At 37.4% G+C, this 144179-nt stretch overlaps 2 protein-coding genes across 2 annotated transcripts; one reads left to right on the top strand and one right to left on the bottom strand.

The window, feature by feature from the left end:
- The first annotated feature begins 65378 nt into the window (after nucleotides 1-65378).
- On the top strand, nucleotides 65379-95252 carry CTSO (cathepsin O). Its single transcript, XM_032148626.2, has 8 exons — nucleotides 65379-65526; nucleotides 76256-76364; nucleotides 77065-77204; nucleotides 79937-80104; nucleotides 82029-82150; nucleotides 89673-89836; nucleotides 90946-91038; nucleotides 93303-95252. The coding sequence occupies exons 1-8, from the start codon at nucleotides 65401-65403 to the stop codon at nucleotides 93335-93337; spliced, it is 957 nt and encodes a 318-aa protein (XP_032004517.1). The 5' UTR covers nucleotides 65379-65400; the 3' UTR covers nucleotides 93338-95252.
- A 3714-nt stretch (nucleotides 95253-98966) lies between these two features.
- On the bottom strand, nucleotides 98967-115774 carry TDO2 (tryptophan 2,3-dioxygenase). The gene is made up of 12 exons (XM_032148621.2): nucleotides 115677-115774; nucleotides 115347-115452; nucleotides 114306-114396; nucleotides 111666-111736; nucleotides 110449-110576; nucleotides 109222-109408; nucleotides 107529-107636; nucleotides 104696-104807; nucleotides 103203-103260; nucleotides 101903-101982; nucleotides 101138-101228; nucleotides 98967-99534 (listed from the first exon to the last, which is right to left on the bottom strand). The coding sequence occupies exons 1-12, from the start codon at nucleotides 115709-115711 to the stop codon at nucleotides 99381-99383; spliced, it is 1221 nt and encodes a 406-aa protein (XP_032004512.1). The 5' UTR covers nucleotides 115712-115774; the 3' UTR covers nucleotides 98967-99380.
- Between the last annotated feature and the right edge of the window lie 28405 nt (nucleotides 115775-144179).

Raw genomic sequence — 144179 nt, 5'->3', positions numbered from 1 at the left:
TACTAGTTTTCTCATTTGTTTGGCAAGTTTTGGTTTTCAATTCATGTTTAAGAATGGACTTCTGGGTCATTATACCTAGTTAGCTGTGTGAATTTCCTTCTTTAGACCCTTCAAGAACTTATATTGTCTGAAACCTCCATGTTTTGTTCAGCAGCTTCCTATCTGTGATAAACAGGTGGTAGGCAAACCTGTTTTAGGAAAAGCTCCATCAAAATGCTACATTTATCCCTTAATCTCTAGTGTCTCCTCTAGAAGCAATAGTTTTTTCCAGTGAAGTCGCCTTTTACTCCCTTTAAAGAAAACATTTCTAGAATTTGCTTGTTGCAGGGGTAAATGCCTGATTCCTAAGCTCTATGGGTTTGGGGCTGCGGCAGTGCCGGGCAGCTTGTCTCATCCCCCTGTAATTTGCATATAGAAAAATCTTCTATTGACATTATTTTATCATATCCATTGTTTTAAAAGCCATGATGCCTCGTTATATTATACTTTAAGTGTCAGCAATCTGCGTGGCAGGTATGCAAAGATGCCATAAAAGATTATTCTAGTCCGGGTGCAGTGGCTCACACCTGCAATCCCAGCACTTTGGGAGGCTGAGGCTGGCAGATTGCACAATCAGGAGTTCAAGACCAGCCTGACCAACATGGTGAAACCCCGTCTCTACCAAAAATACAAAAATTATCAGGATGTGGTGGCCCACGACTGTAATCCCAGCTACTCTGGAGGCTGAAGAAGGAGAATCACTTGAACCCAGGAGGTGGAAGTTGCAGTGAGCCAACATCGTGCCACTACACTCCACCCTGGATGACAGAGCAAGACTCTGTCTAAAAAAAAAAAAAACAAACAAACAAAACAGAGATTATTTTAAATAGCAAAATGAAAGTTTTCTCTGAACAATATTATGAAGTTTTATCAATCATCTCTCTATCTTTTGGAAATTTATTAAATTATCATATCTTCCCCAATCTCTAAATTTCCTTTCTTTTATGCTTGTGTGATTTATTCTTTTAATGTCACTTTATTGGGGGACTAGGAGTTAAGTGGAAACCAATGCCCAATAATGCTGAATAATGACTACTTATATATATATTTACATTTACAAGTGTTACTATTTTTAGAAAAATGAGTTGAGAACATAAGTTTTCATTAAATTGCTCTAATGCCATTTCTTTTACCAAGAAATAAAATTAGAGTAAATACACTTTCTCACCATACAAGAGTCAATGTAAAATAGCTTTGAATTCACAGAAAACTTGATTTGAACTGTAGCCCAACCACAAACTTACGTATGTCTTTTGGGAAGATGTATAATCTCTGAAGCAATGCCTATTTCACAGGTATATACATGTATTAAAAAAAAACTTGAAGTATGTGTGATATACAGAAATGTCTGGAATAGAATAATAAGAGCTCAATAAATATTAATATAGACATAAGTATAGATGTTGATATACGGATATAGATGTAGGCATAAATATAGATGATATAGATACAGATATATGTAGACATATACAGATGTACATTATAGATATAGACATATAGATATAGGTATATATAGATGATATATATGCATCTATATACACATGTATACACACACAAACACACTACACCCACACACACATACACACACACACTGACTGCTAAATGCTTAGGGCTATACTAGATCCTGAGGATGGAATAGAGAGAAAGATAGACATGGTTCTTGTTTTCCAAAACCTTTCAGGTAATTAAACAAGCAATTGCAACGAAGTGTAGTAGTGAGATAGGAGAAGTGGAAGTTTGTTTTAAAATATTGTGATTGTATGTGGGTGAAAAGTTTTCCAAAAACATTTCCAGAAAATTCTTCCAATGCTTCTCAGCCATTCGAAAGACCTCAGACCTCAGACTGCCTATTTGTGGGCTGTAATACCCCATGGGGCTCATCAATTCAGCAGAGGCAGGCTGAATTATTTATTAGATTAGAGATCTACAAAGAGAACACCCAGTGTGAGTCAGGGGGTGCTGTTGCTAACTCCAGGGGTGCCTGCTGGCTCTTTGAGGCTTTGCTGAACCCGCGCCCGGTGTGGGAGGGCCCAGACAAAGGATACAGACGAGGGGGATATTCAAACACCACAATCCAATTCTCATTCATTTTTAAGAGCCACAGTGTTGTTTTCTTCCTGCCTCGGGGTCAATCTGTAATGATGTTTCCTTCTACCACAGAGAATGTGATGCTAAATCAAGCTTCTCCTGTCTTTCCCATTGAATCTACCCTAAGGCATGAACAGGAGTCTCTCTCTCTGTCCTTCCTCTTTTCTCAATGTTCCCTTTTGACATGTTTGTCCCCATCCCAGACTGCATCTCACTCTGACACTAGAACTTAGAATCCCTTCCTGAGAGATCGCACTGAATAAAAAATCCTCTGCATGTTAAGCCAGTACAGAGAGCAGCTGGAGAAAAATCAATATAGTTAAAATGGAATCAGGAATTTAAATGATTCAGAAATGATACATTCTAAAACAGCATCGAGATAAGCACATTTCTGGGATTGAAAATAGGGGGACTGGCTCTGTTGGATTAAATATTAAATAATGAAACTAAATAAATATAGCACCTGCTTTTTAAAAAAATGCAGCATATGGCCGGGCCTTGTGGCTCACACCTGTAATCCCAACATTTTGGGAAGCTGAGACGGGTGGATCACTTGAGGTCAGGAGTTTGAGACCAGTCTGGCCAACATAGTGAAACCCCATCTTTACTAAAAAAGAAAAATCCAAAATTATCCAGGCATGGTGGCATACACCTGTAATCCCAGCTACTCAGGAAGCTGAGGCAAGAGAAACTCTTGAATTCAGAAGGCGGAGGTTGAGGTGAACTAAGATCATGCCCGCTGCTCTCCAGCCTGGGCAACAGAGTGAGAATTCGTCTCCAAAAGAAAAAAAAAAAAAGCAGCATAAAATAATACAAGAAGAAACAAAGTCTAGTAAAATGGCAAATATGTCTGGAAATGACTTTCTGCAGATTGAAAAAGAAACCCACTCAAAATGTAGGTTTTGTTCCTAAACATGTACTGTCTTCTGTCTCTTTCAGCCCAGTATCCACAGGCCATCCCTCTAGCTGCACGTTAAAAAACCAGATGAAAGTGCTTTTCTACAATGTCAATCTAATAATGCCCTTCTAGATTCACTTTGCTAGGCTCAGTGCTTCTAATTTTTTTTTTTTTTTTTTTTTTTTGAGACGGAGTCTCGCTCTGTTGCCCAGGCTGGAGTGCAGTGGCGCGATCTCGGCTCACTGCAAGCTCCGCCTCCCGGGTTCACGCCATTCTCCTGCCTCAGCCTCTGCGAGTAGCTGGGACTACAGGCGCCCGCCACCGTGCCCGGCTAATTTTTTGTATTTTTTTAGTAGAGACGGGGTTTCACCGTGGTCTCGATCTCCTGACCTCGTGATCCACCCGCCTCAGCCTCCCAAAGTGCTGGGATTACAGGCGTGAACCACTGCACCCGGCCAGTGCTTCTAATTTTTAAAAGAATATCTAAATTCAAAGGGATTTGGATAATTGTTATATTTTAAAATTAGTTACCAATGATTTTAATTACTTTGTTTGTTTCAATAAAAATTTTATTCTTCAAGTATCAGGTGCTTTTTACAACACTTTTTAAAGAACAGAATATAATGGTGTCACCTATAAATAATAATTAAATTTAGCCTACTGAGATTGCTGGCACTTGCCTTGGAAGGCACGAGGAGAACTCCTTACCATTCAGTTTTAAGTTTCTTTGAGGTTGTCTGGTGTCACAAGTAGGGCATGCAGCTTAGAACTACCCTTCAGAATGTGTTGCATCTTCACTTCCCAGCAAAGTTTGCAGCTTTCATCAAATTAGCAAAAACAAAGTGTCCATATAAATAGACCTTGGAGACTCAGAGGATGGGAGGGTGGAAAGAGGGGTGAAGGATGAGAAATTACCTTATGAATACGACGCACACTATTCAGGTGATGGCTACACTAAAAGCCCAGACTTCACCACTGCAATTTATCCATGTAACAAAACTGCACTAGTATCCTGTAAATCTATAAAAATAAAATCAAAGACTTGGCAATTCTCGGGAGGACCTTGTTTACTCAGGTCAACCAAGACTAGACGTTTTATTGAATATTGGCAATATTTTTAGGGGTTATGAGTAATAGTTCAGTCTTATCAGTAAGATTTATTCATATATTACAGAGAAAATTTTATTCATCAGAGATCCAGGGTATCTGGCTTGGGCTGATCACTGTCAATAATGAGTAGCAGAAGTGGTCCGCATTGCTGGAAGGGTTCTACAAGGGCCTTCTGTCAGCAGCCAAGACTTTGGAAAGTGTTGGGGTATAAGCAAATTGAATTATCAAGACTACAAAAGACTATTCATGAAGTATGGTTATTCCTCCCCTCTGCCACCCTAAGTCTTCAAAATGCTTGTGTGATCTAATGTTGGGGAGATCAAGATAGTCTCACTTCGATCACCAAGGGATGAGGTAACTCTCCGTCTACTACACAAGCTATGACTGCATGACAGAAATATACAATAGATCAGAAAATATTACTGGCTTAAAAAAATGAAAAAATGCAAAAGAAGCATTGAAATAGTATGGTTTCCCTGCACAAATGTCAACTCTATCCAAAACCCCAAGCTACAAAGCATTTCATGCATACTTTGCAATATGATTTAAAATAATATCCATGAGTAGTCCTTTCTTCACACTGAGCCAGGAGATAAAAATTAGTCATTCTAGCCTAAGAAAGAAGGAAAAAACATTCTGTTCCCATCCGTTGCTTGTGAATTACTATTTTATTATAAAATGTTCTTTCAAAAACTCAGTAGTACAAACGTGTACCATGGAGAATATAAGCAGTGACCAAGAGCAACCCTAACTTGTGTATCAAAGAAGCTACAATCTAGATCCCTGTTAACACTTTTAGCTGCATCTCCTTCTGTATGAGTTTTTATGCAGAGATAGAGCTGCATTAAACAACATAGCTTTGTCCTTATGCTTTAATTTCAAACATACACTCATGTGCACGCATGCGAGTGCCTGTGTGTGTGTGTGTGTGTGTGTGTGTAGCACAATATAGTCCCCATTTACAACAGAAAATGTTGGCAAATGCAAATACAAGTAAGAACCAGTTTTCTAATAGTGCATCTCCACACAAAATTTCTTCATTGACAAGGTTGGAATTTCTTCCTTTAATTAAAAGTGAAAATAGATCTTCCCATAAGGAGATTTTAGATAACATACTTGGTTGACATTAGGCTTGACATGAAGTTTTTGACAACCATTCATATCTACTGTCCCTGATGTTCTGCCCTGCCATCCAGTTTAATGAAAGGCTCTACAGTTACTGGGAGTAAATACAGATGTTCTCACTTTGCATCTGCTACAACTATCAGCTTGTTTTCCTTGCACTGCCTTTAAATTATTCCCTAAGGTCACAGAAACATCAGACACATTTTTATTCAAAGTTAGGAGTGAAATAAGAAAATGTTTTGGGACAATTTAGCTGGGGGTAGTGGAGAGGAGACTTGCTTTTAATTACTAATTGGAGTGCTCTATAAAAATGAACCATTGAATGACTTGAGGAATTTTGTTTTTAACTTGAATATTTATACTTATATTGTCTACAACAAACACTTGGGGGAAAAAAGCCTTTGCTTTTATGTAATAAAAATAATAGCTTTCTTGTCATCATTGAATGTAAATGACAACCTGATAGATTAGATATAGCAAATAAATTAATCATAATTTAATGTTAACCAAATGGATGTATATCCCAGATATGTGCCCTGTACTATTTTAAATTAAATAAAAAGCTCATCATAATAAATAGCATCACTACAAATCAGAAAGCCAGAAAGCTTTCTATGTGGCATGCTGTCTCACAGATCATTTTCATCATAAAAATATTAATTTGACTTGGGTCCAAGTCTTCATTACTCTTTGATACATAAAATTATACTTAATGTCATCTCCAAGTTCCTAGGTTAATGAAACAAGTTTAGGAAATGGCCACTGTAAAGTTGAGGGTTTGTATAAAGATTTCTAACGTTCTGAACAGCAAAAATAATGATTTTACGTCAGCAAATATTTTGTTACCTTTTGTATGAGATAATGAAGAAATTCAAATTGTACTTTCAGAAGATTACAATTTTCATTCAAAAAACAGAGAAGGCCTTAATGAGCTAAATGAGTTAATATGGCTATTTTTTTCAATTTCTATATATGCCTATTACGATCACTGTGTCCAAACCACACATCCTAACCAAATCACAGAAGTAACACACCAAAAAATGCTTCTTCTATTATAAGTTGTGGATGATGTAGTGTTATCAAATAGTCATCACTATAGCAGCTTAAAATAAATTCAAAGTTAACGGTGGTAAACCAGAAATTGTATCCTTATATAAAAGACTTCATTTTTATTTGGAATTCTACACCTCTCCTTACAAATAAGAGACAAGAAAGAACAAAATCTCCATGGATGTAAGAGAAAGAGATTGGTGACTGGTGAGATAGAGAGAGAAAAATGGCTCACATTTGTGACGTTGTATATAGTGAAGAAAATGTTTTTGTTCCTGTTTTCAGAGAATCCTGCACTCAGGTGCAGCTTTGTTGAATAAAAGCTGAAAGTGGGTGTGGTTGGTAGACAACAGTCAAAGTTCATCAGGGAAGCCAGCTGAAACCGTAAGATTCATTTAACTGGCTAAGTAACTTTTTGTGTATCCAGAAGCCAATGGCAAATGTAGAGTGCCCAGTTGCAGTTCAACAACAGGTTACAGTCAGGCACTTGGTTTTAAATGCCCTCTTCACTATTTACTTGGTAGGTGACCTTGGGTACTTTATTTTCTATCTGAGTTTCAATTTCATCACCTGTCAATAGGAGATAATAACTAATCTAATACATTTAACTAGTAAGGAAATAATGTGTATGAAGTAGTCAATACATATTGGCTTTGAGATAAATGTTTTTTTTATTTTCTACCAAACCACAGATAAAGAAAACAAAATATATTCTCATGAGGAGGAATGTCAAAATGAGGCTGAACACTAAGCTGTTTAAAGCCGTATGTTATCAATATATCGTCTCCCATGTTAAATACATAGGGAATAAAATCACATGAAGGCAGCTTTCTTTTCCAATTGCCCAGCATAGATGGAAAACACACTGCAAACAGGATGAGTGGCGAGATTCAATAGAATTAAGCGATGCTGATTCTAAGTGCTGATTCTTCACATCACAAGAGGGACCATTCCTTTTATTCAGAATTTCATGTTTAAAACATAAAAATAAAACAAAGATATATAACAGCCATACTGCAGTGACTCATGCCAGATATTCCGCTCCCCCATTATCTTTTATAGGGTGAGAGAAGAGAGAGAGGAAGTGGAGTACAATATAAAGCAGCCTATAGTACCTCTATTCTTGTCTTTTAACTGAGATGAGAAATCCAAATATAAAATAGAGGAATGAGGTTACAAGGCATAGTATTTATTCTAGCAAATACATATTAATGATTACGAGCTGGAAAAAAAAGGAAACATTCTTATTCTACCCTAAGAGTCAAATGAATAACACAAGCATGTTTTGTTATATTGCCTGTCGCTCAATTGTACTTCAGATACTGCATTTTTACAAATTTAAGGTTTGTGACAACCCTGCATCGAGCAAGTCTATGAGCACCATTTTTTCCAACATGTGCTCACTTTGTGTCTCTGTCTCACATTTTGATAACTCTTGCAATATTTCAAACTTTTTCATTATTATTAATATTAAATCTGTTATGATGATCTGTGATCGGTGATCTTTGTTGTTACTATTATGATAGTTTTGGGGTACCTAGAACCGCACCCATATAAGATAGCAAACTTAAGCAATGAATGTTGTGTGTCTTCTAACTACTCTACCAACTGGTCATTCCCCCACCTCTCTCTCTCTTGGGCTCCCCCACCCACACCTGAGACACAACAATATTTAAATTAGGCCAGTTAATAACCTTACAATGGCCTCTAAGTATTCAAGTAAAAGTTGCATCTCCCATTTTAAATCAAAAGCTAGAAATAATTAAGTTTAGCGAGGAAAGCATGTTGAAAGCTGAAATAGGCCAAAAGCTAGTTCTCTTGCACCAAACCGTTAGCCAAGTTGTGAATGCAAAGAAGTTCTTGAAGGAAGTTAAAAGTGCTATTCCACTGAACACAAGAATGATAAGAAAGTGAAACAGCCTTACTGCTGATACGGAGAAAGTTTCAGTGGTCTGGATAGAAGATCAAACCAGTCACAATATTCCCTTAAGCCAAAACCTAATCCAGAGCAACCCTAACTCTTTTCAATTCTTTGAAGTCTGAGAAGATGAGGAAGCTTCAGAAGAAAAGTTTGAAACTAGCAGAGGTTGGTTCATGAAGTTTATGAAAAGAAGCTGTCTCCGAGTGTAAGATGAAGCACTAAGGGCTAATGTAGAAACTAAAGCAAGCTATCCTGATCTAGCTAAGCTCATTGATGAAGGTGGCTACACTGAAAAAAAAAGATTTTCACTGTAAACGAACCAGGCTTCTATTGGAAGAAGATGCCATTTGGACTTTCCTAGCTACACAGAAGTCAATGCCTGGCTTCAAAGCTTCAAAGGACAGGCTGACTCTCTTGTTAGTGGGTGATGCAACTGGTGACTTTGAGTTGAAACTAATGCTCATTTACTACTCTGAAAATCCTAGGGTCCTTAAGAATTATGCTAAATCTACTCTGCCTGTGCTCTAGAAGTGGAACAACAAAGCCTGGATGAAAGCACATCTGTGTACATCATGGCTTACTGAATATTTGAAGCCCAATTTTGAGACCTACTGCTAGAAAAAAAAGATTCTTTCAAAATATTACTGCTTAGTGACAATATATTTGTTCACCCAAGAGCTTGGATGCAGATGTACAAGGAGACTCATGTTGTTTTTATGCCTGCTAATAAACATCCATTCTGCAGCCCATCAGTCAAGAAGTAATTTTGACTTTCAAGTCTTATTATTAAAGAAATATATTTTGTAAGGTTATAGCTACCATAGATAGTGATTCCTCTGTTGGATCTGAATAAAGTAACTTTAAAACCTTGTAGAAGGAATTCACCATTCTAGATGCCATAAGGACATTTGTGATTCATGGCAGGAGGTCCAATTATCATTAGCAGGACTTGGGTACAAGTTGATCTAACTCTTATGGATGATTTTGTGGGGTTCAAGATTTTAGTAAAGGAAGGAACTGAGATATGGTGGAAGTAGCAAGATAACTAGAATTAGAAGTGGGTCCTGAATATGTGACTGAATTGGTGTAATCTCATGAGAAACTTTGAATGGATGAGGAGTTGCTTCTTATAGATGAGAGGAAAAAAAGTTGTTTCTTTTGGACCTTACTCCTGGCAAAGATGCTATGAACAGTATTGAAATGACAACAAAAATTTTAGAATATTACATAAACTTAGTAGATAAAGCAGTGGCTGGGTTTTAGAATTTTGACTCCAATGTCGAAAGAAGTTCTACAGTGGATAAAATGCTATCAAACAGCATTGCATGCCAGAGTAAAATATTTCATGAAAGGAAGAGGCAATCGATGTAGCAAACTTCATTGTTGTCTTATTTTTAAAAATTGATACAGACATCCCAGCCTTCAGCAACCATCACCGTGACCAGTCAGCAGAATCAACATTGAGGTATGATTCTCTACTAGCAAAAAGATTATAGATCACAGAAGCCTCGGATGCTTGTTAGCATTTTTCTTATAGCAATGAAGTATTTTTAATTAAAGTATGGACATTGTTTTTTAGACATAATGCTATTGCACACTTAATATAGTACACTATAGTGCAACATAACTTTTTTATGCCCTGGGAAACAAAAAAAAAATCATGTGACTTCTTTATTGTGATGGTCTGGAACTGAACCCACAGTATTTCTGAGGTATGCCTATGTATAAAATGGCATAAAAGTGCTTCCACCTTGTTTATGAAGCAAATTGTTCCCTGTGAACCCTTTCCTAATGACAGCCTATCTCCATAGGGATTGAAAACTGACTATATTTTCTAAGCTCTCTGATCATTTTTTGTCTTCACACAAAATCTTCAAATAAAAAGAGTGGCTCTTGGTACCAATATAACAAGTTTTCATATGTATGTTTTATGCCTTTTAATGCAATTGTTTGAAAGGTTTCAGCTGATTCCTAATGCCACAGGAGTTATTACTGTCACTAAATACATGGGTGAAAAGTGTAAAGCAATTATGCATGCTAAGAGTTTAAACAATAGTAAACATAGAAAAATATATAGATAAAGTATTATGACTTCTGACTTTAAAAATAAATACAAACTTCAAAATGCTGACAATAGTCGAATTTTTTGACTAGCTTTGAATAATTTCTAACAAATGCTATCTTATTAATCTACATTCTTTTTCTTTATGCAAAATTGGAAGAGGTTCTTCAAATATCTTTCTTCAAGAAAAATATAATTTGAGTCCGGAAATAATGTTTCATTCTCTATTTAACACTTTGAGTAGGAATTACACGGGTATGGGACTTGTTTTATTTTTAAATTTGTGTCTTTATTCAGTTATCTTGTATCTTAAGAAAACTATATATATACATATATATATATAGTTATAAACTTGTGCCTGCTAATATAAAGAGATTTTATAGTATAGAAGGAATATTATAAATTAGCTCTTAGGTATTACTAATAAGTATATTAAAAGAGATATTACAATATTAGTTCATTATATTACCTTGATTAGGAACCCAGTATTTATTTTATTAAATACATATTTTTTCATTAAATTTTAATAGCATTAGCCACATTCTTGGTTATGATTATTAGTAGTTACCTTATTTTTGTTCTTTTTGTCATTTGAAATTCAGTTAACTTAAATAGCTGTGGTGTTCTACTGTGAGTGATGAGTAGTCCATAACTCCTTAAATTTTCATACCAACACTGCAAAGGTAATACCTCTCTCCCTTGAAATGTTACTATTAAAAATCTATTGCAACACCTACTCACAAAATTTTTTAAAAGATAAAAATGAACCTGCATTTTCCATACTTTCAAAAGACTAATAAGCTAATATAATGTGGATTTAATAAGGCATCTATTTCCTTTGAGTTGCAACAGTTAAGTGGCATAGAGAATCCAAGGTTGATCTAATGACAATGTTATACAATGCATTGGTATTTTTCACTGTAGAAAACAAACTCCAAAAGACATGATTCTGCTGTATTTTTCTAAAGAATATAGACATAGAGCTAGAGAGTTCATGTGTGGATGGAAGCATGTCTGGCCTCTTGCATTATTTTACAACGAAGGCATAAATAGCAAGAGGAGTGCAGCAATCCTTAGGTGTGCAAGGTATTTGGAACACAACAGGATATTTAACATCCGACTTCGTGCACTATACTCAAATAGAGCCCTTTAGACACCAGGGAACACTGTAACCTTATAAGTAGTCCATCAGTACACTTGAAAATTTCATTCTAGACTATACACATTAATAGTTTGAGTTCCAATTTTAATTATGTTATTAAATTGTGGAATGTGTTTGACATTTGTGCTTCTGTTTCCCAATCTGTAAATCTGTACTGTCTATGCAATCCCCTACTTTATTTATATAACAGTAAAGTTAAAAAATGAAATATGTAAATTTTGTAAATAAATAGACCCCTATTCATAAACTTCATATTTTATCATTTGGGTAAAGTTCTGGTATAGATAATCAATGAAATAACAATAATAAATGTTACTTAGAGCAAAATAAGGATTGCTCTGCTTCTAAAACAACACCCACATTTACTTACACTTCTTATTTTTGTTTTAGGGCTGGAAATTTCTGACCTGCTACCAATATCATCTCGGTTTCACCACTGTGAACTATGAGTTATTCTATTAATTGACTAGGCAGAATCCTAGAATTACAGCCTTTCAGGAGCAGGAGAGTATTTAGAGATCATCTATTTCAAGTTTTTCATTAAAAAGTTGAAATAGTATGAGAGGTGAATAAATTAAAATGGCAAGTAATCTGGTTGGGAAAAAAGAGATTTTATAATAATAACATAATACAGTAACCAGAGGAGCAACCAGAAGGGAGGCTTTGGAAAGGACTGAGTATTCCACCAGATATAATAGTTATGATGAGCCAAACACACTTTGAGTTAGCATATGAATTATATCACGTGGCTTCAAGAATCACCCTTGTCAGGAGAGTTTTCACCTACTCCATGAAAAGACAATGTTCCACGAAGTTTCGTTAGAATATTATCTAGCCAGAACTACCTGGCCATGGTGAGACCAGTGGGAATTTTATTTAAAATGTACATTCCTGGGCCTCAGGCTTTGGAGACATGCTTGGAAGCTAAGCTTTCAACAAACACTCCAGGAAATTCTCCTGTGCACTAGGGCTTAAGAAGCAGAGGACTGCGATTTTGGATTTATAAACTATTCATAATTTGTCCAGAACCATGACTTTTGTTTTCTTTTCACTACATATTTTGTTGCATAATAGTTAGCAGTAAAATATATTATATGTGTCTCTTGTTTATAAGACTGCATTCTAAATTCTGCTGTTATTCCTAAGGGGAGAAAAACTCATAAAAACAAAACAGAGGATGAATATTTTGAAAAAAAAAAAAAAAAAAAGAATCCCCAATAACCTACGAGAAGGAAAGGAGCAGTGACTTGATTACTGCCCAGGGCAGTAACTGAGAGGCCACGATCAGCAGGTGATACCCTCAGCCACTTCTTTGAGTAGTAGAATAGAATGATTTGAACTAGAACAGAAACTTGTAGGTCATCCTATTTCCTTTCTTATTTATATAGGGCTGGAATTCCACAGCTTCTCTTAGGAACTTAAAACACAACTTTAGTTACTTTGTACTATGTAGTTTCCTGCAAGAGGTGTGCCTCAGTTAGGGACTGAATGAGAAAGTCTGGAAAAATAGGCTGGGCGTGGTGGCTCACACCTGTAATCTCAGCACTTTGGGAGGCTGAGACAGGGGATCACTAGGTCAGGAGTTCGAGACCAGCCTGGCCAACATGGCGAAAACCCATCTCTACTAAAAATACAAAAATTAGTTCCGTGCGGTGGGAGGCGCCTCTAGTCCCAGCTACTCAGGAGGCTGAGGCAGCCTGGGTGAAAGGGCAAGACTCCATCTAAAAAAAAAAAAAAAAAAAAAGCCTGGAAAAATAATATCAGAACTGAGCAACATGGTGAATTCAAGTTAAAATAGTTTTGTGAATTTGGAAAAACATATAAAACTCTACAAACCTTAAAACTCATCACTGGTAAAATTAAAGCGTTGAATAAGATGCTTTCCAGTTCTCATGTTTGGGTGGCTTGCTATATAAGGGAGTTGAAATAATCACTCTCTCCCATCCATCACGGTGAAATCTCAAGAAGGATATGTTTTGTTATCAAAGAGAATATGGGGTCCATAAGGACACAAAAATAGGTCACCCAAAGGAAGAGAGTTTACAAGAGAAAAAAGAAAAATATAAATAGAACCACGTGAGGTCAGTTGCTGTCTTATTTCCGATCTTTCCTTGCTTCTCCCTTTGTGTGTCTTTCCCACCTCCTTCTTCACTTCAGTGCAGCTAGTTTGGTAGGCCAGGGTCTGAAAGTGGCCCCTTTCTAATGTGTCTCCTTTGAACTAATCTGGGGAAAAGAAGCAATGATACTCGGGTCGTCTTTACACCTGACCTTGAGCTAAAATGTCCTTGATGTTTACACATGGCTCAGCACACTAATCTAAAGTATGAGAACCAGTTTAGGATTTGAGGGCAATGATCTTAGTGATTAAAAACTATTGTCTTTCTTGAACCTCTTGCATGTACATATACATAGGGACCCATTCAAAAGGGAGACCTAATGGTATTTGATTAATAAGGATACATACAGTTATCATTTCTCTCAGGATTAATAGCTTCTGAGTTCAAAATTCACCATCAACAAAATAGAGCTAATGTTCTCTTTAGATTGTCTTGCAAACAATTAATTTGTTTCTATTTCTGTTAAGTAATTTCCTTTGGCTTAAACAATTTGTCACTAAAGATAGCCATTATAATTGAAATAAATTATAATCGGTCAGAAAACTTTTGTTCCAGTTTAGCACACAGACAGAAAGGGTTCCACATTCATGCAAGAAAATCAGGTGGAAAACTCGTGAATGATATGGTGTGAGCATTTAATACAATGGAAATATCACCAAAGTGCTACTAATTCCATATACTTTTCTTTAGAGACCTTTGCACTTAATTATAATGATTTCATAAATATTAATAGAACTTTCAATAGATAAAATAATTTGTCCTTTTCAAAAAGGACAAGGTAGGCAGTTACTAAATCTAACGTATCTTAATGCACTAAAATATATTACATTTTCAGTAGTGTTTTTGTCAGATATCAGAATTAGAATACATTTTCAGAACTATATGAAATATATTTCTGCATATTTAAGAAAAATGATGAGCATTCACACACTGAAAACTCTGCTTAAAAGAAAAACTGCATAAGCAAGCATAACTCTTTAATTAAATAAACCAGGACATTAAAGTCTTCCATTAAACCTATATCTTAAAAAGTTTTTCTAAGTCAAGTATTTGTTTCACATTAAGAATTACATTATGTCTGTGACCTCAGGGGGAAAAAGGTTTTCTCAAATAATCAGAAGGTACAAGCTATTTCAACACTCAAGAACCTTCTAGACTTTATTCTTTAAATTCCCAAATGCCATAGTGTTGATACAGACTCTTGTCCTTTGATGATGAACAATACAGGAAGAAGAAAAAGAAGTTTTTTTTCTGTTTGTTTTGTTTTACCCAAACAGTCCAAAGCTTAATGATTTAAACCCAATTTCAATACCGGATTATATAAATATAACACCTCAGGCCATGATAATAACAAATTTTCAGAATGATCACTCTATTGAGTGACACATAGGTAACTCCAATACTCTTATGAAATGAGCACTTGCTACAGAAATTGAATCGAGACTATCAAGTAAATGGCCTTTATACATAAGGAAGCTAGGGAGCTATGGAATAAAGTTAGTAACTAGAGAAAAATTATTACTAATACAGACAGAGTCTTCATTTTCTAAAATACAGAGACCTACTATTGTAACAAAAATGTAATTTAATTTATAAAAATTCAATTTATAAATATATTATCCTGTGTAATTTTCAGCAGTTTATAGATATATCTGTGACAGTGAAAATGATTATTACATGGAACCACCATGCAACCCAGCAATTGTACTGTTAGGTATTTATCCCAGAGAACGAAGGCTTACAGTTACACAAAAACCTGTACACAAATGTTCATAGCAGTTTTACTCATAATAGCCCCAAGCTGGAAATGACACAAATGTCCTTCAATGAATGAATTGTTAAAAAAAAAAAAAAAAAAAACACCTGTAGTACATCCATACCATAGGGCACTACTCAGCAATAAAAATGAAAGAATTATTGATACACTACAATAAGGATGACTCTTCAGAGGAATATGCAGAGTGAATAAAGCCAATCCCAAAAGGTTACATACTACATGATTATATTTATATAATATTTATGAAATAATGAAAATGTAGAAATAAAGAACAGATTGGTGATTTCTCGGGGTTAAGTTTAGGGAAGGAGTGAGCTGGAGGGTAATGGATGGGACTACAAAAGGCAAATGAAGAAATCATTGTGGGGACAAAAATATTCTGTATCTTGACTGTGTCAATTTCAGTTTCCTGATTGTGATAATATACTGTAGTTTTACAAAATGTTATCACTGAGTTAAACTGACTAAAGCCTACATAGGGTCTCTCTGTACGATTTCCTTACAATGGCATGTGAATCTATAGTCACCTCAAAATAAAAAGTTTAACTCTAAAAAGGTGTTTATGAAAAACTTTAATTTTAAATTTAGGAATTCTTCTATTTTCTACATGAATTCCGAAGGAGTTACATATGTTTTATATAATTTTAAATTAAGAACATGTACGTATTATCATTAAATACTATTCATTCAACTTTCAAATGAACAGGTGCATGGAATTGTTACCATGGAATTGTACATGCTAGTTGAGCTTCTGATATATTTTTGTGTGGGGCCAAACAAATGATAAAGTTGTTCTAATTACTGAGTATTAGTAAATATTCTTTAAGTGGAAACATTTTAAGGCCAAATAGTACTTTTCTAAATGTCTCTCTAGTCCACGCAAACTTCTCTAGAATTGTTATCACTGAAAGGCATTTTTACTACTGCTACGTTGAATGTGCTGCTATATCAATAACTCTGTTCAGTGGGTGACATTGCAAGCTTGGACAAAAATTGGGAGACACTCTTGCCAGCAAAAGCATGCAAAGCATTCCTCGTTTCCTTCCTGGTAGAGGACACTAATTAGGCACATTGTAAGTTGGCAGCTAAGAAAGAATAGAACACGGGAACCAAGATATATAATTATGACACCCCAAAGACTCACTACAAGTCTCAGGTCCACACAAATGGATAAAAAACAATTCTGAAGTGAAGGGTAGAAAATACGGACATGAGGAGGGGAAGTAACCCTCTGAGTCAGGTCACTATGATGTAAAAATCGACAAAGGGCAATCTAGACCCAACCAGAGCAAAGCACATCTTTCAAGAACTCTGGCTAACAATGTATTATTATCTTTGCTTAATTAAGATAAACTGAAAGTTTATGTCCAACTCCCATGTATATCATGTGTGGTTGTCTATAAATCATGCATAAGTTATAGAAATTAATTCTATTCAATTAATACATTAATTGAATAAAATGTCTTATTTCTAAAATGAAGACTTTTTTCAAAACCCAAGTTCTTTGTAATGCACTTTATTCAGCATATGGTCGTAAGCTCTATGGAGTTTCGATTTTAAGAAGAAAATGGAGAAACTAAAGAACATTAAAAGATCAGTGATGGGCTCCAAAACAAAATATTCTGCATAGGACATGATCAAAGAAAGTAGGGTGCTGGCCTAGGGAAGGGGTGACATCAGGGACTGGAGCTTTCAGACTTCAAATATCTGAATGTCTCTCAGGTGCAGTGAAAACTGTTGAATGGTCATGAAGTTGGCTCAACATAAAGTTCAAAATCTTCCCAATGAAGTAGTGGAGTTTCTTGGAAGGTAAGTTCTCAATTATTGTTGGTCCAAGCAAAGTCTAATCAATTATTGAGTAATTATATTGTATAATGTGTATGATTATATTGTATAATGTGCATTAGATAAAAACTTATATTACATGAAAGTAAGTGACCTAATAGTTTGCAGTAAACACAGTGTATGTTTGGTAATTACCACTTCAAGGAACTATGTCATACATTATTTATTACTTGCATAGTGTCTGTCTTTCACCGGAATATAAGATCCACTGGGAAAGGGGCCTTGCCATTCTTACTCCCCACTCTATTCCCATGCCTGGGAAATGATAGGTTCTCAATGAATGCTGATGTATGAACAATGGCATTTCATTTAACCATTAGTCAACCCTGTGAAGTAAACACTGCTAGCCCCATTCCACAAATGATGAAAATTAGATTCACTAAGGTTTAATAAGTTGTCCATGTTTTCCAACCGGAACCAACCACCCCTGACTCTAAAACCCATGCTTGTTACACTACATTTGAAATTTTCAGGATGGAAAGAAACCAAAGAAAAAGCAATAGGTAAATAATTCTGGTGTGCTGCTGTATAGAATGTTTGTCTCTTTCCCTGCCTCACTTGTTTCCATGGTTTCTTTTATCAGCACACCCACCAATGCTAACCTAGCTATCAACCTAGCCACTGTACTGAAAATAGGTAACATTTCAAATAAATTAGAGTGAGATGGGTGATCTATTTATACCTCCAGTTATATTTCTTCACCACTCTCACTTTTGATGTGCAGAAAATGGAAATTAGGAAATAAATACAAGATTCTACTTCAACGTATATGTGCCATGCTAGCAAATGTCAAAGTTTCAGTACCCCTGGCATGCAGTGCAATACTGGGCAAACAGTAATGCTTTATATTTAGATTTAGCTTATGTAACACAAATATTCCGTACCTTTCTACATTTTTAGGGGGTTGAAGCGTGATATCAAGGCATTTATCTTCTGTTGTTATTTTCTTCATTCAATATGAGGCTTTAACTCAGTGGTTCAGAACCTTTAAATCGAATAATATAAAACTTTGTAAAATAGTAGAATATATGAGGAAAGAAAATATATTTTATATGCCTATGTCTTGGAAATTTTGTTTCTTTACCTTAAAACAAAATCATAATTTAATATTACAGAACATTAGATATAGAAGAACACATAAAATCATGAGTTCCAACTTGGTCATTTTGCAGTTGTGAAAGGTGAGGCTCAGTTTCAGTAATCTGCATTGCAGAGCAAGTCTGTGGCAGGTTAGAAACAAAACAGAAGTCCCTTGGCTTCCATTCTAGTGCTTTTCCCTCCAAAACACTTTGCTTCTTGTCTTCTAGAGGTGCCCCAATAATTTATTATAAAAGAACTGGAACATGTTAGTTGTCTTCAAAGCACAACTCATGCCTAATGCAATGTTTAAAAGTAAATATTTTACATTTAAGCCAACATAAAGAAATCAACAGAAATAAAAATAAAACTTCTGCAAGTATAAGGAAAATACTTATATTTTGATACATTTACTACATTTAGATAGTTGGCTTCTGTATTTGACATTACTTTTATAGTTTGAAAGGTAGCTTCTCTACTAGTTAAAAATATATCTATCTCACACATGTACTTGAGTAGAATCTCTCTCTCTCTCACACACACACACACACACACACGCACACATGAAAAAAGAGGTGCAAAGCAGAGCCATTATTAATTTTTTAATGAGAAATGGGAGCACAGAGGGCTTTGATCTTTGCATGCCATGCACATGACCAACTGGTATTTAATGCAGTTCAGGAAAATAAAGCAAATCAAAGTAAAGCATTTTTAATTAGTGGTTTCACTATGTGATTAATGATGCCTTTTTAAAGAAAATGCCTGTACCAGTAAATGAAAACTGCATTCTTTCTAAAAGCTGGTTTCTTCTACTTAATGACTTCTTCTAATAGGCAGATAAATTAAACAACAACGTATGAAACCTATTAGCCTGAACATTTTCACAGGGAACTAAATTGAATGTTGTGTTGCAGGTTGTTGATCAACCAATCTGAAAGTAATGAAACAACAACATCATACAAAGGCTTCTGTTAAAAAGGCATGCAACTAGCTTTAAAACAAATACAAAACAGAGCTGAATCTTATTTGCATAACAAAATAAGCTGTACTAAAATAAAAAGCACATTACAAAAGAGCTTAAATTAGCCATTAAAAAACAATTCTGTTTGTGTTAATATGCTTTATTTATTTAAGGCAATTTTAACCCTATTTGACATGTCCAGAAAACAAAGCATATTCCAAGAAATGTCAAGTAGGTTGTGAAATATCGGATTAATTTGTAAAATACTGTCAGTCTACAGAATTCAAAGTCAGAGACCTCTTAACATTCAGTAAAAAAAAGTGACTTTGTCAGTTGAAATAGTAAACAAAGACTTGGCTGCTGGCAGAGCTTAGCAGTTTCACAGATGAATGTCCTTAATGTAGCCTGAACCTCACCAAGCCTCAGTTGACTCATCTATAAATTGAAGATCATAATATTACCTACTTCAGAGAGTTAAAGCGAAGTGTGAGATGATACAAGTAAAGCATTTAATACGTGTTAGCTATAGATAACGTTTTTATTAACCATCATTATTATACTATATGCCAATAAAATTTGGTTAATATCTTTACCAATTAATTATGCTTACCACCATGTAATAGGGCCAAGAAAGCAAGGATGATACACCTGCCCCTTTGAAAACTTGGTCAATTTCCCCTATGCTGTTTGTAGAAATAAATTTCCAAAATAAAACATAAATATGACAGCTGGCATTAGAGTCTTCCTGAGGCGGTTATATATCATCCATAAGTAGATGTAGAATTGGGTAAGTTCTAACTTAACATGCCTTAAATTTACTTTTTGGGGATGGGGTTACTTGCTTATTTAGAGAGTGTTTACTAAATATATTTTGATACACTATACAATAGCAAACGTTTCCTGAAAACTAATTATTCTCAGAATATAAAGTATCAAAAGCTCTTATGTCCTTACTCATTACCTACTGATATCCTACTCATCCTTCAAAGCGTAAATGCTAAAAAGATATGTGCCAATGTCAAAGTCAAATTATATTGTTCTTTTCCATCTGGTAGAACAGTGAGTTCATTTTATCTCTGTTTGGGCCCTTCTTTCATTGTGCTTCCTTTTACAATTGCTCCTTGTATAGATCCACAGGCTGTGATCTGAAATGACATCAGAGTGCATTTCAATCACCTTGCAGGGGTATCCAAACTTTTGGCTTACCTGGGCCACATTCAAAGAATTGTCTTGGTCTACAAACACTAACACTGACAGCTCACGAGCTAAAAGCAAAACAAAAAAGGGTCCATCCATAATTTTTGTGATATCTGCCACGAGAGATAAGCAAAAATGTCCTCACATTCAAAGGGTTAGAGATGGCTGCCAGAGGACTTAGGAGGGTTGACATGATCTGACTCATTTTCTTCTCTGTTCTCTCTCTGAACCAAGTGTCTATTGCTCAGACTCCAGCTCACTACCATTTGTGCCTGCATCTGTCTGGAAGGCTCTTTTTCTCGCTCTTCATGTGTCCTCATCCTTCTGGTTCCAGCTAAAAACTTAGTCCTTAAGAGAGACTTTCTCAGTCCACACTTTCAAAGTATCCAAGGCACCATCATTTCTTACCTGACCATAGCAGTAGCTTCATGTCTATTCTTCCAGTCTCCCCATACATTCTTGACACGCATCGTTGCTGGAGCAGCCAGTGATCATTTAAAAATTAGGCAAGGGAAGGAAGAAGGTGACAGCTTCATGGTTTTGGAAGGTCCCTAACTCTCCCACAAAAACAAATAGAGCAAAAGAGAGGAGAAAAAAAGCCCACAGATAAAATACATGTAGGAAACACAAATGACAAGGTATCTCCCAAGACTTCCAAAACACATGTGCATGCAGTCAAGCCACCGGAAACAAAATGATCCACTGGTTATCAGTAACCATGTGAAAAAACGTAGGGGAACAGCCAATACACATCGAAGAGTTCTAGGACCTATGGGGAAAAAAATCACAAATAGGTAGCAATCCTCAAATTTAGGGGTCTCCAATTAGTGTGGAAAGTTCAATTGGCTAATCTGAAAACTACAGCCAAATCTGCAACTGGGCTTCACTTATGGGATGTGCAAAGGAAACTCACAAAGTTTGGAGGAGTCTGGACCCTATAAACTAACCAATCTAAGCAAGATGCACTTAGGGAAAATAACCCCATAAAACAGCAAGGAAAGAAAAACAACATCAATGAAAAGAAAGAAGAAGAGAATGATTTGTAAGTTAAAAGTAGTAATGAATGGGTTTGAAAATAAAACAAAAACAGAAAATAGATAAATATATCTAACTCTGATTCTTCCAAAAAAAAAAAAAAAGAAAGAAAACCCAAACAGAAAAACCACCAGCCAATCTAATCAAGCAAAAATGAGGAAAACACAAGTACACAAAATCACAAGAAAACCGTGAAATTGAAGAAATGTATGAAATGATACTACTTTGTATTAGGTTATGCAAATGAATCAAATATGAAATATATGATTTTTTGGAAAACACATTCTTAAAACATTTATAATATACATGGCATAGTGGTACGCACCATTAGGTTCTTTATTCTATTACGGATGCACACAGGCATACACACACAAGGGCACACATGCACACATGCGCGTACACACACACACACACACACACACAATGTAATCCTGAAGGTAGAAACCTGAATCTTTCATGTTTTCTGTAATGTATTCTTCATTAGGTGGAAAAAAATCAAACAATAATTTCTAGAGTGGTATGGGAAATTTTTCTTCCTACACAAGAAAGAAAATCTGTTTTTGATTGGAACTTTAAGCAGAAAGGGCCCCAGTTGCTTTAAGCTCCCCTTCTCATTACCACATAATAAAAAGAATTCTTATCTCTAGCAGAGAAAACGCAGTCACAAAAAAAAAAAAAACACAGGAAGAGGGATGTTCAGGGTGTAGAGGGAGAAAGCTATAGAATCACTTAATCATAGTACTTTATAAGCAAAGGAGAGCAAATAAAAATCTTCCTCAGTAATCAGGAGACTCTCCTAACACAGAAGGACCCCGGCAAACTTAAGGTAAAGGGGAGGAAAAAGACATTTTAGACAAATGGACACCAAAAATGAACAGGAGTAGCTATTCTTGTATCAGACCAAACTTTAAAGCAAAGCAACAGCAGTTAAAAAAGACAAAAAGGGACATTATATAATGATAAAAGGCCTTTTCCAACAGGAAAATATCACAACCGTAAGCATAAATGCGCCTAACACTGGAACTCCCAAATTTATAAAACAATTACTAATAGGCCTAAGAAATGAGATAGACAGCAACACAATAATAGTGGGGAACTTCAGTACTCCACTGACAGCACTAGACAGGTCAGGACAGAAAGTCAACAAAGAAACAATGGATTTAAACTATATCCTGGGACAAATGGACTTAACAGTTATATACAGAATGTTCTATCCAACAACCACAGAATACACATTCTATTCAACAGCACATGGAAATTTCTCCAAGATAGACCATATGATAGGCCACAAAACGAGCTTCAATAAACTTAAGAATATTGAAATTATACCAAGCACTCCTCAGACCACAGTGGAACAAAACTGGAAATCAATTCCAAAAGGAACCTTCAAAAACATGAAAATACATGGAAACTAAATGACCTACTCCTGAATGATCATAGGGTCAAAAATGAAATCAAATGAAAGTCAGTGCCCGGCCAACTTTTATATCTGTGTGGCTGTGGGCATGTCTTAGGGAAGACCCCTGTGCAATTTCCCTTATCTGTGCCAAAGGCTGTTCTTTTGTTTGAAAGGATCTAACTGAGGACCCACCCTAACTGTCTACCTGACTGGTTTGTTCCTTTCTCCTCTCCCATCAATATATTATTTGCTATATAACAAAATTAAATATATTTCACTTAAGTCTTACAAAATTTAAATAGTACAGAAATTAAGTTCTAAAGACTTCATGAAACTAAGTAAATCACCACATGAATTTTGTTCAAATACCATTATCTGACTCAATTTGTGAGCCTGGATATATTTGTCAAATAACACACTTTTTTTCTTTTTTTGAGATGGAGTCTCGCTCTGTCATCCAAACTGGAGATGGGGTTTCACCATATTAGCCAGGATGGTCTCCATCTCCCGACCTCATGATCCACCGGCCTTGGCCTCCCAAAGTGCTGGGATTATAGGCATGAGTCACCACACCCAACCACATGTTCTTTAATAAATAAAGCTTGCATAGAAATTTAATGGTTGCAAAATGCTTTTATGAACCCTGAAAGGAAGAGTGATGTTACTATTTAGGATTAGAAAACAAGTGACTTGCCCAATATATCTTGTCTAGTTTACATTTCCATTTATAAACGGACTGTTTTCTACATCTTTTCATGGTGTGCCTGCTTTTTAAATTTAAGACAAGTTGATGTGTTATATGAGATTATTTCAGGTTATTCAGGCTAGTTTATACCTGTGGCCCTTGCTACATAAGTGCCACTTGAGTTCCCCATCATTGAAGCAGCAACACAAGCACACACCCATTTATCTAAAAAGCCCCTGGTGAAACCACTTTCACAAAAATTATAACAGAAAATTGTGACAGTGAACGAGATCAGACTTAACTGACTCCATCTTGCTTCTAACCTTAAGCTATCCTTGTTCATTCTTGGGTATAGGCTAAACTAACCTTGGAAAGGAATTTAGTTTATGATTTGACTCTGAAACAAAACTGATAATAGCCCTTTCCCAAAAAGACCACCTTCTTGCCTGGGTACCAGACTGCATTTGCAGGACTAACAAATTAACTACAAGATTAGAAATTATGGTTTAGGGGTCATGCAGCCTTTGGCTGCAAGAGTCTGAACCTCCCCAAAATTATTCCTGGGGATAACATCACTATTGTAAAACCTGAAATCAGTGCTTGAGATATTTTGCATACCCTAGACTTGATGGATCAGCTGACGCTACCCAGACTGGTAATCTGGTTCAACCAGTTTTGTGATCCCACCCATGGAACAGAAGACAGCAAGAAAACCTCACTTTGACCCCACTACGAGTCCATCTTCAATCCACCAATCAGTACTCCCCACCCCACTTCCCGAGCTTCTTCTCCCCAAATTATCTTGAAACACTCTGATCCCTGAATGCTCAGGGAGACTAATTTGAGTAATAATAAAACTCCTCCGGTCTCCCGCACAGCTGGCTCTGTTTGAATTACTCTTTCTCCATTGCATTTCCCCTATCTTGATAAATCGGCTCTGTCAAGGCAGCAGGCAAGGTGAACCCATTGAACAGTTACACTAGGAAGCATCTTGCTCGTAGCTGAGAGCCTCTGACTTAGGGATTCTGGTACTCAACACAAGCTCTGAAAATTTGTTTTATATCTTTCTATAATAAGAGCTGAATTAATGAAGAGCTTAGTTCATGATTATTTGGTGATTAAAATTTTTAATTGTCAGCCAGGCACAGTGGCCGGCACCTGTAATTCCAGCATTTTGGGAGGCCCAGGCGGGAAGATCACCTGAGGTGAGGAGTTTGAGACCCACCTGGCCAACATGATGAAACCCTGTCTCTACTAAAAATATAAAAATTAGCCAGGCTTGGTGGTGGGCACCTGTAATCTCAGCTACTCAGGAGCCTGAGGCAGGAGAATCACTTGAATCTGGGAGAAAGAGGTTGCAGTGAGCTGAGATCAGGCCACTGTACTCCAGCCTGAGCAATAGAGGAAGACTGTCTCGAAAAAAAAAAAGAAAAGAAAAAAGAAAAAGAATTAACTATTTGTCACTAGGGATAAAATTGACCAAAGAAAAAGTAGCTAAGTGTCTTCTTTAAAACTGCATTTCAAAGGTGGTGAAATTCACATAGCCATAGACAATGATGTGACTTTTGAACAAAGCCTCCTTAATTATGAAACACTCCGATCATTTATTAACATTTAATCCATTTTTATTTAGAATAAAACATTTATATATCATAAATAAAATTAGGTTTATAAAAATATCTTAAACATGGCTTTAAGGTTATCATTTTCATAATTAAAATTGTTTTTAATTTTCAAAACAGGATTTTCTGTCTTCTAATGTAGGGAAGTTTAAACTTTCCCTCTGAAGGAATAATGAGGTCTGCTGAAATAAAATAGCAATAAACAGATTAGCAGGAGAAAAAACATGTTAGTTACATGCATGCACACAGGAACCTCACAGAAGAATACGAGACTCAAAGGACCAGAGGGTTGAAGTTTCTAAGCATAAAGGAATAGCGGCCTGAGCTTTGGAGGGAGGTGGCAATAAGTTGTGGGAGGAAGAGGGGAGGCACTGCAGGGGAACACAGGTTGTCTTACTCTGCAAATAAAGTCTCTCAGGTAATAAAAGTTGTTTGGGGGTAGCCTCCAGGAGAATAAGTGATAGCCAGTCTGGGTGCAGGGATGACTTTTCATCTCCTCTCTGTGATTAATATTCCCTGGTTGTTGGATGAGATTCTTAGGGAGGGGTTCCAGACAATCGCATTCCTTTTGGAAGAACTTCCCTGAGTCAGATAATAGAACTTCAGAGAAAGCCCCTCCCACACTTGTGGAGGAGAAACAAGGGAAAAGTCAGAGAGACCTTGATTCTGAGGCAGCTTCTAAGGCCTTCCAGTCTCCTTTAATTCAAAGCACTCAGAATGCCAAAGCAACATACCTTAGGGTATCATTTTCTGAGCCCCAACACTATTGACTAACTAAACACTAGTCATATGTTTTGACCTATGGGATCTTGGCTAATTAACTTTCATAAGGAGCTACTGAGTTTATATAAGAATAGCATCTTATATAATATTTCAGAATCAGAAAATTGTAAGACATTTACAGGAATAATGTTTACTTTTTCTTCATATTTAAGAAATGGTACCATCTCAACTTAGCATCATAAGAAATGCTAAAGGATTCTGATTGCTTCAAGCTGGGTTTTATGGGAAGCTGATAATTGTTCAGGATGTTTACTAGAAGAGTGTTCTTGACATTGGCACCTGTAGAAGAGGGGAAAAAGAAGCCAGATTAGGCAGAGAAGTTGAGCTGAAATGCAGACAAAACAAAAGCCACAGTTGACTTTATATGGAGCTTTAGGACTAAGAAGGATTTTCAAAGAATCCATGTGTAGATCAGTCATGGAATGCAGAATGTCCCTGGAAGTACTTAAGACCCGGGACAAGGCAGTGTTCTTCAACTGAAGCGTATGCGGAGGATTGATGCCTCGTGGGCATCTTTAGGCTGCACTCCTATCTGCTTAGGGAATAAACCCTTCACCTCTGAAGGGAGAAATACTTGAACAGCAGATAACCTTATTAATTACTGTGGACTTCTAATGTTTGATGTGGCTGAAGATTACAATGCATTGTCTAGCCATATGCCTCACCTCTCTTTCAGGTTTGACAGCAGAGGCTTCAGTCTGGTGGAGTTTGTTATTCTAACCCCTCACTTTCCAAGACAGTGCTATTATATTTGCTATTATTGCTGTCACAGCTGTCTGTGCATGCTCATATCCCTCAGGCCTTGCTATTTCAGTGTGCCCAATCCCCAAAAGCCTAGATTTCCATCTGCTAATAATTGCATATGCTTGTTAAACAGCTTTCTCCAAAACGTTTGACAAGCACTCTGTCTGTGCATTGTGGCGTCTAGAAGTGCCAGGGAAATACAATTCACCCTTTTCCCTGAATCTTTGTCCTCAACTACAGACTACCTCGGAATGTCAATGTCATAGCTCTCTCACCCCCAGATGGCACGTGTTTTACCCTTACTCACAGTTCCCTAGATGGAGTAAGCTCCAATCACCTGCAATGATAGTTGTCTGGATAACACATAACACTAGCTGCCTTTTCTTTCTGGCTCAATTCTCCATCCTCCAACTGTTATTTATTGCACTTCCAAAAACCACTATTTTCACTCATATCTTTGTCTCAAGGTCTTCAGGGGGAATCCAAACTATCTTTTTATTCTGCGGTTTTCTAAAACAGCTTAAAGTTCTTGGATGGATCCTGGAATCAGATCACCCTGCAGGGTTTCAAATTCAGATCTCAAATTCTCCACGTTAGAAGATTTGGAGCAAACTACTAAAAAATCTAAGACTTCGTTTTCTATCCAGAGTTAGCGTAACTCAAGGTTAAAGGCACAGTTCTCCAACTGTCAAATTTGTCTAAGATGCCAACTCAATGAGACTGTCCAACTGTGAAATTTAAGAGAACTGTCCCCGCAATATCACCTTCAGTTCAGACACTAACTGACAGTTTGGGAGTTTCCAGAGCCACCCTCACTTCAGACCAGCTGGCTACACATTTGGGGATTCCCACAGCCACCCTCAGGTTCAAAAGTTCACTAAAACAAGTCATAGAACTCAGGAAAGTGCTATATTTACAATTACAGTTTTATTATCGCAAAGGATACAAATTAGAACCAGCTAAAGAAAAAAATGCGTAGGATGGAAACTGGGAGGATCCCAAAACTTGAATCTCTCTTTGCATCAGGCGTGCATTAAGCTCTACAAATAGATAGATGTGTGACAATATGCACAGAGTATTGGCAACCCAGAAAGCTCATCAGAGTCTCCAGGGGCTAGTGATTTTATTGGGGTTTCATTACATAGTCAGGATTAATGGAATCATCATCCACACGGTTGAGCTCGATCTCTAGCACCCCAATCCTGGGACATAAGGCTGATATCACCTGGCCCCAAACTCCAAAACTAGATAAAATCTACAATCATACGTTTTGTCTTTCTGGCATGGCTTGCTCCCTTCTGAGTCGTCTCATTGGCATTAATTATCAGATGTGGTACCAGGGGATTACCATGAATAACAAAGACATTGCAATCACTCTCAAAATTCCAAGGGTTTAGAAGTTACCTCCAAGTAACTAAAAACCAAGACCAGACCTCTCTTTGAGCTGTTGTTGTTATTATTATTATTACTATTACTATGTTTTCTTTTCCTGCACATCCTATTTCATTTACTGCTTTGACAACCGCATGTAAAGGCTTTCATAGTACAATTCTCAAAATAAAGTCTTGGTAGTACATATTTGCAAATGGAATACAGAGGCATTCTAGAGATCACTTTTAAGACTTGACAAAATTCAGTTCTATTTGTTTTGCATGAAGACAATTTTAATGTGAAAACAAAATATCAAATAGTAATTTGTGGTACTGAGTGAGTATGTTATGGGTAGAACATCACCTGAAACAAACATTTAGAAAAATATGGAGTGCCAGGTACAGTGATGTATTCCTATAGTCCCAGCTACTCGGGAGGCTGATGTATCAGGATTGCTTGAGCCCAGGAGTGCAAGGTTGCAGCGAGCTATGATTCTGCCACTTCACTACAGCCTCAGCAACAGAGCGAGACCCTGTCTCTGAAAAAAAAAAAGAGGGGGAGGGAAGTATTTCAGAAAGTGATTGTTAGGTTCAAATATAGACAAAATGAAATTAAAATAAAGCTTTTTCTGCTTTAATTTTTTTCAAATTGTTGAGGAAAAACCATTTTATTTATTTGCTTGCTTTCTTATACTGCATGAAGACATCTGGAAAATAAGTAATATGTCCAGTTATTATAGATCACAAGACCTATTTAAACTGCGAGTCTGAGAAAAGTAACTATTAACTGTGTCAACTTGTCCTACATGCAACACCTGTGCTGTGAGAAAATATGTGAAGAGTAAAATAAATATATGAAGGCTATTAAAATCACAGATTAAACTAGTCCAACAAATTCTCATCAACATCTAGATGAAAATGCTCTGTGAAACCAATTTTTTATGCTGTCAGGATTGCATGCTTTATATTCTCTTCATAACTTTAATTTGTTTGCTATCTTTTCTCTATAATCCCTGATATTAACATTAAAAAAATACATCACAATTATAAATTTAAACTTTGACTCTATCTGGCTATTGGTCACCTTTGGCCAAAGTACATAATAATTCATAGTGAATGAATTATAAAAGTCATTCTTATATTTCTATTTGTTTTGCATGTAATTGGTACATCTATTAATTTTCCCAGGGATTTTAAATAATGAATGTTTCATTGATGGGTCACATAATGGAAAATACGTTAAAATGCTTTATCTTATGACTGCGCATTATCACAGAATACAACAAAATCATTAATTTTCAACACCAATCTACACAGTAGCCAGAGTCTGGCTCTGGAATAATGTGGACACATGAATTTGCAAATTTATCTCTTTTATGTTTTAATATACGTATGTTCATTTCACCGAAAATTTCCCATCTAAGTGTGAGTCCAACTTTTGTCCTTGGGTTGAAAAGCTTATAATGTGGAACTTAAGCCTATCTTGCTTTTTATAGTATTTCTGAGGCTTGCTTTACAATCTCATTTTAACAGGTACCTCATGTGTGGAGAGTGGCATGGGTTCTTATGTGGCAGATGAACATATATCATATTTAATGATACACATTACAGCATGATAAAGGAGAATTTATTCAGAACCGTCACCAAGGTATAAGGACCACTGCAAAGGGGTCTTGCTGTAGGGAAGAGAGATTGGACTCCACTGTGCATGGGCAAATGGGAATTTATATCCAAGGAACAGAGTACGGGTCAGTGGATGGAAAATTACTAAGATGAAACATCAAGAGTAGGAGAAATTCTAGCTAAACTGACCTGAAAGATTCTTACTGAAGAGAGGTCAGGGTGGTCAGGCATCACCTGGGGGATAGTGGAGAATGAGGAGCCTGATCACTTATTCTTTACAGAATGACATTCTTTATAGAATGATCAGACATCAAGAATAGGGGGTTCTGTCTAAACTAAGCTTCCTGGGTTCTTTTGCTAAATCTGTATTTTACAAGGAAGTGCATAGATGGGCCTAGGAGAAGTTTCAGAAGCCTGACCAAAGTTTAGCCAAGCAAAGAATTTTTGTCAGTAGTGAAAATCCAGTGGTTAGGTATCTTAGCTAACTTGTAGTCTGTAACAAAATACCACAAACCAAATGGCTTCAACAATAGACATTTATTTTTTAACTCTTCTGGAGGTTGGAAGCCCATGATTAAGGTGCTGGCAATCTGGTTTCAGGAAAGGGTTCTCTCCTGTGCTTGCAGACATCCATCTTTTTGCTAAGTCCCTACGTAGCCTTTTCTCAGTGAGAGCCATGGAGGGAGAGGGTGGGGCAGAGAAAGACTTCTCTGGTGTCTCTTTATATAAGGACACTAATCCTATAGGATTGGGACCCCACCCTTATGATCTCATTTAACCTCAGTTACTTCCTTAGAGGCTCCATCTCCAAATATAGTCACACTAGAGTTAGGATTTCAACATATGAATTTGGAGCAGGGCACTAACATTAGGGTTAACTATTAAAAGTGATCTTCTCTGGCAAATGGAACCTATCTTGAGGAGGAGAGAAAAAGTTGCTTCTTATCAGTAACACTCTGATACTCTCTGATATTTCAAGCATGTCATGAATTACTTTTATCTAAACATTTCTATATAGCGTAAATAAAATTAAAAGCAAAACTTAAATGAGTATGAAAGACTAGAAAAGCTTAATTTATGCAAATTTTTACTTTTCAGAGAAAGTTGGGGACATAAAAGGAAAGAAACATTATTTACTAATAGTGGGAGGTGAAAATAAAACTCATGAAAGTGATAGGTGATAAAATGTATAATTAGAGATTTTTCTCCTCAACTTTACTCTTTTCCATTCTATTTCTATATCTTCTTAAAACTATGGTGGGCACTAAGACATAAGGAACACGTAATGGCAAATTTGTTTTATAAAAAATTGATACTACTTTCTTTCTCAAATTCTTTCCTGTTTCTCATACAATAATATACAATACAAAATAAAACTTATCCAAATGTTTTAAAATTAAAAAAAATTCTCTGTGAACATCACTTTACATCTCTCTCTACTTGTTGTGTGTTTCCCTATAGTGATGGTTGTTTAGAAAAAATAGGATACAGAAATGCAGAGAGAGTAATCCGCTCAGCTCTCCAGGTGTCTGGATCCAGCTGATGGGCCCTGAGACACCAGGCCCTGCCTCAGTAAATAGCCTGCCTCAGGCCTGGTCATGTACTCACACAAACCTTATTATATTTTACATGAGCCATGACATAAAAAGAATATTGAAAGAACTGGTCTGTAATATAGGCTGACAAGTAGGATTGCAGGGAAATAAGGTGCATTCATCATCTATTGCTTTGTAACAAATTACCCCAAAAGTCAGCAGCTTAAACAACATTTATTATCTGAAAATTTCTGTGAGTCAGGAATCTAGGAGCAGCTTATTTGGGTGGTTTCTGGCTCAAGGTTTCCCATGAGGTTGCCATCAAGGTTGTCCTTCCAGGCTGCAATCATCTCAAAGACTGGAGGATCTACTTCCAAGCTCAGTCATGTGGCTTTTGTAAGGAAGCTTCTATCTTTCACCATGCAGACTTGTCCATAGGGCCATTTTCATGATATTACAGTTGACTTCCTCCCAAACAAGTGATCTGAGAGAGAGAAAAGGAAAGGAGGAGGAGGAGGAGGAGGAGGAGGAGGAAACACAGAGCCCAAGATGAAAGCCACAGTGTCTTATGATCTAATGACATATATATGTCATATGATCTAATGACATTATATATGTGTATATATGTATATGTGTATATGTATGTATGTGTGTGTGTGTGTGTGTGTGTGTGTGTATAACCACTTGTATTTTATGGTATTAGGCACCACCCTGATACCATAGGAGAGGTTACTTCACTTGGGTGTGAATGCCAGGAAGCCTGTGTCATTGGTAGCCATCGTGAACACTGGCTACCACATAAAATGTGTACCTTTTTAAATGAATTAGACATTGCTAAATTACTCTTCAAAGTGGTTATAACATTTTGCACATTTATCATTGAAGGATAAATATTTTCATCTTCTCAAAAGCTCAACAGCACTTGGTATTATGAAACTTTAAAAAAAATCAAACTTATTATTTTAATTTGTTTCTTTATGATATATGTTGAGTTAACTAACAATTTGGGTTTTCTCTTCTATAAATTGTCTTTTGCTATTCTTTAATAATTCTCCTGAGCTAGGTGTGTGTTTCTTCTTGATTTGTTACAGTAATTTATATATTCTGGATATTAATTCTTGTTGGCTATACACATTGCTAATATCCTCAATTGAGACATTTTCCTTTTACCTTTGTTTTTTATCTCAGTTGGCATATTAGACTTACATTTAATACAAATTAATCCTTTAATTTTTTGAAAATCTGTGCTTATTTTTGTACTTTGTGTGTGTATTTTCTTCCAACTTTGTTTTAAGTTTTGCTTTTGACATTTAGATTTTTAAGATATTTATAATGAACTTAAAGGGAGGTAATGTGAGATCTGGATAAACTTTTATTTTTATTGATTATTTTTATATTATATATACATGTATGCGTTAATGTGCGTGTGTGTGTGTGTGTGTGTGTGTGTGTGTGTGTGTGTGTAGTTCTAGCATTTTACTGATTACATCTTCCTTTACCCACTGATTCATAATTTCTTCTCTCTAGGTCTTATTTCCCACATATGTAGCTATCTGTCTCTAATGTCCCTTGCTTCACTTTACAACACACAAAAATGATAATACAGGAATCTGATGCCCTTTATCTGGGTTCATATATTGCCTCCGGAGTTTAACCCTTTGATGTTGGTGAAATTATTTTTCTGTGCCCTAATTTCTTCACCTGTAAAACTGGCCTAGCAGATTCTACCTCATGAAGTTTTAAAATTTAAATATTTGTCTGCATATAAAACACATACAGCATTTCATGGCACATAGAAGCACTCAAAACGTTAGATGTTTTTAACATTATCACCATTATCAGCCTTATTATCTATTCCTTCACAAGAGCCACACTGATGTAGTCACTGGAATTTTTTTTTTTTTTTTTTTTTTTTTTTGAGTCGGAGTCTTGCTCTGTCACCCAGGCTGGAGTGCAGTGGTGCGATCTCGGCTCACTGCAACCTCTGCCACCCAGGTTCAAGCGATGCTGCCTCAGCCTCCCGAGTAGCTGGGATTACAGGCACCTGCCACTGTGCCCGGCTAATTTTTGTAGTTTTAGTAGAGACTGGGTTTCACTATCTTGGCCAAGCTGGTCTTGAACTCCTGACCTTGTGATTCACCCGCCTCAGTCTCCCAAAGTGCTGGGATTACAGGGTTGTCCTACACAGGGCAAGTCCGACACATTTTCCTTCTTCAAAATGTTATTGACCCTTCTTGAGCTTTTCTTCTTCTCTATTAATTTTAGACTTAACAATTTAACAAAATAGACAACAATTTCAAATTTTAAAAAACTTTCTTCATTGCAAATACAGTGAATTTTTACTTATTTGAGAAATTTGACATGTTTATGATATTGACATATTTTATAAAATCTCTCTCTGTGTATTAATAATATTATATTATTTTCGTTTTTTCTTCTCCTGATAAGGAGAATTATAATTAATAGATTTTTCAAACATTAAAACTTCCTTGAATTAGTAGAATAAAACCTACTTGGTCATTGTCAAGATTTTCATATTTATATTTTTAAGATTGGTCAAGAAATTTATTCTCATACCATCCTTGTCCAGTTTGGAAATCACAGCTCAAAAAATTAGTTAGAAAATGTTTATTCTTTTTGTTCTCTGAAATTGTTTATTTATTTCAGGATTATCTGTCATTTGACATTTGGCAAACCTGCTTTTAAAACTTTTTAGGCCTGGTCTTATTTCAGCAGCTAATTGAAGAATTCTTATAGGTCTGTTCAGTTTCTTTCTTCCTTTTTTTAAAAGTTAATTTCGATGATTTCTAATTTCCTAGAAAATTGCCTGTTTTGGCAGATGTCAACTTGTGTGCCTTAATAATAACATCTTAACACTGAATTCTCTCATATGTTCTATCTTTGCTATTTCTATATTTTTGTCTCCCTTTTTCATCCAAAATAGTTTCCACTTATGTATTCTTTTTTGTTCTTGGTCAAAATTGCTAGAGTTACTGTCTATCTTATTAGACTTAAACATTGTGTTTGGTTTTGTTGATCCTCCCTAAAATTTCTTGTTTTCAATTTCATCAATTTCTGGTCATTTACTTCTATTTGTTATTTCTACAAACTTTACAAAAAATTTATTTAAGGCAACTAATCTTGCAGTTTTGATATTTATTCTGCTTCAAAAGTTTTATAATACTGTATTCTTATGTCTTTGACTCACTGACACTCTGTTTTGTTACACTTTTGGTTATTCATTTCTCATTTTATTTCACTGTGAGGAAAGAAAGCATTTAAATTTTACAGATTTGTTAGTTATGTTTGGAGACTACCTTTATGTTTAATACATGGTCAAAATGTGCCAAAAAAAGACAAATTATCTAATTGGATGCAAAATTCCATATATACTCATTATATTAAGGTTGCTAATCTTGTTTAAATATTTTATTTTTTAAATAATGTTTTTTGCTTCTTGACTTACTTTTGAGAGAGGTATGTAAAAGGCTGTCACCATGATTGTAGATTGATCAATTTCTTTTTGTATTTCTGTCAGTTTTGGTTTTATATATTTTAAAGCTATATTCTAAAGTCTAAAGACTTTAGAAATTAAAATTTATATACAATATTTTGAACTCTAAAGTTAATTGATATCTTGTCAAACTCACAAATGATGCAAGGAGCTCAGAAAATTTAATTTTGATCTTTACATTATGCTTATCATGCTTTTAGCTTTATTTTCCTTTTCAACTCTGATATTGTTTTATATACTCAATGTTTGTTTAAATATGTCCTTATATTAACAACTTTGCTTGATCATTGCTTCTTGCATATTAAACTTCTCAAGTAGGATTACTTTTACAGTGGGGAGAGGCTGAAATGTACTCTCTAATTAAGGTCTTCTTGCCCCAAATATCTTAGTTTTTGTTTATCTGAAAATGCTGTTAGTTTGCTCTCATCTCTAAAAGATGGGTTTGTTGATTATGCAGTTCTATGTTGATGGTTATTTTCTCTTAGAATTTTGAAATATTCCACTGCCTTCTGGTTTCTATTGAGAAATTAGCTGATCATTCGATTGTTAGTCCTTTAATTATAATCAGTCAATTTGTTGTGGTTGCTTTTAACAACACTGTGTCTTTGGTGACCTGCAGTTTCACTATAATGTGTCTGGGTATATAAAATCGTTAGAATAGGCTAGATCAGAGGTTGCCAACCTTGGCACTGATGACATCTTACGGGCTGAAAAAGTCTTTGTTGTGGGGCTGTCCTATATCTTGTAGGATGTTTAGTAGAGTTCCTGGCCACTGTCTTCTAGATGTCAGTAGCACCACAACCTCCAGTTGTGCTAACCAAAAAGGTCTCCAGACATTAACATGTCCCCTGAGAGGCAAAATCTCTGTCTATTGAGAACTGCTCTCTAGTTTAAAATGCATTAACAAAAGACCTCTCAAATACATATCAATAAATAGAGCAACAAATGTTTATGTCTCCTCTATGCCACACATCGATTATGAGTTACCCATGGCTTTGCACCATGTTCCATTGATCTGAGATCTAGGCTGACCAATGAGCCTTAATTTAGGGCATTTCCAGTAATCATGGCAGAAGAAAAAGAAAGAATGACAAAACATGCTAGCTCCTAAGCCTCTAATTAGAAGAGACATGTGCTGCTTCTACTTTTATTTCATTAACTAATGCAAGTTACGTTACCACACCCAATATCTACTGGGTAGACAAATATTTTCCTCTGCAGGAAGGAGTAGCAAGTATTTGAGAATAATAATACAGTCTTATACAATGTAGATATGCTTTTAATTATTTGACTTCTTGAATTTATAAATTATAATCTCTTATCAACTCTAGAATGGTCTCAGTATGTTTTCAAATATTTTCTCTTTTTATTGTTCTATTCCTCTGGAACTTCAATTAGTGATTTCTTAAACTTTCTAAATCTTTGTGTCTTAAACTCTCTTTAATTTTTACATATGCTTATTTTTTAGTGCATTCTAAACAATATCATTAGATTTTCCTTTCAGGTCACTCACATTCACTCTAACTCTATATAAGATCCTATTCTTTTGTTACCCTTAAAATTTTAATGTGCATACTTGACTTAATAAAGGTGTATATAATATTTCTGTTTTACTCTTAAACAACAAAAGGGTTTTAGAATGCTTTGACCCACATATCTTGGTAATTTTTGCCTAGTATATTAGTTTCCCTTTGTACTCAAAATTCCATATGTGTCTTTATCACTGTTAAATTATTATATTTTACACAAATATTTATGTAAATATATCTTCTTTAAAAAAACTATAGAACAGGCACACTGTTTCACACCTGTAATCCCAGCACTTTGGGAGGCCAAGGCTGGAGGATCATGAGGTCATGAGATTGAGAGAATCCTAGCCAACATGGTGAAACCCCATCTCTACTAAAAATACAAAAATTAGCTGGGTGTGGTGGCACGCGCCTGTACTCCCAGCTACTCAGGACGCTGAGGCAGGAGAGTTGCTTGAACCCGGGAGGCGGAGGTTGCAGTGAGCTGAGATCAGGCCACTGCACTCCAGCCTGACGACAGAGCAAGACTTCATCTAAAAAAAAAAAAAAAACTGTAGCTCTCTTCTGGGATGAGTTTTTTTCTTAATAAGTGTCATCATCTAATGGTTCTTTCAGATAAATTCTATGAGTGATAAGAATCCACCATTGTGTTAAATATCTTTATTTTAGCCTCATTATTAAATGACACTTTGTGTTGATAGTCATTTTCTCTCAGTGTTTTCAAGGTTTTTTTTTCTACAATCAGTTTTTGCTCATGTAAAATGTGCTTCAGACAAATTATAATTCTTGTGAATCATTGCTTATAATTTATGGTTCATCACTGCTTCTTTTAATATTTTTACCTTCATCTTGGTTTCTCTGCAGTTTTTCTATTTATTGTTCAAGACTCATGTTTCTTCTATCTCTATCTGAGGAACTGTTTATTTATCAGTCTGGAAAAATCACGTATTATTCCTTTTAATTTAGTTTCTTCTCTTTTCATTGTCTTTTCTTGTACAACTTCTACTAGATAAATATTACACCTCTTAGTCTATATTTGATGCCTAAACCTCTTCATATTTTAAATTTCTTTTTTTTTCTGTACCTGACCAATTGGAAGGGGAAAGACAGATTTTTATACAGTATACAGGACATTTTAAAAGATGTTATAAGCAGGTGTAAATAAATATAATACAACTGACCACTTAAATATATAGAAAAGTTTTCTGTATCATAGAAATTGTAAAAAATTTTTCCAAGGCAAGGGACACAAAAACCAGACAGTCTTCTAGGTAACAAATATAAAAACAAAAATTTCCACATGTTAAATACAAAACACTTTGAGGTTGAAGCAGATAAGTGCTCTTTTGCTTAAAAAAATACATTCCATGTGATCTTTCTTTTAGTTTACTAAGAAAAATCGGAATTAACATTGTAATGGTTAACCATATTACGCATTTTTATAAAAAGAGAAAATGCTCTAGGAATACTTCTAACTATGCAGTTTTCTACAAGCTTTGTGACCTCCTCCCATCCTCTAATCATATATCCTGAAATAAAAAGGAAAAGCAACAAAAACAATTTTCGAAAGACGTTTTATTGATCCCTTCCTTCAATAATCACTATGATCCCAAACTTGGAGATACCAGCCAAACTTAACTAAATGTCCATTTGACTGTTTTCTTTACAGCTATGCCATTTCATTCCTTCTTCTCTTTGACCAGAACTTCTCATGAGATCAGCACCAGCTGCATTGCAATAGAATTGCTTTCCTAGTAATTTTCAATGGAAAACATAAACAAGTTTAAACCTTTGACCGTTAGACCTGAAAAATAGTAAAAACAAGAAAATACGTCTCTAAATCAAAAGAACTGAAATCATTAGTGGCTAATGTCACCTACAAGAGATGAAGATACAATTGATCAGAAGGAGGTCAAACTTGGAAAATTCAGTTTCGCTAAAAGAAAACAAAGGTCAAAATATTTTATGTGGATAAATAACCCTGACAACTGTAGAGGATTTTCTACTTCATATGGAATGGTTTCCTAACAAAAAAGTCTGGGCCAGGCATGGTGGCTCACGTTTATAATCCCAGCATTTTGGGAGGCCGAGGCGAGTGGATCACAAGGTCAGGGGATCGAGACCATCCTGGCCAACATGATGAAACCCTGTCTCTACTAAAATTAGCTGGGCGTGGTGGCAAGTGCCTGTAATCCTAGCTACTCAGAAGGCTGAGGCAGGAGAATTTTTTGAACACAAGAGGCAGAGGTTGCAGTGAGCCAAGATCATGCCACTGCACTCCAGCCTGATGATAGAACGAGACTCTGTCAAAAAAAAAAAAAGAGTGTGAATGCTCACTAAAATATATGGTATCAAGCTTTCCACGTATCTCTACAATTAATTATTCTCCAGACACACAAGGAAGTGCCACACTTAAAACCATTAGCTCTCCTGAGGACTCCCTCACTATTACAAGAACGGCATGGGGGAACCGCCCCCATGATCCAATCACCTCCCACCAGGACCCTCCCCCGACACATGGGGATTACAATTTGAGATGAGATTTGGGTGAGGACATACAGCCAAACCATATCACTAGCTACAGATTTCTTCTGGGTTTACAGCAGCAATATCATTAAAGAAAAAAAGAGAGAGAGAGAGAGAGCTACACTTCCATATAGTGGACCACACTATTAATGTTTACAGGTAGTATACAGAAGTAGCCTGAAAAAAATTTCTTCACCCTCCTATAATGTCAAACAGACACTTCCAGCTAAATGATAATTTTTCTGTCCTTTGATTTGACAATGGGAAAGGTGACTTTGAAAGCAAATAAATGATGCATTTGTTCAGGATTGGATATCAAGATATCCTCTTTACATTTAGATTGCTTTTATTTGTGCAGACTTGGTAATAGGCATGTCACTGCAGCACTGAAAAGGAAGACATAGACATCATTTAAAATCATCTTATATTAAAAAGTTGTCTTGCATTCCTTGGCCATTTGCAAACTCCAGATCCTTCTTCTCACTTAAGTTGCTATAGAAATCACTATCTCTAATCCTACCCCTGTACTTCTGCAAGGGAAGTGCAGATAGTTTCTATGGAAGATGGGGATAAATCTAACTAACGTACCCTAAGTATCAGAGATGACTCAAATACAAGCCTGGAGCCAGCTACTGCATCATCTCCATGCTTCCCTGACTCACAGAGAAGCAGTCTTACTGCTTCTGGCTTGCCCTTTGTCCTCCTGCCAACTGACAGCTGTGGTGAGAAAGATTCTGTACTGACCCTTCCTCCCATAGTCTCCCTGATGATTAGTACGAATTGTGAGAATATAAAAAACAAGAATCCCATTCCACAGTCTCAATCATGTTAAGCAGCATTGTGTAGGGAGAAGCAAAACAGAACTTCAACAAATAGTCCTTTGCTAGGCAAAAGCTATCCTGAGGTAACCCCATTCTAAATTGCTCAGTTACACTAATACAGGAATTTAAGAGAAATGAAAACATTAACACTGATTACAGCATCTCTAGAATATGTAACAAATTGTATATTGAAGATCCCCTGAAGAATGCCATCTCTCTCATGGATGCAGACGGGTCTGTAAAATAGCTGTGGCATTTTAATGCTAGTGCATTCTAAAGTTCCAGATGACAGCTGCATAGCCAACATTTTAAAGTGATCAGAAAATTCACGCTACACAATGGTCACAGCTGGACCCATCGATCAAATTGTTTTTGCTCAAATGAGACTCAGTAGTTGTTAGATAATTAAACACTGCATGTTCTGGACTTCAAGATTTTCGTCATGGGAGCTAGATTTGGAAGGAAACAAAATGTAAAGCTTTCCCTGTTGCTTTAGCCTGAGATAAAGATTCTTAAAGCCCTGCATGATTCTAGGACATTTAACAGTGTCTCCTTGCAGAGCTGTGCCCTATAATTGTTGGCAATATTGGTCATTAAAATTGAGAACATTTAACTGTTGAGGATTGAATTAAAATACTAATATCCATTCTTGTGAAAGCAGAGTGTTCAGTATGATTAAGAGGTTTTGTTTTTCTCCATTCTCATGCAGGTTCCAAACTGAATTATCATGCGAAAGAAGCTTGTGGCCCCAGTGGTCTCATATATGATGAACACTGGTTCCACTACTTCCACATTTATGTGCAATATGTCAGTTAAGATGACTTTCACGGCTGGGCGTGGTAACTCCTTGTAATCCCAGCTCCTGGGGAGGCCATGGTGAGGGGATTGCCTGAGCTCAGGAGTTCTAGGCTGTAGTGAGCTATGATTGTGCCACTGCACTCCAGCCTGACCAAAAGAGCAAGACTCTTGTCTAAAAATAAATAAATAAATAAATAAAAGAGACTTTCACTGGAGGACACACCGAAAACTCTGATTTTAATGGCTTAAATGATGACAGTATAAATTTTTAAAATCTGATATAAAGGAATGGTCCCAAGGTCAGTACAATCAAGATTCAGTTCTGCTTTCATGAGATTGTCTTGGCTCTGTCCTCCCACTATTTTGTTTTGTTTTTAGCTAATAATTATTAACACTATCTATGTGCCAGCCTTAGTTTAAGTACCTCAGATATGTTTTAATTCATGTATTCTTCACAATAGTCCTATGAAGTTGGCCCCTTATTTTTATTTTTACAAATGAAGGAAATTTAAGTACATATTAACTCATGTATCCTCAAATATTCTATGAAATAAGCACCAATATTACCCATTTCACAGAAAGGGGAAATGAGGCACAGAGAGATTAGCCAACTAACACAAGACCATGTAGCTAGCAAGGGGCGGTGCTGGAATTTGAAGCCAGATTTTGACTCCAAATCCAGTATTCTTCACTATTACGCCATCTAACCTCATTGTCTCAAGATGTAACTGCAGCTGCAGGGATTCCTTTCATACCTGACCATGTTGGTGTATAAGGGTGGAGGGGCTCACTCTCTTGTCTACATTTTTAAGAGCAAAAAGACCTTTACCAGAGGGTCCCCTGCAGAACTTCACTCAGGTCTCTGTTGCCAGGACTGTGACACTTGCCCGACCTGAATGATCAGCAACAGGGACAGACTCACTGTGATGGGCTCACGCTCTCACCACTCACTACTGAAGCCTCCTGGAGAAGAAAAACTAGGGCAATATTCATGCTCTGCCAGCAAGAAAACAGGGCACAATGGATGCTTGCTTAACAAGCAAAGATGTGGCCTATAGGCATCCACTGTAATGCTTAGGTTCAGGGAATATTGAAATGTGGGCTGAGTACATGAAATCAAACACTCCTTAGCTGCCCTTTCTTTGGAATTTCAAATCATGAAATCATTGTGCCAGACAAATACCAGGAAAGAGTACTGCCTGGAGCAATTTTAACCTCCCTTGAATACCTGTTATACCAGAAATTCATTCTTTCCTTTAATACATATTTGTTGAAAACCTTCTATGTGCCATTTTTATGGTACTAGAAATACAATGGTGAACAAGCAGATATAGTCAGCCTTGCGGAGTTTACATTGTATTAGAAGAAAAACATTAAGTAAATATATAAATGAACACTGATTGCAACTGCAGAGTAAAGCATTAGAGAAATGGGAGTGAGGTTAGTCAAGCAATGCTCTGAGAAGGTAACCTTTGGATCAAGGCTTAAATGATATGAAGAGAAAACATGAAAGTGGTAGCTTAAGTGTTGGGCTTCAGGGCTCTCAGCACCAGCTACATCAGTTCCAATCCCAGCTCTGCAACCACTTGTGCAGGACATCACAGCTCTGTATGTCAGGCTCCTCCACCAGAAAATAAAGATGACTCATCGATTTGTGGGGAGGATTAAATGAGTTAATACATTTTACAGTGTATGTGCTGTCTGGGTCCTGGGACATTGTGTGTCCTCAGCAAATATCAGCTGTTATTATTATCTCAGAAATAATAGTCCAGGCACAACGAGTCATCCTTAGTAAAGCTGTGCTTTACAGGAACAGAAGTGCTGGGCTGGAGATAGTTGGGTCAGCAGATGGCAGGAGCTAAATGAACACAGAAGAATGTGATAGGAAATAAGGCCTGAAAGGGAGGCCAGGGCCAGATCACTCTGATCAGTAAGTGTCAGCTCTGGTTCTATGTTAAGGGTTACCTTGGTTTGAAATATATCAGAATCTCTGGGGATGAAGTTTAGGCATCAGATTCTGGAGTTCATGAGTTGGATTCTGACCTTCAGCCAAAGAGGAAAATCACTGACCTGGGCCTTGGATGCTAAAGAAAGGAGTTTGAATTTTATTCCAAGTCACTGGGATGTTTGTGATGTCCCACCCACTTCCTTCCTCAACCTCATTTCTGTGTGTCAAATTCTTAATTATCTTTTGAATATGTTACACTCTCTTCAATTAGAAGAGTCCTATGACAATCTCTCCCTCCCCTGCGCCCTGTCACACTCTTACCTCTTGATAACACAGTGCTGCACAGATTATGTTGGAGTGTATACATGCTTATTCCTCACTAGAAGACAAAATGCTCAAAAGCAGGAATCATTTATCCTCAAACAGTGTCTCGTCCATTAAGATAAAATGAAGTATTTTAAAGAATATATTTAAGGGCTTTGCTTAGAAACAATTGCTTAGACTAAAAGCTCATGTTATAACAAAGCCCCCATGCTTTAGTCAATCAAAGCATTCAATAAACACCCAAATGTTAGGCACTGAAAAATAAAGAGAGAAAGATGGCTTCATCAGGTTGCAGCTATTTGTTCAAATTGGGAACACATAGAATGTCATAATACAATTAGGAACAGGACAAAACAGGAATAGACGCTTCATGTTTCAAATGTAATTTCTTCCACCAAGTTATGAAGCCATGAAATTATTTCCTCTAGCAATAGAAGAAGTAACACATATATAATCAAAACTCTAACTTTTATATTATCATAGTAAAAGCAGTATCTAATAGTAATGGATTCAAGTTTGGAACAATTTCAAAAGTATCAAGAAAAATCATGCAAAAATGATATCATTCATTTAAATGAATATAAAGCAGAACTCTTTGAAGCCTCAAGTGTACGTGTTCTTCACGGACAAAACTGCACCTAGTTTTATGTGCATAATTTATATGTATTCATCAAGTATCTGATTCTCATTGCTGTGATGGATATCTGGTTTGTCACAAACTTACAAATAGACAAATAGTGAATGGAAAATAAGGCAAAATTACTTTTGTGGACTCCTAAAGTGTTTTGCAACATAATAAAAAACAAAAAAATATATTGCCTAAGAAATAAAACTGAATTTCATGAAGAACAAAGGCAGTCACTTTACACAGGAACTTACCTTGAACAGCAGTCTACAAACAAACTAGAAGCTAAAAATGGCCTTGTGAGTTCAGGGCTGGTAAGCATTGAAATGTCTGGCCAACTCTAGTTCACATTGTGATATATAGTTCTATCGGGTACAAACTGTCAAAGTGAGTTAGTGTCAGTGAAAGAAAATGGGAGATGGACTTTCAGATGTTCTCATTCAGCTGAAAAGAAAAAATACACTTCAAAGAGCTTTTCCTCACTGAGCTTTTCAAATAACCACTCAATAGGAAGGACATATTGCTTGGAAGGGAGGGCTCATAGGAATACTCAGAGAACTTGATAGCTACCGTCATTTTTAAAAGTGAATCCAGGCGGTTGCTCCTGTCCTTTCACCTCAAAAAGAGTAAACAAGGGCTAAAGATAATACAATCACCCCTTTCACATTTTCACTTGACTGGTGATGTGAATTTAAATAGGTGCTTTTAAGCAGTTTCATCTGACAAACTATGCATTAACCAATTCACAATCTCCAGCTTCTTTTAATACACACCAGCCTACGATGGCCATAGCCTGCAGCCTTCTGCAGATATTAGGTCAGGAATAGCACCACAAGTCGCCCTTAAAGTTGACAGCAGAGGCATTCAAGATAATCTAGGTGGGATATTTGTAACTTTTTTTCCTCTACACATACAACCAAATCTAGACTTAATGTGGTAAAATGCAAATGTAAAATTTAAACTAAAATTTTCTGAAGTTCAACTTTCATACAAACTATACTTGTATATATTATGTATTGACAACTCTAAGTCACCTCCCATCTGTCAAATTCAGACACTCATACAATACCTGGCATTCAATATTTTGAGCAACCTCATTTTGCATGGTCTTCTGACCAATGACTTCCTTTCGGGACATCACCTTCTTTGTCAATAAAGCAGAGTCTGCATCATTATTTGGATGATTTTCTTGTTCATTGGGTTTTACAAAGCATTTGTTCCTATACCATCGTAAAGATAGAATGGAAAATAAAGATAGAAGTACCGATGCTTGTAATAAGAAGGACAGCCACAAAAACAAGAACAGATAAGATTAAGCTGATCTTGGCCGGGTTTGGTGGCTCACGCCTGTAATACTGGTATTTCAAGAGGCCAAGGCAGGTGGATCTTTTGAGGTCAGGAGTTTGAGATCAGCCTGGCCAACACAGTGAAACCTCATCTCTACTAAAAATACAAAAAAAATTAGCTGTGTTGTAGTGGCGCATACCTATAATCCCAGCCACTCGGGAGGATGAGGCAGGAGAATCATTTGAGCCTGGGAGGTGGAGGTTATAGTGAGCCGAGATCGTGCCACTGCAATCCCATCTGGGTGAAAGAGTGAAACCCTGTCTCATAAATACATATATATATTTATTTAGTTATATTTATTTATATAATATACATTGTGTTATATATTATTTATTATATTCAATATATTTTATATATTATATTTAATATTACATATTAAATATACATTATATGTGTGTGTATATATATATATTAAGCTGGTCTCCTGCCTCAATAAATCCACTCATCAGGCCTCCAGTTAGAGTCTAATTGTGAACACAGAATCAAAATGTAAGACTTGTATGGAATGCTAGAAGTATGCTAAAGTTTTAAGATAACTTTAGAAGTTCTAAACTTAAAACTTAAAACTTCCGGGTATAAGTACAGACTTTATTTACATTTCTTTCTCCCCTTCTATTGGTCTGAAGTACAGATGTGAGTTAATTCAACCTCTCAATTTCTAATACATTATTAATAAAGTCTATATTGACCCCCTCTTTTGTTTTATTCGTTTTTTTCCTCTTCAACTCAGAGATGTCTTTCTGGGTGTTGATGAGAGACTACTGCTATGAGACCAGCTATTTACTGCTTGGAATGAATCCCAGGTCAAATAAAAAAATAAGGTCCAAATGAATATAAATGTTATGACTAAGAGCATATGAGTTCTTAAGATATAAAACTACTGAATATCTTTAGTGTAAGAGAAAATGTCCTTGATTGGTTCCAAACAGAAGGGTAATAAAATACGGAATGTAGAAGAGGCATTTGAGACTTAGGTTCAACATGAATGCACTAGTAAGACTTAATTAGATATTGAGCACAGAGTCAAATATTCACTCTCAAAATTGGGCAATTATCAAATTTGGGGAAGCTAAGGGAGTAGATAAATATCAGAAAAATTGATCTGTGTTTTTAGGATCATGGAATTCTTCAGATGGGAATATCTGAATAAACCACTCACTCAAGGCTTGCTGTCAGAATTGTTCTATTAAAAATCTCCAGCATAAAAACATTTTTAAAAGGCCATCTTCTCTGCCCAACCTACATTCTGCCTCCTCCTTCTCCCACCATTCACTTTTCTAAATGGACATTGAGATATGACCTCCGAAATCTGAACCAGAAGCAAACAAAAAGGAAACTAGTCATTCAGAGTGAAAACGTGTCAGGAGAGAAGTTTGAGTCAAATCCAGGTGGCGATGTGCCATGAAATACTAACAGAACTCTTCATTTTCATGAGAGAGCAAGAACAGGCAGTGTTTATAATGACGCATTAGCATCTGTCTGCAAATATCATCTCCATGGCCCCAAAGTACACCACCCATACCTGTAATCCCAGCCACTCACAGTAAAGGCAAAACTGTACCTTTTTGTTTTAAAATAGGGAATTAGTATTTGAACTGACAAAGAATCATCATATACCACTGACAGGTTCAACTAAAGTATACTATTACCATAATGTGTCTTTTCATACTAGATTAGACATAATTAAAGCAGACACAACGGAAGTTTTAGTATGAAAAATGTCTCACAGTCCACCACAGTTGGTGACAGTAAAAGTACAAGTGGAATAAGTACTGCCTTTGACACTATATTTACCTATATTTAATATCAGATTTATCATTCATTAACTTTGTGTCTCTGAGAAAGTTTTAATTTCTCTCGGCTTCAGTTAAATTGAGGAGAGTAATACACTGTTCATTGTAGGAATTAAATGAGGTAATAGACATAGACCCCTTGCAAATTACTTACCTATTAATGTCTGTACAATAACTGTCAGCATTCTTTCTGCTTTCCTTACAAAATCGTCTCCATTACTCTGATCTAACTTCATAATTCCACATTCATTGTGAAAGCAGTTTTTTGAGGCTATAAAAATGAAATGGCTTTATATTTTTTCAGTCACTACTCTCAGCCCATGTCACTTGAATTCCCTTTCCCATCCTTGAATGTCATCTTGGGCAGATATTAGAACTTTCTGAATATCTTTCTGTTTAGAATTAACAAATTAGAATTCAGTCCTGTGCATATTAAAATTCCAGTCTCATATCTAATTCAAAGCTTTCCCTTCTGCCGTCTCCGGCTATGCTTGTGAAGTGAGTGAAGAAAAGGGACACGTTTTGCTCTTTCCCTATCTCCTCCATGCCCTTGACAACTTGCAGCCCTGGATAGTCGTGAGCAGGAGGCTGGACTGTGGGGAGCGGGAAGAGATCACTGTTTAACAGGACTCAGCTGCAGGGCTCCCAGGCCGGGTCATTGTTGCCCCTCCAGCTCTCAATGACTGGTCATCCAGCCTTCTGTGAGGCAGACGCCCGTGCTGACCCTGTCCTTGAGCACATGTGTGTGGTAAATGGAACGCTCTCCATGGGCTCCTGGGGCACAGTTCTCTGAGATGAGAAACCTGGGTCTAGTCCAGTCTCCAGCCCTAGACCCTCATAGTCCACCCTGAGCCCCCTGCTATTGGGTTCCCCTCATGCAGTGGAAACTCCCTCTGGAGGGTTCCACTTGACTCATGAGAAACACACTTTCTTGCCATGCCAGAGATGTGGGTGCCCCCTGCGTTATTCCTCTCCTCTCTCTCCATCCCACCTTTTCCCCTGTTCAGGAGGGCATAAGGAGAAAAGCAGGAGTGTGGCCTAACAGGCATCTAAATGCAAATCAGAATACGAGGCTTCCCTTTTTTCGGTTTTTTGCAGACAATCCCCCCATCTTTCCTTCCCTCCTCATGAATCTTCGCCGCTACCAGTAAACCGGAGCATTGGGAAGGGAGTGCCTCTTCCTTAGATGAGGATGAGGGACTCAATACTCTCCACTAACACTGTAATTCCCAGATGACTGGCCACTTTTTCTTCCCCTCCTGGGGCACCTCCTGGTATAGTCTTGGAGGGGTTCCCCTTTTCATGGGGCTGACTCTGCAGGTGTCTTGTTGCAATGGTTCATGGTTGTCTTTACAATGTAGGGTAGGTGCTCTTGCTAGTTTTCAGGCATGAATTCAGGCTAACAGTTTTAGGGTAAAGGGAAAAATTTTCATCAGTGCTGAGTTGCAAATGGGAAACAAAAGCCTGAGAAACAATAGAATTGAATAAATGGCAAGAAGCACAAACATTAGGTGTATGCAGATTCTGCTTTTTCCTCTGTGATGTGGTCACAAACTTATTCCAACTACAATTTTGTAACTAACCTAGTCTTCACAGCTCCCACACAAGGCAGTAGAAAGACTTCAGTCTATTCTTTCTGCTCTCCAGCTCTCCATCATGTTCCTCTCTAGACAGTGTTTGATGTGTGAGTGCAAGGACATGTATGGGATTGTGAGGAGGCACAGGGAATAGACCCTCAGGTCTGTCCTGTGTCCTTGAGGTCCCTGCCAATCCTGGCTCTACATCTGATATTTCTTGGGGAGTATACACCCGGTTTCTTCTCTGGATGTTCTGATTAGCAGCTGTGGCTGAATCAGCAGTTGAATAATGCACAGTTCTCAGCTCATTTAGGACCAGCCTCCTCTCCCTGCAAATCCACACTTTGCTTGGCTTGTGCAAGGCTAGACACACTTCTCTGTCAGGTACTTCACCCCTATAGCCTGTGAGGCATGTAATTCTACCCTCTTAATGATGCAGGCTTTCCCGTCCTCTATGGAATTGTTTTAATAATAAGGTGTGTTTTTTCTATCAATTCCCTATAATCATAAGTTTCCTTTGGAAATTTCCAATAACTATTGGGCTAAGAGAGTGATCTATTAAATATTTAGTTCCCTGAGATGATTCAGGACAGTCATCACCTCAAATGTAATTGATGGAAGAAAGAAGCCATTATTGTTTACTTTGTCATTTTGAATAGGCATTTTGTTACATTATTTGTTGCTTCAATTTTTAAAATTTTAATTTTAATTTCAATGGTGTTTGGAGTACAGGTTACATGGATAAGTTCCAAGGTTTTGGTGAACCTGTCACCTAAGCAATGTATATTGTACCCAATGTGTAGTATTTTATCCCTCACCCCCCTCCCACCCTTCCCGCTGAGTCCCCAAAGTCCACTGTCCATTCTTCTGCTTTGCATTCTCATAGCTTAGCTCCCACTTATAAGTGAGAACATACGATATTTGATTTTCCAATCCTGAGTTACTTCACTTAGAATAATGGCCTCCAGTCCATCCAAGTTGCTACAAAAGACATTATTTGATTGCTTTTTATGGCTGATTGATATTCCACAGTGTATATATACCACATTTTCTTTATCAACTCATTGGTTGATGGGCATTTAGGTTCGTTCCATATCTTTGCAATTGCAAATTGTGCTGCTATAAACACCTGTGTGCATGTGTGTTTTTCATTTAATGACTTATTTTGTTTGAGTTTCCTGTAGATTCTGGATACAGAGTACCTTTGGGTAGGTACTCAGTAGTGAGATTGCTGGATTGAATGGTAGTTTACTTTTAGTTTTTTAAGAAATCTCCAGTTAGGCACAGTGGTTCACGCCTGTAACCCCAGCACACTGAGAGGCTGAGGCAGGTGAATCACGAGGTCAAGAGATTGAGACCGTCCTGACCAACATGATGAAACCCCGTCTCTACCAAAAATACAAAACTTTGCTGTGCATGGTGGTGTGCACCTGTAGTCCCAGCTACTTGGGAGGCTGAGGCAGGAGAATCACTTGAACCTGGGAGGCGGAGGTTGCAGTGAGCCGAGATCGTGCCATTGCACTCCAGCCTGGTGACAGGGTGAGACACTGTCTCAAAGAAAAGAAAAAAAAAAGAAAAAGGAATCTCCATACTGTTTTTCATAGTGGTTGTACCAGCTTACATTCCCACCGGCACTGTAAAATATTCCCTTCTCATCACATCCATACCAACATCTACTGTTCTTTGACTTTTTAATAATGGCCATTCTTGCAGGAGTAAGGTGGTATCTATCGCATTGGATTTAATTTGCATTTCCCTGATAATTAGTGAGGTTAAGCATTTTTTTATGTATTTGTTGGCTGTTTATATATCTTCTGAGAATTCTTTATTCATGTCCTTTGACTGCTTTTCGATGGAATTGTTCTTTTTTTTTCTTGCTGATTTGTTTGAGTTTCCTGTAGATTCTGGATATTAGTTCTGTGTGGGATGCATAGTTTGCAAATATTTTCTCCCACTCTATTGGTTGTCTGTTTACCCTTCTGATTATTTATCTTGCTGTGCAGATGTTGCTTCAATTTAATATGAACAAAAATCTTACTACAGTATGACAGTATTACCCTCATTAAAATAGAGAAATGATTTTTTTAAGTTTTCAATATCTTTAAAGCTGGCAATTGTGTTAGCATTGTCTCTAATAGGTATATATTATGGAAATCTACTATACAGAGAATAAAAGTGACACTTAAAAGTAATCCCAATCACTACAGAAACTAAATATCCCACCATAGTACACAAAAGTTTATTCCTTTTTCGATTTTACAAATACATGGTCTGTAATTTGATAGTTGAAAAAAATTTACATTTCACATCTAGGAACTTATGCAGTTGAGTTGAAGGTTTTTTAAGAAATTATATTAATATCATAAAAATCAGCTTATAAAAAAACTAGAGCCATTATTCTCCTAGCCCCTTTAATTCATGTTACAGTATAAACTGTATAGTGTAGAACTTTGAACAGCCTCAGAATCAATACTTCACAGTTGCAGATGGGGTAGATTTTTAAAGTATTTATGTCCCAAACTATCTTTGAAAATGTGCCTATGTTTATTTAACTGGTTTATTTTTAGTGTTACTGTAATTTTCCAGGTTTGGGATAGTCATGCTTCTTTAAAAAAATGAAAGCATCGGTTACTGATGTGTGAAATGATCATATAGATCAAGACAATCACATAAAAATGTTTTTGAAACTCCAGATTGTCTGAATTTTCAGAGGAGTAAAATAATTTGGTCTGTAGTTTACATCGTTTTAATGCATGTACTAACTACAGCTTTCCTTCAATGTGTGATGCATACTTACTGCTTGTTTTTAAGACCAAAATTCACCTCTTCCAAAATGGTGATTATTAGCTTAGCTGGAAAAAAAGACAGGATTCATTTAAACAAAAAGTCTTTAGCCAGGTCTGTAATAGCAAAGTGTAGAAGAGAGGCAATCAGCAACAACGACTTAATACTCACTTTCCACAAACCTTTCTAGCATGTCCCATGCATAACTTTAAAGAGAGCAACAGTCTCTGCCTTCACGGTATTGAAAATTAATTAGGAAACCTAAAGAAAAGCATCAACACACATGAATAAAATACCAGCAATTTGGAAACATAGACAAATGCAGCCAACATAGCGTTTATTTGTGGCACACATGCTTCCTTTTTTTTTTGAGACAAGAGTCTCACTATGTCACCCAGGCTGGAATGCAGTGGCACGATCTCTACTCACTGCAACCTCTGCCCCCCGGGTTCTAGTGATTCTTCTGCCTTAGCCTCCTGAGTAGCTGGGATTACAGGCACCTGCCAACAAGCCCAGCTAATTTTTGTATTTTTAGCAGAGACGGGGTTATGCCATGTTGGCCAGGCTGGTCTCAAACTCCTGACCTCAGGTGATCAGCCCGCCTCAGACTCCCAAAGTGCTGGGATTACAGGCATGAGCCACTGCACCTGGCCAGCACACATGCTTTCAAAGATAAGAATATTGCTCTAATTCTTTACCTGTTCGGAAGAGATAGAATCTAATAAAGAAGAATGTAGTACAAAAAAAATAGATTGATCTATTATAATACAGAGGAATAATGAGAGGCTTTCCACATTAGAAGAATCAACAGTTTCATACATAACTTTGTACATGGGACATGTACTATTCTAAAGAGCTCACCGGAAAAATCAAATTCTATGATCACAATGTTCAGGTACCAGTGTCCTGGTAAATTTTACTTATCTACCCTTTCCTAAAATAGAATCTTGCCACAGAATTGCTTTATGGCATTAAAAAAAAAAAATACAGTGGCTCAAAGACCAGAGTTGCCCCATCCAACCTGGTTGTTTTTAGATGTTGTCACCAGTAAATTCTTAGAGACATCCTATAGAGCTCTAGCAGGTTATTTAAATAAATGCATAGTCATTATATCATTGTTGTCAATAATATTCAATATTAATTCTATAAGCACTCTTTCTATTAATCATTTTATCTTTTCTTCAATAAATTCACTATGTTTTTCATGGCACTTTATCAGTTGGTGAATTAATTAGGTTTCTTCTGAATTAATCAGGTTTCTTCTGTAATCAGATTTTTCCAGAGATTGCATCAGGTAATGCCCACGGGTTATAAAAACAATCCTTTCGCCACACTCCTATGTTATCGGGGGATCTGCCACTGGGCTCATCTCAATTGGGCTTGCCTAGGCTTTTAGCCCTAGCGTGGATCACAGGCCTCAGATGGGTTTGGGTTTTCATTTAGGCACCCGGGCTGAGAAAACAATAATTTCCTGAGACCTGCTCCACTTGTGGCAAAGGGCAGATATCCCAGGAGCATTGGGGGTAACTTTATGTGTCTCTCAAGGCATCAGTTTGGTATAAGCACATAATCATTCCTGGTCACTATTTCATTAGCCAAAGGAATTATCACTTGGCCAAGCCCTAAGTCAATGGGGTAAGGAAACACACTACACCCACAGGGAAGCTATGGAAGGTAGGGGAGAGAAGGGAAAATTAGGGACTCATAATATAATCTACCCCATGTATGTAAGTAAAGAGAGAGAGAATAAAACCTAGTATCTCATAATAACTTATAAACACTATGCTAAGAAAATCATGATTGCAAAAGAGGTCAGGATGTGGCGATTTAAACTGGTTAGTAAAGATGACTCAGGCTCATCTGATCCAGGCCGGGGAAGCCCCATGACTATTCAGTTACTTCTTTCAGGCACTGATAGGGGTGCTTCCACGACTCGGTTACATAGCACACCCTCCTGGCCTGCATTTGGTTTAGTATTCTGGCAATGATTTACCAAACAGCAGCTTTATTTCTAGGTTTAGCTCCAGCTCTCCCTCACATATTCACTCTTACCAAACCCTTTATTTTTACTCACTTAACCTGGGTCAGGTGCTCCCAATAGCCAAGCCCTCACCATAAGCATCTGGCACCAAGAACCTGGCAACCGTGACTACAGAGTGTTTCCTGCCTTTAAATTATCCAGCTTCTTATGGAGGATAGTACTTATTCTCAAAATAGGAAAGTCATAAATCAGCAAAAATGTTATTAATCTAGACTGCTTAAGCAATATACTTAAAAATATATGATCTGATTTTAAATACTACATTTTTATTTAAAACAAAGAGTGAGTGGCCGGGCGCAGTGGCTCATGCCTGTAATCCCAGCACTTTGGGAGGCCGAGGCAGGCGGATCACCGGGTCAGGAGATCGAGACCATCCTGGCTAACACGGTGAAACCCCGTCTCTACTAAAAATACAAAAAATTAGCCAGGCTTGGTGGCAGTTGCCTGTAGTCCCAGCTACTCATGAGGCTGAGGCAGGAGAATGGCGTGAACCCAGGAGTCAGAGCTTGCAGTGAGCGGAGATCGCGCCACTACATTCCAGCCTGGGCCACAGAAGGAGACTCTGTCTCAAAAAAAAAAAAAAAAAAAAAAAAAAAAAAGCGTGAATATAAGCTGCTGAGCTTCCTAAATACCAAATAAGTCATGAAATATAGTAGAATAAGATAGTTTATGCTTTTATTGTGGCCTCTGTCATTAAGATTTAGTTACTTTTCACATGACATACATCCCTATATTTGATACCTTGGTAACCTCACTCAAATGATGGCAAATATGAGCTTTAAGGGTTTTGTATTGTCCTAGTCAACTGATATTAAGTATTTGAGATATTACAAAATTATCTCTTTTTTTTGAGATGGAGTTTCATTCTTGTCGCCCAGGCTGGAGTGCAATGGCACTATCTAGGCTCACTACATCCTCCACCTCCCGGGTTCAAGCGATTCTCCAGCCTCAGCCTCCAGAGTAGCTGGAATTACAGGCGTTCGCCACCTTGCCTGGCTAGTTTTTGTATATTTAGTAGAGACAGGGTTTCGCCATGTTGGCCAGGCTGGTCTTGAACTTCTCGAAATTATCTTTTTAAATTAAACACATACATATATTTTATTCATAAAGAATCCCAGTACCATATACATACAACTCTTCTAATTTGAAAGTATGGAAATTCCATAAAAATTTAGTCAATAATATATGATTTAAAGAACATTTAGGTAAAGTTGTACTTTTTAATTTAATCTCGAATCGTTTTCAGATTAGCATCTCAAAGAAGTCTTATTCTCATGATTGTATTTTCATATAATTTGTGCATTGAATCAAAGGTCAGTCATTTCAGAGAACACTTATTGATCATCTACTATATATTAGGCATTGAGTACTCAAAATGTAAAGGCCAGCAGTAGAGACAGCTTCAGTCATCATGGACAATATAGTTTACAGATATTGTCTGCCAGTGATATCGACAGAAAGAGCAAGCCAAGTTAAAAAGAAAGGCCAGGTGCAGTGGCTCACACTTGTAATCCCAGCACTTTGCGAGGCTGAGATGGGTGGATTACTTGAGCCCAAGAGCTGGAGACCAGCCTGGGAAACATGGCAAAACCCAAGCTCCACAAGAAATACAAAAATTAGCTGAGGGTGGTGGCACATGCCTATAGTCTTAGCAACCCAGGAGGCTGAGGTGGGAGGATAACCTGAGTCCAGGGAGGTGGAAGCTGCAGTGAGCCTTAATGACACCACTGCTCTCCATCCTGGGTGACAGAGTGAGACCCTGTCTCAAAAAAGAGAAGAAAATACATTTTTGGATAAAGTTTTATGAAGAATATAAACTTGGAAACAGGATAGAAAATGACTCGCAAGATGTGCACCACTTGAAATAGGGAGGTCAAGGAGGACATCTGAGTGAAATCTAAAGGAAAAATGAGAAGAAGCCAGCAATGTGTGATACTGCAAAAAGAGATTCTAGGTTCTGCAGAAAAGAGGAAAGAGGCTGTCATGTGTGAATGAGCCTGTGGGGTTCAAGAGACATGGGGAAAAAAGACTCTTGCCTGACACCACAGAGCAAGGGTGAGCGTGGTACTTGGGGGTTCAGGGGAGTGGGCAGGGGCTAGGTCCCTGAGGGAGTTTTGACATAGATGATGGTGACTTCCAGAGAAGCAGTGTGCCCATGAAGAAACAGCAAATACTGGGTTTCTAAAAGTCACTCCCCCACCGTTCAGTAACTACACATACCAGAAGTAAACCACTCTTTGGTTCTCATTTTATAAGCTGTAAAAAATGGGAATCTTTACAGTCATAGTACCAATATAGATTTTAATAGATTTATTTAATCAAAAATCTCAAGATCTAACATATTGACTGAAAACTAACATATATTAAGCCTCTTTATCTTATGTTAATCATACTTGGAACTTGTTTTGTCGTTTGTCCTAAAACTATAATATGCATACCTTTGTGGCTGGACAAAGTGGTTTCCTAGCAACAAAATGATAAGCATTTTCTTTGCAAGAAACTAATCACCTTAATATAGATAGAAGAAAAAATGCTGGCACTCCAGTAGAAGCAAAAATTCTTTCACAAGATAACCGATGGAATTTATGTATTCACCCATTCAACACATATTTATTAAATGCCTACTAAACACCAGACACAATGATGACCACTGAGGACTAAATGTTACTGCCTAGCATGATGCAGGGCTTTCATATTTAATAGATTACTTGTTGAATTAGTATATAATCCTAATTCATAAATTATTGTACAAATGGCTGTCTAGTTTCAAATGAAAATATATTGAAAACAGTATAATGGTCTGTATTAGGTTCTCCAGAGAAACAGGACCAATAAGATATATACATGTATATATGGACGGAGATTAAAAGGAATCACCTCACGGAATTATGAAGATCTGGAGGGCAGGTCAGCAAGCTGGAGGCCCAGGTGAGCTGATGGTTTAGTTCCAATCTCAGTCAGAAGGCCTGAGAACCAGGAGAGTCTACGGTAAAGCTCTAGTCCAGAGGCCAGCAGACTAGAGACTCGGAAAGAACTGATGTATGAGTTGGAGTGTGAAAGCAAGAAGAAAGCCTGTGTCCCAGTTAGAAGGCAGTCAGAGGGGAAGACTTCTCTCTCACTCGGGGAAGGTCAGCCTTTTGTCAGAGTCAAACCCTCAACCGATTAGATGAGGCTGCCCATATCATCTTGAATTCAAATGTCTCATTCAAAACCACCCTCACAGAAACACCTAGAATAATGTGTAATCAATTCTCTAAGCATCCGATGGCCCGGTCAAGTTGACACATAAACTACCCATCACAGTGTCCGATTTCTGAGGCTGATGAAATAATACAGATGAGTGATAATGATGGCAGTAGAAAGGAAAGATCTGCAAAGAATGAAAAGATATTAAGGAGGTAGAGAGAAGTGGAGAGAGTGGTATTATAGAGTAAGCATATTCTATGTATCCAGATCATCTGTTTATTTCAAGTTTGAGAAGGGATATGTACGAGAACAACTATAGTTGCAAAGTTAAAGCATCCCTCCCTCCAAAGCCCTCCCACTGTGGTGTTGCCAGGAGAGAGTATGGATTTGTTTGCATGATTCTGGCTTTATATGTGTATGGATGTGTTTGACTGTGGAACTGGGGTGGGAATGATGAGAAAAAGTAGGTGAAAGAAAGCTAGAAGATTTCTAGCCAAAACCAATTAGAACCCTTCTCTTGTTTGCTGCGGCTTCTTGGAGACAGTGCTGCACTTTCAAGGCAGCTCACAAACACACAGTTGTGAGCAAAATATTAATAGCAACCTTGAAAAATCACGCAGTTAACTCTTCTGCCTTCAAGAACATACTTAAGTCCTTTTAGAAATAAGATTCTGTTTTTCTCTTTCTTCAGAAAGGAACATTCCTCTTGCTAATTCATTATCAGAAATATTATATTGCCTCTAAAGTATTGTCACACAAAATATTAGTGCTTAATAAAAAGTCTCTTAAAGTAACTAGGTGCTCCAATAACGCAATTATTATTGCTACTATTAATGCTGTTGAATGGTTCTTTGCTCTACCTTCAAAAGATATCAGTTGTGTGATTGGACTTGCTAATTGTCCTCCTTAGACCTCAGTTCTTTCAATTGTAAAATTAAAGTTTGGATAAGAAGATCATTATGGAGACTTCTAGTTTTAATTTTGTACCCATGATTTTTATGGCTTTATACTAGATTTTTTTTTTCCCTCCACTTAGGCGATGCTCTTTGTCTTAAAAGGCACCATGCTGCCCTCATGTGGTCCGACTTGAAATAACACACAAACTATTACTAAAACTGGTACATGCATTTTTAAATTTTGTTTTAATGAATAATGAATGAAATCCTACATTTGAGCTTAAAATTCACAGTCAATATTCAAATCAATTTGAATCATCTGTTTACAAAAGTGCCAAGCATTAACTCACTCATAGTGATGTAAAATTTTGATGTAGAAATAATATTACAAATACGAATAGCGATATTAATTTTAATGAGCACTACTATGTGCTAGGCACCATAAATATTTTACATATCTCATCCCATTTGATTTTTCTAATACAGGTTTTTTTAATCTATTATTTGTCAGTTGAAGAAGTTAAACCACTTTTGGGGAATGGGCGAAGATATCACAATAAGTAAAATGGTAAGGCCGTCACCAAAGTCAAGTTGTGTGACTCCATAGCCCAAACTCTTTCATCACTAGCTTCCCACTCAACCATTTTATATTTATAAGAGCTTGTTCTCTAACAGGACCACGTTCCTGTTTCCAGGACACATTCACAGGGAAATGCACACAGAAAGCTTGAAATGTGATGAGGTAACATATGTGAAAACTGCATTAACATAACGTCTGATATTGAATTAGGAGCTCACAGAATGTTCACGTATTTTTTCATTATGTACAATACTCTTTCATTTAATAATTAATATTCACCTTGTTGGTCAGGCTGGTCTCAAACTCCTGACCTCAGGTGATCCACCCACCGCGGCCTCCCAAAATGCTAGGATTACAGGCATGAGCCACCGCACCCGGCCCTATATTCACTCTTAATCATGGCATGAATAAAGAGATAAAACATGTTGCCATAACAAATGAGTACCAGTTTTCTAAGCAGTTCTAACTTTATCACTTGTGAGTGTGAATAGGTCTATCTGAAGTTTTGTAATTCAGGAAAACTTTTTCAGGTTTATAACTTTATGTATGACTTCCTGGGATGGATGAACAATGGCTGTGTTTTAAATTCCATAAAGGAAAATAAATGGAGTAACTCTAGTTTTAAAAGTGAGAGGGGCTTATCCACTCAACAAGGCACCCTAAAATATCAGAAGGAGGTGGATGGTAGGAGGCAGGATACCGTGTCAACCCCTGGCTCTCCAAGTGCCAGCTCTGTGATTTTAGGAGCATGTTCATCTTATAAGGAAACTTCTCATCTGCAAATTAAAGAGGCGGGCTGTAGGATTTGGACATGCTCTGCTAGCCTCCACATTCCATTTTTCTAGTAATCCTAAAAGTCTTAGGTTCTGAGCCACTTTCTTTCCTTGGGCCCCTTTGTTGAATTATACAGCAGTCACTCCCTGGCTGTGTGGATTAAGCCTCAGAAAGCCCCCATGGGAGGAGGACTTGTGCTTGGTTAGGCTTTGTTTAACTTACTTTCCTATTTCTTAACTACCTTTGTAAGACTTGAAGTTAATGGTCTTATCTCTGTCCATTATAACCGAATGCCAGAGCACGTGCCATTAGAGCCTCTTCTTAAAGCACTGCGCAGATACAGGAAGCTAGCAATTCCACTCCAGTTACTATTCTCTCTCCCCAAATTCCATGGCAGAAATCACACTTCCCTCTCTGCCATCCCCATTACCTCTCTTTTCTATTCCAAACCCCCAAACCTTGTTTACCGAAACGTCTCCAACCTTAGAAACATCACCTTAAAGAAAAATTCTCTGAGTTTTCTGGATCAGCGAGATATCTGAAAAGAAATTATGGCTAGGGTGGAATTACTGTATTTATAAAACCTAAACAAAGTCATTAGAAAATTGCCATATTCCTCCAGTATTAATGATAGCTACCTCTAATATGATATAATTATTAATGCAATGTTGATGTTAGTAAAGAAAATCATTGAGAAGCAGAATAGACAGGGAAGGGCGATGATCCTCAAATATAAAATTATTTTTGTCCAAGGACTTATCAATGAAGAGAGTAAAGTCTAATAATGTTGATCCTAAATCTCACCACAAAAGGAAACTTCATCGCCAATTATAGCTGCCATTATGAATGAACGCCTATGATCCAAGCATTCTGTATTCATTGTCTCTGACCTTCAGAACACCACCAGAACTAGAAATTATCATTTCCAATTTGCAGGTAATGAAATAGAAGCTAAAGAAGGATAACTAACATTCCTAAGGTCACAAAAGCCAGTAAACAAACAAGAAGAAGAATCCATGTTAATTGGAATTAAAGAATGTGTTGTATCTACTATATTATATCATTTGACATTACCTGGGGTCTTAGCCCGAAGATTACCTTAGAGACTATGAGGTGGACCAATATGATATTTAAAATGAAGATCAAATAAAAATCATTTAAACCAAATAGTTCTTCAAAGCAATGCAACAAAATTTGTCTTTTTTTTTTTTTTGACATGGTCTCACTCTGTTGCCCAGGCTGGAGTGCAGAGGTGCAATCTCGGCTTTCTTCAGCCTTAATCTCCTAGGCTCAAGAGCTCCTTCCACCTCAGCCTCCCGAGTAGCTGCGACTAGAGGTGTGCACTACTATGCCCAAAACAAAATTTTTCTAGAGCTAACTGCCTCTGTGGCTCTCTTTCTCATATGCTGCCTGAGCTACAGGGTTTTCTATAATTGTTAGTTGGAAGGCAGGATTTACAATTAGGATGAGCCACCTTATTTTATATGAATTCCATCTAAAGACAGTTTTTTCTATGTGTATGTCTTCCCTGTGAGTCTTGCTTTCTCTTGCATCCCTCCTTTGGGATAATGTGATTTTTGCTCAGGCAATAGAAGTCAAAAGGTGTGTAATTCTTGCAGGCTCCATCTAACTTGAGGGAAATGGAGGGCTGTTAAAGCAGAATGGAGCATTAGCATTAATGGCATGCATTAGTGTTAATGACACATTAAAGATACTGGAGTTATTTTCTTAGATGATGAAAATGACAAATTTTGGCTCTTTAAAACTTTTACATGAGTAGGAAAGGGAGTTTTTGGAGCCTACAAAATAATAGTCATGTCAAAAGTGTTGTTTTGCCTACTGATCGCAGATTTTTCAGAAGTACTTAAGACTGTGGAATAATCTAAGTCTATGAGGGGAGAACTGATGCAATTTTGCTCTGAGTAGTTAATAATGGTTCTAAGATAAACCCATTAGCGCTGTCTCCACAGTGTGTGTAATGTGACTGAGCTAAAGCATGCGTCGGCTCACATTTATTCAAATGTCAGCAGAATGGAAATGGATTGAGGTTTCCATAGAAACTGCTCTTGAGTTCAGGTGTTTCTTGGGGCTTTTTGTTCCATTAACTGTTTGGAGAAAGAGGTATACATTATGGCTTTTCATTTATGCTATTTACTTTGTTGTTAGAAGTTGGCTGGTGGAGTTACCACGTCTTCCTTTGTTTTATGGCATTTTTGCCAACCCCTCTTACAGCCTTTCCCCTCCAGCTGAGAAACAGGAATGAGCAATTTCTACGACCTGACAAATCCTGCCCGTTAGTGGCTGTTCAGACAGCGTTTCTTCGATTTCAGCCAGAAAGGAAGTTTGAACATCTCTTACCTAGAAATTTATGTAACTCATTTTCTTATTCAAGATTTACATTATCCCTATGGAATGTCACCATTATAAGAAGTTAAGAACAAAGCAATGACTATGAACATAATTAACAACCACAATAAAAAAAGGATTTCCTGGCATTAGTAAAATATTCAGGTGTAAAATCTAAGATTAAAGATAATCAACGTTTTCAACTCACACACAAGCCAATTAGTTTCCTGGAGAAATAATGTCCCTTCCCATAATATAGAAAAAAAAATTTTAAAGTGGGAAAAAAAACCCGAACAATTCAACTCGGAGGGACTACAATGACTCATGTCCATTACCGAATGCCACACTTGCCTGTAAGTTAAACTAGAACATAAAAAGCTCACAGACTACCAAAGGTATGTTAATAAAGAAGAGCCAATATAAAACAGAAATAGTAATGACAAATAGCAAGATAGGCCTTGGACTTCCCGAGAGCAGGCTGGTGTAGAAGAAAACGCAGGCATGAGCTCTGAAGTCTGACAGCTCAATTTACATCTCACCATGGCCACTTACTACTTAGGATCTTGAATAAGTCCCTAATCGCTATACATGTCAGTTCCCTCATGTGTAAAGCGAGAACAATAATTTCTACCTTGTTGGGTTGTTGTAAGGATTAGCAGTAATAGACATGGTTCCTTCTTATCAGTGTATTAAATATCTGAAACCCTGCAATTATGAGGTTGCGGGGATGCAAAATTCTTCATATTGTGAAAAACTCAGTAAATACCTAATCTCTTATACAATTGGTATTCATTCCAATATTTTCCCCAGATTAACCCTAGCATTTTTCTCAGTTTATGTTTCAAATTATTTAATAATCTCTAGCTGATTATATGAGGTTTCCAATATCTCATGCAGTTAGTACTTAACTTTTCTCTGCCTCAGTTTTCTCATCTATAAAATAGAAATGATGATACTACCTTTTGCAATGGGGAATTAAGGTTAATATTTGCAAAATGCTTAGCACAGTGGTAAATCATAATAAACACATGAATGTGTTGTGTATCAAGTAAAAATAAAAACAAGGCTGGGTGCGGTGGCTCACGCCTGTAATCCTAACCCTTCGGGAGGCTGAGGTGGGAGGATCACCTGAGGTCAGTTGTTTGAGACCAGCCTTGCCAACATGGTGAAACCTCGTCTCTACTAAAAATACAAAAAATTAGCTGGGCGTGGTGGCACTTGCCTGTAATCTCAGCTACCCGGGAGGCTGAGGCTGCAATGAGCCGAGATCGCGCCACTGCACTCCAGCCTGAGCGAGAGAGATACTCCGTCTCAAAAAACAAACAAAAAAACAGGTAAAAAAAAAGAAAGAAAGAAAATAACTCCGTAGCAAGGTCACTGAAACATGAAGTAGCATGATTAAAAATGGAAGAAAACCCAGAAGGTGCATAAAGGGATAAAAACAACAGTAAATATTGATTTGTGTATCATAAAGGTTAAGAGGTATTTGTGAAAATGGTTAGCTCCGGAGTATTTTCACACATAAAGAAATGACTGCGTTTGTTACTGGGCTTATAATATTCAACATGGGGCTGTGGTAGCGGGCCTCCAAGATGGCACCCGAGGACCCCACCTTATGTCAGCTCCACCTCCCACATCTTACCAGACTGGCTCTGTGTAACCAATGGCAGAAGAGATGATACGTTTCAAGATAAGATTATAAAAAGACACTGCTGCTCCCACCTCAGTCATTCCCTGGTCCATCGTCTCAATTTCTCTAGTCACTCGTTCTGCAGGAACAAAGAGCAGTCTGGAAAAGCCCAGCCTTCTGATAAGGTTCTGAGGATTTTGTCCAAAGGCCTAAGAGGAGCTGAGGACTCTTGCTAACAGCCACATGAGCTTGAAATTGAATCCTTTAACCTTGGGAGACCTTCAGAAGATTGCAGCCATATGCAACAGCTTGTCTGTGACCTCATGAGACACTCTGAGCTGGAACCACCCAGATAAGCTGCTCCCGCCTGGTCCACAGAAACTGTATAAGAAAAATTCATATTTTTAAGATGCTAAGTTTGAGGGTTCTATTTTATGTGGCAATAGATATCTAATACAGAGTTGAGGGAAGTTCCATGTGCTATTTTGCAAATTTGATGAAAAAAAACACGTCTCCACATATACATGTAATTTGTAGTGTTTATTCTAAGAATTAGCAGATACTTGCCACCTTCACTTTTCAAGACACTTTTCAAAAACTTTGTTTTACTACTTAATAGATGATTCTGATCTCCCTTTTAACTGACCCAAAATTCTCCACAATCTGTGTGCTTCTTACTTATCTCATATTCTACTCTCCCCTCATCCTTTTTTTCTTCCTTTACTCCATCCATGCTGACTTCTTTTATGTTTCTGGAACATGCCAAGCAAACTTCCATCTCAAGAAGAAAGTGAGCCACATGGATATTCAGATATCCAGGGAAAGAGAAGCTAAGACAGAAAGAATTGTTTGTGTTGACAATTCTTTCCATCTTAGCTTCTCCCTTTCCCTGGATATCTGAATATCCACGTGGCTCACTTTCTTCTCCTTCAAATCCTTGCTCAGAAGTCTCCTCATCAGCGAGGACAGTATTGAACAGCTTATTTAAAATAGCAATGCAACCCCTCACACTCATGACTCTCCTTATCTGGATTTATTGTCCTTTAACACATGTACAGGTTGAGCATCTCTAATCCAAACACCCAAAATGCTCCAAAATCTGAAACTTATTGAGTATTGACATCATGTCACACCTAGAAAATCTCACACCTGACTTCATGTGGTGGGTCATAGTCAAAATGCATTCAAAGCCTTGTTTTATGCATAAAATTACCTAAAATAGTCAGTAAGATTACCTTCAGGATATGTGCATAAGTGAAACACAAATGAATTTTGTGTTTAGACTTGGGTCTCATCCCCAAGAGATCTCATTATGCATATGCAAATATTCCAAAATCTGGGGAAAAAAAATCTGAAATCTGAAACACTTCCAGACCCAGGCATTGTGGATAAGGGATCCTCAACCTGTAGTAATTTTATTGCATCTCTCCCCTCACTGAAATACCAGTTCCAACAGGGTGGGGCTTTTCATCTCTTTAGTCACTTATGCACTTGATGTGTCCCGATGACCTAGAACAATGCCTGACACTTAGGAAGTACTCAATAAAATATTTGTTGATGTAAATCAATTGAAATATCAGTCTCATAGGGATGGGGATTTTCATCCCTTCAGTCACTTATGCACTTGATATATCCTCATTACCTAGAATAATGCCTGACACTTAGCAGGTACTCAATAAATACTTGATGTGAGCTCCTGAAATGAGTTTAGTTCAAGGGTCTTTTTTACAATACCAATTATCCTAAAGTAAAGATGACTGCCTGTATTTAAATTTCCTAACTCAGTAGGTTGTCAATAAACAGGGACTATGATCTGAAAGCAAAGCTCCGTTTAAAAAGAAAAGTATGTGCTTGTATGAGTTACAAGAAAGGGCTAAGTACAAAAGAACTGCTGAGGTTAACATGAACATCTTTCTGTGAACTTATGATTTAAATAAAATCTTTATCACCACACTTGCCAAGAGCAATATATCTTATCATGAAGGTACATAAAAAACTCTTGTGTCTTTCCTCTTAATACTCGGAACATTATTTTTATTTTTATTACCGAGTTTGCACTGGAGAATATTGTAACTCACTGCACCTAGGTAAAAACTAAAGACATAAATCTGATGTTAGTTCTAAAAATCTACAAGGGTAATGATATGAATTTCATAGACATGGAAGCCTTGTTCAGAATAGATTATAAAAGAAAGGCTCGGTAGAGCCAGGTTCATGAGTGTGTGACCTGTGCAGAAGTGGGTGCTTAGAAGGCCCATGGCTTGGGTTAATGCTCTGCTGTTGCCGTCTTGAAATTTTTCACAATTTATGAACAAGGGATTTTCATTTTCAGTTTACACGGACCCCTGCAAATTATGTACCTGGCTCTATCTTCTTTTGCAAACGGAGAAACAGGCTTCAGGAGTTTTGAAACTGCCATAATAGATCCAAAAACTGTGTATGCTTTTCACATCTGTACAATTTTGTTACGTATTTATAAACATCTGCTGAATGGATGACTCTATGTATTGGCCCACATCACTTCAGAACCGGGTCTTGAACTTAGGGATTGTGGCAAGAAGGAAAAAGGCAGGTTCCGGTGGCTCACAGGGCAGGCCAGGTGGCTCACACCTGTGAGCACTTTGGGAGGCCAAGGCGGGCGGATCACTAGAGTCCAGGAGTTCGAGACTGGCCTGGGCAATATGGCAAGATCCTATCTCTACTAAAAATACAAAAATAGCCTGGCATGGTGGTACGTGCCTGTAGTCCCAGGTACTCTGGAGGCTGAGGCAGGAGGATGACTTGAACCTGAAGGTCGAGGCTGCAGTGAGCCCTGATCTCAACACACACACAAAAAGAATGACTCTCAGGCTTCTTTTTTTCTAATGGATGGAAGTGAAACCTCGAAAGCACATTGGTCAAGCGCCTGACTCTTCCAAAACAAAAACAAGAACAAAAAACTAGCCTCAGCAAGGAGGTCCGTAGCCTCCAGCTGACCGGATTTTCAGTCACGCAACACCGGCGACCTAAAAAAGGGTCAATCTCAGCACCATGCACTCAACCCGGCTCCTTCCGCCCCTCGAGGGCAGGATGGGAGGAGCCGAGGAACCGAAAGAGAAAACAAGCGGCGCGGGCTGCTGAGGAGTCGGGCGCCGCAATGGAGTTGCGGGCGCTGCCGTGGCTGCTGTGGCTGCTGTGCCGGGGCGGCGGCGATGCGGACTCCCGCGCCCCCTTCACCCCGACCTGGCCGCGGAGCCGCGAGCGTGAGGCCGCCGCCTTCCGGGTACCGAGCGCGCGCCTCCCCGGGTCTGTCCCTGCTCTCCCACTTCCTGTCCCGGGTCTGGGCTGCGGAAAAGGGCCCCGAGCGCTGACCCTGCTTGTGGGCACGCGTGGCTCTGCGATGCGTCTGGGGCCCTGAGCTGCGGGTGCAAAAGCCAGCTTCTCTCTCCCCTCTCCTTGTGCCATGGTGTCACTCCCCCATGCCTTTGCTAACCAAAAGATTTGATTTTCCAGAAAAGATTTGTCGCTATGGATTTTTGGGACGCACCCAAATAAATACATAGATAGGTCCAAAGTGTTCTTGTTGGGAAGAAGCACCCCCATTTAGCAATCCCCTCGATCGTTGCCACTGGCTTCCAAAGCTCTTCTATTACTCTTTTATGAGAACCAGAAACAGGGAGCAGCCTGTTGGTGGAAGAAACCTGTCGTTTTTTTTTTCCCAAGGAGGGCGCTAGTGATCAGAAGTTAGAGACAAAGAGCCTGCCTTTAGCCAGATTAAAGAATCCTGGTGGTTTATGATTCTCCCTAAACTAACGCACCACCTTAGAAGTTCTTCCTGCCTTGGCGGAGACTGAGTTGAAGAAAAGAGAAACATTTAATTTCCTTTTCATATTATTATGAAAAAGTCTTTATAATAAATGCTTAGATTTGAGTCTAGCATGAAAACTCTGGAAGAGACCAGTTAGCTGAGCACAAATAATGATTTTCCCAAGGAAACTACAAGGGATGCCGATTTAGTGTTCGCCTCACTATGTTCTAGATAGCTGATACTCTTTAACACATTTTTAAATTCATGAAAGATGCCATTATCATGATTTAATTTATTAGAAAAGAAAATTCTTTCATTCTGAATCAAACGTAAGTCTGAGTTGAATAATATTGCTCAAGGAAGTGTATCTTTTTTCTGGTGTTTGTTAGAATTTCTCACAGGATTTCATAGCTATGCTCTTTTCCCCCCACTCTCCTGGAAAGCTCCAATGTTTAGGAAGGCCAGCCTTCCCTGATTCTGTCCACTCTTACGTTTTGTCCAAACCGAGATGTGTAATGTTATCTCCACTCTATTATTCTTGAGTTCAGTTCTAGCTTTCAAAACCAGAAGTCCTCTTCCTCTTTCAAGAACAAAATTCTGGCCTGTATTCTACCCCTATCCTCAACTCAGTTTCCTTTTCCTGGTAAACCTAACCCCTTAGGGGAAAAGTCAATCTCACCTTTACTGGTAACATATTCATTGGCTAAATAAATAAACAAACAGTCAGGATCCTAAAATAAAAATCCTATTTCAGGACAAAGCTCAAAGGGCTAGACTTATAAATATATTTTAACATTTATTTAGATTTTAGATAATTTATAAATATATGTGTATATAATTTATGTAGTGACTCATACTGGTCCTGTAAAGAGGCCATACCCTGATGAATGTCTAGATAATGTAACTTTTCTCAGGCGAAATACAAAGATCCAGGTTGAAAGATGGAAAGTTGGAAGTGGAGGAGGATGGAATTATGAAGACTCTTAGTACATTTTAAAAACCTTGGGTTAAGAAATATCGAAAAAGGTTTCAAAGCAGTTGCTGCCTGTAGGAATTTGCTTCATGAGAAAGGAATTTGCTTCATGAGAAAGGAGAACAGTGAGGCTTCAAAGCACAGTTGCTGGAAACTGAACACCTCTTGGTGCTTAGTTGGACTTTATCCAAGGATGCTTTAAAACCGATTTTCTACCTTAGCGGTCCCCAATCTTTTCGGCACTAGGGACCGGTTTAATGGAAGACAATTTTTCCATGGACGGTGGGGGTGAAGGAGGGAAGTGGGGGAATGGATGATTTTGGGATGAAACTCTTTAACCTCACATCATGAGGCATTAGTTAGATTAGTTAGCTGGAGATTGCTGTTTGGACTTGGGATAGAGAGCTGGACACTGGGAAAGGTGGAAAGGGCCTTGCCTCCTTGGTAACCATGAAACTTCTTGTTGAAATCAAGTGAATCCATTGGTGAATTCATGATTCAGGAGTTTGCAGCTGAAGATCCGGTTCAAGAAAGTCCTTGATTAATTAGTAATGTCTTTCATGGTCGTGGGTTTAGAGAATGATGAAGGTTTTTAAATTTTTTTTAATCTTAGCCTTAGATAGTTTTGTAAGTTTCCCAGGAATGCACGTTAAATGAAAGTTAGGTTAGCCCATGACTTTCCCACAAAATATTATATCATGTTCAGTGAAAACTAGAGTCCTCTATGGTTTATTATGGGATGCCTCACAAGACACCTGACATTGGATGGCACCCCTTATCTCTGCACTTTCACTCCTTTGGAAACTTCCAGTGCTCGGGAAACTCTTAACTATTGAATTCAGCCTACTGTCCTTTGTGCCAAAACCTAGGTATGCTCTCATATTTACTGATGCTCATTATTTTACCACAGAACATTTGGTATTCTTATCCTTTTGGGAGGCACAGACCCAATATTGGATCCAATAAAAGTTGTTTGATACTATCACTTTAGAATAATATCTATGCCAAAGCACATGTGATTTTACATAAAATTTCAGAAGCTTCACCTTAAGACCAGTTGCCATAATGGCACAGGTTATATTATTATAAGATTGTGTATATATTTAGGAATATTTATTTATGTATAAATAGATAGCCATAGCATCTTTATAACAAGTGATCCTAACTAATGAACCACTTTTATGTGCTTGCCATAATCAGCCCCTTGAAATCTGGAATTAGGTCCTCCAAATAGGCTTTATCCAAGAAAGCTTTAAAACCTATTTTCTACCTCGGTGGTCCCCAAACTTTTTGGCACCAGTGATTTGTTTCATGGAAGACAATTTTTCCACGGACTGGGGTGTGGGGGTGGGGTGAGGAGGATGCGGATGATTTCAGGATGAAGCTATTCCACCCCAGATCATCAAGCATTAGATTCACATAAGGACTGTGCAAACTAGATCCCTCACATGCACCGTTCGCAGTAGGGTTTGTGCTCCTATGATAATCTAATGCTGCTGCTGATCTGACGGAAGGTAGAGATCAAGTGGTGATGCTCGCTCGCAGGCCCCTCACCACCTGCTGTGCAGCCTGGTCCTTAACAGGTCACAGAGCAGTACTGGTCCATGGCCCTGGGGTTTGAGACTCCTGTTCTACCTTATATAAAGATAAAAACACGAATTTGATGTTAGATAATGTTGTTCAGCAGACTTTTTCTGATGATTCTCACTTAAAGCATACATTGACTAAATGGAAATATGTCATAAACTTAAAATCATAGATTATAATTTATTCATTCATTCATCTTCCCATACATTCATCCAAGACTTTATTTAATTTTTACTGTGTCTAAAGAACTGGTCTGGGTTTTCTGAGGGATACAGTGGAGAATAAGACGTGTTGTCCTCTAAGAAATGTACACAAAAACTGAATATCGTTATGTTTAAGCATTGTATCCTGTAAATAAACATTTTCCTGTAAATAAAAAGAAGAATGTAAAGACTTATACACTAGAGAAGTAGATTCTCCCAAGTAGTTCACAAAAGAATGTATTTTTAATTCAATCTTTTTGTGTACATGTTCACACAAATACTGACTACACATTTCTTATCATACATAGTAAATATATATCTGCAATATGTTTACACACACTTCAGTACACTGTATAGAAAATACTTTGTCTAAGGAACTTTTCAAAAGCAGTCATTTATGAAAGTGTATCCTTTAAAAAGCTTTTATTGTTCTAATCCAGGGCTTCTCAACAGTGGCACTATTGACATTGGAGAATGGATAGTGATTTGTTGTGGGGGACCTTCCTCTTCATTGTAGGGCGAGTAGCAGCATGCATGGGCTCTATGCACCAGATGCCAGTGGCATCCCACCAGTATGACAATCTCCAGTATGACAAATGAGGGACAAAATTATCCTCAGTTGAGAATCACTGATCTGAAGTTTACAATTCCTAAGTCTTCCAAGAAATTCTCAGCAATGCTCTTTGTATACGAATATTTTACCTGTTTTGCTCATCCTCAGATTTACTGCAATTTCCAGAAACTAAAGCACTCCCAAGGAGAACATTTTAAATCTATGTGTACAATTTACGATTTATCCTATGAAACTTCAAAATCTGCAAATGAAAGTTGTTAAAAGTCTGAGTAATGGAACTGCAAGACAAACAATGAGTTTAAAGTGCCGAAGATAAAGTGATCTTCCAAAGTACCTTAGGTGTCTCCGAGAATTTCAATATAAAACTTATCCCATGGATACATGGGATTCATTGTAAGGGAATACACACATCATTGCATATATTGATAAGGGCAAATAAATCATCATTAGTGGAAGGAAACCTAGATATCAATGGGGAAAAATAATAGATGTTCACTGCCTTTTCAGCTGATAAAACAGACGTGAAGTCCCTTAAAGTTTATATCCCATCAGTAGATTTCTTGCAGCCTAAATAACTATACCCTTCCACCAAATACTAGTTGTGTGACCTTAGGCAAATCATGTATCTGTTTCTCAGATTTATTCATCTGTGAAGAGGGGGTAATGTTAGCAATTACCTTTATACAGGGCTAAGTTAATTCATGTAAAACACTTCGAATGAATACTTGAATTCAATTTAACAATCCCTTCAACCCTTTGTATTTAGTGCATTCAGTGGCTGAGAACTTTCTTTGTAGAGAAATGAAAACTCAACAGTTTGCTCATAAAAGATTCACTTACTCCTTTAGAAACAGTTGAGTACATGCGAGAAGAAAATACATGATTCCATTTACTCTTACTTAGTTGCAGTCTGTGAGAAAGATTTCACAGACTTTTCCCCTCAGGGAAGTAGATTAAGGAAATTTCTGAGAACCCCTCAAGCCACCCTCGATGGATTTCTACTCTTAGATCGTTTTGAACATGACCATTTTCCTCTTAACTTACCCTAACTGGAGCACCGTCTAAGACTATGGTTACCCACAGCTGGAAAGGTAAGGGGGCCAAGATGCCTGAGATAGCTGGAAGGGCTTTCTGATCCTGTAAGAAAAATGTTGATTTCTGAGGAATTTTAAAACTACAGCCTGACCTCCTCATGAGACTTGTTCAGGTCTCTTGTCAGTAGAGTTATCCTGTTTTATGATCAGACTGAACCCATCCTCTGTTATTCGGCCTTGCTGGGATGTTTCATGATTACTCTGCAGTTCTTATCAACCTCCTTTAGCATAGTCATGAAGCATCCTAGCCAGGCTAACAGGCGGGAAATTAGAATATGGAAGACACTGCTTAGAAACATATTACATTTAAATCAAGTTCAAATATGTGACCACCTCCAGTACACATGTGCACACACACACACACAAAGGCAGCTTTAAGAGATTCTACCTCTTTCTTAGAAGGGTGGCTGCTAGAAGTCATAATAAGGATAGCTTTAGGGACAGAGTCTTACAGGGACAGGGTCCTAGGTATAAAGTTGAGAGGTTATACCTATCATAAATAGAGATTTAGTATGCACAAGATGTACTAATGCCCAATGGACATGTTTTTCCTAGTTGTATAATCAGGATAATTTCTTCAAGCTCTTAGGTTCTGAGTTACCCTTCTGTTCAGGAATCTGGTATCTCCCTTTGTAACTCATTCAATTAAACACATTCAACAACAACAAAAAAAAAGGTGAAAGTAGTTATTTTTCACCAAATCTGTTCAGAGGCTGTTCTGATTTATCAGCTCTAATTTTTCTCATGTAAGATCTAATTTTTAAACGTGCACTTTTCAAAAGTATCAATGAGAAGTTTCCTATGTATTCATCAAAACTTTACATCTTTCCTCTCATAAATGAAGTTAAGGTTCAGGTCTTTTCTTTAATATTTTATATGACTTTAGAGACGGCTACTCTAAATTTGCTCCCTATCACATCTTACTCTGTTGAGAACATGTGCTCACTGATCCTTTACCTACCGGAGGTTGTTGGATGTCATGAGCAGCAAGGGCCTCATACAGACTTCAGTTTGTGATGCTTCTATGAAATCTTTAATAGCTAGAATCAAGAGAGACCAGAAAAGTCACTTAAAAGAATTGATAATTCAAGAAATGAAATACAGGGCTTTTTAAATTTTAAATGATGTGAAACCCATGTTAGTGAACTTGATAAGTGTATAGCAAACAAGAGAATAAATTAAAAGAGAATAGATATTCTTGGATATACTGATAGTATTATTTTACCATGAAAGCAACAGATTGCTTTCAATAGATAATATTGATCCTCATTTCTAATGACATGAGAAATACTTGCTCCAAGTGAATTTGAAAGTATGGTCTTTGAGTGCCATTTCTATAATCCAAATACTCTGTTTAAAGGAAAAGGAAGATAGAGGATGAGAGTATTTTAACTGAGCGTTTATTTTGCCAGTCTCTGTAATATGTTTTCCAATTATTATTTTGTTTAATCCTTACATTCTTCCAGATCAGTATTACTCCATTTGTTGATGGAAAAAAGCTCAGAGAGGTTGAGTATATAGCCAAAAATTGCACAGCAATGGTAAGACATTTCAAATTGTTGCAAAGTTAAAAAGAGGCCAGGCGCGGTGGCTCATGCCTGTGATCCCAGCACTTTGGGAGGCTGAGGCGGGCAGATCACGAGGTCAGGAGATTGAGACCATCCTGGCTAACATGGTGAAACCCCGTCTCTACTAAAAAAAAAAAAAAAAAAAAAAATTAGCCGGGCATGGTGGCGGGTGTCTGTAGTCCCAGCTACTTGCGAGGCTGAGGCAAGAGAATGGCATGAACCCGGGAGGCGGAGCTTGCAGTGAGCGGAGATCACGCCACTGCACTCGCCTGGGTGACAGAGCGAGACTCCATCTCAAAATAATAATAATTATTATTATTATTATGCTGTGTTCAGAAGCCTCCAGGGAAGTACTTTTAATGTTATTGATGGTTTTGCAAAATCAAAACAAGTGGGTAGAGATTAGAGGTAGGGAGAGGATGAAGCAGAGAACTTAGTGGTTTAGAGTATTTTGCTGTTGGCAAGAAGTCAACAATTTGTATAAAGATTGAGTAGCCCTGACATGGACTATGGAAGGCTGTGAAATGACAGGAGTCATTACACTAGAATAGAAAATGGAATTCTTTTAGAAGTTGGCTCCTGGTTGGAAGTGGAAGACAGCAACATTTTCAGAAGTCCTGCAGATACTGGTGCCACTGACATAAATCGAAGAACAGTGTATCAAGTGGTAACAAATAGAAAATATATGTGGAGCTATTTGTCTTTTCAAACACATGGCACAAGACCCAAACTAAGTAACTGTTATTGGAATCATCATTGAAAATTAGGGACATAAATATTTAAAATAAATAAATAATACATTCATTTATTTCATTATTAAATTGGTGTTATTATAACTACTTCACAACCAGAACACCTAAACTTTGGATGGTGAAATGACACTCATAAGGCAACACAAAAATTAAGAGAAGTACATGGGAATTCCCTGCCAATGATGTGTAAGTTTGTTTCATCTGGCATTTGCCAACTTGAGTGGCAATATATTGTTTGTCTCGTAGATGTCACAAATCATCTAGTAAGATAAACTTGCATTAGCTCTCCAACTAAATAGAGGATGTGGCTCAACTACTGCCTCCCCTCCCAGACACACGTGTAGAACCCACATGTATAGCATTGCCTACACTTGAGTCTAAAATACATTCCTAGAATTAGATTTTTTTAATTAAACAATTTGTGTAATTTTAAGGATCTTGAAAGGGCGTACCAGTCTATACCTCATGTGCGTGCGTGTGTGTGTGTGTGTGGTGTGTGTGTGTGTGTGTGTGGTATATTCCTTTTTTGTTCTGTTAATATGATGTATCATACTGACGATTGATTTTGAAATTTTAAACCAACCTAACATTTCTAAATAAACTTCACTTGGTCACAATGTATTGTCCTTTACATATATTGTTAGATTTGATTTGCTATTTTGTTAAGGATTTTGTATCTACAGCATATTTATGAGGGATACTGGTATGTAGTTCTATTTTATTTAGATATATTTTTCTGGTTTAGAATCAGGGTAAAACTGGTCTTATTTAAGTTGCAGCTTAGTCCCTTCTTCTTGATTTTCTCAAAGGATAATATTGGTATTACTTCTTTCTTCATTGTATAAAGTTCACCAAAAAGCCACCTGGGCCTGAAGTTTGCTTTGTGAGTCAGTTTTCACTTACAAATTTAATGCCTTTAGCTAATAAAAGGCTGCTCAAGTTTTCTATTTCTCCTTTCTTTTTTTTTTTTTTTTTTTTTGGAGACAGAGTCTCGCTCTGTCGCCCAGGCTGGAGTGCAGTGGCGCAATCTCGGCTCACTGCAAGCTCCGCCTACCGGGTTCACGCCATTCTCCTGCCTCAGCCTCTCCGAGTAGCTGGGACTACAGGCGCTCGCCACTACGCCCGGCTAATTTTTTGTATTCTTAGTAGAGACGGGGTTTCACCGTGGTCTCGATCTCCTGACCTCGTGATCCGCCCGCCTCGGCCTCCCGAAGTGCTGGGATTACAAGCGTGAGCCACCGCGCCCGGCCTATTTCTCCTTTCATCTTTGGCAATCTGTGCCTTTCAAAAAGTTTGTCCATTTTGTACAGTTTGTCAAGTTACTGTCATAAAGTTGTCAAAATATTGTTCTTCTAATGTCTAAAGCATCTGTAATCATGGCTCTTCTTTCATTCCTAATATTGGTAAATTGGTTATTCATGTCTACCCATTCTATTTATTTATTTATTCATTTTGAGTTGGAGGCTCACTCTGTCGTCCAGGCTGGAGTCCAGTGGTGTGATCTCGGCTCACTGCAACCTCCGCCTCTGGGTTCAAGCAATTCTCCTGCCTCAGCCCCCTGAGTAGCTGAGATGACAGGCATGCCACCATCACGCCCGGGTAATTTTTGTATTTTTAGTAGAGACAGGGTTTCACCATGTTGGCCAGGCTGGTCTCGAACTCCTGACCTCAGGTGATCCACCCACTTCGGCCTCCCAAAGTGCTGGGATTACAGGCATGAGCCACTGAGCTCCAGCCTTTTTTTTTTTTTTTTTTTTTTTTTAAATGAATCACAGGAGCAATTCCTGTGAATGAAAAGGGAGAGGTCCAGGTAGAGCTGTCTGATTGCAATGTAATTCTGCCCCTAAGTGAAGGAAAAAGGGAAGGAAGGTTGGGGAAGAATTCCATGCTGTCTCACAGTCCAAGGAAAGTTTGGTTTGGCAAGGCCATCAGTGAGTGACTAATCAAAAACCAGCTATCAGGGGAGTCCCATTTGTCCCCCAAATAGCAAGCCTTAGTACTCAGTCATGAGCTAGGTGCAGCCCATAAGAACTGTGGCTTCCCTTGGTGTGATCATGGAGATTCAACTAGCAGCAACTAAACTCCCTATAAAAAGAAGGCTGGGAGGCACATTCTCATGGCTGCCACATTCTCTCCTGTGCGTTCTTAACATCCTACATTCTTAGTGCCTTCCTGACTACTCCAGCTCATAAAGATGGCCAGGCAGTACTTACTGATTGAATGAATCCTCTGAATTCCTTAGCAGTTAATAGTCTCTGGCTTATATTTGTCATTTGCCATATACAGAATTACTTTATATTCTAGTTCTATTTTTACATTTATATATCCAGGTTATATTGAAAGCCTTGCTTCATCAAGATTATTTTTAAGTACCTCAAAAACTTTATGAATTTGTTGATTAGCAATCTTCCTAGGTATGCACAAAAGGAAAAAAAATAAGATTATGACAACTTCCAGCAATAATTTACCTAAAAATAAACAGCTTAAAGTTATTAAGGGCATGATATGGAAAATGTCACTTATCTATTTATTCAACAACAAACACTTATCAAGGATCTATTGTGTGCCAGGCATGTACTAAGTGAGGATATCACGGTAAAGAATAAGATATATAAGCAGTCATCATTTTGCTTATAGGTTTTTGATACAGACACACAATAAACACATAAGTACATAGACAAATATGTAGAAGCACTAGGGTTGGAAAGGTACCAAATGATAGCCCCCTGAAATTTTATTTATTCTATGTAATTGGTTAGTATTATGAAATTGAAGCATATTTATGTATAAAAGATAAGCTTAAGATAAATTATCACAAAATTCAAAGTTGAGAAATCAGTAAATAATGGTCACATTTCCCCTCCAGATAGAGAAACCAGGCTATCTTCTTCAAATATTTCCAGAATTGCATCTGTCACAGAGCCTTTGTACCCTACATGAGATAAAGATATCTATAAAGCTTTAATAGAATCAGATTGATTTATTAATTTATTTACTTAGTCTGTTTTTCATGCTTCATTACTTAGTTCCGGGAAACACAGAGGTGAAGAGGTCATATTCCATATTCATAATTGTTTAACCACATGAGTGAATGTCTATAGGTGACAATTTGCTTCTAGTATCTAGTGTTTATTTGCAGTCTATTTCTTTTTTCCCACTATGTCAGTACTTTAACAGCTGTGTATGGAATGCTTGCAACAAGCCTGGTGATGGGGAATTATAAATGAATAAAATACACTTTTCTCAGCCTCAAAAAATGTCTGAAATTAGATAATAATTCTAATAGAAAATGTTTATGAATCTCCTATGGGTATCTTATACAACTTTACATTGTAGTCTGAAGGAAATCAACCTTTAACTTTATAATTGAAAAATATCTCCAAGTTAGTTATACACAGTTTACTTTGGAAAACTGACATAGTGGATATGAAATAGTTTTTGTTTTTCTTCTAGGAAAGTCTTAATAGACATCGATACTTGAATTCTTTATTTCCCAGTGAAAACTCCACCGCCTTCTATGGAATAAATCAGTTTTCCTATTTGTTTCCTGAAGAGTTTAAAGGTATGGTCAGATGGTGCTATTTGAGTGATTTCCTGATTTTAATTTGCTTGCTTAACTTTTGATAAATATTTCATTGTAAATCTAATATATTGAGTAATAGTTAACATGTATTAACTATTTATCTACTAAGTATCAGGCATGTACCATGTGCTCACATAAGAAAATAAATTCCTGGCCACTCTCTTCTAATTACTGCTTAAGAAATGAATATTATAATTATGCACATTTCCATGTGGCTATGAAGGATAATTGTCTAATCACTTCTGCAGTTTTCTAGTGCTATTTCTGTTCAGGACACACATGGTTCCATGAGTTATGCTAGAACAAATGATGTCAATTATACTTATTTTTATTATTGTCCTGGTTCTATCAAACAAGCCATTTTATGTGTCAACTCCAGCCTTATTGTAGGAATTCTCTTTTGTAGTTTTTAATGAATGCATTTTATGTTATAGAAAAGCACAAAGGAAAATCTAAAATAGCAGGTCTACTAGAAGACTCTGTTTCTTCTTTAAAAGTTCCTCCCAAAGAATCTCAAGGATATAATATAATATAATATTGGTTGTCTTTTAATATAATATTGATTGTCTCCCTATAATATAATATTGATTGTCTTTATATATAACATATATATGATATATATAATATAATATATTGTAATATAATATTGGTTGTCTTTTCATTTTATGTTTCTACTCAGCCATTTATTTAAGAAGCAAACCTTCCAAGTTTCCCAGATACTCAGCAGAAGTACATATGTCCATCCCCAATGTGTCTTTGCCGTTAAAATTTGACTGGAGGGACAAGCATGTTGTGACACAAGTGAGAAACCAGCAGATGGTAAGTTTAAATCCCTCTTCTTTTCTAATCATCTAAGCATTGAAAGGCAGCTTTGAGGTCAAGTTTAATCAAACTTATAATGGAACCATCATTTCTCTAGGAAAATCACATCTCAGTCATCCAAAAATGACAATGAAAAGAGAATCTCTGGAGGAATGAGAGGCAAATGTCAAAGCCCTGACTTTTATTTCTGAAGATAAACCTTCTTTGCCGTGTCCTCTTGCTAATTGCCATTGCCACCACCACAATAACTCAGGGATACTTCCCAGTAGCTCTATCACCGATACCAAGCTTTCTGTACACTAGCAGATGGAAAGCTGGAGAAGGTAAACATGAGCACTAAAGGCTTAAATGGTTAAGAAAAAAAAGTGAAAAAGTAAAATGAAAATGGATAAATTTACCAACAGCGTGGCCACATCTCCTGGGTTCTCAAGCCTCATCTTGCAAGCTCTATTAGAAAATCTGCCCCCATCTTCACAGGATCATATACCTTTGAATCTGTGAGCCTTAAAATATAGTTAGTAGTCAGTTCAGCCATAACGTGACACATACATTCCAGAAAATCACCACCTTTGCAGAATTGAGCAGTAGCATGACAGGGATTATGGGAGAAATAAGGTTAGGTCACGCTACCTAGGAACTTAGTCAATGACATATTTTTTGAAAGACAGAAAACTAATAAACACAGTAGCACAGTTTTACACATGTTTACTGATTAAGAAATATGTAAGTACTGCAATAAATATAGCAATTTACCTTGAAAAGAGACTCCAAGTGTGCTGAGGACGTGGGAGTTGGCAGGGCAGCAGCTTGTGAGTTATTCTAAAGTGGTGGAAGGAGTTGCCTTTGAAATAGGAAGGAAAGTGGTAAGAGCAGATGTGGGTGGGTGTGACCTGTAATGCATGTAGTGAACCCATCTAGCTGGCAGACGTTTGAGGGGTGTGTGCATACTTTGCTGACCTTCTCTACCCATCTGCTCCCCCCACTGTTGGCATAGGGAATGCCTGCCAACTAGGGAAAGTCAAACCCCTAACCAGAGGGGATAGTCTCAGTTTGTCTGCAGTGGAAAGCTCAACAGATCATTCAGCCTTCCCTTGTATGTAAAGTGTTTTGGTGCCAGTTGTTTCTCAGTCAATGTGTAGTTAGAATGATTTTTGCTTCTCAGATTCTAAATTTATTTTTGTACATTAAGTTTTTACCACCATATCATTTGCTTTATTATTGGATTTGTAATAACATGTGAATTAGACATAAATCGAATCCTTTCAAAAATTGTCCACAGTGTATTAAAGAGGGAACTTTTACTTGGAGATCTTTAATTAAAGGAGTATACGAGAGACTTTTCTTTTTTTAAGCAGGCACTGCTCTTGTGGCTTGACTAAAACTGGCTAAGCTGGCTATAGGGGTGGTGTTAGCAGCCTGTTACGTTTTCTCTTTTTTTTTTTTTTGAGACGGAGTCTCACTCTATCACCCAGGCTGGAGTGCAGTAATGCAATCTTGGCTCACTGCAACCTCCACCTCCCAGTTTCAAACGATTCTCCTGCCTCAGCCTCCTGAGTAGCTGGGATTACAAGTGTGCGCCACCATGCCCAGCTAATTTTTGTGTTTTTAGTAGAAACAGGGTTTCACCATGTTGGTCAGGCAGGTCTTGAACTCCTGACCTCATGATCCGCCTGCCTTGGCCTCCCAAAGTGCTGGGATTACAGATGTGAGCCACCCTGTGTTCACCTTTGTCAAAGTTTGGAGACCCTGCTGTATAGTCACTTAGTGAGTGTTTTTACTATGCCATAGGCGCTAGAGATATAACCTTTAAAAGGGCACTTAAAGCCATAAGGTTGCTCAAAACAACTCGGCAAAGATATCCAATTGTCATTCTTTGTTTTTTTTTTTTTGGTCTAACTCTGCCACACATGGCCCTCCAGTTATGTTAGTTTCATCCAATCTCAAATCCTACTCTTATCTGCCTTTTCTGTGGATCCTTCTTCCTTTTACGTGATCCTAATTTCATTCCCTCTGTCTCCTCTCTTTCTTTCAGGACTAGTTCTTTTATTCTTTTGTTCTAGTTTGTTAAGTAAAAGCAAGTTAATAGATCCACTATAAGCATGATTGGCAGCCGATACTGGAGTAATGACTAATATGGGTTTATATCCTTAGGATATTTCATGTGCATCCACTATAAGCATACTTAATAGGGCATCTTTGTAGCCTAAAAAGTAATTCATTAATATTTATTAATTCTCTTATCTCCATCAAATAATGAGCACGACATACATCTTTCCCCTCCTCACCCTTAGGATGGAAGTGGTATATGACCATGGAAGCAGAGTGTCCTAAGAAAAGCAAGGGAGATGGAAGGATGGGGTGGGAGTCAGCACACACTCTCCAGCAGAAAAGCCACTTACAAAGAGAAGTCACATATTCAGTGAACTGAATAGTCTTTTAGAAGATCATCAGTTAGCCCAAGTATTTCCTGTGTCTCTAAAAATTCACTTTTATCTTGCATTGCCAAACTTAGAATAGTAATAATGCTGACAACATGAACTAATAATTAAATGATGCTCAAAAGAGACTTTTGGTTTTCTCTTTTTTTTCAATTTAAAAATCTAGAGGATAGGCATATATATTTCCAGAATCTGGAAACCTTACTTGATTTGATAACTTGTTACATTTAGAGATGTTGGTAAGTTGATTTAAACCCTATAAATACCACCCCTTTTTCTATTTTTAAACAGTGTGGAGGATGCTGGGCCTTCAGCGTGGTGGGGGCAGTGGAATCTGCATATGCAATAAAAGGGAAGCCCCTGGAAGACCTAAGTGTCCAGCAGGTCATTGACTGTTCGTATAATAATTATGGCTGCAATGGAGGCTCTACTCTCAATGCTTTGAACTGGTTAAACAAGGTGACTAGTCTCTCAGCCTCTTAAACTCTTTATTTCCTTTTTTGCTTGTTTACTGTGTGTTCAAAATTCAAACAGTTTGTTCGCATATATTAAATAATGTTTCCACATTTGGAAATGTAGGTGATCAAAGCATGAAGTAATTAATCAGAATATTTAAAAATGAATCACTTCTAGGCAAAGCAGTTGTCAAGAAATCAAAAGGGGAAAAATCTGAAGTCTGTCTTCAGAGAAATATTTTTATTTATTTCTTAACATTTCTTAATATATACATGCTTTTTGCAGATCTGAATATCTCATAATGTCCCAGAAAGATGAGAATATATGATTTTTTTTATTTTCATAGAATTTCTGAATGTTAAGGTTAAAAGGAACATTAGAGACTAATTTTTTAGCTATTTATTTATTTATTTATTTATTTATTTATTTATTTATTTATTTTTGAGACAGAGTGTCACTCTGTCACCCAGGCTGGAGTACAGTGGCGCAATCTTGGCTCACTGCAACCTCCGCCTCCCGTGTTCAAGCAATTCTGCTGCCTCAGTCTCCGGAGTAGCTGAGAACTGCAGGTGCCCACCACCATGCCTGGCTAATTTTTTTTTTTTTTTTTTTTTTTTTTTTTGCCGTTGTTGTTGTTGTTGTTGTTTTAGTAGAGATGTGGTTTCACCATATTGGCCAGGCTGATCTTGATCTCCTGACCTTGTGATCCACCCGCCTCAGCCTCCCAAATTGCTGGGATTACAGGCATCAGCCACCGCACCCAGCCTGTAGCTCTTTTTATAGATGAAGAAATGAAGCCTGAGAGGTGAGATCATGTTGCCAAGTCAGTAGCTGAGCCGGAGTTGTACCTTCAATCCCCAGCCTCTCACAGTAGGGCTTTGCTCAGTATACTGCAGTGTCCCTCAGTGTTCTTAGGACTTGCCCTGACAGTGTCCCATATCTGATATCAACTGCATGAAATTTGCCAATGAGCGTGCTATTAGGTTCTGTAAAACATCATCAAATCAGAGTTCCCCAAACCTGAATTCTCTTCCATTATCCATTGGTTGCATTTTTAATCACGTATTCCAGGAGATGCTCTGTACACACTGTAGACAGCAATGAATTATGAGTCTCCTCCCTTTCATTAGCCTAGCATTCAAAAAGGGAGGATTTTGTACAGATAACTGTGAAGCATTTGACACATGCTATATGAATGGCATAAAAGTGAAGTGATAGAAAGAATGCTTGGCTTAACCATTGCCTACGTATAAACCACTGGATGGACTCTGAAAGACTTGGCAGAACGAGAAGCACTGGGAGGAAAGTGAGCTGCTCTATAGCACCGTCAGGAGAAAGATGACAAGACTGTTATTAAATCCATGGAGGATCTACAAAAGGATGCTGTAAGATAAAGAGAAGTAAGGGAGAAGGAAAGATATTGACTCCAAATGTCTAGACTATCCACAGCAAGCACCTAAAGATTTAATTTATAATATTAAAAACCCAAAGTATAGGCTGGGCACAATGCCTCACGCCTATAATCCCAATATTTTGGGAGGCCAAGGCAGGTGGATTTCTTGAGTCCAGGAGTTTAAGACCAGCCTGGGCAACAGAGTGAGACCCCATCTTTACAAAAAATACAAAAAATTAGCCTGGCGTGGTGGCTCATACCTGCAGTCATAGCTACTGGGGAGATGGAGGTGGGATGATCACTGGAGCCCAGGAGGTGGAGGTTGCAGTGAGACAAGATCGAGCCACTGCACTCCAGCCTGAGCAACAGAACAAGACTCTGTCTCAAAAAAGAAAAAGAAAAACAAAAGAACGCAAAGTATATCCACATGATGAAGGTGTGTGAAATTGAACCTGTTTTGACACAGTGAAGTAAGTTCTATTTGATTTATAAAACAATTGACAGTAAACATTTTTGGTGATTGTTTTCTTTTAGATGCAAGTAAAACTGGTGAAAGATTCAGAATATCCTTTTAAAGCACAAAATGGTCTGTGCCATTACTTTTCGGGTTCACATTCTGGATTTTCAATCAAAGGTTATTCTGCGTATGACTTCAGGTAAAGATCTTACTGTATTATGTTTTTCTTTATATATTTTTAATTTGTGATCTATTAACTATTTAGTTAATAATTCGATTGAAGGCATCGCTGCATACTCTTAATCGTTGTAAAACCTACTTTTTACTAGAAAGAGTAGCAATTACAATGAAATGTTGTAAATGTTGTTTCTTAATTATAATCTACTTATTTTTCCAAGTGTCATTACAATAGAAATGAAAAATTTAAATTCTGTTTAATATACAATTTATATTTATATTTATTTGTTATATTTTATATTCTATTTATTATACTTATAAATTATTAGTGCATAATTTATATTTATATATACCACCTTCATCTTATCAAATTTAGGTGTTATATTATCATTAGCATATTTCAATCTTAATGGTGAGTCCATCCAGAATTGCTTTGTATGGACTGTGCAGCTAATATCACTCAGGCTACATATCAGGAAGCATATTTTGAACATCTTCTATGTTCTTTGCATTTTTCAAGACATCAGCCACTTGAAAAATATAACACAAAACTTCAGATTAGAAACAAGAGGGAAGCGTATACTACTGAAGATAAATTATGTAGCATACACTATAAGCATGATGGGAATGTAGGGATAGATAAAGACAGGCTGAGGAAAAGGACTTGTGTTGGAATTGAAGAGTAGGATAACTATGGATAGTTTTGGAGGAAACAATCATTAAAAATGCTTTTAAAACACACGAAAGACATAGAGCTGGCTGGAGACTCATCATGACCATTTGATAGCATGCAAAATAGGTGTTCATGGGGGAAAAGGACAAAGGAAGACCCAACCAACTCCTGGCTTCATTAAGAAAATATATGATGAGAACTTTGCAGTCCTTTGAAACAGAGAAAACAGGAACTAAATTAAATTTGGATAAGGTAACAGAATCCCCTATGACTTAGTGGTCCTGAATATAAAAGAATCCCTTGATCCAGATGGTATCTACCCATGGGATCTGAAAGAAATCAAGGGTGAAATTGCATCCTTGAACAAAATGTACCCGTTTAAATGAGCATAAGTGTGCCAGAGAACTGGCAGCTTGTCAACACAGCTCTGGTCTGCAACAAGGGTCCTCAGGGTGACACTAGGAACCATATACCAGACAGCCTTAATTCCACAGCTGGCAGGCTACATAGGATTTATAGTAAAATGTGCAGGGTCACTAAGTACCGTGGTCAACGTCTCCTTTGGGGGTAAAGGTAATGTGCTTTCTAAAATGAGAAAGTATGCCCTATAAACTGTGATTTCCTTGAGAGTATAAGGGAAGGACGTGTACAAGAAAAAACTAGATTTACAAAATATCATTAAAAGGGATTAAGGGAATCTCTTGTCATGGTAGGAAATTGAAAAAAAATTTAACAAGAAGCAAAAGAATCATAGGCATTAGTCTGAATTAAGGGAAAGAGAGAATGCAGGAGTTGTTGGCATTGGGCCTTTGATTAGGAAGGAAGAGGTCCCAATCAAAATCTCTTGTTTATATTGAAGATTAAACTCTAACAGTACAATGCTAAGCTGATAGCATTTGACTGCAAGAAGATCTTTCTTTGATTGATTTATTCATTCAAATATCTACTGATTTTTTTTTTAAGTTCTGGGGATTTGGCAGAGAACAAAACACACAAAAACCTTGCCCTCATTAGTAATTGAGACAGACAATCCACAAAATATAAAAATACATATGGCATGTTAGCTGTAATAATTTCCAAAGAGAACAAAAGAAAGCAGTGAGAAGAAGAGGAAAGATCTGGTAGTAGGGGGAGTGTACAATTTGAGAAAGGGTTGCCTGGCAGGGCCTCACTCACTGAAAAGGTTATGTTCAAGTGAAGACTTGAAGAAGTGCGTGGACTTAACCACGCAGATATCTGAGGGAACATGGTTCCAAGCAGAGAGGCTGTAAATGCAAAGATCGTGAGGCAAAAACATGTCTGGCATGTTAGAACAATGATGAAGCCACTGTGGCTGTAGTGTGGAGAAGAAAGACAAGACTAGTAGGAGATGAGGTCATACTGTCCCTGTATTAGTCTGCTTTTATGCTGCTGATAAAGACATACCCAAGACACAGAAGAAAAAGAGGTTTAATTGGACTTACAGTTCCACTTGGCTGAGGAGGCTTCAGAATCATGGTGGGAGGCAAAAGGCACTTCTTACATGGCAGCAGCAAGAGAAAATGAGGAAGAAGCAAAAGCGGAATCCCCTGATAAAACCATCAGATCTTGTGAGACTTATTCACTATCATGAGAATAGCATGGGAAAGACCAGCCCCCATGAATTCAGTTACCTCCCCCTGGGTCCCTCCACAACATGTGGGAATTCTGGGAGATACAATTCAAGTTGAGACATGGGTGGGGACACAGCCAAACCATATCATTCCGTCCCTGGCCCCTCCAAATCTCATGTCCTCACATTTCAAAACCAATCATGCCTTGTCAACAGTCCCCCAAAGTCTTAACTCATTTCAGCATTAACCCGAAAGTCCACTGTCCAAAGTCTCATCTGAGAGAAGGCAAGTCCCTTCCGCCTATAAGCCTGTAAAATCAAAAGCAAGCTAATTACTTCCTAGATACAGTAGGGATACAGGTATTGGGTAAATACAGCCATTCCAAATGGGAGAAATTGGCCAAAACAAAGGAGTTACGGGGCCCATGGAACTCCAAAATCCAGCGGGCAGTCAAATTTTAAAGTTCCAAGATGATCTCCTTTGACTCCAGATCTCGCATCCAGGTCATGCTGATGCAAGATATGGGTTCCCATGGTCTTGGGCAGCTCTGTCTCTGTGCTTTGCAGGGTACAGCCTCTCTCCTGGCTGCTTTCATGGTCTGGCATTTTCTGCAGCTTTTCCAGGTGCATGGTGCAAGCCGTCAGTGGATCTACCATTCTGGGGTCTGGAGGACAGTGGCCCTCTTCTCACAGCTCCTGTGGGACCCTGTGTGGAGTCTCCAACCCCACATTTTTCTTCTGCACTGCCCTAGCAGAGGTTTTCCATGAGGACCCTGCTCCTGCAGCAAACTTTTGCCTGGGCATAGAGGCATTTCCGTACATCTTCTGAAATCTAGGTGGAGGTTCACTAATCTCAATTCTTGTCTTCTGTGTACCCACAGGCTCAACCCCAAATGGAAGCTGCCAAGGCCACAGCCTGAGCTCTATACTGGCCCCTTTGAGCCATGGCCAGATCATCTGAGACATAGGGCACTAAGTCCCTAGGCTGCACACAGCACAAGGACCCTGGCCTATCCCATGAAACCGATTTTTCCTTCTGGGCCTCCAAGCCTGTTATGGGAGGGGCTGCCATGAAGGTGTCTGACATAACCTGAAGACATTTTCCCCATGGTCTCGGGGATTGACATTAGGCTCCTTGCTACTTAGGCAAATTTCTGCAGCTGGCTTGAATGTCTCCTCAAAAAATGGGTTTTTCTTTTCTACTGCATCATCAGGCTGCAAATTTTCTGAACTTTTATGCTCTTTGTGTTTCCCTTTTAAAATGGAATGCTTTTAACAGCACCCAAGTCACCTTTTGAATGCTTTGCTGCTTAGAAATTTCTTCTGCCAGATACCCTAAATCATCTCTCTCAAGTTCAAAGTTCCACAAATCTCTAGTGCAGTGGCAAAATGCTGCCAGTCTATTTGCTAAAACATAACAAGAGTCACCTTTGCTCCATTTCCCACAAGTTTCTCATCTCCATCTGAAACCACCTCAGCCTGGACCTAATTATTGTTCATATCACTATTGGCATTTTGGGGAAAGCCATTTGACAAGTCTCTAGGAAGTTCCAAACTTTCCCCCATTTTCCTTTCTTCATCTGAGCCCTTGAAACTATTCCAACCGTCTGCCTATTACCCAGTTCCAAGGTCACTTCCACATTTTCAAGTATCTTTTCAGCAGTGCCCCACTCTACTGGTACCAATTTACTATGAGTCCATTTTCATGCTGCTGATAAAGACTGGGAAGAAAAAGAAGTTTAATTGGACTTACAGTTCCACATGTCTAGGGAGGCCTCAGAATCATGGTGGGAGGAGAAAGGCACTTCTTACATGGCAGCTACAAGAGGAATTGAGGAAGAAGCAAAAGTGGAAACCCCTGATAAAATCATCAGATCTCATGAGACTTATGCTCACGAGAACAGCACTGGAAAGACTGGCCCCCATGATTCAATTACCTCCCCCTGGGTTCCTCCCACAGCACATGGGAATTCTGGGAGATACAGTTCAATCTGAGACTTGGGTGGAGACACAGCCAAACCATATCAGTTGCCAAGCGGTAGCCTTAGAGCAGGGTATTAGGAGAATGGCCTTGGAGATGAGAGATGAGGGGTATGTATAGATTAATACCCCTCCCAGAGGGTAAAGCCCTACACAGTTTTTTATTGGAGAGGAGATAAGAGAGAAGGGAATCTAGGAGGATTCCTGGCCATTTGATCTGAATGACTGAAAAATAGAATTACCATTAATGAAACTTGAAAGTCTAAGACAGGAACAGATTTAGAAAGAAACAGCAAGAGTTCAGTTGGAACACCTAGGAAGTGATCCCAGGAAAGACTGGTGGTGGGGTTGGGAAATGAGAGAACCGGGGAAGCAGGGTTTCTTGATTAAACCAGTTAGTGCTGTGGCTAACCTCATGCTTAGTCTTGCTGGGGAACTCTGGCAGCCAGGGTAAAATGTACACTGCAGTGTCATCCCACCCAAGTTGATGATTGTCGTCTTCCCTGATTCATTAGTTGAGGGTGAAGCTGGGGATGGAGATGGGGACTGGGTGTGCTTTCCTGGCTCTAGGAGGAAAAGGGCTCAGGGAAAGTACTGCAGGATCTCATTGTTGCAAGTTGAGTGAGTGCATTGCAGTGGTGACAGCCTGAGGATGGGTGAAGGTCTTCCAAAGCGTTTGCTATAACTGGGCACAAGACCTGGTCCTTTGTACTCCAATAATATTATTTCCATGTAAGATGGATGCCTGAGACTCAGGGAGGGCCATACAGCTAGTAAACTTTGGAGTCGGATTAGAACTCCTATCTTTTCAACTCCAAAGCTTGTGGTTTTACCCCCAACACTATTGGTAATGTCATGCGGTCTTAGGTTTTCAGCCAAACACTCCTTAAAACATTGTACAGAACCTGAAAACACCTAAGAAGGGAAAAAAATCCTCTAAAATATAAAAACATAACCTAATTTTAAAGCAAAATGACCATTCCCACCCAAGGTTCTTCATGAATTTTTGTTTATCAGACCCCAGAAATTTCAGGACTCAAACTAGAATATGAGAATGACTATGTAAATAAACAAAAACTGTAGGAACCTACTACATATAACAATAGTCAGAAAAATTCAGACACAGTGTAACACACTGAATTCTAGGGAAGATGAGATGGAAATCTACATCATGAAGTGTCAGTAACAGGTCAGACTTGCCTTCATCGCCGCATCTTGATGACAATAAAATTTAGAAAAATTATTTGAAGACTGTAGGTTTTGGAAATTATTAATCTGTGAAATGAATAGTAAGCTCATGGAATCAATGTTTGTTAATATAGCCATTATCATAACAATGTACATGTTGATAGTAGTTCTATATTGGGTTAATAATGGAAATTAAAATGCTGTCTGGAGCATATTTGAACTCTCTAAAATCTTTCTGAAAGACAAATGATAGAAATGCCACTCAATTCTGGGGCCAAATGGAACATTTGCCTCTGCTTATGACTGAGACTTGTCCTTCTATTTCTTACTTCTAATCTTTGATATATTTTCTTCAGCTCTGGCCCAAATCAGGGATTACTACTAAATTGTTTCTTTGATTCTGCAATGTCAGTTACCCTTTGCATTCTAAAAATATTCCTTCTTCTTGATCTTTCTGCTTTTCTCCTGGTGTCCCTGAAACTGGATCTTTGATGAAATGAACTTCCAGTAATCCTTTGTTATCTTAAATTGATGGAGACAGCTATGTTCTGGTTGATAGAGAGATCATTATATATATCATGTTTAAATCACGAAATATGCTAAGAATTTTGATACAATAAGGTATACTTTATACACTAAATCCTATGGGGAACACAATTAGTTATTAGATAAGTTAGAAATGAGGTAAATAAATAATCCTTATTGTAAACTTGGTGTATAACATATGTGCCGGGCATGCTCCATAATTTATGTCTTGCAAAAGTGTATGCTATAATTTTATCCTTATATTGATTCTGCATGGTAGGTTGAATGGCTGCAGTGTATAGTTGGAATTTGAACCCAGGTGTGGGATAATTAAAAACCTATAACCTATCATGATGCCATTTAAAAATTTTACAATTTTACCTGCCTCAGGATAATCTTAATATGAACTGTTTTACAGTAACAAAAATTAGAAATATCTACTTATAGATCTCAAAAAGCAGATATTCATGTTAATAGGTAACATGAATAAATGTATAAAATGAATATATAGTTTCTATTTCAATCAATTCCATTATTATGCAGTCAACGTTTTGCTCCTCTGTGGACAAAATATTCCCTCTCAAGAAACTGGTCTCCAGCTGGTCGTCATGAAAGATTATTTACTTACTTATTAGTGGATTGTTACCACTAATCTGCCCATGGCTTGCTATAGCAGTCAACTATCCAATGTTATCTTAATAGCTTGAACTATTAGGAACTTGGTTTCAGCATCCTTCACCCACAAAGCTGACCTTTGAAAAATGTAAATAATGATTTGATCACTCACTTGTAAGATCAATGAAGGACAAATGTTGTATAATATGAGACTTTATGTCCATGTGTGAAAGCAATAATTGCGTATTTTACAGTCTTCACAGTTGAACACCTAGTTCTCCTGGCATCCTAACATTTCTTCTCTTTTTAAAATATTTGCTTAACATTTCTTCTATTGTATAATTATATTAGCCACTTTTGAGTAGCCCTTACCTATAATTTCTATATTTGACAATGACTAACATAAGTTAGTCTCTTGATTCTCATGGTGTGGCAGAGATGGCAAGGTATCTCCAAATATCTAGTCTTTCCACTTTCCTTAATAAAAGAAGCCCTATGTCTTAACTAATTTTCCAGCCAGCTACAGAACTCATTCCCCATCTTCCTTTAAGCTAGACTTAGCCATATGACTGAGTTCTGACCAATGAGATCCATGAAGATATACGTGGAAGTGTTGCGTGTTATTTCTGGGAAGTCTTCTCAACAGAGATGTACCACTTCTCCTTTCTATTTCCTGCTGTATTAAATATGTGTTAAATGGCTGGAGTCCCGGCAGCTGTCTTGGACCATGAATGGACCCTGAAAATGGAAATCTTTGAATAGCAGGACAACGATAGAGAAAGAGCTTGGGTTCCTGATATCCTGAAACCCTATCCCAGCCATAGACTACCGTTCTCTCAGACTTAGCTTCCATTGTTTAGGTCCTTTGTAACTGCAACCAAACCTACTCAGAATCATACACAGATTATATACATCATTGTATTTTTACCTTAAAAACTAAATTTTCTAACCAAATATTTCCTCTTTTGGTAGTAACCAAGAAGATGAAATGGCAAAAGCACTTCTTACCTTTGGCCCTTCGGTAGTCATAGTAGATGCAGTGAGCTGGCAAGATTATCTGGGAGGCATTATACAGCATCACTGCTCTAGCGGAGAAGCAAATCATGCAGTTCTCATAACTGGGTTTGATAAAACAGGTAAGTGCTGATAAGACTCAGTTGATTGCTTTCCAGCTTGGACGCTGACTGCAAAATGATCACCATCCTGTAGAACGTTGAAATTTGGTTCTGCTATGGCTAAGTCCTCATAAGACCTTCACAACTTCTCAACAATCTTATAGGTGTAAATGTGCCGAGACCAGCTCGGTCGTGGAGACCCTAACCCAGTGGCGCTAGAGGAATTAAAGACACACACACAGAAATACAGAGTATGGAGTAGGAAATCAGGGGTCTCACAGCCTTCAGAGCTGAGAGCCCTGAACAGAGCTTTACCCACATATTTATTGACAGCAAGCCTGGGATAAGCATTGTTTCTATAGATTATAGATTAACTAAAAGTATTCCCTATGGGAAATAAAGGGATGGGCTGAAATAAAGGGATGGGTCTGGCTAGTTATCTGCAGCAGGAGCATGTCCTTAAGGCACAGATCACTCATGTTATTGTTTGTGGCTTAAGAATGCCTTTAAGCAGTTTTCTGCCCAGGGTTCGGCCAGGTGTTCCTTGCCCTAATTCCAGTAAGCCCACAACCTTCCAGCGTGGGCATCATGGCCATCACGAACATGTCACAGTGCTGCAGAGATTTTGTTTATGGCCAGTTTTGGGTCCAGTTTATGGCCAGATTTTGGGGGACTGTTCCCAACATAAATGTCTTGTCAGATTCCACCTGTCAATTTTTGGGTGGATATCTTGTTAAAATGATGATAATTTTTATCGATATAAAACTGTATCTGGAGCATTTAGAATAATTGTTGGGAAAAGGTAAGTGCATATTATTTTATCATATCTAACAGTTCTTTGTTTCTTTTTCTGATTCCTTTGAAATTAGTGTTTGTTTTCATTTTATGCAGTCCCTGTATAAAGGGAAGTGAATTCAAACATATATTTCTACTGATTGGAGAGTGTCCATAAGTACTGCTCAGGTTTACTTAGTTAAAATAAAGTAGTTTAAGTTACCATTACATTACATTTTTAATCTTCTTCTCAGAACTACTATCCTTATCAAGAATCTAACTTAAAATAAAGAAACTTAAACATTCATAACAAATTTGAGTTTTCAGGATTTGTTACCATTTATGTTTCATTGCAGGAAGCACTCCATATTGGATTGTGCGGAATTCCTGGGGAAGTTCATGGGGAGTAGATGGTTATGCCCATGTCAAAATGGGAAGTAATGTTTGTGGTAAGTCATGAGTTTGTGTTTAAAACCTCAATATAAATATTAAGGAGATTATTTGAATATTTTAGAGTTACAATCTACTCAAACCACTTTAGCAGTAATAATTTTTGTCCTTTAACCAAATGATAAAAAAAAAAAGTGTTTTGCAAGAGGAACTGTTAAACATATTAGTATTTGAAAAAGGAAGAAGGACCTTAGTAAAAAATACATATTACATATGTATCTCAAAACATAAGATAAAGTAATAATTTACCAAGGTTAATTTCTTTAAAAATGAGATAAACACACAGCTTAGGAGACTGGACTCCTGCAGAAATGTCTTCTTGTTCCAAATTTACATTTCATAACTATAAATTTTTCTTAATTTGTGTATTATAATATCTGCTCAATGATTATCGAGAGTTTTTCTTTGTTTTAAAATATACGAAAACTAAGTATTAGTATTGTTTGTGATTTAATTTGCCCCTTGCCACCTACAAAATTCTAGCAAAACACCCACTAGAATTGAGAGGCTTAGGCAAATACCAAACATGCTTTTTTATTGAATGACAACTTTCTTTTTTTGAGATGGAGTCTTGCTCTGTCTCCCAGGCTGGAGTGCAATGGCGTGATCTCGGCTCACTGCAAGCTCCACCTCCTGGGTTCACACTCTTCTCCAGCCTCAGCCTCCTGAGTAGCTGGGACTACAGATGCCTGCCACCACACCTGGCTAAATTTTTGTTTTTGTATTTTTAGTAGAGACGAGGTTTCACCCTGTTAGCCAGGATGGTCTCAACTCCTGACCTCGTGATCTGCCCGCCTTGGCCTCCCAAAGTGCTGGGATTACAGACGTGAGCCACCGCACCCTGCCTGAATGACAACTTTTTAAATGAACCACCAACCAAACTAAAATAGCTAGTTAAGAATTTTAACCGTGTTATGAAACTATATTCAAACCTATATTCTAAAACTTTTGATCTAGAAATCAACATTTTCTGAATCAAGCTAGACCCAAACTAAGTTACATATTAGAGCAGTCATGTCATTTCTCATTATAATTTGTTCCAACATATATATAATTTTTTAAAAAATGCAGAATCTTTCAGATTATGAGACTGATTAAATACTTACAGAGAAATTTGAAAGTTTATGTTCAATGACAATTAACCAATCATTCCATAAGGCAGAATCCATAAGAGTTCATGAGTGATCTATTCTATCACTCTGATGAGACAGTTTTAATAAGTTATTCATTGAAAAAAGTCAACATCACAGAAATACATTGGCCAGAGCACTAGCAACCCCATCAGGCCTCCACTTTTCAGCATCACTGGGGACTCATACATCTTTGGAACTTGCAGATAAAGTACTGATGCTAATCATTGAACCCTTGCTGCTGAACATATATTATGTCCGACTGCAGCAGTGGTGGATCCTGGATTTGGGCTGAGGGGTGACTGCTTTCAAACCTCTTACAGGAGTGTTAAAATAACATATTCAAATATTGGTTCATAATTGCCTCAATTATAACTACATCCCTCACCACAACCTTTCTCCATCCCTCAGCTACTAAGGGTGAGTGGAGATAATTTCTGCTCTCTACCTGCTTTCATAATGTAAATCATTAAGGGCATGCCTGGTTAGTAATCATACAGGGATTCAAATTCTTCCTGAAAGTGAGTATTCCCTGAAAGTTACAATGATGTCATATTACTCTTATGAACAATGGTATAAGGCAGATAGTATTTCATAGCTGCAAGAGATTTCGAAGATATGGTTAGTTACAAAAAAAGCCAGTCTTCAGATAGGCTATTTATTGCTTTTGCCTTGATGTTGCAATCTGTGTTCTCGTGTGTAAAGAAAGCATAGCACACTTGTGATTTATTAAAGTTTTGCCCACATTCAAATTTTAGAATTTGAGTTATGAAATTGTATTTAAAATAATTTCTTAAGTTATTTTGCCTCTAAGAAATAATGTAGTAGTTTAATACAGCTTCCAGTTGCATTGATTTATTCAGTTAACAAGTAGTTTTTGTTGTGGATTTTTTAAATCTTTAAAATTATTTTAGTTTCTTAAAATGAAAATATTAGGCATACTTCTAATATGCCTAATCTCTTCTTATATCTGCCTTTGATGATACCATGTTTACATTGACAAGCTGTGATAAGTATTACATTATTTTCTTGGTAGATACTAACTCTTTCTGAACCCAAATGGAAAATTGCTTTTACAATTTCAAAAGCATCTAAAGAGGAGATAGACTAATAATTCCTTTTTTTTCCCTTAGGTATTGCAGATTCCGTTTCTTCTATATTTGTGTGACATGTTGGGCAGATCAAGAGACAGCTACAAAAATGAAGGTTTTCATAATGCAATGTAACATAGTACTTCAAAGTATTATTCAACTTCAAGTTTCAGCAACTACCTACAAAAGATTCTAAGGCCTAGTAGTATTTAAACTATGTTTCAGAATGTTCCCTTCTTGTCGAGAGATGGACAACCAAAGTCAGTGGGACGAACTCCAGCACAGAAGCCTGCGAGGAAGCCTATGGGATAGTTTCCTGCCCTGAGAGGAAATTCAGATTAGGAGATATTTTAGGACCCTGCAACTGGGGGAGGCTACTGTTTGTTTTTGTTTGCTTATTATTTATTTGTTTGTTTATTATGCGATATTTCAGGTGGGATCAAAGAGGTCATAAGAATTTATTTTCTTCTGTGGAGTATAATTACTAGCTTTAGATTACCCCTATACACAAGAATGGCCAACCTAAAATTATGTGTGCCTTGTACAGTTAGTTATATTAGCAGCCCTCTGAGACGGTATATCGGAAGGATTTGAAACACCAATTGCTTTACCCGAACAAATGGTGCTTACCCTTTGAACAGCAGAGTGACCACGTAGAAGGAAGGAAAAGGGCAAAATCCCTTCAGTTAAACTGAAATTAAATGAACAGTAAGGCAACTATGTAAGTAACTTCTATTAGCATCGCCTGAGAGACAAATTATTGTTTGATAATTTTCATTGTGAATAGGAATCCAATAGATCGTTTTTCTTACTTTGTTCTTTTTATACTACAGAATAATATTTTGTTCTCTAGTATATCAAAATACCAAAATATTATCTCATATTTTCTCCCTCTCTTTCTCTTACTCTTTACCAGGTTTTCCTGGTGGCTTGGCTTCCCTGACTAAAGAATTAAGTCTCATTTTTTACTTTCTATTTCTATTTTCTTACTACGTAGTTGGCTCCCTTTGTCTCTGTACCTTTACCAACATTAGGATCTCACCTCTTTCTTCCTCCCCTAATTCATAAGCACCACTTCTATCAAAGTCCCGTCTCTTAACCCTGGGTATCAATCAAACTGTGAGTTTTCCAGACTCTGTTTCCCAGTTTTCCCCTTAGCTTTCCTGGTCTCCCATCCAGACTGCTTCTTTGTGCATCTCTTTTTCTTTCCCTTGGCTCCCAGTCTTGATTCCTGTGATCACTCTTGCATCACTAATTGCACAAGTGATTTCAGGTGAAATTCGGATTGGCCTGCGTCCGCACAGTGATCAATAATCCTGTGTGCGTAGAAAGGACACTGTGTGCTGCTCATGACCTGCAACAGGAAAAAAGCCATTTCTTGTTAGCAGTGTAAGAACCTTAGAGCAAACCAGTTGACCTTCTGATTGAATATAAGCACAACCGTATTAAATGAGTCAATACAAGAAAATTATTTCTGATACTATGTATGTACATATTTCTTCTCTAAAATGTAACATTCTTTTCTAATGTATATGATCTAACAAAAATGAAACATGAAATGCAGTAGCAACCACTAAAAAAAAATTCAAGGACATCTAACTTTTTCTGTCACTTTTGCCCTTTGTTTATCCTTCCCTGTGATTAGATAAACAAAATAAAAAACAAAATGCTATATTTCTCTTCTTATGCCAATCAGAACCAATCCCAAAAGAATGTGTGTTGACTCAGGGTTAGAGTTATTTCAGGAAGACAGATATTGACCTTTTAACTGATAAATATTCTTATTATCCAGGAATGCCAGAAAAGAACTATGTCCTGCTTGTTTAGTTTGTATTCACTGACTTTCTATGTGATATAAATGCATTTGTAATACTCTTTTTCAAGTGCTAAAGGATTTCTAAAATTTCAGACTGATTAATATGTTTCTGCTGTTCTGGATTTTGATGACATTTACAATAAAACAACCTACATTTGACTTTGGTTTAAAAAGAACCTCTTCTTAAGTGTGTGGCTTACGTTTTGTCAACACGAATGTGCTTTATATTTACACTGTTTTCTCAGCTCTAAATTAATTTACCCAGCTTTTGGTTTTCTCCATAGGCACTTTAACCTCAGTGTTTCCAAAACTCCATTCATCATCCTCCCTAACTTCTCCCACCGCCCCCAACAAAAAGTTCCTTTACCTCCTAGAGCCTCTATTTTGGTTAACAGAATCAACCTTATGGAATCACCCAATCAATAAAATTAAGACAAATCCTAAACATTTAAGCAGGTCATCTACACCTTGGTAACCGATCAATGAATTACCTACCTCCTGTGGCTACTGTCATTTCTTAGTTGCATGTTCTTTAGTGTCATTTATCTCCATTATTCAGTAGCCTACTCATTATTCTCTATGTCCCTTAGTCCAGACCCAAAGTCTGGTGATTCAGATCGATGTTCTTATAGTCCATCTACTATATTTCCCCTGCATTTACATTTCTCAAAGACATTATCAGTTTTTCTGTTCACAGCCGTTCAAGGGCTCCCAATGCCTATATGATACTATGTGAGCTCTTTTAAGTGAGCTTTCATGAAGAAGCCCCTCTCTACCTTTTCAACCATGATTGCTGCTGTGCTGCATAGTTTGATCACTCTTATGCTGTGATCCAGCCATAACAAACTACTTGAAGTCAAAGCAACAGAATCCTCGCCTAATAATTAGAAGTCATAATGAAAGTCATCAACGTGTTTCTGGGTGTGGTTTCACAAAGATCTCAAAGTGAATTCTAAATTAGCCAACCTTACAGTGATTTTCTAACCCATTTAAAAGTTATAAAGTGGGTCATCAGCACTAGAAGCAAGTGCGACTGGGGAGGGTGGGAACTTGCAGTCTAAATTATTTTGATATTTACTTAAGAATGACTGATATATCCTTTGATAAAACTCTTGCAACTTCTAGCTTAGTCACACCAAGAAATATAGGTGTAAAGAACTAAATATAACTGTATAGTCTGTGATATGGTTTAGCTATGATATAGTTTAGCTATGATATGGTTTAGCTGTGTCTTAACCCAAATCTCACCTTGAATTGTAATAGTCCCCACTTGTCAAGGACAGGGCCAGGTGGAGATAATTGAATTATGAGGGTGGTTTCCCCCATACTGTTCTCATGGTACTGAATAAGTCTCACAAGATCTGATGGTTTTATACATGGGAGTTCCCCTGCACAAGCTCTCTTGCCTGCCACCATGTAAGACATGCTTTGCCTCTCCTTTGCTTTCCACCATGATTTTGAAGCCTCCCCAACCATGTGGAACTGTGAGTCCATTAAACCTCTTTCCTTTGTGACTTACCCAGTCTCAGGTATGTCTTTATTAGCAGCATAACAGCAGACTAATACAACAGGCTAAGAAGGGAATTACAGTATTGGCCAGGGTGATTGACCCGGACTGTGAAGATGAAATCAGTCTACTACTTCACAATGGAGGTAAGGAAGAGTAGGCATGGAACAGAGGAGATCCCTTAGGGTGTCTCTTAGTATTGCCATGCCCTGTGATTAATGTCAATGGGAAACTACAACAGCACAATCCTGACAGGACTACAAATGGCCCAGACACTTCAGGAATGAAGGTTTGGGTCACTCCACCAGGTAAAAAGCCACAACCTGCTGAGGTGCTTGCTGAAGGAAAAGAGAATAAGGAATGAGGGTAGTGGAATAAGGTAGTCATCAATAGCAGCTTCAGCCATGTGACCAGTTGCAGAAATGAGGATTGTAATTGTCATCAGTATTTCCTCCTTATTTTGTTGAGAACTTGTTTGCACATATATACACTTGTACTAAGAAAATATATTCATTTTATTTCCTTTATTTTTCCTTTATCATGTGATGTAAGATTTGTTGACTTCATATCAGCATTTAAGTGTTGTTAACTTTAGGTAATTGCATTTGGATTGGGGATTGGTACACTTCCAGTTGTACAAAGGATAGCTGTATTGTGTGAGGTGTAATTATGACCTTATTATTGGCTTTATTTGAAGATTGTGTGTGATTTCAGGACATGTGGATGAGTTCAAGTTGACAAAGTTCTGATGGTTAATATTGAGTGCCAACTTGATTAGATTGAAGGATACAAAGTATTGTTCCTGGATGTGTTTGTGAGGGTGTTGCCAAAGGAGATTAACTTTTGAGTCAATGGACTGGGAGAGGCAGACCCACCCTCGGCCTGGGTGGGCCCTGTCTAATCAGCTGCCAGTGTGAAAGCAGGCATGGAAAGAACAGACCTGCTGAGTTTTCTGGCCTCCATCTTTCTCCCATGCTGGAGGCTTCCTGCCCTAGAATATCAGACTCCAAGTTCTTCAACTTTTGGACTCTTGGACTTATATCAGTGATTTGCCAGGGGCTCTGGGGCCTTCAGCCACAGACTGAAGGCTACACTATTGGCTTCCCTACTTTTGAGGTTTTGGAACTCGGACTGGCTTCCTGGCTTGCAGACCTATTGTGGGACATCACCTTGTGATTGTGTAAGTCAATACTCCTTAATAAACTCCCCTTCATATATATACATCGATCCTGTTAGTTTTGTCCCTTTGGAGACTCTTGACTAATACAGTCTATTAAAATAATGATAAGCATTGACAAACAACATTTACACCAATATTCTAAGGCACTTTGGTGACAGAACATCTATTAACATATTTTTTTCCTGAGAAATAGCAAAGCTTATAAAATAAGTACTTTTATCCCCAGATGGATAGGAAACTAGGCTTCAACTGGTGATTGTACCAGATAGTTAATAAATGGCAGAGCCAGAATTTGCCCTCGAGCTTGTTGATTTCAAAGCTAGTGCCTTTTAACCACCATGCCATTTGCCTCTGTATTATATCAGCCTAGCCACCATCAGATACTGCGTATACACACACACATGAGCACACAACAGTCATGGAGACAAAAGCAATTATATGTAATTCTGAGACAAACTAGATGATATGATCCTTATAAGAAAAAACTTTCAACTGAAACCAAAGAATAGTTCAATTCCACCAAGAACTTACTGCTTGCTAGTGATAATCACTCTAGGTCAAGGTTGACATACATTTTAGATTTTTTAAATAATATTATGTACTTCCTCCCATAACAAAAATTTAAGTTTTCCCAATAACCTGGCCAAGCTAGAAAAAGAAGACTAAAACTCACGTCTGATCTAAACTCTTAGCTTAGTTAATGTCTTATTAGAAATGAACTGGGTCACTGTTCAGTCTGTGTACTTTCTTCTGGAAAGCACATCTTCTTTGAGGGGACTGTTGCTTGCTTCTACCTCAGTTCTGCATGCATTAGAGTTCACTCCACCTCCCAGATCACAGGCATGGGAGCTGGGGGAAAGAGGAGCTTTGCCCTGTGTGAGTCTGATGGTGCTGGAAACTGGGACCCAGCCTGAGACAGAAGCTGTTCTATTACAGGAAAGAATAAAGCCAACACCTGCAGAGAAGAGGAGATGAGACAAAAAAGATCTCAGAGTGTTCCAGGAATATAGCACTCCAGGAACTGGACCCAGTCCTTGTGGCATCAGAGTTTCCATGCTCCTCTTTCAAGGCTTTTTGGGCAGTGTTCATTTGAATTCTGCAAGCAGTAATTCTCCAGTATATCCCCTCTAGACAAACTTCAGATAGATTTCTGTCTGTGGTCATTAAGATTCCTAACAAATACAATCAATATTTCAAAAACAATACAGGGAGAAAGATTAATACTTTATTAATTTAAAAATTTTATTTGAAAGTCTTTGTACAGAATTACAGTGTATTGCATAAAATATTTGAAATAGCTGAAGTTTACAAGTTTATAAAGGTGAAACGATGAGATAATGATTACATTAAGTGGTTACATTAAGTCTCAGGGGAAATTGAATTTTTAATAGGAAAACACCACATGTACAATGTTACTATTTAAATGAATTCTCTCTCATCTTAACGCTTAGTCTTGTCACAAACAAGAGGTAATTAAATTATTTCTAGAATTAAATCAGAGCATTGCAGTGCTGAACAATATATGTATACATATATTAAAACTGTATTTATGAAAATTCATAGAAAATAAAAGATAGACTGTGAAACCAGTATTCTTCATAGATTTTGTAGACGATTTTAATCTGATTCATCACTGCTGAAGTAGGAGCTATCACAGTATTTAGCTGTATATAGAAATTTGTGAATGGTTGGGTTCATCTTCGGTATCCAGTGTCGGGGAATCAGGTATGTTGAAAGATTAAATAAATCTACAAATACCTTGTACCTATCACTGGAAAAACACATACATGAAGATGTGTTACACTGGTTGACATGAAATATTTAAAATTTTCAATTAGAAAATTTATTTCTCAGATATTTTCCATAATTAGTATTCAATATTATAATATATATTGCATGTTGTATGTATCATATATTAAATTAGATATTATGTAGCATTAGTATTGATTGCCTACTTTTTATTCCATTTTCAAAGTTTATGCCCATAAAACAGTATTATGTGTTTTAGAACAGGGTGTTTCCTATTAAAACCGAGAGTCTTATTGCTGACACCTTCATAAAAATAAGGATGTGTTCTCATTTCCTACTTCTGAAGGATGGTATGCAAGGTAATACATTTAAAGCATACAGAGTCTTAGATGCTCATTTGGAAATATTTCCAACTGAAAAGCTGCCAAATAACTGCCCTGAAGGGTTTAATAAATTGAAATGCCATCTTAGACTCATAATAAATGTCCATGAAATAGTTTTAACAGTAAATTTGCTTTTGTGTTGTTAGTCAACAATTTTAACGGTTGCAGTTTTATGGAGGAAGAACATTTGCCTTTGAAGTCAAATAAATCTGGGTTCAAATTCTGGATCTATCACCTACAATTCAAGGACCTTTGACAAGTTGTTTAAACTTCAATGCCCCAGTTTCTAACTCTATAAAATGAAAACTTCAGTCCTTCCTTTTGGTCAGGTCTTTTTAAAACTGAGATAACAACACACTAGAGACGTCGTTTGTGTTAGTTATTCCCACCACCCACTGATGTGTGTGCTCATTTGGTATAGGCAGTTATCGACTGTTTTGTGCTTACAGAATTTATTTCCAGGGAAAGTGAAAATGTCTAAAAATGATGAAAATTTAAACCTGTGTATTTTAGAAACCAACCAATCTGGTAATAACAGTAGGGATGAAAGCCATGTGCTGTAAAGATTTGAGGGGGGGCTAAATGCAAATGTCTAATTTATTCTTGAATTGATTCTTCTTCTTCAAGGGACCATAGAAGTTTTTCAGTTTCCAGATGTATCCATTTGTCCATTTATCTATGATATTGTGAATATCAAAATAAGAATGTACATCCCTTAGAAACCTCTCTAGCGTATTTTAAGTCCTCAATAAATGTTGATCTCTTTCCTTGTGAACACTTTAAAAGGGGCACTCTCTGTAGTAGATGGAAATAGTTTTATAATAGAAGATAGAGTCATATCAGAAAACAAGATGCTACTTTAACTGTGTCGTTTATCTAGCCAGGAAGACATTAGTAGAATTAATGATAAATGTTTTATTCGGGTCAAAACTTGAGCCACAATGAGTTGAAGACTTTTCTGCTTGGATGTAAGCACTGTTAAACCCTTTGTGTCCTCACATATCATGCAGGCATTGATACCATATCCCTTTTCATACAGGATCAAAACAGTGAAGGTTCGTAATTAAAGATTTTATAAAATTACCTCCAAAAGACTGAACTGGAATATTCTAACTACAAACATGTTGTTAGTAGTTCAGACAGGAGCAAATAAAATGGGTTTTTTTAGATAACAAATGTATAGATGGAGAAACAAATTGTTGGTGACTGCCACCAGGAAGAAAGGAGAATTTCCCCACCTACCTCACGGTTGATCGCAAGTAGTGATAGCCTGAGGAACCACCAGTGCCAGCTTTGCTGCCCAGCATTCTGTGCACCATGCACACATGGTTATCTAGGCAAACATACAAATTTACTCCATGGATATTTTTCCACCATTAGTTCCACAATGTTCTAACAACAAGGGGTTGGTAATGATTATTGCTTCTGAGAAAATGCTGGCAACTAACACTTGGCCAGATGGAAGGCTCATACATGAGTGCCGGATGAGACTGTGAGGTTGCCTAGCGCTCCACTTGCTTCAGGCTACATGCATTTCACTCCATCCTTCATTGCATTTAGCCCATGGATACAGCAGAAGAGACCAGGACCATAATATGACTCATGAGCCCATGCCACATTTGCCTTTATGGGGTCCTTCATTTAAAAAAAATAAAAAAACTATTAAAATTAAAAATTTAAAACTGCATTGGCGTAATGGCAAATATATTACTCTTATATAATAAAACTTTTTTTGACCTAAAGTTCAATTTTTCCTTCAGATTTTAAAATAAAACATTTTCATGAGCTCCCAAAAGTATTGTGGGCCTTAGGTACTGTGCCTAGCGTGCATATGGATCAGTTGGCCCTGGGAGAGAGTGATGGCCAAGCTGATTTGTATGAAAGAATGCACCCACACAAAGGAGGGGGGAAGAGAGAAAGTGGGCAGGAGGGCACACAGAAGACCAAGATAAAGAGCACAGGAACAGCATGTGGGAAAGCAGCATGGGGTGAGTGGGAAGGACTTACATCTCCATTTGGTCATCAGTGAATCTATGTCCATAAGAGAAGTCAGCAACTGAAAAGGCACCTGGAACCTAGGCTCTTCCCTAAAGGAAAAAAAGAAGAAAAAGAAGAATATATTCAAGTAAATCGAGTGTGTTAGGAGGAGCATGAGTTTGACAATCAGTTGGCCCTGGAAACAAATGTCAGCTTTGCCTGTGAGGAGCTGTGGCAGCTTTGGCTTATTCTCTCAGTCTCAGTTTCTTCGTCTCAAAGATGAAATAATACTACTCAACTTGCAGTGTTTGTTTGAAGTCTTGAAAAGTCCGTGTAATATACGTGAAGTAATCACCTACAGTCACACCTAACATTGGTTCTTATTAAAAGGGAGAAAGGTGCACTAGTACAGATTTCCCAGCCAAAAATAGTCAAACGCTACTAGGCAAAGATATTAAAACACAAAAAGAAAAGCCACTTTTTATTTCTTTTTATCTATTGGTTTTTTGTTGTTGTTGCTGTTGTTTTGTTTTGTTTTTGTTTTGTTTTGTTTTGTTTACATCTATTTCTTCAACTCTCTCAGTATATTTTCTACTTAGGACACACATGCCTGACTGGCATACATTTACTTGAGTTTAGGAAAAGAGTCAAAAGATGTTGTTTAGGTTGCCATTTAGAAGAAAGACTTGAGAAGATTTTAAAAATTAAATATACAGAAGCATGACAACCTGTAAATGTAGGTATTTTTTACTAGTGTGATATTTATTGTTCTGACACATTTAATTCATGAACCCTGAGGATGGGACCTTCATAAAATAGAGTAGGAGTGAGTCAACATTTCAGGAATAGTTCAAGCGTTTTAGACAATGAAGCTAATTTTACTTGAAATTGCTAAATAAGTGGTACGGTTTGCAAGTTATTTTCACTTCATGCATTTTTTATTTTCTTAAACAGGAATAATCTTAGAGCATTGTTTAATGATAGAACACATTTCAAGAGTGAGTCTCTGAGAGAGTAAACTGGCCATTTAGGACACTTAGTGTTACATAGTGCTTTTTAGAATTCAGTTAAAAAGAATATTTCATTAATTTGTGCAGTGTTTAACCCCATTTAACCCTGTTCAGGGAAAAAGTTATGCCTTTACTATTTAAAAGAAATAAAAGCGGGGTGGGGGAGGTGTAAAACTTCATTACTAATTATCTGCTAAGTTTTCTCCAAAAACTAAATTACTGCATTAAACTATAATTGTAATTTTTAGGCTTTATACTGGATATGTTATCCATATCCACCCCTCAATTTTAACTTCAGTCTCTCTTTGGATTTGCTTTACCTGTAAAAATATATCATCAATGCTCCCTGAAGTGCTCTGTATGACAGCCGTCTTTCACCTGCAAAATACATAGCAAATTTAAATTTATTAGGTCATTTAAGGTAATTTTGTATTAATTTGGCATCGTCGTCTTAAAAAATTTAATGGATTACATGTGTTTAGAAATCAATATAAGTTTCAGTTTACATTTTTTATCCCTTAGGTTGAATTTGTAAACATATCACTTAAAATACAATTATAACATTGGATTTTAAAAAACAAACTAAAAATGTACGTGTTTTAAATTTTCAAAACCTTCAAGTAGCATGTTAAGAAAACCTGATTTTTCTAGAAAATACTTGACTTTCATAGTAAAATTCATTTTCCGAGTAAAATAATATGTGTCTTTCATTTCAAAAAAGTAGTGATGTGTTATAAGCATCATTTCAAAGTAGTTTTCATTAATTCACTTGACATTATTTAACTTGCTTTTAATGAGCACAATTATGTAAAATCATACATGTGTGCTCTAATGAAAGACTCTCTTCGCTGTAGGAAAACAAGATTTTGCTATTCTTTACTGAGGTTTGTTTTTTTTAGAAAACAGAAGCTAACAACCTTTAAGCTTATAAAACTTAATGCCAATTTCATATATTGCTATGTTTTGTACTTGTGTTATAAAAATTAATTTTTACTTTTATTCTGCCTATTTCCAAAAAGGTTTGGGATGCTTTACAATAAAAGTTCTAAGTCAAAATGAACACAAAAGTTTAGAAATGAAAGTACTGATTTTACAGCTCAATAAGTTTCAGGAACTAATAGCTCAGTACCAATTGTCTAAATGTATGCTTTTCCTGGTCTCCTGGTCAGTCAAGCAGATTTGTATGAAAGAACACACCCACACACAAAGGAGAGAGGAAGAGAGAAAGAGGGCAGGAGTATTCCATGTAATTGGAATGTAAGAACATTCCAAGCCCAGAGAACACATAAAAAGACTCTTGGTGATAAATCCAAACAACTAAACTTAGCTAATAAAAGAAACTTAGTATGGCTGGACCACATGAATATGAGATCATAAAAGGCCTTATAGACCACGTTAAAGATTTTATCTTAATCCTAAAACAATGGGGCGACATCAATACTTGCTCTCACAGTAGCTATTCCTTCCTTTTCTTACCTCTACCATAGTGTTTACTATTACAACAATTTGTCTTCATTTCTGTCCCTATTAGGCTGTGAACTACTTGAGAAACTATATGCAACTGATCTTGATATCCCTTATATCTGGCAGAGACTATGAAAATTTTTTCTAATGTTTTTGAAATAATCTGGGCATAGAAACCTGTTAAAATAGGTTTATCACCAAAAACATTTACTCCATTTTTGTTTCTATCAGTAGAATATCAATTTTCATTCTATTTCTCCCAAGTAAGTCTTGATAGTCTTATCAAATGATGTCTTGATCTCATATTCACACATTCCAGGGAAAAGATTCATAAAGTAAAAATACCTACCTTTACTAAGGAGATGTTCATGACGTTTCTCATCAAATAAGGACAGTAGCACCTCTTTTTGCTTCTGAAATTCAGCCACCTGTTCCTCTTTTTCTTCAGACTCTTCCTTAGCCTTTAGGAAAAATATGGCGTTAATAGTCCTGAGAGAGAATAAGTAGATTGATATTTTAGAAAACTTTGCTTATGAGGAAAAGACTTGTGGTTGCTGAAATGATGTACTTTTAATATTTACTGTATCATCTAATATTACTATTTGGAAATTATGTCTTATGAGAAGGAATCTTCCACATACTCAGTGGTTCTATCCTTTTATTTAAGTTTAAATGATTTCTCAATATTAAATATTATCTTCATAAATATAATGAGCAATGGACTCAGATGGACAAAATTGGAGATAACTACCAGCAGTTAATAATGACCTAATTTTAAATAAGAATTATTTCACACAGGAAGTAAGGTAACTTCACTTAGAAAAAGTTAAGAATTCCTAGTCAGAAGAATTATTAACTCTATTGAAATTCTATGTTCTATATTCAGTGTTGAATTCTGTAAATACAATTTCTTAGATATTTCTCACTCATGTTTTATTCATTTTCTATCTATCTATTGATTGGTTTAAGAAAATTCTTATTTTTCTGCCTACAACACATATTCTGCTTATAAGCCAATTAATCGAGCCGGGGCAAATTATTTAACCCAATTATTTCCAATTCATCAGAAAAATCACACTATGTGGTACTAACCTATATGCATATTATTTCAAATTAATTATTTGTTTATTCAATATATGTCATGCTAAGATGGTAGAGATAAAATTGTGAGCAAAAATTGAGAGTCGTGATATTATACAGGAACTATCTGGTAGGAATAAGACATTGAACAAATAATCATCTAGTCATTAAATTACAACCATAGACTATGCTACATGTCATAACTTAAAGTAATAAGGAGTTTAGGAAAGACCTTTCTAAAGAAGTTTTCCTTGAGCCAAGATCTTAAGAGTGGGAAGGAGTTAGTTGGGGAAGAACATTCCAAGCCCAGAGAAGTACACATAAAAGGACTTCTTGGTGATAAATCCAAAGAACTAAACTTAGCTAATAAAGAAACTTAGTATGGCTTGACCACATGAATGTGAGATCAAAAAGGCCTTATAGACCAGGTTAATTTTATCTTTATTCTAAAAGCAATGAGGCAACATCAAAAGGCTTTACACAAAAGGGAGATGTGATCAGATTTGCCTTCTGAAAAGATTATTCATACTGCAGTGTGGAGACTAAATTGGAATAGAGGCATACTGGGAAGGTCGGGGAGCACAGTTCAGAGATTATTATAGTCCAGGTGAAAAACACGATAGAGGGTTGCGCTTGAGTGGTAGTGGTAAATTAAAGGATGATATTTTAGAGCTAATAGGTAACATTGGTAGGACTTGATAGCTTGAAGAAGTGGTGAAACAAGAGGGCGGAGCCAAGGATCACTGATTGATAGGAGTCTGACAACAGCCTATATGGATTATAGGAGAAAAAATTCTTTAATGCAGAGAAGACAATGTTGGTAGGAGAGTGGATGGAAGGGGAAATGTTCAAGTTTGGTTTTATTGGTGTGTTTTTGAGAGGACCAGGAGGAAATATCAAGTAAGGTATTATATACATGTTCTGAAATCTAAGGGGATATATGAACCAGAGATAAATGTTTGAGAACTATGGTGGCTAAGTAGATATTGAAGCAGTGGGTATAAATGACATCATCTAATGAAAGAGTATAGAGATAGAAAAGAATGGATCTAAGCCAATGGACTACAAAACTCTATCATTTATTGGTCTGAGAGAGAAATAAGAGCAAGTAAAAGAGATAGAGAAATAAGGGCCAGAGAATTAGAAGCAAACACAATGGTATGTATTAAATCCAAGAGAAAAGGATGTTCAAGAAAGAATAAGTAGTAGTCATAGGTATTGAATGTTTCTGCGAGGTCAACTAAGTTAAGATTAAAAATGGCCATTAGATTTATGTACATGAAGGCCACATGAGAATGACAGTACAGGAAGACAACTTGAAGTAAGCTGAGGATTAGATGAGAGATAAATAATTATTCTGACTTCTGTTCTCAATGCTCTACAAGTATTTATTTAATTTCCTGATCATAATAATCTTATGAGTTAGATATTCTTATTTTTCTATTTTGCCAATGCTGAAAGATAGGCAAAGAGAGGTGCAGTCATTTGTTCTCTGTCACATAGTTGTTTAAGAAGTGGAAGTAGAACTGGAACCCAAGTAGCGTGACTTCAAAGTCTATGCTTTCGGCACTACCTGATGCAACCTCTCAAGATGTAGAATGTAAACAAGTCTTCCAGGAAATTTAGTCATGCCAAGAGGATGAGAGACCTGAAAGATCAGGGCAATGAGCAATCAACAGTATCTTTTAAGTAGGAGAAAACTGACATTGTCTGAGAGCTGCCAGAAAGCACCCAGTAAATACACAAGAGCAAAAGCAAAGTTACAGAGCTAAATAGATTTGGTTGGTTAGTCCACTGTGGGCCTGGTTCTGTCTAGAATTCGTTCTAATATAGAATTTTCAATAGAAATGAAAAAATAATATTAATCTCAGCTGGTTATCATAGACAAAATTCTCCCTTGCAATGAAGGTCTTATTTTAGTATAAAATTTATCACACATAAAGAAAGTGAAATCAGTCATGTAATATAGTCCAAGAAAATACATTTGTGAAAGAAAAAAATATGAGAAAGATGAAAGCTTAAGAGAAAAGCAAAAAAATAATTAAAATATAATTTTGAATATTTCTGTATTACATTTATATTAACTCATGTCATCTAAATACCTGAATCCTTATGAATTCCTCTTCCAGACCTCTGGTGATACTTTTTTCGAGCTTTCCCCAGAAGTTAAATCCATGTGGCTCTAAACCTGGAGTTCTTTCCAGCCATGCCTTAAATAAACATTATTTTTTAAGTGAGTACATCGTAAAATTTAAATTATGTAAAATGCATTGTAACTGACATGTATAAACTTGAAAAAAGAAATCTTCATGGTTTCCAGAAACAATGCTACAAGTTTTATTTGTAAATGTTTTTTGTTTCTCTTCAATTTCTTTATTTATGAAATAATTAATATATTCAATTTTCTTAATTTTTATGGCAACTGTTAATAATGTTTACTCTTTATTTCTTAAGAAATATGTGATTACAGAAATTCCAATTGTCTTCTAGAAATCTACAAACATATCTAAACATATTTAAAGAATGTATTCTTAATAATTATTTTACCGATATATTCTGGTTTATTCTCAAGTTATTTTATGTCACAGGAGCTGAAGAAATTATGATATGTATAAGATACGATCTCTTCTAAATTCATGGGCACTGTATACTTAGCAACTTTGAAATTAACCATCCATGCGATTACTTTGAGATTTTAAAATATTTTTAAATCTAGAAATAAAACTAAATTTATGTACCTCTGTGAGTTCTCATTTAACCTATACTTATTATAATTCCTAAATTAGCTTTGTAATTCTTTTTCTCCCTATTCTTATATGCCATTATTTGGCATTATATATAATACATTAACCTAAATCCACATTTACAGTACCCAGAGGATTAATGAGCAGAGTATAATTCAACACAAGAAAAGTTAATTTGCAGAAGAAAAGGCTTTGTAATGGAAACCAAGACAATACAATCTTTGTTTAATAATCTGTTTTTGAAGAAAAAATTAATAATTCCTAAAGGCTACTTACAGACCTTTAGGGAATTTGGATATGAAGGGAACATTTTCTGAGGTGTATATTCTTAGTAATTTAGTTCAGCTAAGAAAAATACTAAATAACCGGAAATTTTCAATTACAGAATATTTTAAAACAATAAAGCTCACTAAATAATCACACTCAGTCTAAAAATCAGCTAATTAAGTGTTACTTAGTAGGGATGTTTAAGGAATTGTTTTATTGAGATGACAAAGTTATTAAATATTAACATACAATTGATTACGTAAGTATTTCTGAAGTTCTCAGCAGGGCTCTTGACATTTTCAATATTTTAGTAACATGAATTTACAAATTCACGTATTTTTATGAATTCTTTCTATCCTTATTTCCACTGAATGTAACTCAGTTTTGATATGAGTTTTTAAAATTCTGATTTAGCAAAAGCTAAATAAGAAGATGTATTGAGGCCGGGCACGGTGGCTCATGCCTGTAATCCCAGCACTTTGGGAGGCCGAGGCGGGCGGATCACGAGGTCAGGAGATCGAGACCATCCTGGCTAACACGGTGAAACCTCGTCACTACTAAAAATATAAAAAAATTAGCCGGGCATGGTGGCGGGAGCCTGTAGTCTCAGCTACTCGGGAGGCTGAGGCAGGATAATGGCGTGAACCCGGGAGGCGGAGCTTGCAGTGAGCCGAGATCGTGCCTCTGCACTCCGGCCTGGGCGACAGAGCGAGACTCCGTCTCAAAAAAAAAAAAAAAAAGAAGATGTATTGAGTTAAACTTCAGAAATTGTATGAATCCATACCTCCACTAATTCCAGAAGTGTTTTTTCCTGCTCAGACTTAAGTAGCAGTTCATTTTCTTCTCCTTTGAAGTTATCACGATAATGTCTTCTGTTATAAGGGACTCTCATGTTCTGAAGAACACCTATCTTGTTTTCTAATAGTCGGAATTGCAAACTCTGGAAGCCTGATGCTGGAGATAAGTACTCTCTTTGAGATTAAATGGGGGAAGGAAAGGCAAGGGAAGGGAAAGAGAGGAGAGGGAAAGAGCAGAGAAGAGGAGGGGAGGTGGGGGGAGGGGAGGGAAGAGGAGAGGAGAGGAGAAGAGAGAGAAGAGAAAGAAGAGAAGAGAGAGAAGAGAAAGAAGAGGAGAGAAGAGAAGAAGAGAAGAGAAGAGAAGAGAAGAGAAAAGAGAAGAGAAGAGGAGAAGAGAAAAGAGAAGAGCTGACATTATCAATCACCATAATGGTTTCTTCTATTGTAAGAGATTGTAGAGATTGTCAGTTTTACTCTCTTGGATATCAAGAGCGGATACACACAACTGTCTAGAGTTAGACCTGTGATTTGACTCACTGAAATCAGAAAAATGAGCTACTTAAATATCATCGGATATCAAAAATGTTATTACTCCCACTCCCCATATTACATCCTTGTGAATGTCTTTCATTTCACTGCTGCTAAGACTTTAACGTTTTAAATTCACCACAAATTCTACTTTTCCTTTGTCAGACATGTTCAGGACATTGCTTGTTACATCCTACATCCAATGGAAGTTTCTTAAACTTTTTTCTTCTCATATTTTGGTAAGAAAAAAGCTATCTATATGGTATTGCCATGAAATGTACAGGTAAAATTTATGGTTTAATCTGTAACTTCTACTTTGATTGACATGCTTCTGTATATATCGCTCCTGTTTTGAGTTTTTATATTTTTTAAATTTAATTACATGTATTTTATTAGCTATTTTAGTCAATGTGCTAAGTTGACTAAAATTCTTTTTGGAGAAAAACAGGACACACAGTGATGAATTTAAATTAATTGATCATATTACGCTTATATGTAAAAATGAATAATAAAATATTTTTAATAACTTCTCAGATGCTTTGTGATTGAAGACCCCTAAGTCCATATAGTGACAAAGTGTTAGTAAGACAGACTCCTCATGGCACACAACACACACATGCTGCTTTTACCCCACCAAAATGAGAAAGTAATTCCATCACATTTTTTAAAACGCCAAAGGTGCACACCTGAAGTCATTGAAGTCCAAGGCTGTCATCGTCTCAAGAATGGAAAACTGCTGCACCAGCAGTTTCAGGATCACTGACACTCGGTGCATCCGAGAAACAATCTTAAGCATGTTCCTTTCATCTCTGACCTGATGGTTAAGAAATGAAACACTGAGTTAGCAATGCTGACCTCTAGAAAATACAAAATAGACAACGGCACTGCATTCCCATTAATTTTGTCTCTAACTTTGTTTTAAAGGGAAACTTTGAAACTAAAATTTGCCAAGAGTATCTAACAGTTCTGAATTGTGGGCAAGGAAGTTCTGCAAAATAAGAAATTTTTTCTTTCTTTGACAATAGAAAATTATATAGAAGCAAGGTAGAAGTAAATTCTAGAATACAACCCCCCACTGATTTCAAAACAAGTTTCTCTTTTAGTTTTGTTTCAAAGAACAGAGGTCAGGATAACACAGGAACTTCTGAGTGAGGATTAAACAACATGTGGACCAATCTACTCTTTACTGAGGGCCAAAGTTGCCACTGACACAAATGGGAAGTGGATTCATAAAGGCAGGAAGAGTCCCATCTGTATGTATGTGCTCTGTCTCCTAGCCCTTCTTGGAGCAGGGACTCAGAGGTTGAGGACCCAAGGAAGGATCCTCAGAGCCATGGCAAGAGGAAGCAGGGTGGGAGATGGAGAAGTGCAGCTCAAACTCCTGCCATCACCAGAAGCTTTCCCTCCTCTCCTCCCACTCTTAGTCCTCCTGTACTTTTCTTCCCCATTCCCCCATTCCCCTTTTCCCCCTTTTCTTCCTCTTTTTCCTTCTCCCACCACTCTTTCTCTACTGCCTCCTTCTCTTCCTTTTTCACTTTCCTTATTATTGCTCCTATCTTCCTGCAGCTAATATTCAGTAGAAATACAATTCTGGTACCTGTTAATTAAAGGATTCCCATTAGCTTGGTAATCCACCATCATTTATAACATCTTTGTGGGTGGAAATGAGTTCTAAACAAGGGACTTGAAACTGAAATTTGAAAGGAACCTTAAAGTCACATGTAATTTCGGAATAGCAATGGGAAAATATGACTGAACTCCTCATTCATTCATAAAATGTCTGTTTGTTTTATCATTATATATTAAGACCACCATTTGGTGTTAATGTTTTTCTCTCGTTAATAATACTTTCCATATCTTTCAAAAATATATATGAAACCAATATTGTGACATAAGAACTTACATGGCCATTCTGAAAGATCTCTCGAACAGAATCCAATTCCCAAAGGATTTGCTTAAACCAGAGTTCGTAGGCTGTAATAAGGAAGTCATTGTCAGTTGGAAAGTTATGGGAGCCTTTTTGGCCATTTATTATATGAAAGATATGTTTAACATGTTGAAAGAGAAATTAAAATGTTACCTTAAAATCAATAAATGTAAATATAGTCCCATTGTATGCCAGAAATAAATGTTAGTGTTAAAGTTGTAATAGCCTCCTTTTATTAAATGTTTTAATATGCTAGGTATGTTACCTAATGCTTCACATTCATTATTATTACACTAATTCCTCTCAACAAATGCATTTTTAGGTCTTTAAGGATATAGCACATAGCTTAATTCTAGCTTTCTCTATGGAAGCTGGAAGTATGTGGGGAAGCAGAAGTGATAATCAACTTCAACTACACACTGAGAAATTAGTATTTCCTAACCTAAATGAAAGATTGTAGGATTTTAAGAACGTGAAAATACAAAGCTAAGTTACTTAAAATGCAGCATTTTTTCTGTTTGTTTTATTTGTGAAAATCCTAGCATAGACTTAGCACATATGAGAAAGTGGCCAGATGTTTGTAGTCAAAGGAAAATGACAAAGTTTCATATTACTGTAACAGCTAATTCCCAGGGGGAACTTTGTTGCAATTGAGTCCACATTACCCAGTAGATCATCTTTCAGAATTTCCATGAGTCCAAGGTTTATTTGTTTAAACCTGAATTCTGCCAAAGCTTTTCTGTTGAAGGATTAAGTTTGTTCTCCCCTTTTACTAGGGGCTGTCAAACAATAACATTGGCATTAAAGAAAAGTGATATAGTAATGACATTTTGGAAGAAGCATAGTTGGAATCAATCTATCTGAAATTACTGGCTGTGTCAATTGGGGCAAAACCATTTTCTTTAACGTCAGTTGACTCATTTGTAAAATGGATCAGTTACCTACCTACAACTGGAAACCTGTGATTCAAAAACCTTATGACTGACTTATAGCAGTATGATAGACATGGATAGACATTTTGACTCCTTTGTGTTACTAGATGATTCATAGCAAATATAAATGGTTCTCCCCATTGATTTGTCCTTCCCATAATATTCTGTACCACTAGAAACTAAGGACTTATTCAAATTCATCCATTTTTCTTCAGTACCTAGCACAGTGTCAGGCACAAAGTAAATATTGGGTGATTATTTTATGAATAAATTAAATAGACAATGTAATAATTAGATGAGCACAGGAAGTTGATAATCTTAGAGATCTTCAGTGCATCCTGTTTGGTTCTATCATATGGATAAAGGCAATGTTTCCATACTAATTAAAGGACTCCAATTATAACTCTAAGTTATGTTTAAAAAGACTTTGGGGGACCTAATTTTTATATTTGAGCAAAGAACAATCAAACATTTATTGATCAGTTTATGTATATCTTTTTTAACCCTATGTAACCACTGCCTACATGTTGTAACTAAAGAATAGAAGAAAAGTGTTTTTATAAAATAATGATAGCTACCATTTCTTGCATGTTTATTATGTGTTACACCTTGGGCTAAGTGCTTAATGCACATTATCTTATTTATCTTCACAGGAACTCTGTAAGTGAGAGCATCAGTAATTCTCTCCATTTTACATATGGGAAAATGGAGGTCCTGAGATCTAAGCAACTTGACCAGAGTCACACAATTTATAACAATAGAATTGAGATGCTAAACAATTCTTAAATTCCTAATTTATGCTACCATACAATGATTCTTCTCCTATTGATATTGCCTTGGTATAAGCCACCAATAAAAGTATAAATATAAAAACAGGAGAACTGACACATCAAGCCAGTTTTTTAACTTTTAATTTCTTTACTAGAAAGAGTTTATTAATTTAGTCGATCACGTTGGAAAGCACCCATTTGAGGAAAGAACACAAAGAATTGGTAAGGCAGGGAAACACATCTAGATGTGGGGCACTGGCAGGCAACAGCAATTGGGCTCCAGTCATTCAGAGGTCAGTATAGTGGTACTGAAAAGCTTAGAGTAAATGTTACTAATATTTTGGGGTCACAGACCTCTTTAAGATAATATTCATGAAAATTTGCACATAATTTCGGAGTTCAGGGACCTTCTAAACTTCTGAAGTCATGAACACATAAGCTAAAAAAAAACCCACTGCCCAGAAATTATTATAGAAATCTGGAAAGGATAAACATACATTTTTGGACAAAATTTACATTTTTCTTTATTACCAGATTTGTATAGGATTATGTCAATCTAGCGTAAATTTCAATGATCTTGAAAATAGTTTTTTAGTGTTCCGAAGTGAGAAATGTAACATCATCACTTGGGAATTCTTTGTGAAATTCCAAGAGACAAAAAGTCCCCTTGGAGTTAAGAACAAAGCTAAAGTCCTACTTCACCTATTAGCAGTGGAGTAACATAAAGAAGACTATTTAAATCCTTATATCAGTCCTATGAGAATTTATCTGGCAGCAAAATATTCTCAAACATTTCTAACAGAGGTAATTCCATGATCTTTCATCATTTTGTAGTTTAAAAATTATAGCTTTCCTCATTACCAATGAGAAATGCCTGTGGAATAGTTATTGTCCAAAACCTTTGTGCAACTTACCTTGATGAGTTATGATAAAAAGATGTTCATCATGGATTTTATTTCCTTTTGTTTCACTTTGCAGTTCTTGTGCATTCAAAACTTTTTCCAACTTGAAATGAAAAATAAAAAGCCTGTCTGAAATTGCAGAACTTGGTTTTTATCAACTTTAGTAAGAAGTAGAATATGATAATTAAAATGCTCCTCCAAACCCAAAATTCTCAGAAACCAATTTAGTTTCTTTTAAACAATGGATGAATCTCATCATAAAGAGTGAATTGAATTTGTGATTTTTATTCTTCTCAGAAAATTTCTATTTGGCAAGATTTTATCATAATAAATCCTATTAAGCTTTTTGACATGTCATATCCCTTTTCATGAAATGAATATGACGAAAACTTGAAAACATGCTGAGCTGACTATGCATTTGGCATTCTTTTATTCCCCTAAGGAGTCTATTCTAAGAATATTTTAGCATTCTTTATCAGGTCATCCTTAGAAACTCACCGATGAAGACATCAAGGACTCTAATCATTTTGCCTCTTAAAAAAAAATAGAAGACAAACAGGCTGAAACTTAGCCCAGAATAATCTCCCAATACCTCATTCATTAACATCCCTCTTTATATGTTAATTATTTCAAGAAAATTCTCTGTGTGCCTTTTACATTTCTACTTTATGATAAGAGATTTAAAGGAGAATTTTTTCAAGATGCATTTGCAGTTATCTAGGCTGACATTTATTAACTATGTCTTATTTATACAAGTTGCACAATGCCTGCGAATCATCCACAGTGTATCTTATCATGTATACGCCTCTGCCCAGATTCTGGATTCTCTGCTCTTACTTCCACTGGAGAGATGAATTTTATCCTATAAGTCTCTTGAATTATTCTAACAAAAGTTGAAAACGTAAAAATGTTTATGAATAAAAATATCCTTAGGTCCAGAAAACTATTGGTGACTGAGAAAAAAAATCCAAGAAACAAAATCATAAAAAGTCACTTGGCAGAACTGAGTGCCTAACAATGGACACCAAACCCTGTAAGGACCCTGCCACTTACATGCAGGTAGTTCCCATAGATAAGACCTCCTTTGCTGGCTCTATTCACACCAGTTTGTGATTTATCTTCTTCACTGCCTTCTACGGGAAGTTTTTTAAAAGTATATCTGCAAATTTAATAAATCAAGAGGGAAAAATAGTGCTTTAGAAAACACAGTTGACTAATGATAGGGGTGATTAAAATTCTCATTGCAAATTTTCTTTAGAGTAGATTGGTAGACAAAGGAATAAAGGTGACAGTTTTCAATGCTCATTAAATTCAGAAATTAAAATGCTCACACTTGATACTTCTAAAAGCCTAAACCCACTTAGAATAAAGGTAAATACTCACCCAAAGTTGTTTCCTAAAAATGGGCACCCACTCATGGTGAAAAGGCACTGTCTGAGAAGCACGGAGGTTTGACTCTAGGCAGATGCTATCATTGACCTTCCCAGATGTTCTACAGCTGCCTTTTATGTATCCTGCTTACCCTGCACCAGCCAATCAGTATGATTCTTGTACTCTTAGCTAACTTCTCATTTCCATTGGTACAGAACTGAACCTCTGTAAACTTTAGAGTGGATTTATGTTGGGCACAGTTCATTTGCTAAGAGTGAGTGATCTGCCAAATTGAGTTGTATGACTTGCCAAGTTCCGCTTTTATATTCAAAGTAACAAATATCCAATGAATCAACAGAGGCCAAGTTAAAAAAATTACATTTATTCAATCCCAAGAAAACGTTTGGCATAGTATTAGGATACATAAGACAATGAGCTTGTGAAAAACAAATATGTATTCTCTCAAATTTGATTATTCTTACAGCTTCTAGACCAAAAACTGAAATTTAACAGCTCTGGGGAAATTAACTGTATAATAAAGTCTGGGTACATGCTCAAAGCCCACTTCCATTCAATCATCAGAGTTCTTCTGAACGAAATATCATCTAATAATCATCAGCAGTTAAGCTCTCAACACATTGTATTGGAATTTAAATGAACATTATCAGTTTACTATTCATCTGTGGCATACCAATGACAGGGTAGCTAGGAGTCATCCACATTAGCATACATTGCCTATATAGAATTTTAAAACAGTAGTTCAAGACCAGCCTGGCCAACATAGTGAAACTCCATCTCTACTAAAAATACAAAAAAATTAGCCAGGCATGGTGGCGCGTGCCTGTAGTCCCAGCTACTAGGGAGGCTGAGGCAGGAGACTCACTTGAACCCAGGAGGTGGAGGTTGCAGTGAGCCAAGATTGTGCCATTGCACTCCAGCTTGGGCAACAGAGTGAGACTTCGTCTCAAAACAAAAACAAAACAACAACAACAACAAAAACCAATAATAGCCACGTGCTCATAATTCTGTGCAATATCAGTGATAAAAATATTCTTCCTTGAAACATCATTTATTAATCTAAGCTCTAAACAATTGCCCCGAGAACCATTAAGCCAGGATAGAAGCTTCATGGCCTTATCCTTAGGATGCCACTGCTACTCACTAAGAACTACAGGCAGAAACAGCATTTAGCCTTTATTTAATCATCTACCATGATGGAATTTTTTCTAATTAGCCAAAGTCATTGAAGTTAGAAACCTGATTTCTAATCTTGGCTCTATGACTACCTTTGTAATATGAGAAAAAGTGACTGAATTTCTGTACATATCAATTTCCTCACCAAAATAGAAAGTGTTTAAGCTGATTATAATCTTCAAGATCCTGACCAGGTTAAAATCTTGATTTTATTACTGAATAATAAATTATATATCTAATACAGAAAGATAAACAACATGCAAATGCCATGTTATAATTGAACTAGAAAATCATCAAAACTATATGCTATACCTGTCACATGTCCCTTGAGTTTTTATGAATGATCCTGGAAATTGCCTACACACTGGATGGGGACCTTATCTGAGAGAGCGGTGGAGTCACTGTTGCTTTTCCTGTTGTCCTGGCTTACAGTGTTTGGAAGCAGAGAATGGTTAACAGCTCCTCTTTCTCTACATAGTTGTTCAACTGGGTATGTGTTTACAGAGAATAATGCTAAATAATTTATTCCACTCTCTTTAAGCCTTTTGAAAAGAGCTGAGAAGTTTCCTTCACTTATTGGTCAACATATTAGTAAAACAAATAAGGAAACAAATTTTCCTATGAATTGGAAAAAATAGATAATTTAGAAACAAAAAAATTTTTTAAAGAAATGACATTTCACTCCTAAGTAGTAGTATCAATTCAATATTTCCTTTTATATCACAAGAACTGATCACTGAAAGACTTGACTTTGGGGCATCAGCGAAATTGCAAGCTAATCTAAAAATAACTTATTTTCTTCATCCAGGAGAGTAACTACAGTGGAAGGCCCCCATACACACACATTCTTATTATTTTTTGCAGTAGAAAGCATTATCAAATGTATTACTAGTTATATTCTGGTCATCACCTTGCCAATACTTAAATTTTGCCACTTGGAACCCAATTTGTCCATCTGATGATAATCTAATTAGGAAACTTTTATTTATAATCATATTTAGAATTTATTTCTTATTTTTATTTTTATTTTTAGAGATGGGGTTTCACTATGTTGACCAGGCTGGTCTTGAACTTCTGGCCTCAAGCAATCAACCCATCCCAGCCTCCCAAAGTGCTGGAATTATAGGCATGAGCCACTGTTCCCAGGCTCAGATTTAAAATTTCTATGACTATAGTATCTACAGCTCCCAATTTATTTATATACGGAATATTTTACACAGACTTTCTGGAAATATACTTTAACTCAAATAATGCAACGTAATAGAACCTCAGACATTTAACAGATCAAGAGAGGAGATTCTATGGGTACAGGCAATGATCTGCAGTAACCTTCTAAACCCACTCTATTTCCATATGCACATAACTCTGTGCACACATGGCTTAGAGAAGGAAGATGCTGGAGGCAACACTGGTAGATGAGCATGTTTAAGAAGATGCAAATCATAACTAATTCTGGGCCTAAAAGATACCCTAGAAACCATCTAATCTATATTCAGAAGTAAAAATACTAGAAAGCTGAGATATAACAACTTTCTTTTTCAGACATGTAGTAAAAGAATATGAAAATCAGATATAAAGCATTATAACAAAAATCTTTGTCTCTGGGCCTTTCTTCTTGATTTCTAAGGTTAGGGTGCAGAAAAGAGTGAGCCTGCAAGGGTAGAGCAATGAGAATTAGCAGGAACTTGCATTGAGCTAAACTCTGAACGTGAATAGGAGTTTATAAAGATCATCCCTTCAGCCATCACAGTATTTCTTTCTACAAAGCACCACAATTGCTCTTCCATAAGATGTTACCTTTTCTTTTTCCATCTACCCTACACAGCTTAAAATTGCTGCAACATCTTTCTGTCGGCCAATGCAATTTTCCACTCTTTTTCTTACTCAACGATGGTAGATTGTGGCAGACACAGAAATGCTGACTCAGTAGGGGGATTCTGAAAGGATTCTGCACCTTTCTTTGAATAGCCCAGAGCAACCCCCAGTTGCTCCTGACATTGACCTCAATAATTTATTTATGGCTCTTTTCCTGTCTCAACTTCTTTAGTCCCTCACTCCTTTCTGGGAACATCTCCCAAATAAATCCCCATCCCCCAAATCCTTAACTCGGGCTCAGACTTTCTTATGCATCATTGTGTCATTGTGTCATTCTCTGTATTTCCTGAATTTGAATGTTGGACTGCCTTGCTAGGTTTGGGAAATTCTCCTGGTTAATATCCTGCAGAGTGTTTTCCAAGTTGGTTCCATTCTCCCTGTCACTTTCAGGTACACCAATCAGACGTAGATTTGGTCTTTTCACATAGTCCCATATTTCTTGGAGGCTTTGTTCATTTCTTTTTACTCTTTTTTCTCTAAACTTCTCTTCTCACTTCATTTCATTCATTTGATCTTCAATCATTGATACCCTTTCTTCTAGTTGATCGAATTGGCTACTGAAGCTTGTGCATTCATCACGTAGTTCTCATGCCATGGTTTTCAGCTCCATCAGGTCATTTAAGGACTTCTCTACACTGGTTATTCTAGTTAGCTAGAATAATTTGACTAATCTTTTTTCAAGGTTTGTAGCTTCTTTGCATTGGGTTCAAACTTCCTCCTTTAGCTCGGAGAAGTTTGATCATCTAAAGCCTTCTTCTCTCAACTCATCAAAGTCATTCTCCGTCCAGCTTTGTTCCCTTGCTGGTGAGGAGCTGCGTTCCTTTGGAGGGGGAGAGGTGCTCTAATTTTAAGAATTTTCAGCTTTTTTGCTCTGTGTTTTTCCCCACCTTTGTGGTTTCATCTACTTTGGTCTTTGATGATGGTGATGTACAGATGCAGTTTTGGTGTGGATGTCCTTTCAGTTTGTTAGTTTTCCTTCTGACAGTCAGGACCCTCAGCTGCAGGTCTGTTGGAGTTTGCTGGAGGTCCACTCCAGACACTGTTTGCCTGGGTATCAGCAGTGGAGGCTGCAGAGCAGCGAATATTGCTGAACAGCACATGTTGCTGCCCGATTTTTCTTCTGGAAGCTTTGCCTCAGAGAGGTCATGTGAGGTGTCAGTCTGCCCCTACTGGATAAAGAAAATGTGGCACATATACATCATGGAATACTATGCAGCCGTAAAAAGAGATTAATTCATGTCCTTTGCTGGGACATGGATGAAGCTGGAAACCATCATTTTCAGCAAACTAACACAGGAACAGATAACCAGACACCACATGTTCTCACTCATAAGTGGGAGTTGAACAATGAGAATACATGGACACAGGGAGGGAAACATCACACACTGGGGCCTGTCAGGTGGTTTGGGACTAGAGGAGAGGTAGCATTAGGAGAAATACCTAATGTAGATGACAGGTTGATAGGTGCAGCAAACCACAATAGCACATGTATACCTGTGTAAGAAATGTGCACGTTCTGCACATGTATCCCAGAACATGAAATATAATAATTCAAAAAAAGAAAGAAAACAAGACAAAAAAAATTTGAACAAAATTAGAAAATAAGATTGTTGCAGGAAGTCAGGGACCCTGAACGGAAGGACCACTGAAGCCATGGCAGAAGAACACAAATTGTGAAGATTTCATGGACATTTAATAGTTCCCAAAATTAATACTTTTACAATTTCTTATGCCTGTCTTTACTGTAATCTCTGAACATAAATTGTGAAGATTTCATGGACATTTATCACTTCCCCAATCAATACTCTTATAATTTCCTATGCCTGTCTTTACTTTAATCTCTTAATCCCATCATCTTCCTAAGCTGAGGATGTATGTCACCTCAGAACTCTGCGATGATTGCATTAACTGTACAAATTGTTTGTAAAGCATGTGTGTTTGAACAATATGAAATCTGGGCACCCTCAAAAAGAACAGGATAACAGCGATTTTCAGGGGACAAGGGAGATAACCATAAGATCTGACTGCCTGCAGGGCCAGGCAGAACAGTCATATTTTTCTTCTTGTAGAAAGCAAATAGGAGAAATATCACTGAACTCTTTTCCCAGCAAGGAATAACCCTGGAGAAGGAATGCATTCCCAGGGACAGGTCTATGGACAGCTGTTCTGGGAGTGTTTGCCTTATGCAGTTGAAAATAAGGGATGAAATATGCCCTGGTCTCCTGCAGTGCCCTCAGGCTTGCTAGGATTAGGAAATTCCAGCCTGGTGAATTCTAGTCAGACTGGTTGTCTGCTCTTGAACACTGTTTCCTTTTAAGATGTTTATCAAGACAATATGTGCCCAGCAGGACATGGAACCTCATCAGTAGTTCTAATTTCACCCAGGCCTTGTGATCTTGCTCTTCCCTTGTGATCGCCCCTCTTCGCTTGTGATCTTTTATTGCCCTTTGAAGCATGTGATCTTTGTGACTTATGCCCTGTTTGTACCCCCTTCCCCTTTTGAAATCCCTAATAAAAACTTGCTGGTTTTGCAGCTCAGGGGCATCATGGAACCTACCAATAGGTGATGTCACCCCCGAGGCCCAGCTGTAGAATTTCTTTCTTTTGTACTCCTTCTGTTTATTTCTCAGATGGGCCGACACTTAGGGAAAATAGAAAAGAACCTACATTGAAATATTGGGGGCTGGTTCCCCCAATATAAAATGATTTTAGATCACAATTAGGGCTATAAAAAAAACAAAGCAGGGTTATGGAACAGGGAATAGCAGAGAAGGAAGGTGAAGGCAAACTCCTCTGAGAGACAGACACCAATGGAACCCAAATGGTGAGGAATCAGCCAGGCACAGATCTGGATGAACATAAGATCAGATATAAAGATGCTTGTACATTTTACAGAATTTTAATTCCAAGACAAATTTATAAAAACATACAAAATAAAATAATACGTTAAATATGTTTAAATTTACAAATCTAATTTAATGTTCTGTTGAAACTGAGGTATCAGTCACAGTGTGACTGTTTACAAGTGTTTTAACACAGGTTTTCTGAGTCTTGCTGGTCTACAATGACGAAGCCGTGTGATGCCTCAATTTCTTGAGCTCTTTTGTCTATTCATACAATCCTAAAACATCCGTTCCAATAGCACATAGTGATAACATCCAGCATTTGCTTGGTGTGAACAGTCATATACCTATGAAACTCACCTGTGTTCTTTTCTCATTTGCCTAGAACAGAAGTTAGAAAAGTACTGGGTGATGACATGCATATAAACAAATGCATATCTTCTTGCATCACTGGTGAAATATAATGGAGCTTTCTTTTGCCAACATAGAAGCACTCTCAAGGCTGGAAGGATGGAGGAAATCTCCTCATTAGCTCTGACCTACTGCAGAAGAACATTCTTCTCATAAGCATGTGCAACACAGTTGGCTAAAATTCTGAAACAAAAGCGTGCAAAATATTTCCATTTAATGGGAACAAGTTATTTTCAACATGTAATTTTTTAACCCTTTTTTATGCTGGTTTCAGAAAAAAATGTTTAAACCAGAAATAATAATATAGATGCCATTTTTGAATTTTGTCTATCCATTTCATTTCAGATACTGGGAATGAGTGTTTTTAAATACAATTCTGATTAAATAAAATGTTTTTCTTCTTCTACCAAACAAATCTATAAGATAATATGTATTTAAATGGCAACCAAATTGTTAGCTAACTCTAATTGCCCACATATCTTAGCCCAGCCCTGTTTCTCCCTCATGTCTGACTTAAGCTAGCCCCATCTCTTTCTACTCTTTTTCCACAGCTGGCAGAAGTTGCATTATGTCGCCCGCCAAAATGACTTGGTCTGTAATCTTTAACCAAGGCTGTCAATTTCTAACTGACTCACTTCACAGATGGGAAACGAAGTCCAGAGAATTTCAAAATATTGCCTGAGTGCATCAGCTAATTAGAGGTGAAATTGGGACAAAGCCATTTAAAAGTCTCATGGCTGCCACAATGCAATGATCATTCCCTTATGTTTCAAAACTTATTTCATTAAACAAAATGCACAGAAGATAGTTTGTTAAAATATTATTCTTAGCTCCAAAAGAAAAAAAAACTTTAAAAAATTTAAAATATACATTCAATGGACATGAAAAAATGCAGCTCAAAACAGAAAGATAGGGAGAACGGGGCAAAAGAAAAATGCATGTAGTAAAATATTACTAAGCCAGGAATGAGATGATTACAACATGATCTGTAAGAATCAAGAGAGTTGTTAGACATGGGTCCAAATTTGGCCCCAAGTTTTCTAGCAGCCAACACAAAGAAGGAAATTACATAAGTAGATAATCTACAGTCCCACTAAAATAAAAATAAACTAGTTTTCAGGAATATCACAAGCAGCCCTGGGAAAGAGAAAATCCCTTCATTCTAATATAAGATTACCTAGAATGTCAGTGAGTTGGACACTAATCTCAATTGATATTTAGGCACATCATAATTCTCAATCAATAGATTGTGCTTTAATATCTATTCTCATCAATAGATTGAGAATTATGATGTGCCTAAATTTCCTAAGAAGTTTTATTAATATGCTGCAGTTTTAACTCAGCACTTTAGGAAGTGGTCTGAAACAGAATTTCTGCCATTGATTTATTAGGGGTAATAAAGGAAAGTTTCTATAATCAAAGGCTGGCTGTACACAAGCCAATTTAGATCCTTCAAATCTTCTTAAAACCTTTAAAGTTGCCAAAGTGCATGGTGACTCTCAAATTTAGGTGATGTTTAAAAAAATCAAAGAAATGTATCAATGAACTGGTATTATATAGAACACAATTTGAGAAGTCCTCTGCTAGATATCTGAAACACTGCCTAACTCACATTAGAATCTTGATGTCTTATCTGGAAATGACCTTTACCGTGCAAACTTGGTAAAATAAAATACAAGAAGAAGCACGATGATATGCAACAGATAGTGACTGGTGATTGGGTATTGTAATTTTCATCCAGGAGGCAGAAGGAAAAAGTGGGACTAGAATTTTCACTGGAGATGTCAGAGGTGTTTGAACCAGAGTGACCTCATCTTGAATAGGCACTAAGTAAAATAAGGCTGAGATCTGCTGGGCTGCATTCTCAATAGGTTAGGCATTCTTAGTCACAGGATGAGATAGGAGGCACAAGATACAGGTTATAAAGACCTCACTGATAAAACTGGTTGCAATAAAGGAGCTGGCCTGAAACCTCCAAATCCAAGATGGCATTGAAAGTGACTTCTGGTCGTCCTCACTGCTCACTGTACACTAACTATAATGCATTAACATGCCAAAAGACACTCCCACCAGCACCATGACAGTTTACAAATGCCATGGCAACATCAGGAAGTTAACCTAAATGGTCTAAAAAGGAGAGGTTCACCCTTTTCCCAGAAAATGCATGAATAATCCACTCCTTGTTTAGCATATAATCAAGAAATAACTGTAAGAATAAATCAGCTGAGCAGCCCATGCCACTGCTCTGCCTATGAAGTAGCCATTCTTTATTTCTTTACTTTATTAATAAACTTGTTTTCACTTTACAGAGCCACCCCAAATTCTTTCTTGTACAAGGTCCAAGAACCTTCTCTTGGGGTCTGGATCAAGACCACTTTCTGGTAACAGAAGTAGGAGTCTTTCAAGTTAGTAGAAAAGGGAATTTGAGTTCATTGTGTGTGGTCTTCTTTGCTGCAACAAGTAAAAAGCCCAGCTTCATAAAATGCCTTCATGTGGTACAAAATTACGTGGATATCCTCCCTTGGATTTCCTTAAGCCTTCAAGATGTGGTTAAGTTCCTTTCCTTCTCATGATGTCTTCTCATAGCACCATCAGTGCACTGTGAAATCACACTTCCATGATTTCAGAGAATTTATTAAACTATCTAACAAGTGTTTGCTTTGTCTCTGCATTTAGAGTGCATGTTTTGTGCCTCCCAGAGAGCACAATAGCTTGTCTTGTCATGATAGTGTAAGCTGAAAAGTATCTGAGATAGTTCTTAATCAATGTAGAGGTGTATTTTGCCAATGTCATCAACATGCCCAGGAAAAAGGAACACAAAACTACAGGACTATCTGTAAGCCATGCCTTTTCCTAAGAGGGATTTTGAGGGCTTCAATGTTTAACAAGGAAAAGTGTGCAGGAGGGGAAAGAGGGCATGTATAACATTACTGAATCCATGTGTGGCATGTGATAAGTAGAGGGTAGAGGGAAACCGTTAATTATGTCTTCTCCTGTGTTCAGTAAATCTGCACTTTACATAAAATAAAGTAAGCATAGAGCAGTTACTCGTACAGACATCTGGCCTTCTATCTGTAGCTATCAGCTTAGAAACAAAAGGAAAGGCAATTTCTTGTGTGACTCAATTTCCAAGCTTAACTTTTCCCTTTGGCCTAGTGAATTTGGGGTCCCAAGGATTTATTTTCTTTTTACAATAAACACTACAGTTTTGTGACTGACTGAATGAAACAACATGATTGACTCGATTGTGTAAAAGGTTTTCTTAATAATGGCAAATGACAAATAAAAGTCTAAAGACTGACTTGTCTAAAGATAAGACCTGATTTGAGGATTGAAATAATGTGACATCTTTATACCTAAAATTAATGAATTTATGCTTGTAATTATAATTAGCATCAACCTTTTAAAAGAAACATATATGAGTTATTCCAGACAACACAGGCTAATCTAAAATAATAATTGCTAACATGTATCAAGGTTACATCTTATCTCACTTAATTCTTACAACAGCTTTATGAGACCCTATTGTCCTGATTATACAGAAGGAAAAACAGTATGTTGGAGGATTTGAGTGATTTCTCATGGTTACACAGGTGTAACTGAAATACAGGTTAGGCACTTGCCACTTGCGGAGTCCCATTAACAAGACCGATTTCTGGTATAAAGAAAGTGATTTATTCCAAAGTTAGTTTGGGGAAGAAAAACAGCCTTCCCACCTGAGGATACTACTTTGCTTTCGGAGCAGAAAGCAGACACTTTGAAACAAAGAGGAGAAAGCGTGCAAGAGGGGGGTCCATGTGCTAGCTCCAGTGCCTTACTTACTGTGCAGTCGAGCTGGTGACTGCTGGCACCTTCATGGGCGGGAATAGGCCAGAAACTCCCCAGCTAGGAGATAGCAGCAGGCATGCTTTTTGACTGTTACCTCTTGAGGCAATCTCCTGGTAGGTTACAGTTCTGTGACAGTCATGCTTTTTTTTTTTTTTTTTGAGATGGAGTCTCGCTCTGTCGCCCAGGCCAGAGTGTCGTGGCTCAATCTTGGCTCACTACAAGCTCTGCCTCCCGGGTTCAAGTGAATCTCCTGCCTCAGCCTCCTGAGTAACTGGGATTATAGGCATGCTCCTCCACGCCTGGCTAATTTTTGTATTTTTAGTAGAGATGGGGTTTCACCATGTTGGTCAGCCTAGTCTCGAACTCCTGACCTCATGATCCGCCTGCCTCCACCTCCCAAAGTGCTGGGATTACAGGCGTGAGCCACCGTGCCCAGCCACAGTCATGCTTTCATTTGTAAATCAACTGTTAACTCTAGAGGAGAGCTCTCTCTTGGAGCACGTACTTAGATGAACTTGCCCTGTAGAAAGTGTCTGGTGAATGGGGTAAAAGGCTATATTTGCATTTCTAAAGGGCTGAGTAGGAAGCGGGGAACCAGGGAAACAAGAAAAGAAAATCAAGAGAGAAAAAAAATGATTAAACTGTCTTTTAGAAAATATGCATACTTGGTTACACAGTCAGTAAATGATAGAGCCAGAATTCAAATCTCATCTGATTTCAAATACTGTGCATTCTTTCTACTCTGTTTTGCTGCTTGCCACTGATGAAGTTGCTTTGTCTCCTAAGAGTATATTATCTTAAAGTTAATTCAAACTACTTGACGAAATATTATCAACTTGATGAACTATAATAATGATAAGTAGAATCACAAAATGTTCGAAGAAGAAAGTCTATAAAAATGAACTCAAAATTAATGGCAGCTTTTAACTTGTTTTTGTTTGTTTGTTTGTTTGTTTTTTAGTTCAAATTATTGTTCTGACCTGGGGGCCTTGTAGCTTATTTTAAGCAAAAGCTTTCCCTTATCTTAGGCTAAAAAGGATAGTGTAAAAGAACCACATGCCCTGCAAACCTTCAGCTGCTGCCACCAACCAGGGACAGATTTTATTTTATAGAAGGTAAAGACCCATTGTTCTCTCACTGATTGTTAAATCCATTTCATGCATCGATAATAATTTCTCAGCAACACTGCAATATGTGTATACCAATAGATTTCAGCTTTTTTTTAGCCACCTGCCTTGGTGTCCTGCCTGAGAAATATGTTTATCCTGGTAAAGGTTGGTGTTTGCCTTGTGTATTGTAAACACCCAGAATTGTTATTAACTATTTGGTTACTTCAGTTGTCCTTTGCAATCGTTATCTGACTAGATATTTAAAAATGCACACAGAAAACAACCTCATTCACTTAGCAATTCTTTAAAGTACCTAATGCTTTCTTTAGGAGAGAGGTTATATCAAGTTAAAAGATCTCAAGGAAAGAACTGGTCTCAGAATTTTTGCCATAGCCACCAGCCACAGGTGGCTATTGAGCACATGAAATGTGGCAGGTTCAAATCGAGATGTGAGTGTGAAACATACACCAGATTTCAAAGAGTAAGCGCTAAAACGGATGGAAAATAGCTCCTGAACAATTCTTATGTTGATTGTTTGCTCAAATGAAATCTATTCTTAAAATTAAATTTTAAGGCCGGGCGTGGTGGCTCACACCTTGTAATCCTAGCACTTTGGGAGGCAGAGGCAGGCGGATCACCTGACGTCAGGATTGTGAGATCAATCTGGCCAACATAGTGACACCCCATCTTTATTAAAAATACAAAAATTAGCCGGGCATGGTGGTGCACATCTGTAGTCCCAGTTACCTGGGAGGCTGAGGCAAGAGAATTGCTTGAACAAGGGAGGTGGAGGTTGCAGTGAGCCGAGATTGTACCACTGCACCCCAGCCTGGGCAGTGAGCCGAGATCGCACCTCTGTACCCCAGCCTGGGCTACAGAGTAAGGCTCCATCTCAAAAAAAAAAAAAAAGAAAATTAAAATTTACTTATTTCTTTCTATATTTTTACATCTACAGGAAAATCCAAAATTATATATGTGCCTCATACGATATTTCTATTGGATGGCTCTAGCCTGGACTTTTCTACAACAAATAACTGTCACTCTTCATAATTTTAACTTCCTGCAAACCATTCTCTGCCCACCACCTTTCTGTTTACAGCTTACTTGTTTTATCATCCTGACCTCAGCAATCTTTCTGGGATCTCTGATGCACTGAACTAACTAACGTTTCTCTGTCCTTCACCCTTTGAGTGTGCTTGCCCCACTCTCACCTTGTTGCATTTGGTGATTAATGATTAGTGATTTCAGTCACTCCTTGCCATTTACTCTCAGTTCTCTTGTTCTCTCTCACTTGGTCACACTTCTAGAGCCAAAATTCTATCCTAGATAAATTGCACTCTCCAGTGACTTGGTGCCTGCTCTCTGGCAACTGAATGTGGCTGGAGAAAAAACAAATAAACAAAAACTCAAAACCAAATTTACTAGATTCAGTTTAAAATCATAACCATGAATGAAAAGTGGACTCTCCACATTGCTAGGACATCACGTGATACATTTTGAGATGATTCTTTTTGTTTTGTTTTGTTTTGTTTTGTTTTGTTTTGTTTTTTTGAGACAGCATCACATCTCTCTCTGTCACACAGTCTGGAGTACAGCGGCACAATCACAGGTCACTGCAATCTGTGCCTCCCAAGTTCATGCGATTCTTGTGCCTCAGCATCCTGAGTAGCTGGAACTACAGGTGCATGCCACCACATGTGGATAATTTTTGTACTTTTATTAGAGGTGGGGTTTTGCCATGCTAGCCAGGCTGATCTCAAACTCCTGGCCTCAAGTGACCCACCTGCCTTGGCCTCCCAAACTGTTGGGATAACAGGTGTGAGCCACTGCGCCTGGCCTACTAGACCATTGATTTTATCCATTTTCACACCTTAGCCTCTCTCTCAAACCTCTATTTCTACTTTCAGTTGATTACTTTGATATCTTTTTCACTAAGAAATTTCAAATAATCAGAGGAATATTACCATTTTGATATCTATAGCCTCCTAGTATGTATTCCCATATAATCTGAATTCCTATGTTCATATCACAAATGAACTATCTATTGCAAACTCTCTATTTGGGTGTTAAATCATGATTCATCGAACTCCTCAAGAATTGTGCTCTGACAAATAGGCCCTCTTCCTCCCACATATTTACTTTTTAGGGCATTTATACTTATGAATTTATAAATTTATAAGTATGGTATTATGTCTCTAATTTATGAAAAAACTTTTATTGGTTACATTTTCCATGTCAGCACCATTTTATTGTTTTGCTTAGTAGTAAAACTCCTCAAGACAGTGGTCTGTTATTTGCTTCTACCACTTTTCTAACACTGCCACATTGCTGAAATTGATGATCAATATTCAGACCTCATTGTGCTTGACCCATCAGCAGCATTTGACACAGCTTATCACTATGTTCATTGCCCTTTCCAGCTTCTGGTAGCTTTTAGCCTTCCTGAGCATGTGGCAGCATTAACTTCACCTCTGCTTCACCTCCATCTTCACACAGCTTTCCTTTCTGCACTTTTCTGTGTCCAAATCATCTTCTCTTTTTTGGTCTCTTATGAAGACATCAGTTATTCGGATTTAAGAACCACCTTAAGTCCAGGGTCTTGAGATCCTTCAATAATTATATTTATAAAAATCTTGGCCAGGCACAGTGGCTCACGCCTGAATCCCAGCACTTTGGGAGGTTGAGGCGGGCAGATCACGAGGTCAAGAGATCGAGACCATCCTGGCCAACACAGTGAAACCCCGTCTCTACTAAAAATACAAAAATTAGCTGGGTGTGGTGGCATGCACCTGTATTCCCAGCTACTCAGGAGGCTGAGGCAGGAGAATTGCTTGAACCCAGGAGGCGGAGGTTGCAGTGAGCCGAGATCGTGCCACTGCACTCCAGCCTGGCAATAGAGTGAGACTCTGTCTCAAAACAAAACAAAACAAACAAACAAAAAATGATTTCCAAATAAAGTCACATTCTGAGATTATAGATGGACATGGATTTTGGGAAATACTATTTTACTCTTTGCAGGACCTTGATATCCTTAAATAACTATAACTATAAAGATCCTATTTCCAAATAAGGTCATAATTTAAAGTTCTGGATGGACATGAATTTTGGGAAATACTATTTTACTATAGTGTGTGAAATCTACATGAGAAAAAATTGTCAATCATTTATGTTATATTATCACCCAGGAATTGTGCCTTTTCAATGTTCTATTGTTTATTTTGCTATCTTTGAGTTATTTTTGTTTTATTTTGCTCTGTTTTTTTAGAAAATGCATTTACCACACAACTAATAACCCTCTACTAGAATAGTGCCCAAGCTATGGAAATGATGAGAAATCAATGTTTTTGTTCTCAATAATTGACAGTCAGGTAAATGTCTCCCTGATGTTCTAGTACACAGAGATAAGAGATCAGAGTTGAGAAAACAGAAACATAAAACTGCAGGGAGAATATTTGAAGAAATCCTGTCCAAGTCACCTTGACCCATGAAATCATGTACTGTGTGGACACATAATTTGGCAAGCTAATGGGCCTACAAGTTAAGCATTAGTGGAGTCCTTCCCCGTCTCTTGACCAATAATAGGAATACTTTCAATATTTATGGTAAACCATGGAGTTGTTTTAAACTGAAGCTGTCCCATGAACGGTGTGGCTGCAGCTGAGTGGCAAACACAAACCTCCCACAAACTGAATCAGTAACTGACCAAGAAACTGGAGAACTGGAATAAGAAACTCATCAACAGGTTCCCAAAAGCCTTTCGTTTTCAAAAGACTGAACATACCAGCTAGGTATGGGCTTTTTAAAAAGTACAAATGAGGCTAAGTGCGGTGGATCATGCCTGAAATCCTAGCACTTTGGGAGGCCAAGGCAGGTGGATCATGATGTCAGGAGTTTGAGACCAGCCTGACCAACATGATGAAACCCCATCTCTACTAAAAATACAAAAATTAGCCCGGTGTGGTGGCACACGCCTATAATCCCAGCTACTCAGGAGTCTTAGGCAGGAGAATCACTTGAACCCGGGAGGCAGACGTTGCAGTGAGCAGAGATGGTGCCACTGCACTCCAGCCTGGGCAACAGAGTGAGACTCCATCTCAAAAAAAAAAAAGTACAAATGATTAGGATATATCCATGGCACATTTAATAAATCTTTATTGATGATGATGTCACAGGCATGTAGTATTTTCTTATGTATATTACTCCTTGCATATTATTTTTAAAAAGAGTTGCTTCCTATATTTAAAGATCTAAGGATGAACATTTCATGCAATCAGTACATGAAAGTAAAAAATCAGAATTGGACAAGTTCAATATCTTGCTAGCTACAGTCATGTACAAAAAATGGAATAAAGAAATAAGAAGTATGTGATTCACTTCTGATTTGACCCAAGAAGTTTAGGATTTTGATTTGTAGTATATATGATAGAAAAGTATAAAATAAATATAACATAAGTAAATTGTTATTTAAAAAGAGCATCCAGAAGCTAGTATTTCTGTATGTTGCCTTAAGTCTCTCTTCATAACCACTCAAATTATTGAGAGCTATAATGATCAGGAACACTACCTCCTTTTCTATAGCTAAATATGTTGGTGCTTTAAATTGGGAAACCCAATTCTAAAGCATTACAAGTTTGAATTATTAAATTAGCAATGTTTTTTTCTTCCAAAATATATTTACATTACTCACTTTTAATAGATAATTGTGGAAAATGAGTGACATGGTTTTGCTTGGTCCCTACCCAAATCTCATCTTGAATTGTAGCTCCTGTGGTTTCCACATGTTGTGGGAGGGACCCGGTAGCAGGTAACTGAATCATGAGAGCGGGTCTTTCCCGTGCTGTTCTCATTATAGTGAATAAGTATCATGAGATCTGATGGTTTTATAAAGGGGAGTTCCCTTGCATGTGTCCTTTTGTCTGCTGCCATGTAAGATGCGACTTTGTTCCTCATTCGCCTTCTGCCATGATTGTAAGACATCCCCAGCCAATGGAACTGAGTCCATTAAACCTCTTTACTTTATAAATTACCTAGTCTCAGGTATGTCATTATTAGCAGCGTGAGAACAGACTAATACAGTAAATTGGTACTGGTAGAGTGGGGTGCTGTGGTAAAGATATCCAAAAATGTGGATGTGACTTTGGAACTGGGTAACAGGCAGAGCTTGGAACAGTTTGGAAGGCTCAGAGGAAGACAGGGAGATGTGGGAAAGTTTGGAACATTCTAGAGAATTGTTGAATAAAATGCTGATAGTGATATGAACAATAAAGTCCAAGCTGAAGTAGTCTCAAATGGGCATGAGAAACTTGTTGGAAACTAGAGCAAAGGTGACTCTTGCTATGTTTTAGCAGAGACTGGTGGCATTTTGCCCCTGCCCTAGAGATCTGTGGAACTTTGAACCTGAGAGAGATGAATTAGGATGTCTGGTACAAGAAATATTTCTAAGGAGCAAAGTATTCAGACTGAGACTTTGGACTGTGGACTTTTGTTAATCCTGAAGTGAGTTAAGACTTTGGGGGACTGTTGGGAAGGTGTGATTGATTTTGAAATGTGAGGACATGAGATTTAGGAAGGGAGAGGGGCAGAATAATATGATTTGGCTGTGTCCCCACCCAAATCTCATCTTGTAGCTCCCAGATGTCGTGGTGATAGAGACAGGAGGCAGCCAAGGGTCCCACTACCCTTCACAACCCACCCACCCCAGCCCCCTCCGCCCCTGTGAAACCCCACCTTCAAGTCTAAAACAGCCTGAAGGCTGCAAAATCAGACTGCCAATCTGGATGAAGCCCGCCCTTTCCTGACTGACTCTGAATAATGCCCAGCTGTGCACTGGGAGAATGAGGTGTAGCCTCAGGAAATGCATGTCATTTGTGGGGGGTGGAGCCTAGCTTTTCCTGTTCCTGGGTGGGGACTTGGGATTCAATTTGTGAGGTGGGAAACCTGCTCACAGGACTCTTTCCTTCTTTGCTGAGAGTTAGTTTTCCTTTTTGCCTAATAAAATAAATTTTGTTTCCCTTCACCCTTTAAAGTGTCTGTGTGCCTAAATTTTCCTGGTTGTGTGACAAGAACCCAGTTTTTTCTACAACATTTTTGGTGGCCAACATTCGGCTTGAGGAAGGGTGAGTACCATGCAAACCAACAAATCTTTTTTCCTTTTGCTTCTAAGCCTTTTTCTCCTCAGACCTCTTCTGAGGGGAAAGGAAATTGTGCACCACCCCACCCTGATGGCTGCAGGAATGCACGGGATGGGCAAATAAATGGTGGGTTCCCCGCTCCCCTCCCTGCCAGGGCTGGGCTGCATGGCCCAAGGGTGCCCGACAGCAGGCTGGTCAGTGCTCCCTGCCATGCAACATGGAGCCTTCCCCTCTCCCGGCCAAGGAATTGTACTCTGATTGACTGCAATTAAGTTTATCTCCCTTGTGGAGGAAACTATTTGCATAAGAATAAGGGGTTCTTCCATAGGCATCTTTTCTTTTCTCCACCCTGTCAGCAATTAACACAGCCCTGCATTTAAACGTCTTTTCCTTTTCTCCACTGGGTCGGCAGTTGACTAAGGCAAGGGTTTTTTTTTTTTTTTTTTCCTTTTGGAAGATGTTTTGCTAGGCCAGGAGTAATGGGGATCAGTGTTTATATTTTCTGTAGAGTTTTAATTGTGACAAATTCTTTATGAGGTTGGTTTTAAGCTGTAACCAATCTGGTATGCTTTGCATGATTTTCTTCATTTTTTTTTTTAAAGATGGAGTCTCACTCTGTCACCCAGGCTGGAGTGCAGTGGCACCATCTCGGCTCACTGCAACTTCCACTTTTCTGTCTCAAGTGATCATCCTGCCTTACCCTCTCAAATAGCTGTGATTACAGGCATGCACGCGCCACCACACCCAGCTAATTTTTGTATTTTTAGTAGAGACAGGATTTCACCATGTTGGCCAGGCTGGTTGCAAACTCCCGACCTCAGGTGGTCCACCCGCCTTGGCCTCCCGAAGTGCTGGGATTATAGGCATGAGCCACAACTCCAGGCCTTTGCATGACTTTCTGTATGGTCAGCAGTGAACTTTGCTGCAGGCCTCCATCTTGGTTTATGGACTTGACCTGTGACCCCATGGCAATGCTTTGTTTAGCCTCTGCACAACCCGGGTTCAATCATGGCTTAGCAACTGAGTCCTTTCCGGTTTGATACCTGTGTAACTTTGCTATTTGTTGATTCTCTTCTCCTCCATGAACCATCTTGGATTTTCCTTTCTCTGAGGCTTTAGTAAAGTTTGAAAGGCTGAAATATTGGCTTCTTGGTATGGCTAAAGTCGGGTAATAGGAGATTTAAAAGGATTTTCTTAAGGAGTGCTCAGCTTAATTAAAGATGAATATCTAAGTTACAGGTATATTTAAAAGGCCTTTTTATTTTATTTTATTTTTTTCTCTTCTGGGAACTTGCTTTGCTGGAAAACGGCTTTTTCTCAGTTGGCTGTATTATTTTTCTCCATTTTGCTTTGCCAATTTTAATGTACGCAAGAGAGGGGAGAGACCTCTGTCTTCCTCATGGAACCCCAAGAATTAAAAGTGGATAGATCCCTCTCAAAATCTCTTTTTGCCTCCCAGTAATGCCTGCCTATTAGGCTCTAAAAGCTGCATGTTTTCCTAGCCCTGCCTCTTAAAGGGACCAATAATCCAAATAGGAGGTCGGGAAATGAAAAATCGTATGGCTACTGCAGTTTCTTCTTCCTGTCTGTGTAGTTATATATGTGTTGTGTGTGTAATGTCTATTTTAAAAACAGGTCTAATTAATTGGCCTAAAAGAAGATAAGTGCTTGGATCAAATATTTTTTAAAAGGGAAAATAAAAGCTGTGGTACCTTTCAGTTCATGTGACTTTAATCTTCAAAAAATTTAAACAGCCTAACAGATCATTGGTAAAGTGCAGATGTCATCAAAATATAAATAGGTGGACTAAATTATGCAGGTCAAGTGCTAGGTTTGCTGAATGTTTTAAGGTCATAAACTGCTTTTTCGGTTTTGAGAACTATTTGTCTTACCTGCTCCACAATTGGTAAGGCCTGGGGACACATAGAAATAACCACGCCCTTAATTATGCTGGAATTAGTCAAACCTTGAATGCACCTAGCACATAATCAAAACAACTTACCAAGTTTTACATTAAAGTTAAAAATTGCTAGGAGTAACCATTATAACATGTAACTGAAACTACTGGAAATAGATTTACATGCAAGCAGTATAAGAACAGTAGGATGTGTTTTTAGTAAAAGATTATAAGAAGGCGTGGAAATGTAAGTTCTTGCTTAGGTTTAAAAGATTGTTTTGAATTTGATAAGATAAAGCTAAAAGTCCAAACAAGTTGTAAAGGGATTGTACAAATTAATCTTGCAAAAATTCAATATGTGAACATATTGACTAAATTCAAAAGGATATTATACGGTTTTCTTGTAAATTGAGCATTAAAATAAAAGCAAAACAAGGTTCTCTTAAGGCACTAATCTGCTCTTTAGCAAAATTTGTAAGGGGTTATAAAAGGTTTTTGTTTTTTAAATTTCTGATTTATCACTTTGGCAAAATAAATAACTCAAGGTAACCTGGAGTCCTATGTCATAATATCAAGTGTTTTAAACCTCATTTAACAGTCTTCTGAAAATCAAACTTCAGTTTCAAAATTGTCTTTCCTGACGTCTGGCTTTTTGATGCTTCAGAGAGCCCCTGGAGTATCCAAAAGAGAGGAAAACAGGATTATTTGACATATTTAGGTATATGAGATTGCCAAAATGGTGTTCAATATTCTTTAGGTTATATTTTGGTAAATAATACTAATATGTGTTTCAAATTTGTATGGGATTTTAAAAATTCTAATGTCTGAGTATATGCTATCATAATTAAGGTTTTTATGTTAAATAATTGTAAATGACAGAGATAACCAAGCTTCTTTGTCAATTGTGTTTCTAACTAACTAACCTGGACATTTTATTATTCACAGACAATTTTCTTGTTTTAATCCTTTTCAAAAGATGGCTTATAATAAGCTGTACAGCTCTGACAGGTGCTCTCAAATACAGGTTTCTGATAACTTTGGAATAAAGGGAAACACACAGGACTCATGAAGAGCTAAAATACTCACAAACCCATAAAAAAACTGAGGCAATCTTTTTGACTTTTGCTTGGAATGTTGCTGATCCTTGTTTTTTTTTTCAGAGTCAAGGAAACTTATTTTGAACTATTTATGACTTTTAATAATTGAGTAAGGTATACTCCTGTGAACAAAATACACAGCATGTTTGTCTCACTGCCTGGCTTCTCCAGAATTTGGAAACTAGTTGTGAATATTCTTAACTTATGGCAATATAAATGTTTGCATCAGTGCAATAAGAATCCGTTTTCTTTTGCAAGAGGTTGCAATTGGATAAACTAGGTGTTTTACCAAGGTGTTGACTAGAAGGGTATGCTTCCTTTTAAGGAGTCAAGCACGACTTGCAGAGCCGATAAGAGCTTCTTGAGAAAACTGGCCTCATACCCTTGTCTACACAGTCCCTCTACAGGGTTTCTGACCTGTGGTTAGTGAAGAATGTCACTTTCTTACAGGCTCAGGAGCTCCAAGTTTATCTTGGGACCTTAAGAGGAGAGGATTACCCAACTCACAGGTATTTGAGCATACAAACTGATGGCTGGGCTTGGCTTTAAAAAGTCTTATCTGAGATTCCTTGTGGAACAGATTTCCATCAAAGCCAATGTAAAAGGCCTATGTAGAAATAGTTATTCCTTCTGCACTTTATGCAAATAATCAGTCCAAGTGTAAGATTAAAGTCTGTTTTACAAACAACTCAGTCCTATCATGATTTTTTTTAAACAAAATTGAGGATTGGAGATAGAGAAATTATGTTTCAAAACTTATCATACATTTGTTATTAAATTATAGACTCATCAGTTGTTTTTAAGTTTTTGCCTACATTTTAGAGTAACCCTGCTTGTTCCTGTGAACCAACCAGTAATCTCCGACTACAGCTCAGAAGGAATAAAAGGGATGGATAATGTCAAAAATTTGGATCAACATTCTAGTTCTGAGCAATTAGCCTGCAAATCCTGCCAGGTGATGGGAATAAATAGGATGCCCATCACCTGGAGGTTTCCTTTTTGGGAAAGTAAGACCAAGGGACCTAACCAAAGCCAAGCCCCATGCACCCAAATCTTAGCAAGGATAACTATAGCCACCAGTTATTCTGGGCATGTCACAAGATGCCCTTTTCCTTGTTGGAGGAGGACTCAATTCCACAGCCTCACCTAAGCATTTGGCTTATAATAAGAAATCCATGCTAGCCTCTGAGACACATTTTTGTCCCTAACTCAATTCTAAGCTTCAGATCAAAGCCCAGGCAGGGTCGGTGGGGGGAAACTAGATCTGAAGGACCTAGATGCAGATGATAATGGAAGTTAAAAGGCACAATGCAGATGAGTGTGACTGATTCCTGCTGAATAAGCCAAGCTTCCCATTTCATGAATAAAGGTCACACTAGTATCCATGGCATAAATGAGGTCTGGAGAATCCAAAGGCTACTGACAGCAGGGGAGATAGAGTGTACAAGGGTAAAAGCAAATACTCTCACCCCCAGTCCCCCCTGTTAACACAAGTGAAGACCACTTTGACACCCACCCTGTCACAGTCTCTGGGACATGGGGATACAGGGAAGGAGGAATCTGCTCCCCGTTTTATAGATGAGTAGCCATTCATCATCGGTCTGTACACCTTTCTTTCTTTCTTTTTTTTTTTTGAGACAGAGTTTCACTCTTGTTGCCCAGGCTAGAGTGCAGTGGCATGATCTTGGCTCACTACAACCTCCACCTCCTGGGTTCCAGCAATTCTTTTGGCTCAGCCTCTCGAGTAGCTGGGATTACAGGCGTGCACCACCATACCCAGCTAATGTTTGTATTTTTAGTAGAGACAGGGTTTCACCATGTTGGCCTGGCTGGTCTCAAACTCCTGACCTCAGGTGATCTGCTTGCCTCGACCTCTCAAAGCGCTGAGACTACAGGCATGAGCCACCGCACCTGGCAGTCTGTACGCCTTTCAAATGCATCCTGAGTTTCTAGAACCCCTTTGAAAAAAAAAGACCCTTCTTTGTTCGTGTTTCTCCTCTGTCTTCTCTTCACAGATAGGTAATTGTGTTTCCCTACTATGGGACACCTCACCCAGATGCATTCTCCAAACTGGGGAGAGTTAATTTCTCAAACTTTAACCTGATTGGCTTAGGATTAGGCTCAGGGGAAGGGAACCCAGAAGCCTGACATGCTGGGTAAAGGGTAGAAGATTTTTTTTTTTTACCAGTTGGGCTTTCGGCCTCCCTCTCTCTGTGCAAACTGGTAAAAGTCCTCAGAATTTTTTAGCTGTCCTCACCCCCACCCCCATTTTGTTTTGATACATGTTTTGTATAACCCGGTTTGTTTCTCTCCTTCAGGCAATCAAACTCCAAACATTCATGCAACCGGAGACTTGGATGAGGGCCCCTTTTGCCAGGGACCCTTTGATAGGCTTCTGAGGGAGCTCTGACTGCCGTTTTCCCCAAACAGCACCCCCTGTCAGCAGAAAGCATTTAAAATGAGTCTTTGTCCTTATCCTTATTCCAACGGCAGTTAGGTATACTTCTTTAGAGGGGGAAATGATAGAGACAGGAGGCAGCCAAGGGTCCCCCAGTGAAACCCTGCTTTCAAGCCTAAGATAGCCTGACGGCTGAAGAACCACACTGCTGGTCCCGGATGAAGCCTGCCCTTTCCTGACTGATTCTTTCTGAATAATGTCCATCTGTGCACTGGGAGGATGGGGTGGAACCTTGGAAGTGCATGTTGTTTGCAGTGGGGAGGAGCCTGGCCTCTCCTGTTCCTGGGTGGGGACTTGGGATTCAATCTGTGAGGTGGGAGACCTGCTAACAGGACTCTATCTTGCTTTGGTGAGAGTTATTTTTCCTTTTCATCCAATAAATTCCATTCCCCCTCACCCTTCAAAGTGTCTGTGTGCTTAACGTTTTCTGGTCCCGTGACAGGAACCCGTTTTTTGTTTTTTTTTCTAAAAGAGTGGGTGGAACCTGATGGGAGGTAATTGAATCATGGGGGTGGGTCTTTCCCATGCCGTTCTCATGACAGTGAATGTCTCACAAGACCTGATGATTTTATAAAGAAGAGTTCCCCTGCACACGTCTTCTTACCTGTTCTCATGTAAGATGGTACTTTGCTCCTCATTCACCTTCTGCCATGATTATGAGGCCTCCCCAGGCATGTGGAACTGTGTGTCAATGAAACCTCTTTCCTTTATAAATTACCTAGTATCAGGTATGTCTTCATTAGTGTGAGAACAGACTAATACAATGAGTAAACTTATTTTAATTAGTCCTTCTAAAAAAGGTGCCAATTTGAAGAATTTCTTAAATGAGCAACCACAGAATAGGTTATAATGCATAAAATATTGAAATAATCCATGAGTCCACAAATATATTTAAAAACGTTTAAAAATTAGGAACATCAGAAGATGAAGTTCTTTTATACAAATGACTGCCAACAAATAAATATAGAAAGAATGCTAGAAACTGAAAAATCATCATTTTGAAACATCATAAAAGTAATTATTTCAGGCAGGATTCATTGACTTATGCTAATAACATTGTGTGAAAGATTGGGAACAAAATATTCTAACCTAAAATAATTGCCTCTACAGATTACTTGTTAGTTACAAAAAGAAAAAGGTACATTTACAAAGTGGAAATTTTGCAAACATCTCCTTAATCAAGAGATCAAAATTACTGTCACCAAATATAGGAGAACCTGAGATCACATGCTTCCTGATATGTATGTGCACTGTGAAGGATACAATATCACCTATGCATTACTCCTATTGTTAAGTATTTGACCTGAACTTAATCATGAAGAAGAAACTAACTCTTAACTGAGAGGCATTTTGCAAAGCCTCTGAGATGGATTCTTTGAAAATAGCAATGTAATGACAAGACAAAAAAAATAAAAAAATTAATTAATGTGTAGGGGACTTTTCTGGATTAAAGGAGACTAATAGACATGCAAACTAAATGTCAGCTGTGATTCTTGATTGGGTTCTGGATTAGGAAAATTAAACATCACACATTTAATTTGAGGAAGAATTTGGAAAATTTGAATGTGAATTGCATATTAAATAAAGTGCTGTATAAAAGTTAAATTTTCTAAATGAGGTCACTATATTGTATTTATGCAGGAGGATATCCTGCTTAAGAGATGGGAGGTCCATAACATTTAATAATGAAGATACAGCAAATGTGGGAAAATGTTAAAAATCATTGAATTAAAGTAAAGTATATGTGGGTATTCCTTGTACAATTTTTGTAACTTTGCCATAAGTTTGCACTTTTTAAAATAAAATGTTTGAAAAATTATAATAATTTTCATCATAATATGCAATAAAAAGGACAAACTTCTATTTATGAATTTTTTTTTTTTTTTGAGGCAGAATCTTGCTCTGTCACCTAGGCTGGAGTGCAGTGGTCTGATTCCAGCTCACTGTAACCTCTGCCTCCTGGCTTCAAGTGATTCTCGTGCCTCAGCCTCCCGAGTAGCTGGGATTACAGGTGTGCACCGCAAGACCAAGCTATTTTTTGTATTTTTAGTAGAGACAAGGTTTCCTCATGTTGTCCAGGCTGGTCTCGAACTCCTGACCTCACGTGATCTCCCCACTTTGGCCTCCCAAAGTGCTCAGATTACAAGTGTGAGCTACTACGCCCAGCCCAGGGATGAACTTACTCACTCATTGAGCATCATTTTTCTTTGCAGTTGGATAGCTAAACAAACAAAACAGGCAAAAAGCCCTTCCTTTGTAGAACTTTCATTCTTTCTCCTTATTTCTGAGCTCCCATTGTCAAATGGATGAGGGTGGGGAATGATAATAAGTATCGGATTTGATATTTTGTAGTCTCTTTCCTCACTACATGGAATTATTTCAGATGCATGAATCTGTTTGCTTTGAATAGATATACTGTGACTAATTTCTTCCACCAAGAGCTCTATAAAAATATTGTAATAAAAACACTAACCAACAACATTTATGCATAGTCCATAACAAAAAATGGCCCTATTATTTCCATCTTTTGTGTTATTACAGACCCAAAGCAAGACACCACTGAACTATTTATTACTTTAAAAACATTCTAAGCTGTGAGGTTGCTTTGGTTTTTCCTTCTGAGATTAAGAATAAAATATCTATTTCAGATTTTTAAAAAGCATTCCTTAAATTGTCTTTGTTTGCAGGCCTTGTAGGCACTATCTTGTTTGTCTAAATATAAAAAGATTAATTATAGCATTATTAATCATCATGTATCACCCCCAACAGAAAATAAAATATGAAATTTTAATTTAAAGCTAAATTTAAAAATATTAGTCAAAGATTTTTTATACCTTTAGATATATGCCAATTTAACAGAATCAAAATTTATATTAAAACATATAAGATTTTTTTAAAAATAGAATTAACAGGAAATATTTGACTAACACACATTTATGTGTCTATATAACTGGTAATGGGTCAGAAAGAATATACTTCTCTAGACACTGCATATTGTTTTTAATGTTGCTTAGGCTCTAACTTCAAATGCAGTGTCAGATAAAAGGCTGGTTGCATTGTTTTTCTATGCATGCTTTTTAATTTCATCCTTTGCATTTATAAACACTAGTAAGTAGTTTTTTTTTCTTGTTATTATTGTTGATGCTACCTGTTCAGAGGTATTGGATAATAATTATTCAGAACTCTAGATTTTCACTGGGTTTTGTTTTGTCATGTAATTAACCTACCTTATGTGTGTAGGTATTTGGGTGGTATGGGAGAGAGGAAGAAAATTTGAAATCTATCTTTTTAAATTTTTTTCTTATTTTTTTTTACAAGTCCCTCTCAATGAAAATCTACCTTTGTCAAACACATTTGCTATTCAAAACAACTTTAATGACCAGATGAAGTAGAAGGAAGGAAAGTGGGCACTTCCGTATTTGTTTTTAATGAGATATCTTAGAAAGTTAAGGAACTTGAGGTCACAAAGGAGAAGCAAGGTATAACTGTGAAGAGGATACTGGGTTTGATTTCAATTAAGGGAGATGAGGGAAAATGGAAGGAGATTTCCTAACTCAACAGAGAAGATGGAATTTAAATTTACCAAAATCAATAATAAGGTAGAAGTGAGGATGAAGTACTTTCAAAGCTAAAGACAGAAGGAGAAAAGTGTTTAAAAGCTAATTTTAAAGTAAAAGAGATATGAGGAGTTACCAGATTTGTGTGAGAAAGAGCAAATACATTTATTGTTTTTAAATACCATAGAAGAGAGGAACAAATTTGAGCAAATAAGTTTAAGAAGAAGCTTTCTTTCCTTTTATTATTTGTTAATCATCAAGACAGTGGGGAAAATGTCTTCAGGACATGTCAGAAACCTTTATAGCAGCCCCTCCCATCATAGGCCCAGAGGCTTGGGAGAAAAAAATGGTTTTGTGGGCCAGGACCAGGGTCCCCCTGCTAGGTGCAGCCTAGGATCTTGGTGTCCTGTTTCCCAGCTGTTCCAGCCATGGCTAAAAGGGGCCAAGGTACAACTCAGGCCATGGCTTCAGAGGGTGCAAGCCCAAAGCCTTGGCAGCTTCCATGTGGTGTTGAGCCTGTAGGTGCACAGAACTCAAGAATTTAGATTTAGGAACCTTCACCTAGATTTCAGATGATGTATGGAAACACCTGGATGTTCAGGCAGAAGAGTGCTACAGGGTCAGGGCCCTCATGGAGAACCTCTGCTAGGGCAGTGCAGGAGGGAAATGTGGGGTTGGAGCCCCCACACAGAGTGAGATGAGGGCTGTGAGAAGAGGGCCACTGTCCTCCAGACCCCAGAATGTTAGCTCCATCAACAGCTTGCACCATGCACCTGGAAAAGCTCCAGACACTCAATGCCAGCCCATGAAAGCAGCCAGGAGGGGGTCTATATCCTGCAAAGCCACAGGGTTTGGAGCTGCCCAAGGCCATGGGAGCCCACCTCTTGCATCAGCCTGATGTGGATGTGAGACATGGAGTCAAAGGAGATCATTTTGGAACTTTAAGGTTTAATGACTGCCCTATTGGATTTTGGACTTGCATGGGCCCTGTAGCCCCTTTGGTTTTGCCAATTTCTCTCATTTGGAAATGAGTGTATTTACCTAATACCTGTACTCCCTTATATCTAGGAAGTAACTAACTTGCTTTTGATTTTACACACTCATAGACAGAAGGGACTTGCCTTGTCTGAGGTAAGTCTTTGGACTGCAAAATTTTGAGTTAATGCTGAAATGGGTTAAGACTTGGGGCACTTTTGGGAAGGCATGATTGGTTTTGAACAATGTGAGGACATGAGATTTGGCAGGGGCTAAGGGCAGAATGAAATGGTTTGGCTGTGTCCCCACCCGAATCTCATCTTTAATTATAGCTTCCATAATTCCCATGTTCTGTAGGAGGGCCCCTATGGAAGTTAATTGAATCATGGAGGTGGGTCTTTCCCACGCTGTTCTTATGAGAGTGAAAAAGTCTCATGAGATCTGATAGTTTTATGAAGGGAAGTTCCCCTACACAAGCTCTCTTGCCTGCCTCCATGTTAGACATAACTTTGCTCCTCTTTCACCTTCCACCATGATTGCGTGGTCTTCCCAGCTATGTGAAACTGTGAGTCAATTAAACCTCTTTCTAAATTACCCGTCTCAAATATGTCTTTATCAGCAGTGTGAGAACAGACTAATACATAATTTAACCCCAAAGAAGAGCTCTTTAATGGAGAAATTCATATATCATGAAATTGATCCTATTCCTGAAATCTTTACTGTGATAACTGAGGACCTCTAGTCAGATTCCTTACTTACATCACTTGGAATTAGTTTGCCTCCATATAAGACTAGTTTGAACTTACATTTCTGAGTTTACAAGTTTTCAAATATATGCAAAACATACATAACCATACTGATGATTAATGATGAGATGCTTACAAAATGGTGACTCTAACAAGCTCTATTAGGTAGAGATACATGCAATCACTGAATCTGTCAAGAGATGATGCCATTTATGCCCAATAGTGCACATTCTTCCATTTATTATTCAATATAATAAATTCTAACAACTTTCCAAAAGTGTTCATATAAAAAATACTTAGACTTTATGTTTTAGTAAGTTGTTGGTTTTCAGTAATCATTTCTTCCTGAGCAGATATTTTTTGGTGTTTTATTTTGTCATATTTATTGGCTATT

Source organism: Hylobates moloch, unplaced genomic scaffold, assembly GCF_009828535.3.
Source record: "Hylobates moloch isolate HMO894 unplaced genomic scaffold, HMol_V3 SCAFFOLD_3, whole genome shotgun sequence".
Taxonomy (NCBI): Eukaryota; Metazoa; Chordata; class Mammalia; order Primates; family Hylobatidae; genus Hylobates; species Hylobates moloch.
The sequence above is the reverse complement of the archived record's forward strand: the minus strand, read 5'-3'. Positions and strand labels throughout refer to the sequence as shown.

Coding starts and splice junctions, on each gene's coding strand:
- TDO2 (XM_032148621.2), bottom strand. CDS start 115,711: ATGAGTGGGTGCCCATTTTTAGGAAACAACTTTGG. Junction 101,983..103,202: donor TTGATGATATATTTTTACAG/GTAAAGCAAATC, acceptor TTTTTCCTTTAG/GGAAGAGCCTAGGTTCCAGG. Junction 101,229..101,902: donor ACTGATGACCAAATGGAGAT/GTAAGTCCTTCC, acceptor ATGTTTGCCTAG/ATAACCATGTGTGCATGGTG.
- CTSO (XM_032148626.2), top strand. CDS start 65,401: ATGGAGTTGCGGGCGCTGCCGTGGCTGCTGTGGCTGCTGTGCCGGGGC. Junction 82,151..89,672: donor TATTCTGCGTATGACTTCAG/GTAAAGATCTTA, acceptor CTCTTTTGGTAG/TAACCAAGAAGATGAAATGG. Junction 89,837..90,945: donor AACTGGGTTTGATAAAACAG/GTAAGTGCTGAT, acceptor GTTTCATTGCAG/GAAGCACTCCATATTGGATT.